General features: G+C 53.2%; 2 protein-coding genes across 4 annotated transcripts; both read left to right on the plus strand.

The window, feature by feature from the left end:
• Positions 1–1412: 1412 nt before the first annotated feature.
• On the plus strand, positions 1413–14433 carry MMP9 (matrix metallopeptidase 9). The gene is given in 15 exon segments (XM_033153930.1): positions 1413–1606; positions 3491–3729; positions 4940–5088; positions 5297–5428; positions 5868–6041; positions 6918–7091; positions 8075–8248; positions 8477–8632; positions 9137–9392; positions 9556–9695; positions 11061–11089; positions 11092–11149; positions 11152–11212; positions 12139–12242; positions 13867–14433. Coding segments are annotated over 15 exon segments (2106 nt in total). The 5' UTR covers positions 1413–1456; the 3' UTR covers positions 13977–14433.
• A 6382-nt stretch (positions 14434–20815) lies between these two features.
• SLC12A5 (solute carrier family 12 member 5) lies at positions 20816–110303 on the plus strand. 3 transcript variants are annotated; one of them, XM_033153933.1, is made up of 26 exons: positions 20816–20837; positions 78398–78492; positions 79204–79335; positions 80826–80972; positions 83819–83873; positions 85170–85300; positions 89399–89640; positions 90444–90655; positions 91599–91766; positions 93421–93519; positions 94622–94679; positions 95922–96096; positions 100465–100583; positions 100837–100935; positions 101087–101206; positions 102213–102317; positions 102868–103036; positions 103143–103338; positions 104189–104358; positions 105892–106023; positions 106152–106259; positions 107686–107808; positions 108947–109140; positions 109440–109454; positions 109656–109789; positions 110016–110302. In XM_033153933.1, the coding sequence occupies exons 2-26, from the start codon at positions 78478–78480 to the stop codon at positions 110105–110107; spliced, it is 3210 nt and encodes a 1069-aa protein (XP_033009824.1). In that variant the 5' UTR covers positions 20816–20837; positions 78398–78477; the 3' UTR covers positions 110108–110302. The 3 variants fall into 3 exon arrangements, with proteins under 3 accessions (XP_033009824.1, XP_033009823.1, XP_033009822.1); XM_033153931.1 differs by lacking the exon at positions 20816–20837 and adding an exon at positions 47265–47673; XM_033153932.1 differs by lacking the exons at positions 20816–20837; positions 109440–109454 and adding an exon at positions 47264–47673 and having other exon boundaries at positions 110016–110303.
• Positions 110304–113185: the final 2882 nt, after the last annotated feature.

Raw genomic sequence — 113185 nt, forward strand, 5'->3', positions numbered from 1 at the left:
GCCCAGGTATCGCAAGCACCTTCTGCTCCAGAGCATGCATTCAGTGGCATTGGTGGGGAGAGACTCTGAGCATGTGCAGAGTGCTGCTCTGTCACTATTCCTTATATACCTGTAAGGAGGAGGAGGGAAAGGGGGAGACTGTTCAGGAAATGTGTCTCCTGGGCAGGCCTGACTCCTCACCATTTGCCTGGGTGGCTGGACTGTTTGTGGAGATGCCAGGACAGGGGGCATGGCCTGTGTCTGCCCGGCCAGATCCGCAGCTCAAAGGACCTACGGCACGGCCAGGAAGCCAGTCCTGTGTGGGTGCAAGAGAAGTTTCTATCCATGAATCCTTCATGCCTCTGCCTATTGATGCTGTGACATCTCAGGTGGCTCAAGACCCGGCATCTGCTGGTAGGGCTGGAATTGCCCATTACCTGAAACCCTGAAGTGCTGCTGCCGGCCAGAGTAGAGAAAACACTGAACTGGATGGACAATGGGTCTGACTCCCTGCGAAGGGCGGCCCAGGGGCACCTGGGGACAGAGCAGAGCCAGCCTTGCTAGAAATGACGGCCGGACAGGGCAGGCAGCTCCCCTGGGGCCCACCGGAGGCTGCCAAGGGGGTTGCAATGAGCAGCAGGGGGGTTCCTCGCGAGGCAGCACCCCAGCCTGCCTGCCATTTGATGGACTGAAAAGAGGGTGCTCCACCTTCCTGCTTGGAAGGGCAGGTGAGGACACCTCCCCCTGCTTAAGTAAGGAATCCAGGAAGCTGCTTCGCTCCATCTGGCTCAGCACTGCCCACACTGGCAGGCAGCAGTGGCTCTCCAGGGTCCCAGTCCTACCTGGGGGTGCTGCCAGGGATGGAATCTGGGGGCTTCTGCATTCAAAGCAGGGGCTGTGCCACTGAACTATGGCCCTTCCTGTTAGGCCAATTATGGGATGCCCCCCCCACCCCATCTGATGCTGATTTATTTATTTTTATTAGTTGGCTTTTCGCCCAAGCGTTTGGGATGCGGTGGGAGGAAGAGAAGGGCGGGATCCACTGGAGGAAAGGGGTTCAAGGATTCTTGAGCAGGGTGAGGGAGGGCACATGCCCCCCACCCTCCCAAATGATAGGCACCTTCCAGACATTTCCTTGCCCACCCCAGAAACCACATTGCTTTTCCTCAATGGATTTCACATTTCCTGTGGGCTTAGTAAACAAACTGTTGAGACACCCCAGGAAGTGGCAACCCTTTCCCCCCCCCTCACCAGGGACCTGGCTTTGCATTTCCTCCTCTGCCCAGAAAAGAGTGAGTGACTCTTGGGGCAGAAGGTGACTCACCCCCTTCCTCTCTCTGCTCCCCCCCCCGCCATATTGCAGAATATAAATGGCCCAGGCAGGGCTCTCTGCTGCAGAAGTCGCCAGAGGCAGAGAACAGGGGCAGGCAGGCAGACACAGAGAAAGAGAGAGAGTTCCTCGCCCAGCTGACTGGCCATGGGGTCCTTCCTGGCTCCGTCCCTCTTTGGGCTCCTGATGATGTCCCTGCATTGCAGCTGGGCTGCTCCGCTCCAGGACAAGGGCCCCCTGGTCATCTCCTTCCCTGGGGATGTGGTCAGGAACGCTTCGGACCGAGAGCTGGCATCTGTAAGTTCTTGAGCTTCCTGGGAGTGGGATCTCCTAGGCTGAGTCTCTGGGTTGGGGCAATTAGGGCAGCAGTTGCTGGAAACTGCAGGAGGGGAGAATTCTGCTCTTGTGCTCAAATCCTGCCTGCAGGTTTCCGACAGGCATCTGGTTGGCCAAGGGATGCTGCCTGGACTAGATGGTCTGATCTAACTGAGAGAGGGGGAGAGTTCAGTTTTCAGAGCATCAGACTCTTAATCTGAGGGTTGTGGGTTCGAGCCCCACGTTGGGCATAAGATTCCTGCATTGCAGGGGGTTGGAACAGATGACCCTCAGGACCCCTTTCAGCTCTGCAATTCTGTGATCCTTATGAGGCATTCCTGCCCTCCTCCCCTGGCCAAGAGATAGATGGACTAGTCTTGGTGAGACCATGGGGCTGGCGGGATGCAGAGAAATGAGGCTCAGGACCAGTCTGGCTAGGTGCATCATGTGGGAATATGATGGGGAAAGGAGATGAGGAGGAGGCCATCTGGATCCGTGTGTGTGTGTGTGTGTAATCCCTGGTAGTTTTAAGCAAACTTTCATGCATCTGGGCACCTGCACCCAGTTCCTCTTTCTTTATCAGTACAGTGGTACCTCGGTTTAAGAACTTAATTCGTTCCGGAGGTCCATTCTTAACCTGAAACTGTTCTTAACCTGAAGCACCACTTTAGCTAATGGGGCCTCCCACTGCCGCTGCGCCGCCCCTGCCCGATTTCTGTTCTCATCCTGAAGCAAAGTTCTTAACCCGAGGTATTATTTCTGGGTTAGCGGAGTCTGTAACCCGAGGTACCACTGTAATGGGGTTTCTCTGAGTCACCTGCCAGTGGCTCACCAAATGGAGTTTTTAGAGGTTCCAGAGGACAGCTAGCTGCAAAGTAAATGTGAAGGTAGCTGTGACTCCTGCATTGCAGGGGGGTTGGGCTAGATGACCCTCGGGGTCCCTTCCAACTCCAACTCCACAGTTCTGTGCCTGGAGGGGAGGTGGGAATATGAGAGCTCTGTGTTTGATGCAGCATATGGGTGGGGTGGGGGGTGGCAGTGAGCAACCTAGGCAGGGGAGGTGATCCTTGAGCACCCTCCCCACTGCTCCCAGCAAGGGCAGCTCCTTCTTACTGGGAGGGTCTTCTTCACACACAAATGAACCCCTGCAGGGAGGCGGCTGATCCCAGAGGGGAAGCTGCTGTGCCAACCGGCTTGCTGCAGCAGAAACGGCAAAGGGTGTCGTGGGACCTAGGAGGCAAGTAGATACAGGGTGGCAGAAGGAACTTTTCCTGGGCCACAGCCCACTTCCAATCGTCCTCAGGATGCCCAAAGATATGCAGGTGTGCGTCTGGGGAGAGAGCAGTTTTAATTGGCAACGTCCAGGCTAAGACAGAGCCATCGTGAGCCACCTTGTTGCAGACTGCTGTGGAAAATGTTTTAAATAAATCACTATTAACTAAGACGAATCTTGATGCTGGTCGCAAGCCTGTTCCTTGGGTGACCCATTCACACAAGCTCAGCAGCAGCAGCAGCCTCTTCCCTCACCAAGGGAATTTTCTAGCAATGCTCTGCTCATTGAGCATCTCCAGTGGGAAAGAGATCCACGCGGCCTGCTAGAAGTGGATGAGTTCGATATAAACAGATACAGAGTAGCCGTGATTGCTGCATTGCAGGGGGTTGGACTAGATGAGCCCTGGAGGTCCCTCCCAAGCCTACAAGTCTATAATTCTGTGATTCTAAGAAGTCGCCCCAGGCTCTTGGCTGTTTTTGGGTGTGTGCCTCCTCCCTCCCTCTCTCTCTCTCTCTCTCTCTCTCTCTCTCTCTCTCTCTCTCTCTGCTCCGAGACAATCTCAGCTCACAGCTCTTTCCTTCCTTCTCCCCCAGCGCTACCTCCAACGCTTCGGGTACTTGCAAGACCCCAGCTCGGGGTCCAGCGGCGGCCAGGTCACCCTGGACTCTGCCCTCAAGAAGATGCAGAAGCGCCTCGGCCTGCCGGAGACTGGGCGGCTGGACGCCCCCACCATGGAAGCCATCCGGGCTCCTCGCTGCGGGGTGCCGGATCTGGGCACCTTCCAGACTTTCGAGGGAAACCTCAAGTGGGACCACAATGACATCACCTACCGGTGAGTCCCGGGGGGGACCGCTCCCCCCCCCCCGGCTAGTTTTCTCAGCACAGAAGGAGAGCAGAGGCAAGTCGGGTCCCTCTTCCAATGGCTGGCGGGGAGCAGCAGCAGGATGAGGAGGGAGGGCGCAGATCCGAGCCGGAACTCAGCGTTTGCCTCGTCTCTGGAGGAGCTCAGCCTGTGCAAGAAAGGGACGGGGGCCGCCCTCGTTCCCTGGTTCCCAAAGTGAGAGCGGGGTTCCCCAGGGGGTCGCTAAGAGGCAGAGGGGGGGCAGGGGGGCGCTGGAGGTGCAAATGTCGACCAGACTTCGAGAAGCGGACCTAGGAGCCAACTCCTAGCCCCCCCCCCAATAAAATACCTGCCATTCCTAGGGTGTGCCTGCGCCGCGTCTTGTGATTGGTTATGTGGGGCGGGGCTTACCTTCCCTCACCCAATAGATTATTCCACTTGGCACCCTTGGAAGCTGGTGTGGCTGGATTAAGTTCCTCAGCAGTGGAGCTCAAAAGTTTTAACTGGTTTCGGACAAATGTTGTGAACATTTTGAACCAATGTGCAATTAAACGCTTCCGTTTTGAATCCGATTGTGTTATTTGTTTATCGATTAAATTTATGCACCGCCCTTCCTCCGAAGATCACAGGGCGGTTGACAGTATAAAATCACAAGATACACAACATAAAATAATAATAATAATAATAATAATAATAATAATAATAATAATAATAATATATTTATACCCCACCCATCTGGCTGGGCCTCCCCAGCCACTCTGGTCGGCTTCCAACACAATATTAAAATACAATAATTCATCAGATATTAAAAGCTTCCCTAAACAGGGCTGCCTTAAGATGCCTTCTAAAAACAAACAAAACACACACACACACACACCTTTCGTGAGTCATGCAAATTGCTGTTCTGAAAATAGGGTAGGTAGGGGGCTCTGAATACAGGTAGGTAGCTGTGTTGGTCTGCCATAGTCAAAACAACAACAACAAAAATAAAACAATTCCTTCCAGTAGCACCTTAGAGACCAACTAAACTTGTTCTTGGTATGAGCTTTCGTGTGCATGCACACTTCTAGGGTAGGTAGGGGGCGCTGGGGAGGAGTTTATGGAACGGGGGGGGGCGGGAGTTTGGGACCCCCAGCCCTCCTGCAACGCCGTGGCTTCCCCTTGGCGGCCGTGGGTCCTGACTTTGCTCCGCCTTCCCCAGGGTGCAGAACTACTCGCCTGACTTGGACTCCTCCATCATCGAAGACGCCTTTGCGAGGGCCTTCAAAGTGTGGAGCGACGTGACCCCCCTCACCTTCACGCGCCGGGAGAGCGGGGACGTCGACATCCTCATTATGTTCGGGACGGAAGGTGAGCCTCGGAGAGGGGAAGGGAGCCCCTGGGAGGAGCTGGGGGGGCAGGGAGCAGCCAAGGACGCCGGTTCCCCGTAGGGCGGTGCCTGCGGGGGTCCTGGTGGGAACCCCAGAAGCTGCCTCCTCAGGGAGGGCACTTGGACCCCTTGCCTGTCCTGAGCCTCGGACTTCCCATCACGGATTTGCCTGTCTCCCCCCGCACTCAGAGCACGGGGACGGCTATCCCTTTGACGGCAAGGACGGTCTCCTGGCGCACGCCTTCCCTCCTGGCAAGGATCGCTACAGTGGGGATGCCCACTTTGACGACGACGAGTTCTGGACCCTGGGCACAGGCGTTGGTGAGTGGGCCGCTGCTTTCCCCTCGTCCCCACATAGAATTGTTGGGTTGGAAGGGGACCCCCGGGGCAACCCCCTGAAGTGCAGGAGTCCCAGTCAAAGGATCCCTGACCAATGGCCATCGGATCCCTGCTTAACCCCCCTTGTGGCTGCCCCCTCCAGGCTGTTCATTTCAAGCCATTTATTAAATTTGTATTCCACTCTTCCTGGTTGAATCACAGAACTGAGTGGGAAGGGGCCACGAGGGCTCCAACCCCCTGCAAATGCAGGAATCTTTTGGCTAACGTGGGACTCGAACCCACGACAACTCTGAGATTGCATAATATATATACGTAATACAAATTCGTGAATTTCTATACTGTATGAATGCCGTGGTGGTTTGTATATGCTGTTGTATCTCGTGGTGACTTGCCCTGTCCTGACCCGCTTCTCCCCTCGCAGTGGTGAAGACCCGTTTTGGGAACGCCAACGGAGCCAACTGCCACTTCCCCTTCACCTTTGAGGGCCAGTCCTACTCCACTTGCACCACCGAGGGACGCAAGGACAACTTGCCCTGGTGCTCCACCACCCCCAACTTCGACCGGGACAAGAAGTACGGATTCTGCCCCAGTGAATGTGAGTGGGAAAGGGAAAGGGGGGGGGAGGAGTGAGAGGGGCTGGCTGGAGCCCCCCCAAGGGCGGATCTGCTATGAAGCGAATGAAGCTGCAGGGCCCCTAATCCCAGAGGGGCCCCAGGAGAGACTTTACTCCACGTTGCTTGGAAAAGTGTGGGTTTAGTAGACCCAACTGGAGTCGCTCAGGTCAACTTGATTAATTTTGTGTGTGGCATGTATTTCAACAATGCTTGAGAGTCAGCAGCACAGAGGCTGTAAAGGTTGTTGTAAACAACTCCATTGAAGAAGAAGACAACCGTGTTTCTCTCATATATATATATGCTTTATCAATTCCAAAAAGAAAACAGCCAACAGTTTTTTTTAACACATTACAAAAAGATATAACAGTTTCATAATAATGTACATACCTTCTATCGTGACTTCCCATCATGGGTCCTTAGTACCGGTATTTTTGGTTTTTCACACTTATCTTTATCAATGATAATACGCCTTAGTTCTCTTAAGTTTCTACGATTCCCTGCTTCCCCACAGATGTCACTCCAGGCCTGCCAACGAGTTCAGGTTTTTGCAGTGCCCCTTGAGATACATTCTAATTCACGTCCCATTCCCTCATAAATGTTTGTTCAGTCCGATCCCTTAATTTTTCCGTCGTCCTTGCTAATTCTGCAAACTCTAATGGTTTCGATTGCCACTCCAGTTTAGTTGGGGTTACATCTCCTTTCCGGTTTCTAGCTATGAGAGTTCTTGCTCTGAAGACCTCATTGCTGCTTGCAAAGGCCCCCCCCCCCCCCGTAACAGGCCTCCCCAAATGTCAGCCTGCCACTCCTCCTCCAGCCTGGCCAGCTCAAGAGGCTCCTTTCTCCCTGGCTCTGCCTAGTGCTCTTCACCTACGGAGGCAACGCGGACGGGGAGAAGTGTGTCTTCCCCTTCACCTTCCTGGGCAAGTCCTACGACAGCTGCACCACCGAGGGGCGCAGCGATGGGTACCGCTGGTGCGCCACCACGGAGAGCTTCGACCGCGACAAGAAGTACGGATTCTGCCCCAACAGAGGTACAGGCAGTTTCATTTCAAGAAGGGTGCCAGGGGCTGGATCTGTCTGTACATACCCATCACTAGTCCCTAAGGGCAGGGGGCTCACTGGTTAGGGGAAAGCACTCTGGATGCGCTCAGAGGCACTCTTTCTTGCAGAGCTGAGAATCACAGAAGTGTTGAAAGAGACCCCCTAGGCTCATCTAGTCCAGCCCCCTGCAAGGCAGAAACCACAGCTAAAGAATAATAAGACTCATAGGGCTGTAGAAGGGACCCAGAAGGTCAACTTGTCCAGCCCCCTGCAACGCAAGAACCACAGCTAAATTGTGTCATTTCTTCATTCATTAAATTTCTATACTGCCCTTCATCCGAATATCACAAGGCAGTTTACAATATAAAAAGGGGGAAATGCCTAACATTGTAACAAACAGAAACAGAAAGAAGAACAAGAACACACAAACACACCAGTAGGTTGTTTCATTAGCCAAGGGCCTGGAAGAAGAGGAATGTTTTTGCAGCAATCGCAGCTAAAGAGCCACAGGCTCCTATAAGTGGACAGGGACCCCACAGGTCATCTCGTCGAAGGCAGAAGTCACAACCTTGGCCCTGATGGGTCCTGGAGCTGCTAGGCCCATATCCCAGGAGGCCATGCGGGTCACACTGAACTCTAATAATAATAACAATAATAATAATAACGACAACTTTATTATTTATACCCAGCCCATCTGGGTGCAGGGCTGGCAAAATGGCTTGAACCCGGGACCAGCTGCCCTTGGGGCTGAGCTGTGGGTCTGCCTATGGGTCCCTTCCTGCCATAGAGAAGGAAGGCAACCATGCCAGCCAGAGAACGGTTCCTCCCTGCCCCACTGCGGACTGCTTGCCCTCTTGCCATGCTCAGCTGGTGTGCTGCTCCTGGGCTGGTGCTGTGTGGGAAGCCCCCTGGGAGTTGGGTGGGGAGAAGGGATCCCTGCTGGGCAGAACGCTCACCGCCCGCCTCCCTGCAGACACAGCCGTGATTGGCGGGAACTCCCAGGGCGAGCCCTGCGCCTTCCCCTTCACCTTCCTGGACAAGAGCTACAGCAGCTGCACCTCCGAGGGGCGCGAGGATGGGCGACTCTGGTGCGCCACCACCAGCAACTACGACATCGACAGGAAGTGGGGCCTCTGCCCCGACAAAGGTACCCCCTGAAACTCTGGCGCATGAGCCAACCTGGAGAGAGACAGAGCCCTGCCACCTTCGGGTCCAGCATCTTGTTCCCTGTGGGAGGGTGCGGGTGGTTCTGATGCTGGGCCAAATGGGGGGGGGAAATCAGGGGACCTGCTCCTTCTCCTCCTGGTGGGGGCAGAGAGGTGAGGAGGAAGAGGCAGAGCCCCCACCCGGCATCTCCTTCCTTCCTGCCTTCCAGGGTACAGCATCTTCCTGGTCGCTGCACACGAGTTTGGGCATTCACTGGGCCTGGAGCATTCCGATGTGCGGGAGGCCCTGATGTACCCCATGTACACCTACCTGGCCGATTTCCACCTGCACTCTGATGACGTGGCTGGGATCCAGTCCCTCTATGGTGAGTGGCATGCTGGGGCGGCTTTAGCTGGGGGTCCCCTGCTCAGCCACCCGCCACAGCACTGTGGGCAGGAGGGGGCCAGAATATATGGAGGAAAAGCCTTCCTGTGCCCCATAGCTCCCCCTTAGCAGCTCCTCTTCTTGGAGGTTGGGAGGAATGGTGGATAAATAAGAAAACATATACTGTAATAAGATATATATAATAACAAATGTAGGGTTGCCATGTGTCCTCTTTTTCCAGGACATGCCCTCTTTTTCAGGGGTTAAAATTTGAGACAAATTGCATTTGCTTGCTTTGAATGGCTGTCACAGAGTCCTCTTTTTTGCTCTTCAAATTATGGCAACCCTAAATAATGCAATCAATAAACTATACGAGATCTGTCTGGGACACCTGGGTGCCTGTTGTGGCCTGACGTTCCCCTGCCCGTCACCCTGGCATCTGGGCTCTCGTGGTCTTTCCGATGGGTACATGCCCTTGAAAACGCTTTGCCCTTCCCAATTCTAGGCAGAGGGTCAGATGTGCAACCCACGGTGGGCACCCTCCCTACGACTCAAAGCCCCGAGGACCCTGACCAAACCACCGAGGAATACGATGATGAAGGCTCCAGCACGGACGAGGATGTCACGGAGACCCCCCCAGTCACAGAGGCCACCACTGTCATGGAGACCACCCCCGTGGGCCGCTCAGGAGATGCTTGCAAAATCCCTCAGTTTGACGGGGTGAGCGAGATCAAGAAGGAACTGCACCTCTTCAAGGACGGGTGAGTGGCAGGAGGAGGAGGGCAGTGGAGGGGCTGGAATGGGGCAAAGGGCTGTGTGAGCCCTCAGAGGGGGACACACGGGCTCTGTGCCCCTCGGCACCTTTCCAAACTCAGCCGGGGAGGGCTGAGCCCCTGCTCACAGAGACCTCTCCCTCCTTCCCAGGCAATACTGGAAGAAGCCAGTGTCAGGCACGGGGGCCATTGTGGGCCCACTCCGCATCCAGGACAGCTGGCCAGCCCTCCCAGATGTGATCGATGCTGCTATCCAGGACGCACAGACGAAGAAAACTTACTTCTTCTCCGGTGAGTGGCTTCTGCCAGCTCCACACCCCACGCCTGCTCTGGGGGACCAGCATGGCTGTGCATGGAAGTGGATCAAAAATGAAGGGCAAAGAAGATTTTGGGCGGTGGGATGGCATATGAGTCCACACTAGCTATAAACACCAGTCCTGAAAGACCCACATTGGCTCCTGGGACGTTTCTCAGCACAATTCAAAGTGTTGGTGCTGACCTTTAAAGCCCTAAATGGCCTCAAAGGCCCAGTTTACCTGAAGGAGCGTTTCCATCCCCATCATTCAGCCCGGACACAGAGGTCCAGCACCAAGGGCCTTCTGGCGGTTCCCTCCCTGTGAGAAGTGAAGTTGCAGGGAACCAGGCAGAGGGCCTTCTCGGTGGTGGCGCCTGCCCTGTGGAACACCCTCCCATCAGATTATCTGACTTTTAGAAGACATCTGGAGGCATCCCTGTTTAGGGAAGTTTTAAATGTTTGATGTATTTATCGTGTTGTTAATATTCTATTGGGAGCCGCCCAGATGGGCGGGTTATAAATATTATTATTATTATTATTAATCTGCATAGCTCCATGCTCAAAATGTGATGTGTGGGTGATTTACCTGTGCAGAGAGCGGAAGCAGCACTGTGGCTCCCCTCACTTCTCTGCTGGCCCTGAGTCCCCCAAGAGGCTGCCCCCACAAGGGACACCTCAAAAGCTCTTGATTGTTGGGCCTCTTCTCACCTGACTCCAGATTCCTGTTAGTAGGATGAGTCTGAGGGTCCTGTTGGATGGATTTACAGGTAGATGACTGGGAAAGTATATTTTATCTAGGAATGATCCTTCCTCTTTCTCACCTTGTGTGAGAATGCAAATATCTATTTCAGCAGAGCTAAAATCACCACCCGTGTGCAGCTTATCTCTGGAAGCTATAAGGACAAGGTTGCGTAATCTTCCAGAATAATGATAATATCCAAGGGTGCTTTAGGCAGACTCAGATTATCTCCTCCCTTTTTATTTTCCCCTCTTAACAAAGAAATCACTTTCAGACAAATAAGTAAACAATAAAAAGGTGAGATTTACGCACATCAAGGTCTTGCCAGGATCCAGCAGGTACAGTGATGAAAATCAGACTGGCAATAATACTTAAACATTGCAAACACCCGTGGAGAGAACAAAGAAATGTCTCCCCCCATCGCAGGTCGGAAAAAGAGTGTGCAGTGACAGGAAGAAGCAGAGATCAAGTCTCTCTCTTGTTCTCCTTCCTGCCTGGGACTCTCTAGCCAACCTGGCATCTGTGATGGGGCTGCAGCTCCTCCCACAGATCCATGGGATGGACACCTCCTTGGGGGGTGGGGTGAACAAGGAAAGTTGCAAAAGCTGTTTCTCCTCTGCAGGTCGTCGCTTCTGGGTGTACCAGGGGACGAGAGTCTTGGGACCCGCGGAACATCGACAAGCTGGGCATCCCGAGTGACGTGCCAAAGATTGTGGGGGCCCTGCAGGAGAAGCCGGGCAAAATCCTTGTCTTCAGTGGGGAGCACTTCTGGAGGTACCAAGGATCCTGGGGGGCAGAGAAGGAAGGGGAGATAAAGCAGAAGGAGGGCACCTGGTCAGATCTCTCCCTCCCATTGGGGATGTAGTCCTGGTCGCAGTGGGCCAGGATAAGAGAACAGCAGAGGCTGGTGGAGAACCTGGAATGGGAAGGTCCCCCAAAGGTCATCTAGTTCAGCCCCCTGCAATGCAGGAATCACAGCTCTTGACCTCAGAAAGTGCATCCTAATGTTTAGTGGGAATCTCCTTTCTTGTCATTTGAATCCATTTCTTCAAGTTGTACTTTCTGGAGCAGGAGAAACAAGCTTGCTCCCTCTTCCATGATGCAACAGCCCTTGGGCTCCCTGAAGACGGCTGTCCTATCAGCTCTCAGAGTCCTCTTCCCTGGGCTTAACTCCCCCAACTCCCCCTCCACTCTTCCTCATAAGGTCTCCTCCAGACCCCTGATCATCAGAGAGAGGCCACCCCCTCCCTCTCCAGGACCATCAGTCCTGCAGTTTGACTTGCCAAGGAAGAATTGGCCCAAGTTCTCAGCTCTCACTTGATGGGCACAAGAGCTGTTTGCCGCTCTGCCAGGCCCAGAACATGGAGAAGGGCAAACTGCCTGCCCCATAGCTGCCCCCATGGCATGAGCGGCCCCACCCGACAAGTGGTCCTCCACAGCACCCATCTTCCGGCCACTGAATCAATCATCTCCAAAGCCAGCGACAAACAGGGAAGGCACATTACTGGCCTCAACATGGGTCATCCTTGAGGCATCAGGCATCATCCTGGCCCCCGTGTTGTCAGGACTGAAATGGCACCGTGTCCATCCCAGCACTGATCAGACCTGCAAAGAGGGCCTGGGGAGGAGGAGGAGGAGGAGGAGGAGGCCTGGGGTGGACCATGGGGAAAGCCTTCCTCAGTCTTGCTTTCCTCCTCCAGGCTGGATGTGAAATCTGAGCGAGCGGATAAAGGCTCCCCTCACTACACGGACAGCCTCTTTCCTGGGGTGCCACTGGACTCTGAGAATATCTTCCACTTTAAAGGTAAGGAGGGTGCAGAAGGGCAAGCATGGGCTTAGAATGCATCTGGGGGGGGGGAAGCACTGCCAGGAGGGGATTCAAGACTAATTCACACACACACACACACACACACACACACACACACACACACACACGCCCCAATTCCCAGACTGTGTCTTGGTGTCCCTGCTCAGAGGCTGAGATGCTCTGTCTCTCTTGACCTTATGGAGACTCTGGCCTTAATGGCCTTGCAGGAGCTCCCTCTTCAGGTGGGGATGGGAATTGCTCCGCTCACCTGAGCCCCTGCCCAAGGTTCAGCCTCTGGGTCCCCATCAATGCTCTAGGCCAGCCTTTCTCAACCTTGGCTCCCCAGATGTTTTTGGCCTACAACTCCCATCATCCCTAGGTAGCAGGACCAGTGGTCAGGGATGATGGGAGTTGTAGGCCAAAAACATCTGGGGACCCCAGGTTGAGAAAGGCTGGCCTAGGCCTAAAGAAGGCGAACTGCTGGAGGCTCCATGCTGGGATTTCTGTATGCAGCCATGGGGCAGGTGGGGGGCGACTGGATTGGACCAGAATCCTGGTACTGGGGGGGAGGGGGGTTAAATTCATGCTCCCCACCAGGTGTTATTTGTTCTGTGGTGGAAGGCATAGAGGTGCCCATGGCAAATATCTGTATGTTTAACTCCGAAAGGTAAATATCAGCTCTGGGGGTGCCATTAACATTGGGGGGGGGGTAGGGGGAAGGGTAGGGCTCTCTCTCCGAGCACTCTGTCCCCAGTCGGATGGCGCTGTGGTGTAAACCACTGAACCTCTTGGGCTTGCCAATTGAAAGGTTGCCGGTTCGAATCCGCACTACAGAGTGAGTTCCCATTGCTCTGTCCCAGCTCCTGCCAACCTACCAGTTCTAAAGCACACCAGTGCAAGTAGATAAACAGGTACCACTGCAGTGGGAAGGTAAACAGGGTTTTCATGTGCTCTGGTTTCCATCACAGTGTCCTGTTGCGCCAGAAGTGGTTTAGTCCTGCTGGCCCCATGACCCAGAAAGCTGTCTGTGGACAAACACCAGCTCCCTTGGCCTGAAAGCGAGATGAGCGCCGCAACCCCATAGTCCCCTTTGACTGGACTTAACCATCCAGGGATCCTTTACCTTTTTTACCTTTTACCCCAGTCAGATTCAGAGCTTCCCCTCGACCCCCTGCCTGTTTATTCATTTTTCATAAAATTTAAACTCCGCTTGATTGTAAAAGAAACCTCAAAGTGGTTTAAGAAGATAAACCAATGACATTGTCAATAAGAAAAAACCAACAGTAATATTTATGACTTTGGGAAAGTTAAAACAGCAAGTGTCTAAAAGACAGATTAACTCTTGCATTGACTTTCTAAACATCTGGGCAGGTGCAGAAAACAGCATAGAGGCGGCTCCTGCCTGATTTCAGTAGGCAAGGAGTTCCAAAGTTTAGACACTGCCACACGTGGCTTTATTAAAGGTGCAGGAGGTGTGAGACTGGATCTCCGGTCTCTTCCTTGGGATCCTCCCCTTCCCAGCTGCCCCTCCTTGGGTAGCCTTGGACATATTGCCTCCTTTGCCGGTGTTGTTGGCACACTTTTGGTAACCGTCCTCCCCAATTTCCTTCCCCGCTCCCAGGAAAATACCACTTCTGCCGGGGACCGTTCTGCTGGCGAATGACCCCACGCTACCAGGTGGACAGAGTGGGCTACCTGAAGTACGAGGTCCTGAAATGCCCGGAAGAGTAAGGTTGCCAGAGGGCTGCTGGGACCCTCCCGTGCCTGCGGCGGGACTTTAGGGCAGTCGCTCATGCAGCTTTGTCGCCTCAGCCTGAACCAGCAGATCAACCTGGGAGGCTGTGCCCAGGAGATGCTGTCGCCCTGCTCGACTGCCGCACAAAGAGGACTCCTCCAGCCACCCTGTGCCGCTCCCGGGGCACACGAACCTCCTGCCAGCCTGAGCCAGGTGCCTTGCAAAAGTCTCGCCGGGTGCAGGCAGCTGGGCTGCTGGCACAGAGAGGGTCCCTGCCTTGTGTGTGTGTGTGTGTGTGTGTGTGTGTGTGTTGCTTGATTATGGACTTGTGGCAAAGACCCCCCCTGGGGAAGAGAAGGAGGGTGCCCTCAACCCTCCCACTGCCTCTGCTGCCTCTGCCTCCTGTGGGACCTCCAGCAACTTGCACTTTCTGAATAAACGAAATCCTGCCCCCCTGGAGACTCTTGTCTGCTTATGAAGTGGTACAGAGGGTGGGGTGGCTGGAAGGGCTCCGGACATCTGGGAAGCAAAGTGCTGCAAATGCTGCTGGCCAGCAGCTCTCCTGGTCCCCCCCCCTTTATGCAGAGCATTTCCTTTCAGAAGAAGGGCGAGTGCCCTGCTTGCTTGCCTCAGCTTCCAGTTCTGTGGGCTGGTAGCAAAAAGCTCCTTCTGCTAACCAACATGGTGTGTAAATAAATCATAGAAGCATAGATATGGTAGAGTTGGAAGGGACCCTGAGGGTAATCTAATTCCGACCCCCTGCAATGCAGGAATCTCCACTGAAGCATCCATGACAGGTGGCCACCCAACCTCCAAGGAAGGGGGAGTCAACAACCTCCTGTGGGAGTCTGTTCCACTGTCAAACAGCTCTCACTGCCGCAAAGTTCTTCCTGATGTTTAGTCACAATCTCCTTTCTTGTAACTTGAAGCCTTGAGTCCTACCCTCCAGAGCAGAAGAAAACAATCTTGCTCCCTCTTCCATGCAGCAGCCTTCAGATATCTGGAAACGGCGATCATATCTCCCCTCTTCCTCTGAGCATCTGCTTGGCCCCTGTGAGAACAGGACTGAAGGAGTATTTGGCCTGATCCAGCAGCCCCCACCCTCTCAGACTATATTTTATTGCTTTTTCACATATAATAAACATAATTTAAAATACAATAAGCAACAGCATTAGCAGCCAGTCCATCATTGATGGGGGGAAAGTGTAACCAGCTTAAAATTAGAACCATTACTTAGAACAAGTTTATGATACCTATTAAAGTCTCTAATCCAATAAGTCTCTCCAGATGCTTCTGTGGGTCGGAGGCGGCTGTCTCAATTGATCGTCTCATCTCATCCAGGAGATGAATGGACGCCAGGCATTGTAAAAGGATGGATCGTTTAGAAACAGCGAGATGCTGGCATTCTGCAACTGACCTGTCCGTAGACTCAGGGCATGTTCAGGTGTGTTGTGTCGCTCTGACCAGCCGGCGCAAAGTGGGGTCCTTTATCCTGCAGAAAGCCCTTCTTGTTGTGTCCCTGTGTAGGAAAGCCCATCTCCACAGAGCATGGGGCCTTTCCTGTCCAGGCAGCCACCTCGCCTCAATTTCTCGCCTCTGAAACGTGCAACGCTTCACCCAACCATACAAAATCAAATGTAGGGTTTTTTTTGAGAGCAGCGAGGCAGTGACTAGGATGCAAAACAGAGCACAGTAATTTATTCATTTGTTTCATTAGATAAAAGTTATACACCACTTGATTGCAAAAGCAAAACCTCAAAGGTTTACAAAAAAAATAAAGAAAGAAAAGCAAGAAAGATTTACAACAATAGTTTAGAACACAGCAGCAGCAGCAACAACAACAACAATTTTATTATTTATAGCCCTGCCCATCTGGCTGGATTTCCCCAGCCACTCTGGGTGGGTTTACAGCATATATAAAAACATGATAAAACATCAAGTGTTAAAAGCCTACCGATACAGGGCTGCCTTCAGGTGTCTTCTAAAAGTTGTGTAGTTCTTTATCTCCTTGACATCTGAAGGGAGGGCATTCCACAGGGAGGGTGCCACCACCGAGAGGCCCTCTGCCTGGTTCCCTGCACCTTTGCTTCTCACAGTGAGGGAACAAGCAGAAGACCTCCGGAGGAGGAGGAGCTTAATGTCCAGCCTGAGTGATGGGGGTGGAGACGCTCCTTCAGGTATACAAAATAGTATGCAAACAGTAAAAATAGTAGGGTGAAAGTTCACACCAGTTTTCTAAGTCTCTGGATAGGCTTGTCTAAACAAGAATGTTTTTAGCGGGCACCAAAAAGAATACCTTGAAGGCAGCTGTTTAATATCAATAAGCAGGGAGTTCCAAAGTGTAGATGCTACCACACTAAGTGATAAAGTTTTTTACAAGTGTGGAATGGGTGTTATCTGTTACCTGTAACAATTCTGCTGGTTTTGTGAGCTGAAGGCCAATTCCCCAGGCTCCTGCCTCTGCCCCCAACTAACTGCACGGTCTTTTGGGTGCCACAAGAATGTTTAGCTGCCTGGTTGCTTTGTGACAACAGGCTGTCAAGGCAGCCCTGTGACCCTGTGCTGTGGTGATGCTCGTGTCCTCTGTGCTCCCAGCAACAAGAATAAGAGAAGGCCACAAAGGCAAGAGGACACATGGGGTGAGAGACACACGTGTGTGTGTGTGTGTGTGTGTGTGTGCAATCCCGTTGGAACAAATAATTCAGCCACTAAGATGTTCTTTTCACCTTACAGTCGTACCTCGGAAGTCGAATGGAATCCGTTCCAGAAGTCTGTTCGACTTCCAAAACGTTCGGAAACCAAAGCGCAGCTGCTAATTGGCTGCAGGAAACTCCTGCAGCCAATCGGAAGCCGCGGAAGCATTGTCGGATGTTGGGCTTCCAAAAATAGTTCGCAAACTGGAACACTCACTTCCGGGTTTGCAGCGTTCGGGAGCCAAAATGTTCGAGAACTAAGCTGTTCAACTGTACTTCTGCTCAATATTGAATAGCAACAATACTGAAACTATGCAAAAAAATACCTTGGCAAAATACAAATACCATAAAACAATAATTAAAAGTACAATGAAACAGGGCCAGTTTATTATTATTATTATTAGTTGAATTTATATACCACCCTATGCCCAGAGGTCTCAGGCAGGTTTTTTAAAACAGTAGCAGCAGTAGCAGCAGCAGCAACAACAGCAAAAGAAAGTGTGCAATATACTTGTTATTGCTGCCCAGTGCAGCTGAGCACCAAATGCCTGGTCATATTTATTTTATTTTATTAAATAATTATTAAATTTATTAAATTTCTGCCCTGCCTTTCCTCATCCTAAAGAAGCCCAGGGCAGCAAAATATCCCAACAGATAAGAACGTCTAAAAACATTTCAAACAATAAATAGGATGGGATGACATGGGGTGGGGGCAAAGCTAATCCTCCAGTGGGAGGGAGTCCCAGAGACAGCCTCTGAGGAGCCCAGAAGAAGCAGCGCCCCCCACCTCCTCGTGCCACCCCCCAAGACCTCCCCCATGACACCACAAGCAGGACCCTCCCCAGCAATGTAGAGCTTAGAGCACCGGACAGAAACAAGGGTTTCGAATCCTCCACTCGGCCCTGAGGTTGTTGCGGGAATTAAAACGGGGGGGAAGGCCTTGCATGCCACCTTGAGCTCCTTGGGGCGGGGGGGAGGTGGAAATTAAAAGCAATAAACAAGTAAGCAAATAGATAGAGCACAGGACGGGGGAAATATTGGGCGGGGAGGGGAGTATGGAGAGGCGCTCCTTGCGGTCTTCTAGGGCTTCCTGCATCTCACCTGCCACCCCCCCCCCCCACCTAGCAGAGGGGAGCGCGAGAGTCCCGATTCTGCCTCTTCGAGACGGAGGAGACCCTGGAGCCAAGCGGCTCTCCAGTGGCGTCAAGAGGTTCCTCCCTCCCTCTCCTTAATCCTGCGAGACTGTCCTGGGGGGGGGGGGTGGCAGGGAGATGCGGGGAGAGAAACAGAGCAGCCTGGGCTGGAGAACAAAAAGGACAAAAGCGGCGCGCACGCGGAGGACACCCTCTTCCTCTTCCTCTTCCTCACCGGTGGCTCCTCCTCACGGAGAGATGGCAGAATTAGGCAGCTGCAGCCAGCGGAGCCCCCAGCTCGAGCCAGGCCAGAGGGGGCTCCTTCCGCTCCAGGCTGGGGAAGGGTCCTCGTGGCTCGGCGGGCGGAGCACCGGCCGTGCACGCAGAAGGTCCCTAAGGGGGCGCATCTCCGGGCAGGGCTGGGGGAGCAGAGCCCCTGTCTCTTGATTCAAGAGTCTTGGAACCCTGGAGAGCCACCGCTGCCAGTCAGTGTGCAGACGGTACTGAGCAACGTGGACCCGGGGTCCACCTTAGTGAAAGCCAGGTTCTTATGTTCCCCTGCGGCAATGGGGGCGAGCTGGGGAGGGGGGGCTTTCTTGCACGGCTCTCCGCCTCCTCTCTTGCTCCTTGCATTTGCCACACTTCTTCCTGCTGTGCCCTCGGCTTCTGGCTCTCACGCTGATTCACAGGAGGGGCGTCCAGGGTCCCGAGGCCCCTCGGTGCAAAGGGGATCAGCCCCCACGACTGCCCCTCGAGTGCGGGCAGAGGGCCCAGGTGGGCACTGAGTGGGGTGCCAGGATTGCCTCCACTGCTGAGAGGTCACTCCCAGCACCCCCCACAGCTGAGTCCAATTGCAACATTTCCCAATGCAGAGTTAAGCCGTGGGAACTCCCTCCCACATGAGGCAGTGATGCCCACTCACCTGGATGGCTTTTAAAAGAGAATAGACAAGCTCCTGCATAAGGAGAGGGCTGTGGGTGGCTGCAGTTGGAGGCAGCGATGCTTCTGAATGCCAGCTGCTGGGAACCACAGGAGGGGAGAGGGCTCTTGTGTTTCCCAATGGGGGCACTTGCTTGGCCACTGTGAGAACAGGACTAGAGCCTGTTCCCAGCAGGGTGGATTTTCTTCACATCAATTGTGCTAATTTTTAAAAAAATCAAGGTTGGGTATTAGATTTGAACTTGCACCTTTCACCTTCAGGCTTGGTCTGATCCTGGCTCTGGTGCTGAAGTAGCCCAGGCAGGACCAGCTGCTTGCACACACACACACACACGTTTTGGACATGCCAGAGGCAGAGTGTTGTTGAGCTGCAGGTGGAGGGGGTGGCTGCCCCTGTGTCCACCACAACTGGACAGCCCCCCCCCCTCAACTCAGCCATGAAGCAGCCCAATCCAGGGAAGGGGACACAGGAATCTGTGGTCTGTCTAGCTCAGTAATGTATGCACTGACTGGCAGCAGTGGCTTTTGGGGGTTTCAGGCAGGGGACGTTCGCAGCCCAACCTGGTGAGGCTGCTGGGGATTGAGGCTGGGACCTCCTGAGGCTCTACGCCTGCCTGTCAGCTCTAGCAGCGAGGAGCTACTAGTTGCCCTTGAGATGCCCCCTCTATGCCTTCTGCTACATGACCATTCCTGGCCTCAAAGTTAGGCATCAAACCCTCCACTTTCTGCTCCACTCCTTCCTCTGGTTAGTCAGTGCTGGTGAGTATGAGGAACAGGGCCTTCTCAGGGTGGGGGCCTGGATGATGGAATAATCTCCAGTAGAGAACTTTAGCGCTCCTTTTTCAGCTGTAATCCTAGGCACATTTCCCTCGGAATAAGCCCCATGGTGAAAGCTGCAAACAGCTGCAATTGGACTAGATGTCCCTTTTGGGGTCCCATCCAAGGGCACAATTCTATGATTCTAAGTAGCAAACTATTTAAACTCAACTATTTGAGCACAAGCCTCTCTCTATCCTGGCAAAAGGGGTACTTAGAATGAGTGTGAATGCACACTTCTGGTATCTGAAGAAGTGTGCATGCACACGTAAGCTCATACCAAGAACAAACTTAGTTGGTCTCTAAAGTGCTACTGGAAGGAATTTTTTTATTTTTATTTGTGCTGTAGTGGTTAGAGCAGGGGTAGTCAAACCTTTTTATACCTACCGCCCACTAATGCATCTTTCTTGATGGTAAAATTTGCTTACCACCCACCAGTGATCAATGGAAGGATTCAGCTTGTGCCCTACCGCCCACCTAGAATCCTGAAACGCCCACTACTGGGCAGTAGGGACCATGTTGACAGCCCCTGGGTTAGAGGGTCAGATTGGGAGAGACCAGGGTTCAAATTCTGCCCCCTTGCACTGGGGCATATGAAGCTCACTGGTCATCTTGGGTCCTGCCTTCTCTCAGCCTACCCCCCACCTCACAGGGTTGTGGTTGTGGGGATTAAAAGGGGAGGGGGAGAACCACGAGCTCCTCCGAGGAAAAGGTGGAATATAAGCGAAATAAATGAATAAATCCGAGGGGTGGGGGTTGTCTGCCCCCCTCCCCAATCCCAAGAATTGGCTTCGCCCTCTCCGGAGCCTCCTCCTGCCGCATCTCGTGGCAGTGAGTTCCGTAGGTGAAGAGCGTGCTTGGTGACGTATGCCGGCGAAGTCGAGAGGCGCGCCTTCGCCCCAACAGCATCTCTCCTCGCGCGCTCCTTCTCATCTTTTCCTTCTCCGCTGAGAAAGGAGGCGCTAGGACCGCGCAGCCCCGCGCCCGCCGCCGCCGCCCGCCGGAGCCTCCGCACCCTCGGCGGGAGCAGCATCAGCGCCCCGGATCAAGCAGGCAGGCAGGCAGGCAGGCAGCCACTTGTGGGCGGAGCGGCGCCGAGCGTCGCCCCCAGCCCGGCCCGGCCCGCCAGCGGCCATGAGCCGCCGCTTCACCGGTCACCGCCGGCGAGGAGCCGCGCCCGGGCACCGCGGGCAGCAACCGGAGGCGGCGGCGACGGAGAGGGGGAGGGAGAGCAGAGCGCCCCCGCCACTGCCGCCGGGCAGCAACAGCGGGCAAGGTAAGGGCGCGCCGCCTCCAACCCCGCAAAAAGCCGAGGGGGAGGAGGGGAGGAGGGGTTTGCTTCTGCCCCCCCCCCGGGCTAGTGTCCCCCCCGCCCAGTGCGGGTCAAGTTGGGGAGGGGGACAGGCCGGGCCGGGCAAGCCAGGTGCCCTACCTAACACCCCATTGCGGGAGGAAGAAGAGCGGGGACAGCCGCAGCTTATGCCCCCCCCCCCGCTCTCGAGGGCTGGTGTGCCCCCCGCCAGGGCGGGCGAATTAGGGGAGGGGGAAGGGAAGAAGTGGGGAGGGGGCGGGGCTAGGTCAGGTGCTTCTCTCCCCCTCCCCGTCCGCCTCTGGACTCAACCCCGGGCGGGACGGAGGGAGGCACGCCGTCTGGGTCGCCCGTCGAGCGAGGCTTTCCCGCCACGAGGCACGGCTCCTCCATCATCTAGGCTGGCTTTGTCTCGGTGAGGTGGAGGGGGGCTGCTGCCGCTCCGCCGCCGCCATGCCCGACCGGGCTCTTTCCCGGAGCCGCGCGGCGAGGACACGGGCACCCCCCCCTGGCCGAGCCCTGCAGCCCGACGGGGCGGGCAGCGGAGTCTCCGGGTGCCTGTAGTGGCCGGCAGAGATTGGAGCGCCTCCGGGACGCGGGGGCTGCCCGGACCCCCTCACTGCCCCCCACATCTGTAGGCGGGTGGATTGCTGCTGCCCCCTCCCCCGGGAGTCCCTGCTAACCCCCGCTCCGGCTCCCCTGCGCGCCGTGCTGGCTGGCCCGTCCCGGCTGCGCTTCCGGCTCCCGTTACCGGCGAGGCATCGATCGTGGAAATCCAAGCCAGGCAGCCGCTTCAGCATTTCCCCGCCTCGACCTTCTCTCCCCAGGAAAGGGCAAGTGGCTGCTTGGCTGGCGGGCGAGGCGGAGGGAGGCACCTGGGCGCAGTTGGAAGGGGACCCGAGGGTCATCTAGTCCAACCCCTGGAATGCAGGGTTAAGGTGGGGTGGGGTGGGGAAGGCGGAGGACCTGGTGGTTCATTCCTTTAATTGGTGTGGTGACTGTGTCCGCAAAGGCCCTGTCTAGCCAGGGGAGTGCGCTCTGCACCTGCTCAGAGGTGTTGTGTGTGTCGAGGCTGTTGGTGTTGTAGGACCATGAAGATGCTGGGGTTGGGCTCTCTTGGGGTGGAGGGGTGAGCTGCAATTTACCCCCTTTGGGGCTTCCTGCCTGTTCCCACCCTCACCTCCCCCACCTGTGCTCTTCTGGGCTTGTTGGGAGGAGGACTCCTGCAAAGGGTTTCAGGGCAGCTGCTGGAGGAAGCAGGGTGCAGAATACCTGGGTCATCCCACTCAGTAGAGCATGAGACTCTTAATCTCAGGGTCATGGTTGGGGAAAGATTCCTACATTGCAGGGGGTTGGACTAGATGACCCCACGGTCCCTTCCAACTCCACGATCCTATGATTCTAACAAGCAGCACCTGCCGGGGGAGCTCTGGAACCCAAAGTGTTTAGTGAGGTTTTTTAAATTGAAGTTTACCTTCTATCCCTGAGGAGCTAGGCATCATACTTCGGCCTTGCAACAACCTATGAGGTGGGAAAGACACAGAGAGGGCATCTTTTCCAATGCCACTTATGGCAAAGGCTCCCTTTGAACTCAGATTTCCTACGGCCAAAGACCAGCACTCCGCCCACAGCACCACGCTGCCTCTCTTCAGCAGCATCCTTTGTTGACAAATCCCCCTTCCTCCTCAGCTGGTGGACAGATAATTGAGTTTCTGCCTGCTGAGCTATAGATCTGAGCTAGCCACCTAGCACTCCCAGGCGAAGTTTGAAATCTTCAAAAAAAGGACCAGAGGTCTTGCAAAGGGTCTCTCTGCTTTTAAGCGATCAGCTCTGCTTTAGCAACCTGTATTCCGATTACACACCACAAGCCTTGTTCTTGCGAAGAGTCACAGAAAGCCAACGCAAAGGCAAAATTCGTCAGAGCAAAGGCAAGTTGTGTGTGTGGGGGGGTATCCGATTGTGGGTCACGAGGGCAGGGAGGGGGTTTGGGGCATTTGCTGCCCTAAGTGTGAAGCTGGCCTTTGGCCGAGGTGGCTTTAGAACAGCCTTCGCCAATTGGGTGCCCACTGCCCACCCAGATGTTGGGGCAACTCCCATCAGCCCCAGCCAGCTTGGCCATGGGACCCCTGGGAGATGCAGTCCGAAACATCTGGGGGAAGCAAGGTGTGTGAAGGCAGCCTCTGAGCATCAGAAGAGACCTGCAGTTGCTGGATCTGGTCCAAAGGTCACAATTTAAGGAGGATATGGAGAAGCTGGACGGTGTGCAGAGGAGGGTGACCAAGATGACCAAGGGTCTGGGAACAGGTGGGTAGCCGTGTTGGTCTGCCATAGTCGAAACAAAATAGGAAATTCTTTCCAGTAGCACCTTAGAGACCAACTGAGTTTGTTCTTGGTATGAGCTTTTGTGTGCATGCACACTTCTTCAGATACAAGGGTCTGGGAACTAAGCCTTAGGCTTAGTTGAAGGAGTTGGGTATGTTTAGCTTGGAAAAGAGGAGATCTGAGAGCCATCTTCAAATATCTCAAGGATAGTCACATGGAAGAGGGAACAAGCTTTTTTTTTGCTGCTCCAGAGGTAGGACTCGCACCAATGGCTTCAAGTTACAACGGAAAACATTTTGCGGGTAAGAGGTGTTCAGTGGTAGGGCAGACTCAGAAGGTGGCGGACTCTCTTTCACTGGAGGTTTTTAAGAAAAGGGCAGATGGCCAACTGTCAGGGATTCTCGAGCTGTGATTCCTGCATTACAGGGGGTTGGACTAGATGACCCTGGGGTCCTTTCCAATACTACAATCCTGTGATTTTATGAAAAGAGGGTTAGGCAAATTCATGGGGGGGGGGGCTATCAATAGCTACTAGCCAGGGTGACTATGCTCTGACCTCCACACTTGGCGGCAGTGACGCTTCTGGACAATGCAGGCATCTGGTTGGCCTCTGTGAGAACATGTGTGGGGTCCCTCTAGACTGGTGGGTGGTTTTTGTTTTGTTTTATTTTGCTGTGTTCTGCAACACTGATGCAACAACGGGCTTTTGTGGTACAGTATCTGAACCGTCCACACGTCATTCGTCTTTAGTAATTGTTCTGCAATGCTTCCCCATTGTTCCAGCATTATTGACATCTGGAGGGGCTGACTTGTGCTCCACGCATTGAAAACGGGACAGCCCCCCCTTCCCCTGAACACTTCCAGAATGAAAAACATCATTTCAGAAGGAAGCTACTTATTACAGATGAAGGAGTATCACCCCCCCAAAAAAAACATTTGCGCACATTGAAAGGGGGATGTGCATCACTGCCCTAATGCTACCGTGAGCAGAAAAGGTCAACTGCACAATAAAATAGCACTAATTATAATAGAAGCATAGAGTTGGAAGGAACCCCAGGGTCATCTAGTCCAACCCCCTACAATGCAGGAATCTCAACAAAAGCATCCCTGACAGGTGACCATCCAACCTCTGCTAAAAAATCTCCAAGGAAGGAGAGGTCACCACCCTCCGAGGGAGACGTTCCACTGTCCAAACTTCTTCCTAGTTTCTTGTAACTTTCAGAAAGTTCAACCTCCTTTCTTGTCACTTGAAACCATTGATTTGAGTCCTACCCCCAAAGCAGGGGAAAACAGGCTTGCTCCATCTTCCATGTGGCAGCCTTTCAGATATTTGAAGATGGCTATCATATCGCCTCTCGTCCTCTTTTCCAGGCTAAACATACCCAGCTCCTTCAACTGTTCCTCATAAGGCCTTGTTTCCAGACCCGTGATGTTTCCCTTCTCAGCACACATTCCAGCTTGTCAACATCCTTCTTAAACTGTGGTGCCCAGAACTGGACACAATATTCCAGGTGTGGTCTGAAGGCAGCCCTGTTTAGGGAAGCTTTTAATGTTCAATAGACTATTGCATTTTAATATTCTGTTGGAAGCCGCCCAGAGTGGCTGGGGTATAAATAATAAATTATTATATTATATTATAATAGAATGGGACTATTACTTCCCTTGATCTGACACTAGACTTCTGTTGATGCAGCCCAGAATAGCGTTAGCTTTTTTTTTATGCTGCATTCCACTGTTGACTCGTGTTCAGCTTGTGGTCTACTAAGATCCTTTTCACATGTACTGCTATCAAGCCAGCCCCCCCCCCCCCCATCTTATATTTGTGCATCTGGTTCTTCCTGCCTAAATGCAGAACCTGACATTGGTCCCTAATTGGTGAGATAGTGCAGCCCTTCCCAGCTTTGGAAGAAACACGTGAAATCTGCAAGAAAAACCTCAGTCTTGACTGAATCCTGAACAGGTGGACTCAACTTGCTTGGGCATCCTAGTTCAGCTGCTGCACACTGCCGCTTCTCCCATTTCTGTGATGCTATTACTGGTAAATAGCTGACTTATCTTTTTTCCAGGAGGGGAGGGCCTGGCTCTACTGATCCAGGGCTGGGGTGCCTTTGAAGGTTATCTCCAGGCCCCTCCCTCCTTCGCCTGGCCCTTATCTTCCAGTGAGCTGAATTTAGCAACTGGCTCCATGCCTTCCAGCCCAGAGCTTTCTCCAGCCTGCGGTGTGATGGAGGCAATGCCCCACTGAATGACTTGGATAGGATCAGGGTTCCAGTTAGTGCGTTTCTCCAGATGTTGCAATCCTGAGATAAAGAGGACATGGAAGCAGAGAGTCCCCCCCCCCTGACACAGAGGTATGGGGAGAATGTGGAGAAGAGGTGGGGGTATCTGGATGTGCATTTACCTTTTCATATCTCTTCCCCCCACCCCGCATGTGTGAAACTACGAGACGCAGACTTTTGATTTCAGCACAGAGATGGGTCTCTCCGTTTCAGTTCTCTCTCTCTGTGAAAGCAAGCGAGATGGGGAGGGGCTGTAATTTTGTGGTAGAGCATCTACTTCACATGGGGAAGGTCCCAGGTTCAGACCCCTGCCTGATACTCTCAGGGCCTGTGCTGCCAGCTCGTGCTGGAAATGCTGGGTTAGGTGGTCAATGGCCTGACTCAATGTAAGGCAACCAAGTTCTACAGTCAGGAGCTTCACGGAAAATATTTAAGATCCTTCTCTAAGTGACATTTTGCTTTCCCAGTCACCAGCCTGACATCCAGAGACCTCCATGTGGTTGCAAAACACACCTGGAGCCTGGCTAATTTGTAACACTGAGCAGGACCCAAATCCTACTACGACCTCTCCGCTTTTCCTCTTGCATTGTGATAAGGATGAATCCGGTGTGTGGCCCGCAGGTCTCTCTGGTCAGCAAACAAGGAGTCCCAGCCAAGTTATAAGAAGCAAACAGTGGTCAGTTGACCTGATCTTTATTTGTTGTTGCAACAAGGTTCAAACACACAAGAGTAGGAAACCCAAAAGCAAGGGGTTGCGTGAACATTACGACCTCTACCCATTTTCCCATATATTACGTTTCTCAACACCATCATCGATACATCACAAATATCACTAAAGTCGGATTGTTTGGCATGTAGAAAACATGAGCCCATCACCCTTCCCTGTCAATAACCCCACTTCCAGACACCTTTTTAACTACCCCTCTTCCCCAAAGACAATAAGAGTATTACACATCCGGCTAGCTGCAAGGCTTTCCTGTGCTTCTCCTTTGAAGTATCAGGATGGTGTGTGCTGCCCTTGACTGCCTCCCTGCCTCCTATGTGTGGCTAAGTTCACACCTTTGCGGAGGGGGAGGGCGTATGGGACCTTATCCTTAAGGGATTATGGAGTCAGGGGGAGCCCCGGATTCCCCTCTTCCAGAGGAGTCATTAGAAAATCCATCAAACCTTTGAATTTTGGCGATTATTTGATTCTATATTGGATAGTCAGAGGATACAGTATGGTTCATGGAATCCGCTTAGTGCTACAATCTTATAGGCTGCTTTTCTGAGTCTCTTTGCTGTTGTGTATGTGTGGTGCCTGTGTCCCATGGTCATTGTCTTGGCCTTAGTAAGAGGCTGTGGTGGGGACATGGGGTTCTGGGAGTCGTTAACTGTCCCCCTTTAACAATTGGCAGGAGATATGAGGCAGGTTTGGCCGCTAGAAGGTATCCACCTTCCCAAGGTACTGGGTAACCAGTTTTCCTTTGACTCACCATTGTGTTAAAACCGTGGCAGTGCTGATAGATCACAATAGATCCCACCATAGAATGACTTCTGTGCTTGGCATTTGTTGCTGCTGGTTAGGATGGTTTTTCCATTGAATAGCCCCCTGTTTAAGAATGGCATTAAGAATTGTGTCAAGAATCAAGTGGAAGTAAAAACGAACAAACAAGCAGGTACCTCTGCTCCTTAGGTACCAAAATTCTACCTCCCAAAGAAGTGAGGAAGTGAGGCTGGCTCCCTCTAGTGGCAGCAAGTCCACACTGACTGCAAGCACTTGCCATGTTGTCTTCAGCTCCAGAAAATGAATGGTCTAAGCGTCTTATGGGTCTACTTGGAGTAAGACTGGATACAGCCCATGAAATTTGCTTTTCTCATAGCTGCTTGCCCAAATGATGAGGGCACTTGAAAGGCACATTGTGGGCTCTTCTGGGAAGGAGATCCAAGAGTTTTGTAGCCCCATGAAGACTCAGCCTTTCCTTTGTCGTGGGCAGCTCTCCTCCTGGGTAGCTTCTCCCTCCACCTCCGCCCTCTGCAGAACTAGGCACCCCGAGGTATCCCCGCAGGCTTGTAATATGCTCATATTCATTCACACAGTTATTTATGGACGGCTCTTCCCTGTTTGTTGCACAGGGAGATCCACAAATGCAGAAAACCGAAAGAACCATCATAGCAACAATACAGAAGAATCATAAAACGATGGGCTCATCTATAAAGTTTACAGACTGCTGAATAGGCCTGTCAGCTTAAAAAAGTCATTAAGAGATGCCTGCAAATTAGGAGCAAGGATGTTTCTGCTTAGTATTTTAATTGCTAACACTTTTCTCTTCTTAGGTTTGTTTTTGCCCTATTCTTTTTCTGTAGGTGGCTGGGGAAACCGGTCAGATGGGTGGGGTCTAAAGAATAAAAGTATCTTTATCATAACCGTCACTATTATTATTATTATTAGCCTTAACTCTTTGTTTATTATGGGAAAGTGAGATATAAATATTAAACTGTCACTCAACCGTGCTGGCTCTCGTATCCCTCCTGCCCCGTCCTGTATCTGCTGCTTACTCACGTGTTTCCTTTAGAACAACTTTTGCTTGGCAAGGAGGGCAAAGAGGTCCAAACAGGTGGCATTTCATCCCTAGTGAAGGAATGCCGGGCACGGAGCTCCCTCTAGTGGCCAAAGTTTTTGTCTGTGTTTTGCAAAGGTTGCCTCCTGGCAACAGTTTCTCAGACTGTGATTTGTACGGTGGTGTAGTTAAAAAGGTTAAGGGACCCCTGACCATTAGGTCCAGTCGCGGATGACTCTGGGGTTGCAGCACTCATCTCGCGTTACTGGCCGAGGGAGCTGGTGTACAGCTTCCGGGTCATGTGGCCAGCATGACTAAGCCGCTTCTGGCGAACCAGAGCAGCGCACGGAAATGCCGTTTACCTTCCCGCCGGAGCGGTACCTATGTATCTACTTGCACTTTGACGTGCTTTCGAACTGCTAGGTGGGCAGGAGCAGGGACCGAGCAATGGGAGCTCACCCCATCATTGCGGGGATTCGAACCGCTGACCTTCTGATCAGCAAGCCCTAGGCTCTGTGGTTTAACCCACAGCGCCACCCGCGTCCCACGGTGGTGCAGATACCTGGGCCAAAAATACATGGTGCACGATGCACCTCTTGGGAAAGGCACTTCCCAGGAATGTTTTGTGTCTAGCATGGTGAGCAATGAATGAAAGAGCAGCCTCTGCCTCTGAGGTGGACCTCTTGCAGAAATGCATAGTCCACACTTGACAGGCTGCCTTGCTGGGGGTTGCAGGGTTGGGAGGGATTGGATATCTCTTCCAAAGGACCAGTGGCTGCATGAGAAAGTTGGCACTTCAGTGAACATGGGACGGACAAAGCGAAAGACAACCTTAGAAATTACGAGATCTGAGTGCTGAGATATTTTCCCTCTTCCAGTGTCAGCTTCTCCCTCCTTAAGGGCTCAGGGCCCTGAGGGCTGAGTCTGGCTGTGACAGAGATGCCCATGGCAGGAGTCTCCCAGCAGCCTGCGCAATAAATAGACCCAGCTATATGCAAATGGCATTATACTTCACACTAATTCGAGCGTAGAATTTTTACACCAACAAAATCCCATGTCATAACCACCAGTGACGGCTCACTGATGGAAAATCCCTTTCAGCTGTGCGTCTTTCTCAGGTTCACACGACTGACTGGCGGTCCCTAATTCCTTTGGGAAAAATCTTTATCAGATTCCAGCTTGAATCATTAATAAGTGCCAGTCCTCCCAAGGCAGCTGAATGATGTGGGCCGTTCTTCAAATCCGCCATCTCTTTCCCTACAACAGGTTGCTTCCCAATGACATTTTTAATGTTGGGGTTGAATGTGTTTGGGAAATGTTTGTGTTCCTGATGTTTTGCATGGTGTAATATGGATCAGAGGTGCTGAATCTGTGGTCCTCGAGAGATTGTTGGGCTCAGCCTCGCTTCTGAGCACAGTCCATGGGCAGGTGGTGTATGCCCTCAACGAGAGTCCACGGTGAGAAAGGGAGACAAGCTTTTCTCTCTCCACGTTCCCCATCATTTATAAACATCTATCCTGTCCCCTAGGACGCGGGTGGCACTGAGGGTTAAACCGCAGAGCCTAGGGCTTGCTGATCAGAAGGTCAGCGGTTTGAATCCCCGCCACAGGGTGAGCTCCCATTGCTCAGTCCCTGCTCCTGCCCACCTAGCAGTTCGAAAGCATGTCAAAGTGCAAGTACAGTAGATAAATAGGTACTGCTCTGGCGGGAAGGTAACCGTGTTTCCGTGCACTGCTCTGGTTCGCCAGAAGCGGCTTAGTCATGCTGGCCACATGACCCAGAAGCTGTACACCGGCTCCCTCGGCCAGTAATGTGAGATGAGCGCCACAACCCCAGAGTCGGACATGACTGGACCTAATGGTCAGGGGTCCCTTTACCTTTACCTATCCTGTCCCCTATTACTCCCCTTTTCTCTACTCTAAATAAAGTCCCAAATGCTGCATCCTTTCCTCATAGGGGAGCCTCTCCACCCCCTTGATCATCTGGGTTGCTCTCTTCTGAATCATTTCCAACTCTGCTCTATCCCTTTTGAGGTGAGTCAACAAGAAACTGTGCGCAGTATTTCAAAGGTGGTTGCACCACAGACTTGTAGAAAGCCATTATGATACCCGCGGTTTTTATTTTCAATTCCTTGCCTAATGATCTGTAGAATGTGCCTTTTCCCCAGCTGCTCCACGGGGCCTCAGCATCTCCATTGCACTGTGCACTGTCACCAAAAGGCCTTGTTCCTGGCAGTCACCTGCAGTTCAGACCCCCTTTGCCTCCAGGTGAAATAAAACATTCTGCCCCAATGTACACCATCACTTTATATTCCTTTATATTGAGCCATATTTCCCATTTTGCTGGCTGTGAAGGAAGATCATGGCATCTGCGACTGTTTAGTTTGGAGAAAAGGTGACCGAGAGGCGACATGACATTTCATTGTGCCTGGCGTGGAGAAAGTGCATAAATAAAAGTTTTTCTTCCTCTCCCATTACACTAGAACCCCTAGACATCCAATGGAGCTGAATATTGGAAGACCCAGGCTGGATTTAAAAAAAAAAAAATCATTTGTGCTGCACATTGTTAACCCATGGAACTCCCTCCCACAGGAGGCAGCATCAGCTACCAACTTGGATGGCTTTTAAAACAGATTAGGCAAATTCATGGAGGAGAGGAGGGCTCTTGTGGGCTCCTAGCCAGGATGGCTCTGTCCTGCCTCCATGGTTGGAGGCAGTGATGCTTCTGAATGCCAGTTGCTGGAAACCACAGGAGGAGAGAGGGCTCTTGTGCTCGGATCCTGCTTGCTGGTTTCCCAATGGGGCACTTGCTTGGCCCCTGTGAAAACAGGATGCTGGACTAGATGGGCCACTGGTCAGATCCAGGAGGGTCTTGCTATATTCTTATGATCCTTCCCTCCTATGCACGCCTAAGAAATTGTGTTTTCTCTGCTGTTACCACCAGAGGCAACTTCATCCCTCCTCCTCGCCCCAATTCCCTGTTGCTCAAAATCAGGCACCTTTGGATGCTTGATGACTAAGCAGCAGGTGCTTCGCTTGATCCGGAGATGAATCAAGCCTTCGCTGTCCCTGTGCAATCCTCACAAGATCTGGAGGAGTTTGGGATTCAGGGCATTTCGGTGGCTGAGTTGGCTGTAACCTGGTTTATCTACTTATGCCAGCTAAGGAAGAGCCCTGCTGGCATAAATTAAGCCAGCCTGAGGTATGCTGGTGTAAATGGCAAAAAAGGGCTGTCTGTGTCAGGGCTAAGGGGAGGGATAGAATGGCACAGAATCCTGCCGCCTACATTCCCTGGTCCTGCCCACCGCCAGAAATGCAGGTGTCATTAAAATCAACTCCGCAGGAGTCAGTGGAATGGCAGAACGGGAAGGTTTGCCCTGCCCCCCAGCAGCCACTGGCCAGGAGCATAGAATCACAGAGCTGTAGAGTGGGAAGGGACCCCCAAGGGTCATCTAGCCCAACCCCATGCAGTGCAGGAATCACAGCTAAGGAATCCCTGGCAGCTGGCCTTGCAGCAGATAAGATGCTGGTTAGGATTTCTCTGCCTGTTGACTGACTGGTGGGCAGGGGCAATTGCCATCTGTAAGAACTGAAGGCACCCAAGGTTGTTTTTCGATCTGGATTCTTATGATTTCTTCTGGAGTGTTCTTGTGATGTGGCGGGGGGGGGAGGCTAAGATGGCATTTTGAATATGAATGAGTGGCTTTTTTTAAAATAATGGTTTGTCCCCTTTAAGAAAAGTCAGTAGATTAAAAAAGTAAAATAGCATAATAATCCAATGCCTCGCCCTTCCACTAGTATCTCAAAAAGGCATGAATGCTGAGGTTCTGCGCACATGCAAATGTGTCTGATGAATTGATTGATCTTGAGACACAGGCTGGTGGAGATATGTCAATTAAAGCTGACTTATCGTTGGTTAGTTAACCTAGATATCATTTCCCCTCATTTGCTTTGACACTAAGAGCAGCTCAGGGAAGCCCTGGGGAATGGATTTGGCGGAGGAGGCGGCTTCTCTGTTTGGGGAACCTCCTTGCAATTTTGCCCGGGAGTTCTGGGTTCTGGACAGGTGTGGTTGCTGCTCCCAGAGACCAGGGCAGGTAGCAGTTGCCTCCCTTGCTGCTGCTCTGGGGGGGGGGGATCCAGGGGGAGCTCCTTTCTACCACTCTGGGAGGGGCAGTAAGCCTGGCCTGGATCACCTGGGGAACCAAAATGTGTCTCTCCCCCCCCCCCTGATGCTACCAGACCTCAATCCTTCAGAAAGAGAACGGCGTTTGTCTCCTTCCTCATGACACACACAAGCTTTGACATGAAAGAGGTTTACTAGATTATGCATGGCAGGGAGGAAGTGGGGAGAAAGGAGCTTCTTCTTGCTTGCTCAGAATACTGGAAGCTGAATCCTGGAAGATGCAGGCTGGAGAAAAGAAAGTCCCTTTTCATGCAGCACAGAGTTAAACCGTGGAACTCCCTCCCACAGGAGGCAGGGAGGGCCACCAATTTGGATGGCTTCAAAAGAGGATGAGACAAATGTCTGAAGGACCAGAGGGTTGCAAATAAGTTACTAGCCCCTGTTGGGGACAGCAATGCTTCTGAATATCAGTCGCTGGAAACTCCAGGAAGGGAGAGGGCTCTTGTGCTCGGATCCTGCTTGTGGGTTTCCCATGGGGGGCATCCGGGTGGCCCCTGTGAGAACAGGAGTCTGGACTGGATGGCTTGACCCAGGAGGCTCCCTTTGTGTTCTTATGGTTCCTCTTTGAATCCTGAGCCTCGTTTCACTGATGGGCTGACTGCATGGGTCTGGTTGCAGAGGGGGGCATTTTGGGGGCGGCTGCCAGTGTACTAGCCATGTAAAATTGGGGGCGGGGGTCCCCCTTAGGGCTCCCTTGCAAGGTTGCAGAGAAAAGTGGGCTGTGTCTCCCAGACCCCCCTGGATCTAGGTGCCTGTGCACATTCAGAACCAGCAGCAACCCCCGTCATTGCAGGGGGTTGGACTAGATGGCCCTTTGGGGTCCCTTGCAGCTCTGCGATTCTATGATTCCATGGCCAGAGCAGGTTGCTCTCTGCCAGCTCAGGCCACTTGAAAGCGGATGAGATGAATTTGTGATGGAGGAGGAGGCTATCAGCGCTTGCAAGTCACAATGGTGAGAGGCGACCTTCCCGATTAGAGGCAGCCTGATGGGCAGCAGCTGTTGGGAGGGCTCTGGTCTCCAGGCCTTGCTTGGGGGTCTCTGTGGCTGATCGCGCGCTGCCAAAATGTTAGTGTGGCTGCTGCTGTTAGGAGAGGGCTGGGGTTTTTGCTTTTTTTTAATGTGTATTGTAGGATGGAGACAGATCTGGGTTACAGCTAGGTTTTTTGTTTTTTGTTTGTACTTTCCGAGATACAGAATCGACTGTTTCTCCTTCCCAACAGAACTCAGTTCCTGGGCAGACTTGAAACCTACATAGCCTCTAATAGCCTTGTTTGAATATCTGCCCCCCCCTTCAACTTTCTCGAGTTAAAGACTCTTGCCAGGTGGAAGGCATGGGGGAACATGGCCTCCCCACAGCCATTACAAAACAAATGCACTCTTCCCCTGCCAATTATAGAATCAGTCACAGAATTGTAGTGTTGGAAGGGCACCCCAAAGGTCAACTCGTCCAACCCCCTGCCTTGCCAGAATCACAGCTAATGCATTTGCTTTTCTTCATTTAACCTGAATAACTTGAAACCTCCTGTGCTATTTTCTGACATTTTGGTTGGCCCAATAAACGAGCAATGCCATGATACGGGTTTTGGGGTTTTCCTGATGGGAGACTGCAGCTACCTTCACATTTTGTGTGGCTTGGGGAGGGCGATGGTTTGTAGGGTCCCTGGAATTTTCAAGAACAGGAGTCCTTTTGGCTACGGACTGCTCTCCTGATGCCCCCAGGCAGCTCTGAATCTAGAACGCGTGGCCATCCAACGAGTGCTGGGAGACTCAGGATGGAGGAAAGAAAGTCCTTCTCCACAGAGTGCATCTTTGAACTGTGGAACTCACTCCCACAGGAGGCCACCAACTTGAATGGCTTTCAAAGAAGTTTAGAGGAATTTGTGGAGGTGGAGAGAGAGGAGGAGAGGGAAGGGGGCTCTTGGGCTCGGATCCTGCCAGCTGAAATCCCAGAGGCATCCAGCTGGCCATTGTGAGTGCAGGATGCTGGATGGGTCATTGGCCTGATCCACACCTTTTAGCTTCTGGGTTTCATGCTCTCCTGAATCCTGATCCCATATCCCTGCTTCCCTGCCCCCCTGCTGGCACCCACATGGCCCCTGCCCCCTGACCTGCAGCACCAGCAAAGTGCTCCCTCTGAGTCCACACACTGCATCTTCCTTCCCCGTGATGCTTTTTGGAGCGCCTGCGGTCCCAGAGGCTGAGCTCAGCACACTGCACTTAGCTGTGCCCAGAATTAGTGCTGCTTGGTTTGGGGCTGGGTGGAGATGCTCCAGACTTAACCCTCTGCGGAGTGGACTCCGGTCTGCGTGCTCCCTCCCTCCCTCCCTCTTTCAACTTGAAGCTGGACCAAAGAGACCCCACAGCAGCCCACTCTGCCCTCCATGCCGGCCCAGGAATCAGGAGATTGGAAGGGACCCCCGGGGCATCTAGTCCACCCCCACGCAATGCAGGGGTTGAGATGCTGAAGCCCAGGGCTCCCCGTCGCCACCACCTGAGAAGAGGGCTTTGCAAGGCTCTGACGGGGGAGGGCAGAAGCAGCCCCCAGGCTTTGCCAAAGCCCCCTTCTCACCTTGGACCCGGCTTCACTGGGACCCTCCCTCAGCGCCTGCCCCTCCTTCCTGGGACCCCTCTCCCCTCCCATGCCCACCCACAGCTAGGGGGCGTCTGCCTTGGGGGCGGAGGCTGGTGGGGGAAGAGTGGGAGGCAGCCGCGTGCCCCACTTCTCCTCGCCCCCTCCTTGCCCGGGGGAGACTCCGAGAACCGACGCGTTTCTTAAAATAAACCCTGAATTAGATCGCCACTCGGAGCGGCACAGTTGCCATGGCAACGGCAGTCTTGGCTGAGCGGCGGCAGCGGGATCTGGAGGGGCACCCAGGTGGCAGATGCTGCCACAGGGCAGGTCCAGGGGCCCCCTGCCCACCTCGCTCCCACTTCAGGGGACCCTGCCAGCCCTTGTGAGGGTGTGCTTTGCACAAGACCCACGGCCGGAAGGCAAAGCATCTCCCCCTCCCCAAAGGCAGATTGGGAGACTAGGGTCCCCCGAGTGCCTCCTGCTGCCATTCAAAAATGGGGCACTGAGGCACATGGCATGGTGAAGGGGGTATGGAAAGGGTGTCTTAAGAACCCGGGGACCATCTAGTCCAGCATTCTGTTCTCACAGGGGCCAAGCAGATGCCTCTTCCAGGAAACCCGCAAGCAGGATCCGAGCGCAAGAGCAATTCCCAGCCCCTGGCACTTGAGGTGTCACTGCCTCTGACCGTGGAAGCAGAGCAGAGCCATCCTGGCTCGGGGCCATCAATAGGCCTCTCCTCCTCCATGAATTTGTCCAATCTGCCTCCAGTGGGAGGGAGTTCCACGGTTTAACTGTGTGCTGTGCATCATGTTCTGCGGGGCACAGTGTGTGTGAGTGTGATGAACCCAGACACGCAGGCCAAGGGGCATGTCCCCCCCCCCTCTGCCCTCTGACTGCCTTGCATGCCAACCCACAGCTGCTCCAGCGGCTGTAGCTTGACATTTCTGGACCACAGTATAGATCTGTGCTGCTGTGTGTATCCGTCTGCCGTCTCCATGGCAACCAGCTGCTTAAGGAGGCCCTCTAGTTTCCATGGGAACCATGCTGCCTGTCTTCCCTCTCTTCTTCTGCTTGATGGATTTCACAAGCTTTATTTTGGGGAGAGGAGGAGGAGGAGGAGGGAGAGGAGAGCTTTAAGTCCAGGAGGTGCGGTGGAGAGGGGAGGACAGCCCCCTGTCTGCTTGGGGGACCTTTCTTCTGCTCCTGGGGGTGGCAGGTCCTGTGGATGTCGGAAGCTGCAAGCTTCTCCTGACTCAGACCATTGGCCCATTATGCTCAGGACTGCCTGCACTGACTGGCAGCAGGAGTTCAGGCAAGGGACTCTCACCCAAGAAGGAATTGAACCGGGGAACCTGAGGCTCTGCCTCTGAGCCCCGGCCCTGTCTCCCCTTGGTTCTGTGGGCATGTGGGTGGGCACAGCTGCAAGGCCGGCCCCTCCTGCCTCTGATGCCCAGTTCCAAATTGACCTGCCCAATGCAAACATCCCTCATTTCAGGCAAGGCCCAGTTCAAGAAGTGCCTCTGCCCACAAACAGAGTTCCTCCCCCCTCCCCAACATCTGGGACGGGGTCTTCCCAGCCAGGAGGCCAAGCATAAGGAAGTAAATGAGCCCCAGGACCCCCCCCCCCTTTGCAGAAATGATCCCCTTGGCTGCCAGGTGGTGCGATGCATAGAGTAGTAGTAGTAGAAATTTTATACCTGAAATTATTCTGGGTGGCTCCCGACAAAAAAAGTAAAAACACAATACAATATCGAATACTGAAAACTTCCCTGAACAGGAATGCATTCAGATGAAAACTACCAGAGGCTTCAAATCCCAGGGTGGGCCATGCAGGTGGGGAGGCTGGCTGGCTCAGGGGGCAAATTCTGACTGCCATGAAAAGCAGACCTGTCCGGGGGGGGGCAGGGGAAACAAGCCCCTTTGCAAGGAATGGGAGCAGCACCCTGTGCTATTCAGTGAGTGGTGCCGGAGTGGGGATGTCTGTTTGGAAACCCTTCTCCAGGGCTGAAATGGGCCTTCGAATGGGCCAGCTCTGTTGGGGGCTGCAGCAGAGTCGGTCTCCAGCAAGACCTTCCTGAAACGGGCCCCATTCTCTTGCTCCCTCTTGCTTTGCGACCGAAAATCTATTGTAGCAATAATAAATAAGAAGGAGGGCATGAGAAGACAGCCCCCTTCTCCTTTCACCAGGAAGCCCCAACGCTCCTATGTAAATGACATGAGGTGAGCCTGCTGGGTCAGGCCCATCCACTGGCTCATCTAGTCCAGCATCCTGCTCTCACAGTGGCTGTGGAAGCCAGCAAGCAGGATCCGAGTACCAGAGCCCTCCATCGCCTCCTCTTCCTCCTCCTCCTCCTCCTCCACTCATTTGTCCAATCCTCTTTTAAAGCCTGTTGTCTTTGTCCATCCCAAGACGGAATTAAGATTGCCGGAAGAAAGATCAAGAACCTCAGATATGCTGATGATACTACCTTGATGGCAGAAAGTGAGGAAGAATTAAAGAACCTTTTAATGAGGGTGAAAGAAGAGAGCGCAAAATATGGTCTGAAGCTCAACATAAAAAAACTAAGATCATGGCCACTGGTGCCATCACCTCCTGGCAAATAGAAAAGGAAATCAGCCCTGAGTGCTCACTGGAAGGACAGATCCTGAAGTTGAGGCACCAGTACTTTGGCCACCTCATGAGAAGAGAAGACTCCCTGGGAAAGACCCTGATGTTGGGAAAGATGGAGGGCACAAGGAGAAGGGGACGACAGAGGATGAGATGGTTGGACAGTATTCTCGAAGCTACTAACATGAGTTTGGCCAAACTGCGGGAGGCAGTGAAGGATAGGCGTGCCTGGCGTGCTCTGGTCCATGGGGTCACGAAGAGTCGGACACGACTGAACGACTGAACAACAACAACTTTTAAAGCCATCAAAGTCAGTGCCCATCACTGCCTCCTGCAGAAGTGAGTTCCATAGCTGAACTATGCATCGCGTGAAGAAGGACTTTCTCTCGTCTTTTGTCTAGCACTCTCTTTCTTTCTTTCCCTCGGCCTGGTGCCCATGGACTTCAGTGACTGGGAGGCGTCTTGCCAATAATAAATGCGCCATCTCAATATTGGTAGCCCTGCAGGACACAGGACAGACCCAAGGCAAGAAGGTGGACCGGCTGGCCGGCCGGCTGCCGTGTGGGCAGGGGACTCTGGTCTCCATCAGCAGAGCTGTCCTTCAGGCAGCAGCCTGGGCTCCTTGTTGTGCCCCCCGGGAGGTGGCCTGCCTCTTCCTGCTTGGCTCTCCTGCTCACGGAGCTGTGAAGTGTGAGGTGGCACCTCTGATGAAGTGTGAGCAGGAGCCTGACTGTGGCATGGGCATGTGTGTGTGTGTGTCCGCAGGCACCATCGCGCTGGGATCCAGGAGGCAGTGGAGACAGAGTGGCAGCTCGGCCTGCCCAGCCCAGCTGCCTGGCGAGGAGCCGAAGGAGGCGGGCGGCTGGCTCTGCTGGAGCAGGAACTGCCTCAGCCCAGCCATTCCTTTCCCCTCTGGGAGGGAGGCCTCCCTTCCCCGGGATCCTGAGAAATGCAGCAGCAGGGGGGGCAGCAGCACCAGGCCTGGCGTGGGCTGAGGAGCAGGAGCAAAGGTCTGGAGCTGCCTGGCCCCAGAAGTTTCAGGATTGGGCCACCTTCATGGAGGAGAGGGCTGTGCTCTCCTTCCACATCAGAAGAAGGAGGGGAGAGGGCTCTGGTGCTCTGATCCTGCTTGTGGGTTTCCCATTGGGGCATCTGGTTGGCCACTGTCAGAACAGGATGCTGGACCAGTTGGGCCACTGGCCTGATCCAGCAGGCCCATCTTAGGTTCTTATGCCTTGGCAGCTGCTTGTGTCCCAGGGCTCAGGATCTGTGCCAATGAGGACTCTCCGGGGAGGCTGGTGCTGTTGTGGCTCCCTGGGAACATGAGACCCGGCCCGGCTCTGTTGGCAGAAATTCCCCATGAGAGCAGGATGGAACATAGAAAAGAGGCAGCGGGTAGAGTGCCAGACCGGGACCTCTGGGAGACCTGAAGTCAGAGCCCCCCCCCCCAATTTGGTCATGAAGGGCCAGTCACTGGCTCTCAACCTAACCTCCCTCGCAGGGTTGTTGTGACAGATTAAATGTGAAGGAGAGAACCATGTGAAGATTAAATGTGAAGGAGAGAACCATGTATGTCAACTTGAGCTCCTGGTGGGATAGAAATGCAGTAAGTAAAGAAATAACAAATACATACAAGGGCGGGGGGGGGGCATGACAGCAGAGTCTCCTCCATGGTGGCAAAGGGGGACCCTCCCCACGAAGCTTTAAACATCAGGAAGAACTTCCTTTCAGTAAGAGCTGTTCGACAAGGGAATGGACTCCCTCAGGGGGTGGCAGACTCTCCTTCCTTGGAGGCTTTTAAGCAGAGATTGGCTGGCCTTCTGACTCGAATGCCCTAAATGGGGGCTGGACTGGATGACCTTTGGGGGTCCCTTCCAACTCTATGCTTCTATTCCATTTTGCCCCAGGACAAGCAGGGCCCCATCTCTGTCACTTGGTGGCTAACTTACCTGGCCCTGAGCTTGACTGACCTGCAGTGAGCAAGGCCTTGAGAGTGGGCTGTGTGTTCAAATTCTGCCCACTCCCCCCCACACCCAAAACCACCCACCCCACCCTGCTCAGCTTGTCTACTCTGGTGCCAAGGCAAGAAGGAGCAGAGGTGTCAGGCTGCTGTGAAAGAGAGCTGCCCGGGTGCCAGCCTGAGTCTGGCAAGGTCTCTCCTGGCCCCAGGAGAACTGCTGCTGCCCCCCAGCAGCCGAGGAGTCAAGCTGTGGGGTGTGGAGAGGGAGTGTGGAGGGGGGGCACAGCAATTGCCCTTGCCAAGGGGACTTGCAGTCAAAGCTCCTGCTCATCCGTGTGGCAGCATTTCCTGCCCCAAACGCCCTGCGCTCACGGCTCAGAGGATGCCAGGACCATCCATCTCAAGTGCGAGCTGCAAATTAGCCTGCCACCCCAAAAACCGGCCCAAGGCGCTCTCTGCAGTCGCACAAACAATTGTGACTTGTCCTCAGGTGGCCCACTTGCCATGACTCGGGCAGCCTGTGAAGAACACACAAACCGACTTGAGTGAATTCTCTCCCTCTCTCTCTCTCTCCACCTTCTCCAATGTCCTCCAGCCTCTTGTTGCTGAGATTGCAGAGGTTGGGAGGCACAAGATCTGCTCAGATCCAAGAGAGGGCTGGTATCTTCCCTGGCTGTCCCTGACAGAGGAAAGCACTGGATTGTGGCACTGGGGCAGAGCTAGGCCAGCCCACGCTGCAACCTCCTTCTCTCACTCCTCTCCAGGATCAGGGCCATTGGTCTCTCCCCACCCCCATGATTATGATTTGGAAGCATGAGCTGTGCGGATGTTGAGAGAGAGCCTTGGCGATTCCTTCTTGTTGGAGCACCCAAGTCAGCCCACACTGTCCTCCTGGAACTCGTGACTGCTTCCTCCAATCTTCCTCTCTGGGACTGACTAATGGTGCTTCTCAGGAGGGGCCCCAGGGTGCTCAGGATACGCCTGGCGCTGTGGAGATCAAGCAGGATAACAGAATCGTGGAGCTGTAGACTTGGAAGGAACACACACCAAGCGCCATCTAGTCCAACCCCCTGCAATGCAGGGATCTCGGCTAAAGCATCCTGGACAGATGGCCATCCAACCTCTGCTTTGGAACATCCAAGGAAGGAGAGCCCAACACCTTAGGAAGCCCAATCCACTGCTGAACAGCTCTCACCACCAGAAGGTTCTTCCTAATGTTTTGTTGGAGTCTCACTTCTTGTCGTTTGAAACCATTAAGAACATAAGAGCTGGTGCATCAGGCCCATTTATTCCAGCATCCTGTTCTCACAGGGGCCAGCCAGATACCCCAACGGGAAACCCGCAAGCAGGATCTGAGCACAAGAGCCACACTCTGCCCTCCTGAGGTTTCCAGCCACTGGGATTCAGAAGCATCCTTGCCTTTGAGCATGGAGGCAGAGCAGAGCCATTGTGGCCCATAGTCATCGACGGGCCTCTCTAGAAATTTGTCTAACCCCCTTTTAAAGCCAGCTAGGTTTATGGACATCCTTGCTTCCTGTGGGCATGAGTTCCATAGTTTAACTCTGCCCTGTGTGAAGTCCTGAATCTATTCCTCCCCTGATTGGGACCAGTTGGCAGTCAGCTCAACGCCAACAAACAGAAGCTCCTCTCATACATCGATTTGTGGAATTCCCGACCACAAGAACTGGCAGTGTCTGACTGGCTTGGCTAGTTTGGGGAAAGGCAGTTATATTCATGAAAGGCAGGTTTATCAATGGCTATTAGCCCTGACACGACATGAAAACTCTGCTCAGAGGCCACCTGCCTCAGACCGCCAGGTGTGTGGGCCCAGAGGATAAGCCTTTCAAGGGGCGATGGAGAGATAGCTCAAGGAAAATGTTACACTCCATGCCAGGGATTATTAGGAAGCAGACTGAAAATATGACGGCCAGTGCCATAAGAACTCTCTGCAAGTCTATGGCGCGTCCCAGTTGCCTCACCTCAGAAAGGATGCTGTGAAGCTGGAAAAGGTGCAGAAAAGGGCAGCTGAAATGATAAAGGAATCTGAAACCCTTCTTCCACAGGGAAAGGTCATAGACTCTTAAGGTTGTGGGGGGCAGGGAGAGGTTATTAAAGGGGAGTAGGACCGAGATTGATAAAATTATACTTGCTGGGGAGACAATGAAACTGGCTGGCGGAAGATTCAGGGCAGACAAAAGGTTTTACTTCTCCACAACACAGCTTGTAAAACTCGCTTCCACAAGGTGTGGGGTTGCCCATCAGTTGGCTCTTCTTTGTCATTCTTGAGAGCATCAGAAGAGCATCTCCTGGATCAGGCCAATGTCCCACCTGGTGCAGTATCCTGTTCCCACAGCCGCCAACCAGGTGCCTCTTTGGGGAAGCCAGCCAGCAGGATTCGCGCCCAGGAGCACTCTGCCCCCACCCCCACCCCACCGGTGATTTCCAGGAGGCATTTCCTGCCTCTGACTTTCTCATAGCTGACATCCATTATCCCCCATGGATTTGTGTAATCCATGGAGGATGAATCTGTCGGTGGCTATTAGCCCTCTAGTCTAGCATCCTTCTCCCATAGAGGACAAACAGATCATGGGAAAGCCCCAAAGGAAGACATGAGCACCATAGCATGGTCCCTCTTGTGGCCCCCAGGAACTGGCCTTTGGAGCTATCCTGCCTCTCATCCTGGAAGGAGAACTCAGCCATTGTGCCTACAGTAGAAGCCACAGAGAGAGATGCCCTCCACGAATTTGTCCAATACCCCTTTAAAGCTCTCCAAGCCATCGCTGCCTCTTGTGGGAGTGAATTTCATAGTTTGCTCTGTAGGAATAGATTCCTGCATTGCAGGGGGTTGGACTAGATGACCCTGGGGACCCCTTCCCACTCTATGATTCTGTCAAGAAGGCGTTTCTCTTATTGGTCCTGAACCTTCTGACATTCAGCTTCGTTGGATAATAATTTGGCATCCTCGGCGAACTTTGCCACCTCACTAACGACATCTGTCTTCAGATTATTTAAGAACGAGTTTCAGTGCACAGATCCCAAGACATATCCTTGCTGGTGGACTCCATTTTCTATTCCCTCCACCAAATCGGGAGAATGGTCCATTTATTTCTGCTTTGTGGCCACATTGGACCAAACTCGCTGCAACTTATCCCTCCCCCTCTAGGCAAGGGGCAGCAGCTGGAGAGCAACAGAGCCCCCTCCGCTGCTATCTTGAAAGGCGCTACTGCACTGACCTCTGCTCTTTGGTCACGGCTGCGAAACCTCCTTGGAAGTTTTTGTCAAGGGCCTTCATCAAAACCTTTTTGAAATTCCGCATAAACAATGGACGTAATGCATGGAGATAGTGGGCCTGACACTCAAACTTGTCCACGAAGAAGCTGGATGTCGGGAGATTCAGGACAGATAACAGAACCTTTGTGCAGCGAGTAGCTAAACTGTGGCGCTCCCTCCCCCAGGAGGCAGCGGTGATCACTAATTTAGGCTGTTTTTAAAGAGGATTAGACCAATTCACTGAGGATGATACGTCCACAAGGCATGATGGCTCTGCTCTGCCTCAACAGTTGGAGGCAGTAAGTGCCTCCGTTCCGAATACCAACCTCTGGAAACTGCAGGAGGGGAGAGTCATCCTGTGTTTGAATCCTGCTTGTGGGTTTCCTTTTGGGCATCTGGTTGGCCCCTGTGGGAAGAGGCTGCTGGGCTCGGTGGGCCATTGGCCTAACCCAGCAGGCTCTTCTCATGTTCTTATGTGGAGCCTCAATGTTCAGGTGCAGTATACCTCTGAGTTCTAGAAGCTGGGGGGGGGGTTAGGGGTTCGGGGCGCGAACTACAGGCAAGAGCCTTCACCTTGTAAGGCTCAAAGAAGCCTCTGACTGGCCACTCTTTGGAAAGAAGGCTGTAGCAGGTGAAGACTCCTCTTGATCTCCTTATCTCTCTGCTGTTTGACCCAGAGATCAAATTTAGCAGCTGTATTGCCCTTTTCCTTTGCAGCTACATCTGGTATCAAGCATTATATTTGAGGGGGCGGGCAGGCTCCATAACAGAGGGCTGCCCCCACAGTTTTCTCCCCCTTACACACACACCGCCAGCCTGAAAGGGCCCCTCTGCTCCTTTTAATCCCTGCTTGGGGTTTTGTTTGGGGTGCCCATCTCTAGGGCTCAGTGTGAGAGATTGGCTTGTGCCTTCTCTGTCATCTTCCAGTTTTATCGCCCTCACACTCCCCTATCCTCTCTCTGCCAGGCAGGCAGGCAGGCAGGCAGGCACACGCACACACACACACTGGCAGCCCTGTGCATTGTGAGGTGCAAAATAGGTGCAATGATATTTATCAGAGCAGCCTCCCTTGCTGGTGGAGGAGAGGAGCGAATGTCACGGAACTCTTCATTAGGCAGGTGGCCCAGAGGGGGAGCTGGTCTGCGCCTTCGCAGGTGCTCACAGGTTGTGGCTCAGCAGGACATCTGGCTGAAACACGTGTCCCAAACCATGCAGCCACAGTGGCCAATGCAGACCCCATTGGTGGTCCCATTGTGGTCCCATTGTGGTTGATTATCCAGCAGATGTTGTGATGGGAAGTAGCCTAAATGACTCTCAGGGGCCCACCGAGGGCAGGTGATCAGTCATGAAAACCAGTTGGTGGGAGGGGAGGGGAGACTTGTGTTTGAATCCTGCTTGCGAGTGTCCCTTTGGGGCATCTGGTTGGCCACTGAGAACAGGGTGCTGGGGCAGAACTTGTGGGGTTAGTCTGAAAGATGGTGGCTGATGATGCAGAAACCATGTCCTGTCGGCACTCATAGTAGAGAGAAATGTGTTCATGGGAAAAGGAGGAGGAGCAGAGCAATGGGGTCAGGATCCTGGCTGGTTGCAATAGGGCATGCCAGCTGCTGCTTCTGGGAACGTTTGCCTGGGAGGAGAGCTGGTCATATTTAACTTACCAGCTGCTGAATGGAGTGGGCCAGATCCAGGCCACTTGGCCATTGTGGGCAAGGATGCCTGAATAAAAAAATAAAAAATAGTTAACACTAGTCATAAACAATTCTAGCGCTTCCATGTTCATTGTGCTTTAACTATATTATCTTCGTAATACAACTGGTCTGTAAGGCAGCCCACTAGAATTACCCTCATATTTTAGGGGTGGGGTCTGAGGCCATTTGCAATGTGTGACTTCAAGGCACACAGATGAATATGGCACCCAGTCCCCAGGGATTCCCGTTGCTTCCTTGGGTCTCCCAGCTTCTGGCTGTCCTCTCCCACCCCTATGATATCCTAGCCCAGCTCCCATTTGCTCCAGGCCCCCTGCTGCCCCAGGCTCAGCACCCAGGGGGTGTGAGGAGAAACTGAGCAGCCTCCATGGGAGCCCCACACGCTGGGGCGGAGGAGGCCCACAGCTGCCCACTCTGTGCCAGCCATGAAGGAGGCTCTTGAAATGGAGCCATAATCCTGGGATTAGAGGATTAGCAGCTTTTCACGTGCTCCCCCCCTCCCCTCCCCATCGCCTCCACTTTCGCTGCCTGTGCCCTGGCCACCTCCAGAAATAAGTATACTGCTAGCTAGCAGCTTCTTTCCTTAGGGACAGCGAGGGAGCCCTCTTCTGCCTTTGGCTCTGGGCTGGCAAAAGGGTGTTTGGGGGCTCGCAGCAACCTTCCGCCACCCCCCTCTTGCCAAGGCCCTATTTGTGTGGCTTTGCAGGCTCCTGCAGGTCCACAGGTAAATTGCACCTGGATGCCCAGGTGGGTCAGAATGGAGAGGGAGGTAGGAGTCCCCTCCTTCATACCCACCAGCAATCTTGAGGCTCCTAGTGGTGGCCAGGAACATCTCTAACACTTCCTTTATTCCTCAGAAACCACCTTTCACACAGCACTTTTGCTGGCACTGTCAGCTTCTGAAGGGCTCTGCTTGCAGCCTGAGCTCTTGTCCATGGTCAGGGCAGCCTGTGCAAGCCCATCAGCATGTGCCCCCTAACCTATTGTGAATCCCCTTCCCTTTTTGACGCCCAGAGAGAACAATCACCGGGCATAAGGAACCAGTGGTGCTGCGGTGCCACCCTCCGCAGCTCCAAGTGGGTGCCTCTTGTGGCTGGGGTGTCCCCGGACCTCAGTGCCTGCACCTGCCCGCCTTGCCCCCTGGACGGATGCAGCAGATTCCACTGGAGCTAGGGAATAGGGAGCCCTGGCCGTGCCGCAGGGCGAGGGGGAGAGGAGTGGGCGGGAATGCAGAGCAGCTGGCCAAGGCCCAGGAGGAAGCAAACAATTAATTACAGCCGTCAAGGAGTAATGAGTGCCAGCGTCTGCCATGATCCGTGCTGGGATCCAGGCGCCCCCCTCCCTCCCTCCCGCTGTCAGGACTCACCCACATGAACTCCAGCTGCCCATGGTGTACAGCATCTCTGGCTTGGGAGGTGGCTCCTTGCCTCAGCCCCACCCTCTCTCTTTCACACACATACGGACCCCCAACTTTCGCAAACCTGGCCTGTAGGCTGCCTGGGCTCCTAAGAATGTTAGAGCCTGCTGGATCAAGGCAGGGGCCCAGAACTAGTCCAGCACCCTGGACAGGGGCAAAACCAGGCCGAGTCAAAAGGCCCAGTTTGGCACACACATTTGTGTACACACACAGGCTGGGAGCCTCAATGGTGCCCCTTTGGAGGTTTTACTCAGGGCAAAAACCTCCCCCCCCCCCAGCCATGGCACTGATCCTGGGGGAGGTTTTTTTTTTTTAATGGCAACGTGCTTCACTTTACTCTGGTTTGCATGGAATTGCACTTGCCATTTCACTGCCCATTCGCTCCGTTTGAGGAGGTCCTTTTGGAGCTCCTCCCAATCCCGTTTTTGTTGTTGTGATCCTGAACAATTTAGTGCCATTGGCAAACTTGGCCCCCTCGCCGCCCAGGCCTAACTCTAGATCATTCACCAGCAAGTTAAAGAGCATGGTTAAAAATACCCAATAGTTGGATCTTGCTCCCGCAGGAGGCAGTGGCAGTCACAAAACCTAGGTGGGCAAATTCATGGAGAAATGGAGGGCTGGCTCCTAGCTACTCTGGCTCTGCCCTGCCCTCCACAGCTGGAGACAGCAATACGCCTGGACCCCAGATGCTGGGAACCAAAGGAGGGGAGAGGGTTCTGTCCCTTGGATGATCCTGCTTGGGTGTTTCCTACAACCAGCATCTGCTGGGCCACTGTGAGAACAGGATGCTGGGCTACAGGGGCCCCTGGCCTGATCCAGCAGGCTTTTCTGGTGTTCTTATGAATGATGTGCCGCCTTTGGGGCTCAGTCCCCATCAAGGTCCAGGCAGGAGAGAGCAGAGTGACCTGGGCGTCGTGGGCTGTGGCACAGCTGGCAGCGAGTCCCACAAGCCACCTCCTCCCTCTGCTTTTCTTCCCAGCGGCTTATGAGGAACCCTCTCCAGGGCTCCTTACAGTGTGACCCATCACCACCCAGGGCTTTGTGATGGGAAGGGGGGCATTCTTGACTGGCAACCATGAGGTTGGTTCTGGGGCCATCTCCTTCCCACCAAGGCGAGGGTGGCTAGGAGTATCAGCTTGGTCTGGGGCGAACTATACGTTAGGCATTCTACCTTCTCATTCTCTTGAGGAATGATTTGGGGCACGAGGGAGTGCCCCAGCCAGGCCTGTGTGAGTGGGTGGCTGGCTCCCCTGAAGCCCCTTCCACTTCTAGGCCCTTCTCGCTTTGCACCGTGACCTGCGGTTCAAACTGCTTGCCTGCATTCCCACGAGCCAAATGTCTTGCGAACCAGGGGTTGTCGCTGCCCCATCTCTTAGGAAAGGCGGACACGTGCGCTTCGCTGAGGGGGGGGGGTACAGTTGGGTAAACAGTACCTTCCTTCCCCCCCAAAAACTTATCTCCGGTGCTGGGTTTCTGATGCGGGGGTGGGGGGTGGGGGAGCAGAGGAGGAGGCAGCATCCGCGCAGGCGGATTGCGCGGGGGGGAGCCGCAGTGCCAGCCCCCGAGATGCCCTAATTCCTCCGCCGCCGACTCAGATCTGCGCTGCCCTCGGAGGTGGCGAGCAGTTCGGCGGACGCTCCTCGCCCCTCCTCTCCCAGCTCGCTTACACCTCGACGCCCCCCCGCCTCAGCTCATCCACCGCCCCCCCTCCGCTCGCCCGCCTGACGGAGAAGATGCCTTTTGAATACACGATGAACTGAAAGGGGGCTGAGCGGCAGCGGCGGCGGCGGCGGAGAAGGGGAAGGCTCTGCTCCGCACTGCAGCGGCGCGCGAGGCAGGCGAGGGGAGCCGAGGCAAGCGAGGCTCGGACGAGGCAGCCCCGGCGGGCGCCATGCTGAACAACCTGACGGACTGCGAGGACGGCGACGGGGGCGCCAGCCAAGGTAAGGGGCCACCGGGGGGACTTTTCAAGCCTGGAGGCAGCCCTCGGGGGCTTCGCCTCGGCGGGGTCCCGCTTCGGGGCAGGGCCGGCAGGCAGGGTCGCGCGCCCCTTCTCGAGCGCTGCCTGCGCCAGGTAACGGCGGCTCTTTTGCTCGCCGGGCCCGGGAGCCGGAGCCGCGCGCAGGAATGCGCCGCCGCCGCCGCTGTCCAGGGTGCTGGAATGCGGGAGCCGTCCAGCCTGGCCGAGCGCCGCGGTCCGCCAACCCTCCGACAGTGTGCGTGTGTGCTGGGGGGGGGGGGGAGATGGCAACTCTCTCGGGAGACATTTTGGTGAGGTGCGAAGCAGGCAGCGGGGGGCAGCCGGAGGTCCGTGGGGGGGGGCAAGTCTTGTCTCTCTCCGAAGGCATCTTTCCCACCCCCCACCCGAGGCTCCCGCTTCCACATGCAACGCCTGGGCACCCCGGGACAGCCTCGGCTTGGCTTGGCTGGCCTGGCCAGAGCCCCAGCGAGCGAGCTCCTACCCGGGGCCGGGCACCAGGAGGAGACCCTCGGCAAAGTGTCCCGCCGCCTCACCCACCTCCCGCCTCTGTCCGTGGTGCTGAAGTTTCCCTGCGGGCTGCTGGGGACTCGCTCTTGCGCAAGGGACGCGACTATGGGGGAAGGAGGGAGAGGGGAGCAGCGCCCCCACTTCGCAGGCCTGAGCCGCGGGGGGGGGGGCTTGGTTTTGCCTGCCTGGAGCCTGCGCCGCTGTAGACCCCGAGGATGCTGGGGCTGCGTTGTTCGCGGGTGGGGGCTGTTTATTCCCTGCCTGCTGCTTTGGTGACGGCTCCGGTACTGCAGGCTCAATGCAGCGCCAGCACAGACGCACCACTTTCGAAGCAGAGCGTTTGGACCATGCCCCCCTGCTGCGCACCCCTCCTCCCACGACCCCCTGTGCCCACCCTCTGGCTCTGGCACTGTTAGTGGCCTCACACCGATCCCAGGGTGCCCCAAGTTATTAGATGGGGTGTTTGGGGCTGTTTTTTTTTTTTTTGTTGCTTGCAAACCAGGAAGCTGGTGAGGTTGAGAGTGAGATGAAGACGCAGCTTCCTGCCCATTGGCAGAGCCTGGGCACAGTGCGGAGTTATGGTCTGCAGGTATCTGCATGGGAGTGTGCCAGGATGGCATAAGCCAAAGCCAATACCAGCTGACTGGCGGGGTGGGGGGTGGGGGGTGGGAGAGCCTCCATTCCTCTGTCCCACTTTCCTTCTTGCAATCAGGTTCTGAGCACTGCCTCCCTCTGCCCCCCCTCCCACTCTGTTCTGCAACCTGCCCCCCATCCCTCAAGGAGTGGAAGGTGCTGGCTGCAGTGTAGGGCTGGCTGCAGCAGGGGTTAGGGGGCAGAGACTGCTGCAGGAGCCTGGCAGCTGCTGCTGCGTGGCATGTCTGTGTGTCAGGGAGGGGGAAGGTTAAAATGCAGACGCCTCCTTGCCTGTCACTGTTCATTTAGACTGGCTGTGGCTTGATGCTGTTGCTGGTGTGCAGACCTCCCATTTCAAGGGCAGCTTTGAGAGGCTGGCACAGCCACCCTGAGAGACCCTGTTTTGGCCACATTTCAGAGCCAGGCCGGCGTCGCCACTCTTGACCAAGTGGGTGCTTGCTTTGGAGGAGGCTGCGCAAGGGGCCTGCCCCACATATGGGCCGGCCTCCAGCCGCTGTGCGCCAACGAAGGGCTCGCTGCAGGACCCTTTCCATAGTGACACCCGGGGCTGATCCCAGCGCTGTGTTCTAGCACTTGACCCAGCACAGTCTAAATGGCAAAGCGTAATGACTTTCCCAGAAGGCGCCTGGTGGCTGTCAGCTGTTGGCAAGTTGGAAGCCCTGTGCATGACAGTTCCCTTGTGCAAGGTGGAGGAGGGGAACCAGAGAAGTTGTGCCCACAGTTGCTGTTTGCAGTGCAGGCCAGTGGGGATCCCTGCATGATTTGAACTCTGAATCCAGCAGCAAAAGGCCTAGCAAAGATAACGGATACCCAGAGCCAGCTTACAGGGTGTGTGCTTGTGTGTTTGTAGGAGTGCTGCTGAAGCAGTGTGCACTTCACGAACTGTGCCCCCAGCATCCTTCGCAGCTTTGCAGTGGAGCTTGGGGCACATCTCTTGGGTCCTGCAAAGGTCTGCCCCTCCCCACCACCACATCCTTACAAAGGAATGTAGGGGTCATGGTAGCAAGGGGGCCCCAGATATGCAGGTGGCAGCAGCATCCTCAGCACTTTGCGCTGTACCTACAGTGGGAAAGGGAAGAGAAATAACGGATGAGTCTAAACTATGGAGACAGCAGTAATAATCAACCTTATGAGGCTCTTGTCAGGATCACAGCAAAGAGAAAGTGAGAGAACCACACTGGACACCCTTGAAATGCAATCACTATATAGGCTGCTGCTATTGAGGGGCGCCTCCTTCTTGAGAATTGGGGGGGGGGAGCTGGTGGGGAAACTCCTGTGAGCCTTTAGCCCATGACACCACCTCTCCCACTCCTGCAGGGAGGGATCAGTGGGAAGTGGGCCTGGGGCCACTGGGGGAGAGGGTGTTGCGCCAAACAGCTTGCTGAGCTTCAGGTGGAGGTGTGGCTTGGTGAGAGTGCTTATCTGCAAAGGGGGCCTTGAGCCTCTCATTCTGTTCTTCACGTGGTCAAGAGGCACCCCTTGTAGAGGACAGGGGCCCTGGGGACACAGGCCTGCTTTAGGAGGGAGCAGAGAACTTCCTATGAGCCTTTGGCTGGCTGGTGGGGTGAATGGACAAAGGAGAAATGCCTCCGTGGGCAGAAGAGGCTGTGGGCTTTTGGGGGTGGTGGTACTGAGGCAGCACTCAGCTAAAACACTCGTGGGCGACAGATGACTGATGTGGAGCTTGCAGTCGGAGCCAGAGCTCCGCTCTTCACATCCCTCCAACATTGTGCATCTCCTTGGGGGTTCTGAAAGGATGCAGTGAGCAGATTTTCAGAATGAACAAATGAATTAAAAGGGCCACCAGAAAGCCACAGCCAGGCAGCCCCCCTACGCACTTTGCAAAGTAGTTCATCCCCCCCCCCCATCTTCCTCAGTAGCTACCTTTTTGTGCTGAGCCTCCTGTTCCGGGGGGGGGGCATGCAGGTTCAGTTGCAGTTAAGAGCCCAGTCCATCCAGCAGGAGCCCCCAGCACCAGTCCCCCCAGTATCCGCCACATGGTCTCATGGGGAGTTCTGGGCTCAGGGCCAACACTGCCAGGGACCTGCCGCTTGGGCCCATCACTCACCAGCAGGCAAGGCTCAACTGGGTGCCTTGCTACGCTTCCCAGGAGGTGGACTGTGCCCCCAATGGGAGGCCAGAAACTGACTACCCTCAACTGGCAGAAAGGCAGTTTGGTCCACAATTCCAAGCCCAGCCTGGCTAGCTCTTGGAAGTGGGAGGCAAAGCCTTTTCCTAGGGCCTAAACACTAGGAATAATGTTTCTGATGTTAAGAACCTTCCAACCGTGGAACAGACGACCCAGGAAGATGGTGGACTCTCCTTCATTGGAGGTTTTAAGGTGGGTGGTCATTCACCAGGGATTCTCCAGCTGTGATTCCTGCATTGCAGGGGGTTTGACTAGATGACCCCCGGGAATCCCTTCCAGTTCTAATATTGATGCATGGTTCTGAGCAGCAGCATTTTGCAAAGTGCACGAGGGAATGAGATATGGAATGAAATGCAGGGTGTCCCACTCCTTGTGCAGGTGGGGAGGAGGGAGGCTTCATGGGGCCTGGCAGGGAGCTGGGGGGGGGGCATGGGGGTGGAATGAGGAGCCTGCTGGGGACTTTGCTGGCTGCTGGCAGGAAGCAAAGAGTGTGGATGGTTCCTCCTGCAGCCTCTCTCTCCAGAAGCCTCCCTTTTGCTTCTCTTCCAAGTCACAGAAGGAAGACAAGGGGGTGGCCAGTGTGGAGGAAGTGAAAGTCCTCTGGCTGACCAGGAGAGGAGGGGGGCTGGGGCTTTTGTGGGCCTTTTCCCCATCTGCTAGCATGAAATCTAATGGGTGACACCAGCAGGATGCTTCCAGGCTTCGCCCCATGGGACCACTCTGCCCTGGCCACTCAAAGGGCCACGTGTTCCAGCCTCCTTGCTGGGGCATAGGCCAATAACCCTCCACCATCTAGACCGGCTTGTATTTGGGCAAGGCTGAACCAGGCTGGCCAGGAGTTGGGGAGGGTGGCCAGGGCATGCTGGGCATTTCATTGGTATTGAAACCCAACACCGTGAAAGGGCCCCCCTGCCCCCCCGGATGATAGTCCAATGAACAGGGGCAACGTGACTTTTAAAAGCGGGGTTCACCTTAACTTTAGGTGCTGCTACTCAATCACCCCAGTTGTGACCTGCTGGGCTTTTGCATGTGCTGGTTTGAAGTCTTTTTTGGTTGCTCTGGGCAAAATAAAGGGACTAACAAATTCAAGAAATTATGTTAAACAACAACAACAACAACAACAACAACAACAACAACAACAACAACAACAACAACAACAACAACAACATAAGGACATCAGAAGAACCTGATGGGGTCAGGCCAAACGGGGCCCCTCCAGTCCAGCCTCCTGTTCTCGAAGGGGCCGAGCAGGTGCCCATGGGAACCCGCAAGCAGCTCTCTCCTCCTGCGGTTGCCAGCAATGGGTGTTCAGAAGCATTTCCTGCCTCCAACTGTGGAGGCAGAGCACAGCCATCCTGGCTAGTGTCCATTGATCGCCCTCCACTCCTCTGCCATCTTTTCTAATCTTGTTTTATACGTGGAAAGTCTCCCGTTGGCCAATCTGGGAGCACCAGCACCTCCCACCCCTCCCTCTCACTTGCCCCTCCAAGGCGTTTTGCCACCTGAGGCCAGGGAGACGATGGCCTCCCTGCCCAGGAATGAAGTCAGCAGGCGGGCTGAATGGGGGCCAGGGGGTTCTGCACCCCAATTGCTGCTGCTGCCTGCCTCTTATCCGAGGACACCTGAGGCTGCTGCCTCACTGTGCCTAATGGTGCAGCCGGGCCTTGTATGCTTCATTTAACCCACCCCTGCCAAAAAGATTTGGGAGACCAGACCATTGGGGGGGGGGGAGGGAGCAGAAGCCTCTTGTTGCTGCCTCCCTGTGCAACTTCCTGTCTCCCTCCCTCCCTGCGTTGGCCAGAGGATTATCTGATCTTCGCACTGGGGCTGTTGTTTCCCTGCCAGCGATCCAGCCGCCAGCCTTGCCAGCCACCGCAGAAAATTAAAAGGCCGGTTCATGTTGAGTGATCCCTGGGGAGGGTGGGAGGGAGGCAGGCAGCACTGAGCATGAATCAAAGAGACGGCGCGCTTGCTTGCTTGCTTGCTGAGGAGGAGGAGGAGGAGGAGGGCTGGCTCTGCTGTGGCCTCTCCACAGTCACCTGGGTGTAACGCTTTCCCCTATGGAAACACACTCCTGCCCCATGGGGGCCCCTCCACCTGGACCCCTTCTTTCCCCATCACACACAGCCCTTGCTCTGAGCCACCTCTGACCCCCCCATGGCAGAATGTGGGATCCCCACATGCATCTTTACAGGGTCCCAGGCTGCCCAAATCCACACGCCCCACAACCCCAGCATTTGGGAGAAAGGTTTGTGTTTTCAGGAAGCTGCTGCAGCTGCTCATTTTCTCCCCTGCCCCCCCTTGCCCTCTAGACCACTTGACTGGAAGGTCTCACCCCAGGCTGGGAGATAAAGTGTCTGGCTACCCAGGAGAAGGACCCGAGGGCCCCTAAGCATGCTGAAGCCCAATCCTGCGTGCCACCCCCTACCCCGTGCCCCACTGCTAGGCTCCTGCCTCTGCCCCCTGGCCCAGTCCTCACAGATAAGGGGCCTTTCTGCTCCCCTCCAATGGGCTCCCCCCCCTCCGCTGCCGCCATCCCTGCGGATCACAAGCAGTGTGCGGTGCCGGGATGTTGGAGAAAGCGTCAGCCCCTCTGCGGCAAAATGCTCTCCGGACGGAGCCAGAAGCCATCCATCACTCGGGACCCCACTGCGAATGGCGCTTAACTCCTTACGGCCCGGAAATGCATTGGGGGCTCTCGGAGCCTGACCCAGAGGCCCCACATCCCAATCTGCGTCCCCTTCATGCCCCAAACTCCCTTTATGGGAAGATCAATGCTCTGTGGAGAGGATGCCCGGCTTGTCTCCTCCTCCATAGCCCTGCTCCACAGTTATGCGGCGTTTATGTGTGGACAAGGGCTGGGGGAGGCCCAGTGTGCTGGAAGCCCCCACCTGGGGAGAAAGCAGGGCCCCTCCAGGCACCCATGGCCATGGGGGGGGCAAACTGATTGGCAGGGGGAATGTGAAGGCGCCAGGGCATGTGTGGGCACGCACTTGGGGGCAGAGGTGGTGAGCAGGATCCATTCAGCTGCCCAAGCAACCCCAGGGAGACCTACTCCATGGAACCTGGTCTCCAAGCCCCTCCAGGCAGTGTGTGATTCATCCAAGGAACCAGAAGAGACAAATCCAAGGAGGAGGAGAGGCCTGTCGATGGCTCCCAGCCACAGTGGCTGTGCTCTGCCTCCACACTTGGAAGCAGCTTCTGAACGCCACTGCTGGAAACTGCAGGAGGGGAGAGCTGCTCTCGTGCTTGGGTCACCTGCTTGGCTACCATGAGAGCAGGATGCTGCACTAGAGGAGCCCAAAGGCTGTTCTGATGTTCCTGTGCTCCTAGTGCAGCTTGCTCTTTTCTGGGCTCTGGATCCATTTCAGGCAGAGTTGCAGTGCTGCCTGTCTCTCCCAGAGCAGAGATGACAAGTGTGGGGGAGGGCCTTCAGAAAGACAGTTTGGGAACAGGGTGTGTGTGTGTGTGTGTGTGTGTGTGTGTGTGTGTGTGTAAAACAGTAGGTGCTCAGGAACAGGGGGAAGGAATGTGCTCCCTTGCACTGAATTTAGCAGCTTGCCTTGCATGCAGCCTCGAGAATCCCACCCTCTGTTTCGAAAGGGCACCAAGCTACTCACTCCTTGTGACTGCCAAAGTGGGAAAGGTGTTACTGTCTCCTTGAGCACCCCCCACCCTGCACCCGGCCCCCAGTTGAAGGAGCTGCATAACCCACACTCCACAGGATGGTGAAATAAGAGTCACCAGGAATGCAGAGCCAAAGGGAGCCAGAAACAGGGCCCAACCGGGACAAGGGAAGAGTGCAAGGCCTGGCACGGCAACAGCCAGCAATCCTCTTAAGATGCCTGCCCATTTCCCTGTTATGCGTAAGATTTTTTAGAATGATCTCAGCTTCTGAAGCTTGCGTGCCTAGACCCTTCCTGGCTGCCAAGGCGAGGCCTTGGGCGCACTTTCCAGGAGGCCGTGGGGGCAGTGTGAGTGGTGCATCTCCCTCACTAGCCGGCCTGGAGAAGGAGGAGCTGGACGCTTCTGAGAAGCAGAATGGGGCCCAAAGCAGAGATGGGCTTGAGCAGAGATAGAGCTTGGTTTCCTTTTCCCACGGAGGGGGAGCAGGCAGCCTTCAGCAGCGGTGGCAAGAGGAGGGGAGACCAAGTCCCAGACACCACAGTTGAGCTGTGGGTTTCATTGAGGATTGCAGGACTGATGTCGCCGCATGCCACTTTTAAACAGCCCGTCTCTGTGAAGAGGGACTGGTCAGTAAGCCCCTCTGGGAATCGTAGCTCTGTGAGGCGGGCAGAGGGAGATGGGGCCACCTCACAGCTCTCAGCACCCTTGGCAAACTCCAACTCCCAGGATTCCTTGAGGGAAGCCATGGCCTTTTTATGATGCTGCTGCTTTAAGTGCCTAGTGGAGGTGGGGCCTCAGGCGTCCTGCACCCCCCCCCCCCCCAGTCTTCTGCCTCCGCCAGGGGGGTGGCATCAACCACTTTCCCCTCGTGCTTGACTGGTGTCCTCCAAAGCAGGTTTCCTCCTCCCCACTGAGGACAGGATAGGAAGCAGCAGCTTCAACCTCAGGCAGGTAGATTTAGGGTCGATGCTGGAAAGAGCAGGCCAGCTCACTGCCAGAACAAGATGCCTGCAGCAATTTGTCCAGCATTCTCCCTGCGTGGAATTTTTAAAGGAAAGGGATCCTAGGAGCACCTTGCCTAGAAGAAATCCTACTCTAGGGCAAGCAGTTTGGGGGGGATTTGATTTTTCACATTTCACAGAATCCCGAATCGTAGAACCGTAGAGTTGGACGGAGTCACAAGGGTCACCTAGTCCAGCCCCCTGCAATGCATCTGCAGGATGCCGGGTTGGGGGCAGACTGGAGTAGATGTTCCCTGGGGGGGGGGGTCTCTTGTGTGACCGTTTTCAGCTGTGGGTCAACAGAATTCAAGCACCTTTTGATTATTCTTGTAGAACTGGGATGGGCTGGGGGGGCTGGCATCCGCTAAGGACGCACTGGGGCGTTCTCCTCTCCACCGTGTGCTCCCCCATATTGGGTCTGGGGAGACAGAACAGCACGAGGCTTAGCACTACGTTGAAGTCTTCCCAGTAGGGCTACTTAACTTCCATTCAGGTGAACTCGCCTGCATTTCCAGGGCTTGGTGTGTGTGTTGGGGGGGGGGGCGTTCCTCAGGGCACAAGGGCTGCTGGTTTTATGGCTCTGGAGCCAGTAAGGGTCCTGCAGGTGTCTGAGCCCCACTGGATGGGCTGCCCCCACTTATTTGACTAAGAATGTAAGAACGTCTAAGGAACCTGTTGGATCAGTCAATGGTCCATCCAGCCCAGCATCCTGTTCTCAGCAGGACCTGAGCGCGAGAGCAACTCCCCCCTCCTGTGTTTTCCAGCAGCTGGCATTCAGAAGCACCGCAGAGCCAACAAGGCGCCACAGACAGCCCTCTCGTCCTCCATGCATTTGTACAATACTCTTCTAAAGCCACCCAAGTTGGTGGCTACCATTGCCTCCTGTGGGAGGGAGTTCCACAGATTAACCGTGAGCTAGAGGCTGAGCTGGCATGTGGCTTTGCCTGGGTTGGGGGAACATTGGCATGGCATGCTGGTTGGATGGATGTGCTCTTAGAGAACTGTAGAAGTGGCAGGGACACCAAGGGTCATCTAGTTGATCTTGTCGTGACCACATGGACACCTTCCCCTCCTCCCCAAATGGGCAGGGACGAATGCAGCTTCCATGGCTGGGCTTTGAGTTTCAGAGCTGAGTTGCCAGAAGGTGGTGACAGTCCAAGCTTTTAACTGAACAATGCTATTCTTTTTCTCTGAGTTGGGCTATAGCACCACACGAATAAATAACCCAGCAGACACGTCCTCATCCAGGGAACATCCAAGGCCATCTGGCCTCCATCAAAATTATCTCAAAAAGGCACTCGTCACTAGTTTGTCCCAGATTAGTGCCCTTTAAAGAAATTTGACAAATTACAGCTAAACTGGCAAAACAGGAGAGGTTAGTGGTGTTGGAGTAAGGAGGAGGGACACCTGAAGAGCTCCCCTGACCCTAGAACTGCCGCAGCCTGTGATTTCGGGGTGTGAGGCTTCCTCTGCTGCTGCCTTTGGGGTGATAGGCTATTGCTATAAACATTTCCTAACACAAGAGTGCTGCTGAATTGTCCCAGTGGCCAATATAGTCACAGAATCTAGTCCAGCCCCCTGCAATGCAGGAATCTCAGCTAAAGCATCATGGACAGATGGCCAGCCAACTTCTGCTTAAAATCACCCAAGGAAGGAGAGTCCATGACCTTCCACGGGAGTTTGCTCCACTGTCAAACGGCTCTTTCAGTCAGAAAGTTCTTGCTAGTCTTTGGTCACAATCTTCTTTTTCACAACTTCAATCTATTTCTTCGGGTCCTACCCTCCGGAGCAGCACAAAACAGGCTTGCTCCATCTTCCACGTGATGTGAAGATGGCCCTCCTATCTCCTCCCAGTCTCCTCTTATTCAGCATCCTGTTCTCTTTTATATATATATATATATATATAAATATATATATATATATAAATTTTTTGTTGTTGTTGTTGTTCAGTCGTTCAGTCGTGTCCGACTCTTCATGACCCCATGGACCAGAGCACGCCAGGCATGCCGATCCTTCACTGCCTCTCGCAGTTTGGCCAAACTCATGTTAGTAGCTTCGAGAACACTGTCCAACCATCTCATCCTCTGTCGTCCCCTTCTCCTTGTGCCCTCCATCTTTCCCAACATCAGGGTCTTTTCTAGGGATTCTTCTCTTCTCATGAGGTGGCCAAAGTACTGGAGCCTCAACTTCAGGATCTGTCCTTCTAGTGAGCACTCAGGGCCGATTTCTTTGAGAATGGATAGGTTTGATCTTCTTGCAGTCCATGGAACTCTCAAGAGTCTCCTCCAGCACCATAACGAATAAAACGAATATATATATATATATATATATATATATATATATATATATATATATATATATATGTATGTTTTTATTCGTTTTTCCAAATATACAAACAAAAAAGACAAACAAAACACACACGATTCTTACTTCACTTCCACTTTTTCCATAAACATCGTTGGGTGGGCTTCCCCCAATCTCCCCTTTCTGGTTTTCATTGTCAATCCTCCTTAAGCAGTTTCCACATCCATTAATTTATCACATGTTTTCCTTTATATACTAATTAATATCATTTTTACTCTATATTCTGCTAGGAACCTCTAAATACTTCTCTAAAATTTCAGCAATATCAAACATTACAATATTTCTTCAGATAAACTTTAAATTTATTCCAATCTTCCTGCACTGTTTCCTCCCTCTGGTCACGCAGTCTCGCTGTCATCTCGGCAAGTTCCATAAAGTCTATCATTTTCAGTTGCCAGTCTTCCACCCTTGCTACTTCCTGGTTCTTCCAGTTCTTTGCAGTTAGTAGTCTAGCTGCTGTCGTGGCATACAAAAAAGAAAATACTGTCCTTTTGGGGGATTTCATCCCCTATAATTCCCAAAAGGAAGGCTTCTGGTTTCTTTAAGAAGGTGTCTTTTAACACCTTTTTCATTTCATTATAAATCCTTTCCCAGAAGTCCTTTATTTTGGGGCATGTCCACCACATATGGAAAAAGGTTCCTTCTTTCTCTTTACATTTCCAACACTTATTATCTGATGTATGATATATTTTAGCAAGTTTAACCGGGGTTAAATACCACCTGTAATCATTTTCATCATATTTTCTTTCAAAGTAGTACATGCAGTAAATTTTATACCTTTCTTCCACAACCTTTCCCAATCATCCAACATGATATTATGCCCCAGCATCCTGTTCTCACAGTGGAAACCCGCAAGCAGAGCCCAAGCACAGGCAAGTGGCATTCAGAAGTGTTGGTGCCTCTGACTGTGGAGGCAGAGCAGAGCCATTGACAGACTTATGTGATAGATTTATTGTGATAGATTTATCTTTAGGCTCCAGGGGAAAACATTCCTCTTCAACCAGACCTTTAGCTGATTGACATCTGAGGCCCTTTTAAATGTGTTGTGGGAGGGGGGGTCATGGGTTTGTTTCTGTTCCTATTTTTATTGTGTTTTTTTGTGTTTTTATTGTAATTTTATGTTGTGCCCTGCCCTGAGATCTACGGGTATAGGGTGGCATACTTATTGATTTCAATTTTTAAAAATGAATCTTTTAATGTTGCTCTTGAAATAACGAATGCAAAATGCTTTAAACACCACGAAGCCCGTTGCAAACCCCAGATCTCACAGTTCCTATCCAGAGCTTCGTTTGTGCCTGGAGTCACCTGTTTTCAGTGCCAAGCAACTCTGAGCATGTGCAGAGAGCAATTGAAATCCTCCCTGCTTTTAGGATCGAGGTCCAGCCTGTCCAGCGCAGACAGTCCGGCTTTAGCTTCTGTGCTGCCTTGACGCGAGGGGTGGGGGCTTGTCTGCCTGTCTCTGGGTGTCCTTGCCCCCGCTGGCTTAAGGGAGGTCAGCGGCCGCCTGCCCTTTGCTTCCCAGGACTGTAGGCACCGCAGACCGACTGTGAGCAGCTGAGGCAAAGCAGTGATGCACACAGCCAATTGCAGTGCTGTGATTCAGATTGAGCCAAGAGATTTGCCTGGGGGGGGGGGGAGAAGGAGCTGCTCCTCCTCCCTCTGGCCTTTGAGCACCCGGGCGTGGGAGGGGGGAGGGTGAAGGGGTCCCCAGCCCACACTTCCTGCCCCTCGCCACTAGGAGGGAGGCAGCAGCAGCGGTGTGTCCCAGGGGCCTGGCCAGCTTTATTGTTACATAAGAGCCTTGGGAGCCCAGGCTCCTGTTCTGGGTTGCCATGGAAACCGACCTAGTGATGGGGATGGCTGTGGCCTGCGTGGCCGTGTGGAGACGCGAGGGACGGGCTGGGTGGGGGTCCGCAAAGGCTTCCCCCCGCCACGCAGCCCCTGCGTCCTGCCTCCCCAAGCATTCTTCCTCGCTGGGGAAGGGTCTCTTATCTGACCCCCCCCCCCAGGCAGGCACCCCCGTTCCTTTCAGCAGGAAAAAGGCAGCAAGTTCATGGGGTGGGTGGTCCAGAGAAGGGAAGGGAAGGGACCCCCCCTGCCCACCCCACAGCACAGCTGCCCGCAGAGGAAGGCAAATCCATTTACGAGGCTGAGCGCTTTAATCAGTTTATCAGTGTGATTGGCCAACTAATGCTCTAATTGCAGATTAAATGTGCCCCTGATTAATCAGTGCGGGTGAATAAGCCAAACGTTCAGGGGTTTAGGTGTCTTAAAGGGGCCATCGCCACCACGCAGGCTGACGAGATGTCAGGGCAGGGCCACACACACACACACACACGCCACAAATGAGGGTCACCCTCCTCCCTGGCCTGCATCCCATTCCAGCAATCCTTTCAAAAATGTAAGTTAAGAGGAGCTTCCTTCAGAAGCCTCAAATTGCAGCTTCGCTGGAGGTTTGCAATATGTGCGTGTTTTTGGTTTTAAACCGATTCATGTGCACCAAAACAGTTGATTTGGTTTTTTAAAAATGCAGTTAGCGTGAGCAGAAGAGGGAGACCAAGATGATGAAGCAGAAGAAGGAAACCAAGCCTTGTGAAGAACAGTTGAGCAGGGGTAGGCAACCTAAGGCCTGGGGGCCAGATGCGGCCCAATCGCCTTCTCAATCCGGCCCACGGACAGTCCGGGAATCAGCGTGTTTTTACATGAGTAGAATGTGTCCTTTTATTTAAAATGTCTCTCTGGGCTATTTGTGGGGCATAGGAATTTGTTCATTCCCCCCCCAAAAGAAATAGTCCGGCACACCACATGGTCTGAGGGACAGTGGACCGGCCCACGGCTGAAAAAGGTTGCTGGCCCCTGGACTAGAGGACCCTTGGGGGTCCCTTCCAACTCCACAATTCTATGATTCTGTTCTGTGATTCTAAGGAGCAGTTAAGCAAGCTGTGCACTCCGTTACCAGAAGAGGAGCTGGCAAGTTAACAGGACCAGAGATTGCATACCCTCCAACATTTCTCCGATGAAAATAGGAAGGTCCTAAGGAAAAGCAGGACATTCTGGGATCAAATCAGAAACCAGGACTGTCGCTGGAACATAGGGACACTGGGAGGGTCTGGAGATTGTGCCTGCTTCCGTTGACCAAACTGAACGTTCTAAAACTTGTCAATGTCCTTCTTAAAATGGGGTGCCCAGAACTGGACACAGGACTGCAGCTGGGGTCTGACCAGGGCAGAATAGAGCTGTGCTTGTGCACATATTGTGTCATCTCAGCTCTGAGGCTGCCTTTGGAGGCTCCTGCCCAAAAGTTATCCCTTCCAACTTCCAGGCCGGTCTCCTCTGCCTGCCCTTTCTCTGTATGTTGCAGGCTGTGCCCTGGCTGCCACTCCTCTCTGCCCAGGCTCTCTGTTGGTTGAGGGGTGGCTCTGGCATCCCTGGCAGATGCTGTGGGGCACTGCCAGCCTCATTCCTCAATGCTGCTGCCATGCGCGTCCATCTCAGACCCTTCCTTCTCTCTCCTGGGCCTGGCTGGTTCAGCCGCGACTGGGCTTTCGTCTGCCTCCCGCCTCCTTGGAGACGTCGTCCTGCACAGGCCCTGCTCCGTGGCCTCCTACGAGTGAGCAAACAGTGAATTTGGCTCTGCCAGGTGCTGCCAAGCCCAGCTGCCCTGACTGCAAGCTCAGTGTGGGCTCCCTTTGGCCAGCCTCCCTTCTGCTCCCTGAGCACACAGACGCAGGAGGGATGCCTTGGTCCTGGGGGGGGGGGCTGGCCTTAAGGGGAATTAGAGAAAGGTTCTCTGCCCTGGAAGGGTCAGCAGCACCGGAGGACAATGATCTTAGAAGCTTATAAAATCATACATGGCATGGAGAAAGTGGACAGAGAAACGTTAGACCTTGTGGACGTCCAAAGAAGCGGAGCGCTGGAAGATTCGAGGCAGATAAAGTGCTGTCCTTTTTCACACAGCACAGAGTTAAACTGTGGAACTCCCTCCCACAGGATGGCCACCAACTTGGATGGCTTTGCAAAAGGATTGCTAATGGAAACTAATGGATTATTGAATATTGCTTTATTTCATATAAGTTGCTTGTTTTAAAGTTATTCTGACTTTCTGTATTGGATCAGGTTGTTACTATTAAGGTTTGGATTATTATTATTATTATTACTATTATTATTATTATTATGCGTGTTTGAAGGTGCCCAGAATGGCTAGGGCAACCCAGCCAGAATGGTGGGGTAGTAATAGTAGTAGTAGTAATAATGATAATTCTTATTACTCATGGAGGAGGAGGAGAGGGCTATGGGTGGCTATGATGGCTCTGCTCTGCCTCCACAGCTGGAGGGAGCAATGCTCCGGATCCCAGTTGCTGGAAACCCCAGGAGGGGAAAGGGGCTCTTGGGCTTGGATCCTCCCACAATGGGCATCTGGTTGGCCACGGTGAGGACAGGATGCTGGTCTGGATGGGCTCTTCGTTCCCCAGCCCTGCCCGCCCGCCCACTCCCTCAGTGCCCCTCCCCACATCCCTCGGGAGACAGTCAGGGGCTGGTCCTCTGCTCCCTTGGGAGTCCCCTGCCATTGGCTGCCCCCCCCACTGCTGCCCCAGTGCAAGTTATTGCCTAAGTTCCAGCGTTTCTGGTTGTGCAGAGAAGAGAAGCCTGGGGATGGCAGAGCCCCTGGGGTGACAGCATCCCCCTGGATTGGCCCCTAGGGGAGTCTCCCTCCCCCTGCCACTTGCTTCTTCACCAGGCTGTCACCAATGACTGGGGTTGTGGGGAGAGGATCCCAGGAGCCCCCCCTCCCTGCATCTGCCACGAGCGACCAGGGGAGGGGGAGGTTGGAACTGGTTGCTGTTGGCTCCGCAATCTGCTTTTCAGATTTTTGCCCATTAACATCTGGGTGGCTGGTTCCTCGACTCTCTCTCTCTCTCTGGCTGGGTTTCTCTGTGCCGCTCTGGCTATATATTGTGCTCATCCGATCCCCCTGGGGGGCCCAGGGTGCTTGCATGTTTCAAGCAGGCGCGCGGGGGGGGAGTGAACATGACAGGGCTCAGAGCTCTGCGCAAAGCATCATGCAGACAAGGATCCTGCTGGCTGGCTTGTTATGTACACTTGGGCCTCCCCCCCACCCCACCCCCGGGGCTCTGGATGTTGCATTTTTAGACTGGTGCGGGTGGGTTTGTGCGTGCTCATGCGTGGCGAGCAGAGGAGATCTTCTGCATCAAAATTTCATAAGCGAGGTGCATTTTCCACTCTGTGCGAGAGATGCTCATTGTGTTCCCTGCGACTTGGACGGGGGCAAAAGGATCCCAAAAATAAAAGGCATTTGGCAAGCAGAGGGCTAGGAGCATGGTTAATTCAGATGCAAAGTTGTCATGTGATGAAACTTGCTGGCAGCACAATCCTATGCATATTCACTCAGAAGTAAAAGACGGGGGGGGGGGGAGCAGTTCTTAATGCAGCGCATAGTTAATCTCTGGAACTCACTGCCCCAGGAGGCGGCGATGGCTGCCAGCCCGGGTGCCTTTAAAAGAAGATTGGACGAATTCATGGAGGAGGAGAGGACATGGGATGGCTTCTAACCAGGTTGGCTCTGCATAGGCAGAGGCAGCGATGCTTCTGGATCCCAGTGAGAGGATCCTGCTTGCGGGTTTACTGCAGGCATCTTGGTGAGCACTGTGAGAAGAGGAGAGGCTGAACCGGGTGGGCCATTGGCCTGATCCAGCAGGCTCTGGTTCTTATGGGTCAGTGCGCCTGAGTGCAGAGTGTCACCCTCCTAGCTCAGTGTTTAGAGGACCCCCAACCTTGGCTAAGAATGGCCTTCCTTTCGCTGCCTTATTGACTAGTCACCTAATTATATTTCTGTACATTTATCAGCTGCAAAACCTTGAAAAATAAAGCATTTTGAAGAAATGGGGCATGTTCTTTTCAGGGTGAGATGACTTACAATTTAATAAATGGAACCTACCCTTTGTTGATGGGAAGAAAGGTAATTCTAATATAATTCCTTCACATCTTGGAATGCGAAATATATGGCGATTGCCGGTCAGAGAAGTGAACCAAGTCGTTTAAAAAAATAATCTAGCTCCAGGTCCATCCATGTATATCAAGGCCAGATTAGGCCATGCTCTGCTGAGTTTAAGAGCAGCCCTGCCCTGTGTTACCATAAAACAGGTGTGTGTTATTCTAAGGCATGCGTTAATCCTTGCAGGGGGCTAGACTAGATGACGCCTTGGGTCCCTTCAGACTCTGCAATTCTATGATTCTGTAACACTAAGCCCAAGGGAAACATAAATAATACAGTATATTGTTTGGATATGCACCTGTACAAAAATATGACAATCTAAAGCATATATCTTGCAATACTTCTATTAACTTTTTCACCAATGGTGTAAAATCTAGCTTAAAGAATTGTCCTAACCTGAGACCCTAAACTGTAGCTGACTGAGGCTGTGCACAAATCTGGCTCTCATGTCTGTGAACAGAGGCTGATTACTCTGAGCGCTGCCAACCCCACTTTCCTCTGTTTCTTACTAGTCAGAGGAAAGTCGTATTCTTCTTTTATAAGATTTTATTATTTTCTATTCAGACAAAAGAAAAACATAGCATAAACAACAACAATAACAATACAAAAATGCAATACATAAACACAACACAAAAACACAATCAAACAATTACAATAAAAGAAACATATACAAACCTTTAAACTAACACTTATCCTCTTACTTTTCTTATTACTATCTTCTCTGTTTTGGGGGACTTCCCCCATTCCCTCCACTGTCTTCAGAATCATATATATCTTCTGGGTAGCTTTTATATCTTATTCTATTCACATTTACTCAATTTTTAATGCGCTTTGCTTTACTTAACCATATCTTAACTTAAACACCAAATCTTAACACATTTTCTAACAATTAAATCTTTCACACAAAAATATCTTACTAACACTTTTATCTAACATATACCTGCTAAAGCTGCTATTCTATTTAATTCTGCTCAAATATTCAATTTTACTGATTTAACTAGATAGTCTTTGAATTTCTTCCAATCCCGTGACACCTTCTCCTCCCTCTGGTCCCGGACTCTGGCGGTCAGTTCTGCGAGTTCCATGTATTCCATCATCTTCATCTGCCATTCTTCCACCGTTGGTATCTCTTCGCCTTTCCATGTTCTTGCCAATAAAATTCTAGCTGCTGTTGTGGCATACATAAAAAACACTCTATCCTGACTGGGTATCTCTTCATTAGTTATGCTCAGAAGGAATGCCTCTGGTTTCTTACAAAAGGTAACTTTCATTACCTTCTTGAGTTCATTATAAATCTTATCCCAGAAAGCATTTACCGCTGGGCACAACCACCACATATGAAAAAAGGTACCTTTCGCATGTTTACATTTCCAACATACATCTGACATTTTGGTATTCATCCTGGCCATCTTAACTGGTGTCAAATACCATCTGTAAACCATTTTCATTATATTTTCTCTTAAACTATGACAAGCAGTGAATTTAATACCTTTTTGCCACAATCCCTCCCAGTCATCCATCATAATATTATGTCCTATATCTTTCGCCCAATTTATCATTGACGATTTAACCAGTTCATCTTTCGTATGCCACTCTAGCAAAAGATTATACATTTTGGAAAGGTTCTTAAAGTTCGATTCTATCAGTTCTGTTTCCAGTTTTGATTTTTCTACTTGAAAACCAACTTTTTTGTCCATTTTAAATGTTTCATATACCTGATGATAGTGCAGCCAGTCGGGTACCTGGCTTTTCACTTGATCGTAACTTTTAAGTTTAAAAGAGTCCCCTTCCTGCTGCAATATGTCCATATATCTTAACCAGTTTGCAGACATGTTCGGTCTCTTATAGGCTTTGGCCTCCACTGGAGAGATCCATCTAGGGGTCTTTCTCTCTAACAAGTCTTTATATCTAGTCCAGACCTGGTACAAGGATTTTCTAACTATATGAGACTTAAAAGTTCTGTGGATCTTAACCTTGTCGTACCAAAGGTATGCATGCCAACCGAACATGTTATCATATCCTTCCAAGTCCAATACATCAACATTCTCTAGTTTAAACCAATCCTTTAGCCAGCAAAAGGCCGCTGCTTCAAAATAAAGTCTTAAGTCCGGCAGGGCAAAGCCTCCTCTCTCTTTAGAGTCTGTTAGAATCTTAAACTTAATTCTTGGCTTTTTGCCCTGCCATATAAACCTTGATAAGTCCTTTTGCCATTTCTTAAAACAGTCCAGTTTGTCCAAAATTGGTATGGCTTGGAATAAAAACAGCATCCTTGGTAGGACATTCATTTTTATCACGGCAATTCTTCCCATTAACGACAATTTCAATCTTGTCCATATCTCCATGTCTTTCTTTATTTCCATCCACAGTTTTTCGTAATTGTCCTTGTACAGGTTCAGATTCTTGGTTGTGAGATTGATACCTAGATATTTTACTGTTTTGACAAAATTGAGGCCCGTGCCTTCCTGTATTCTTTGAATTTGTTCTGCACTCAAATTTTTTCCTAAAACTTTGGTTTTCTGCTTATTTAATTTGAAACCAGCTACAAGTCCAAATTGTTCAATTAATTCCAAGGCTCTGGGGACACTGCTTTCCGGTTCCTGCAGGGATAACATCAGATCGTCTGCAAAGGCGCGTAGTTTGTATTCCTTCTCTCCCACACGAATTCCTTTTATCTGATTATCCTTTCGTATCATATTTAGAAGGACTTCCAGGACCGTAATAAAAAGTAAAGGGGAGATAGGGCACCCTTGTCTTGTTCCCTTTTCAACTTCAAACTCCTCCGATATCACACTGTTTACTATTACTTTAGCTCTTTGTTCTGTATAAATGGCCTTAATGCCATTCAGAAATTTTTCACCAACTCCCATCCTTTCCAGATTCTTTTTCATAAATGTCCAAGAAACTTTATCAAATGCTTTCTCTGCATCAACAAACAGTAGTGCCGCATCTGTATTTATGTTTCTCTCCAGTTTTTCTAAAATGTCCACAATAATTCTCGTATTGTTACTAATTTGTCTTCCTGGCAAGAAACCTGCTTGATCTCTGTGTATGTAATCTTTCAACACTCTTTTCAACCTTGTAGCCAATACATTTGCAAAGATTTTATAATCCACGTTCAAAAGGGATATTGGACGATAATTTTTCATTTGAGTCTTATCAGTATCTGGTTTTGGAATCAGTGTGATAAAGGCTTCCTTCCACGTCTCTGGTGCCCTATCTCCTTCTAGTATTTTATTGCAAGTTTCTCTTAGCGGCTGCGATAGCCAGTCTTTCAGTGTCTTATAATATTTTGCTGTTAATCCGTCCGGTCCTGGAGCCTTCCCTAGTTGCATGTTGTTTATTGCATCTTCTATCTCCTGTGTCGATATTGGGTGGTTGAGAGTGACTAATTTTTCCTCTGGGACTTTTTGCAATCCATTCTTTTCCAGAAATCGGTCTATTTCTACTTCATCTATCTTCTCCTCCTTATACAGTTGCTTATAGAATCTTTGAAAACACCATCTGATTTCCTCCGGTTTCTCCACATTTTTTCCATTTACTACCAAAGTGCTGATGACATTTGCCTTTTGTCTTTTCTTCAATTGCCAAGCTAGTAGTTTTCCACACTTATTAGCCGATTCGAATGTTCTTTGTTTCATCATTTTCACTTTCCATTCAATGTCCTGATTCATTATATTGGCATATTGGGATTGCAAGTATTTGATTTCTTTTTGAATTTTAACACATCTGGGATGTCCTCTTAATTCTTTTTCCTTTTCTTTGATTGATTTCAACAATCTCTCCATTTCTGCGTTTTGTTGTCTCTTCTTTTTTGCTTTTTCACTAATGAGAAATCCTCTCATTACAGCTTTACTTGCATCCCATGCAATTCTTTTCTCCACTTCGGAACTCCAATTTATCTGAAAATATTCTTTTATCTTTTTCTCCGCTCTTTCTACTAGCTTGGTGTCTCTCATCAAAGCGTCATCCATTCTCCATCTGAAGGAATCCTTGGAAATCATTTTTAAATTTAACTGTACCGGATTATGGTCTGAAAGAGTTTTAGGGCCGATTTCTGCCTTTTGTATTTTTGGAGCCAATTCATTCGAAATCCAAATATAATCTATCCTCGACCATGACTTCTGAGGTTCACTGAAATAAGTTGCCTCTGTATCTGTAGGGTTTTTTAATCTCCAAGAATCCACCAAGTTCAAATTATCAACCATTTCGAAAAAAGTCTTTGGGAGTTTCCCATCATTCGTTAGTTTGGTTCTTTGGGATCTGTCCATTAGTGTGGAAACTGCACCATTAAAGTCTCCAAGGCAAATTAATTTGTAATCCAAGTAGTCCAACAGCAGATCATGTATTTTCTTATAAAAAATTGACTTTCCATCATTTGGTGCATAAAGTCCCAGAATCAAAAGTTTTTCGCCTTGTATATTGATTTCAATTGCGATGTATCTCCCTTCTTCATCTTTAAAGAGCTGTCTTGGGCTATATTTCTCCTTTGCATATATCACTACTCCTCTCTTCTTGACCTTGTCCGATGATATAAACTCTTGGCCTAATTTTTTGTTCTGTAATAATCTTCTATGACGTCGGGCTATGTGGGTTTCCTGTAAACATATTATATCCAAATTCTTCTTTTCTATGCTATAAAACACTCTGCGTCTCTTTGGTCTCTGATTCAATCCCCGGACATTCCATGTCATTAGCTTGAGCGCCATTTCCCTTTCTTTATTCTTCTCCTCCAGTTGCTTCTCCTTTCTTGTCCTTCTCTGGATCCTGGCTTGGGCCTGGTAAGCTTGGTAGTCCCGGCAGTGATGGAAATTCCGCTAGGAACTTGTAGAGTTGTGCTGGATCGAGTGGTGTACCTTTGAATTGTTCCAGATGCTTGTCCAAAAACTTTTGCTTCTCCGCCAAGGACCTTATTCTTATCTTTTTTCCTTCAAACGTAAATGCCAGGCCTTCTGGAAATTCCCAACTGAAGGGGATTTTCCTTTTTCTAAGCTCAGTCGCCAAGTCGTTGTAAGGAACTCTTTTGTCAAGGAAAAATCTGGGGATATCCTTATAAAAAATTACTTTGTTCTGCTCTACCACCAGGTTGTTTCTGTAATGCAAGTCCAGAAAGTAGTCCCTGTCGTGTCGATCGTGTAGCACAATCAAACAGTCACTGACTGTTTTATTGCTTTTCTTTCCTCTGGAACCTCTTGGACCAAATCTGAAGGCCTTCACTATGCGCGCTGAGACGTTAATTTCTTCTATCTCCCAAAATCCTGAAAATAACTTCACAATATAAGCTTTTAGATCTTCCCCTTCCAATTCTGGAAGACCCCTTAGGCGGATGTTGCCCTCTCTCTGATGTAGTTGCAGAAATGCGAGAGACTCTTCAACAGTTCTCTGTCGTGTTCCAATATTCTCTATCTGCTCCAAATCTAAATTGTCCAATTTTTCCTCCACCTTTTTTATTTTTTCTTTGACCACTTTAATTTCCTCAGAGTCCTTTTTCAAGGTGGTCACCTCCTGCCCAATTCTATTAATTTCTTCTCTGTTCTTCCTTACATTCTCCTCAATTTGCCCAATTGATTTTTCCAGAGTCTGCGTAGAATTTTTAATATCCGCTTTAATATCAGCTTGTAACTTTTCAATTGCTGAGTTCACTGCTGTATTTCCTGATGAAACTTGATCTTGTGTTTGCTTCAACCCTTCAGTGACGCTTTTCAGTCCTGCTGCAATTTCTGCCACGCTAACAACCAATTTCTCCATTTGCTCCTGTAGAGTTAGGGAAACAGAGCCTCTTTTTTGTGCAGAGCTAGAACCAGTTGTTTTTGATCTAGTGTCCATCTCCTGTGAGCTCTGCAATTGTAATCTCAAGGTCACTCCAGTTGCTGTGGTAACAATCTCAGACATTCACAGCAGAAGGCCAACAGTCCCAAAAGTAAACACCAGGTGGCCAGCGGCTCAGTTCTGAGAACAAAGAGACTGCTGAGCCAGGAGCCCACACCAGTCCCAAAGATCCAACTTTTAGGCAAAGAGTTTAAATTTTCCAAGATATAAATTCCTTAAAGCCAAGAAGGGTTTATTTTCATGTAGCCCAAGTCAGTAACAGTTTCTAACTTGAAGTGTTACCACCAAAGTCCATAGAGTAACTTGTATCTGGTTACAAAAAAGTCAAAATGTCTCCACTGGTAAACAGTCACTGAGACACCAACAAAGAAAAAATGGCAACAATGTATCACAGCCCGCTACTGACCCGGAATCCTAATCCAGAGGGTGAGGGGCATCTTCTTTTGCCATATCAACTGTTTTTAAATCTTTAAACATCCTTTAAGCAACTTTTAATCCACTTTTAAAAAGTTTGGCAGAGTTCGCAAAACTTTCCCGTTAGTCGCGGCTTTGATCTTTTAGCGCTACCAAGCTCGCGCAAACAGTTCAAAGGGAACAGGCTTCCTTTTGCAATTTCCTCTGCAAGCAGTGCTCTTTAAACTTGTAAAATAATCCAATTCTTTAACTTACAGAGTTTCTTTGGAAGTTTCTGTGTAGGAAGTGCCGGGTGCTCAGGTCTGGCGGGATCGCTGCTTTGATCCTCCGCAGGCAGTCGCTTCTTCAGTCCCGTGCTGGGGCTCCGCTCGCCTGACTTTCCCCCTTACGAGGGTCAATCAGGAGCGGAGACAGCACGTCTGGGACCCACGAAGCCGTCGGTCCACGGGACGCTCTTCCCGTGGCTTTAAGGGACCCGTGGCGCAGGCACGGAGATCCCTATCGCCTAGCGGAGGACGGAGCCTTCAGACTCCCGTCCGCCATTGACTCGGCACCTAACCGGAAGTCGAAATTCGTATTCTTCTTCCAGTATTGACAGAGTATTCTGTGTTTTAATGTTATATTTCTTTGGTCCAAAGGGACCATGGATGCTGAGTCCGTTTCCGTCTCTCTTCCAATACCCTTAACTGCAGTACCCCCTCATTCCAGAGGTCTCCCACATAATGGAACTGCAGCGCTTGGAGGCGGAAATGGCTTTATGGGGGGAATCACTTGGGCCTCTGTTGAACTGACGCTACAGGTGGTTCAGGTTTGTGGGAGATCCTGAGGGGACTGTCCAGTTACAGGGTGTGGGATCAGTTTCAGTTGTTGCAGCTCAAGGATGCGGGCAGGAGAACGGCTGGTGAAATCTAGAATCACAGAACTGTAGAGTTGGATGGGATCCCCAAAAGTCATCTAGTCCAACCCCCTACAATCCAGGAATCACAACTAAAGAATCCCCGAGAGCTGGCCAGAGGCAGACCTAGAAGGTGGTGGAACTGGGCCCCCACCAGGCACTATGGTCGCCTGCAAGGAATTCCCACCTGGCATGAGTGATCGATCTTCATGTCCTATTTACAGACAGGGCCGTCTTACCCATAGGCGCTATGGGTGTGGGGCACCCAGGTGCCTGGCTCTCAGGGGTGCCAGGCCGAGAGTCCGGGGTCCGAGAGTTGGAGTCCGGGGATTGAGAAGAGCCAACAGCCGCTGCTGTCCAGACCAGAGCCCGTTGGAGCACCGCAGCTCTTCTGCTGCGGGTGAGCGAGGTGATGAGGCAGCCGGCCGGCTCTGTCCTCCTGTGCGCCTGGGATTGGCGGGCCGTCGAGAGGCCTGCCCAGGACTCGCTGCTCACATGAGACGCTCAGCTTTGCTCAGTCGCCACCACTGCCTCAGGCTCGACTGTTGTTACGCCAGGCTCTGCTTGCCGCCCCCCGGCTTCTCTGTTGGTGTTGAGGCGGCTGGCCAGGCCAGCTCTGCTCTGCGTGCCTCACTGGCTTGCCCAAAACAAAGGTCAACAACTTTGGGGTCCCCCCCTTAAAAATGTCGACAACTCTGGGCAACTTGGGGGGGGGCTGCCTGGCGCCGCATATGCTTAAGACAGCCCTGTTTACAGACATCTTTTTAACACAGAGGTGGTCTGCCAACGGGCCTGGTGCCTGGTGCCAGCTCCCCGTAGGGCGCATCCTTGGGGATCCTGCCCTCTTCCATTCTGTGGACAATGACCGAGCCAGCTGATCAGGCTAGGAAGGTGGGCTTGCGAGAGCTCCTCTTGGTTGGGGATTCTGTCCTGCTACGCGATGCCACCTGTCTGCCTGCCTCCGTCTGTGCCAGCTCACCGAGCGAGGAGTGAGTGGGCACTGGCCAGGTGGCCCTTCAGGGAGGGGGCTTGGGGTGCGGCAGTGAAGGCACATTGGGCTTCTGGGCCCAGAGACCCCCAGGGGCAGGTAGGGCAGGACGGGGATCCCTGGTTGGGGATTCCTGGTTCGGGCCACCTCCAAATCTTGCATCTAGGACCATAGGCCTCTGCCACCCCCACACTGCTGTAATAATAATAATAATAATAATAATAATAATAATAATAATAATTCTATTTATACCCCACCCTCTTCTGGCTGGGTTTCCCCAGCCACTCTGGGCAGCTTACAGCACATAATAAAAATTGTAAAACATTAGACATTAAAAAATTTCCCTAAACGGGGCTGCCTTCAGATGTCTTCTAAAAGTAAGATCGCCTTTTCTTCCTCCATGAAATTTGTGTACTCCTCACTGCCTCCTGTGGGAGGGAGTCCCATAGTAAGTGTGCGCAGGATCACAGCTTGTGTCTGGATAATCTTGAATCTAAATTTAACACGCACTGTGGTGGCGCTTAGCAACTATAGACATTCTTCTTTTCTTTTTTAATCTTAAATGCCCAAAATTCCAATTAGTTGGATTTTGCGAAATTGTGGTTGATGGAGTTATTCTTTTAAGTAGAACTGAGCAGCCAACATTTTTTTCTTAATGATTTGCCTCTGTTGTGTCCGGATCGCTTGAATGGGAGGCTCAGTTTCAGCCCCTCCCTCCGGAAACCCTGAAATGAAATGAAATGAGGTCATGTTTTCCCTGAGCATGAAAGGCCAAGCAGATTACAAGGAATAAGATGATGCTGGAAATGAATGTTAATGAAGTGTTGAAAAAGGTGCTGCAATGGACAGCAGCTTATCTAGGAAACAGATCTTTGTTCAGGGGGAAAGGATCCTGAATCCACCAGCTCACTGGGTGGTGGTGGAAAAGGCTAATAGGACGAGCATGTTCAGAAAGGGACTGCAAATCCCCTCTGCCAACCTGGCATTAAGGCATTTCGCTTAAATCGCTGGCATGGCTGCAGTCAGAAGCCTCTGGACAGCCCTGCCTGCCTCATGGCCACCAAGAATGCCACCCTCAACTGGGAAAGGAAAGGGCAGCCAGGCACCTGCTGGGGGCAGGGGTGGGGGAGAGACAGGAGGACTCAGGGGCACAAGGTGAGGCATGTCGTCTACGCTCTGGTTAGATTACGCGGGGCTGCCTCTGAAGACGGTTCGGAAACTTCAGCTGGTGCAGAATTCAGTGTCCAGGTTGCTCATTGGGGAAAGAGGGTTTGAGCCTTTTGCATGGATCCTGGCCCAACGGCACTGGCTGCCAGTTTGCTTCTGGGCCCAGTTCATAGAATCGTAGAATCGTAGAATTGCAGAGTTGGAAGGGACCTGAGAGTCATCTAGTCCAATCCTCTGCAGGATCTCAACTAAAGCATCCATAACAGCTCTTGCTATTAGAAAGTTCTTCCTGATGTTCAGTTGGAATCTCCTTTCTTGTAACTTGAAGCCATTGGTCCGAGTCCTCCCTTCCAGAAGAGAATAAAACTAGCTGACTCCATCCTCCATGTGACAGCCCTTAAGATATTTGAAGAAGGCTTATCATATCTCCTCTCAGTCTCCTCTTTTCCAGGCTAAACATCCCCAGCTCCTTCAAGCACTCCTTGTAAGGCTTAGTTTCCACTCCAGACCCTCCTCTGCACACCTTCCAGCTTGTCAACATCCTTCTTAAATTGTGCTGCCCAGAACTGGACACAGGACTCCAGGTGTGGTTTGACCAAGACAGAATAGAGTGGGACTATGACTTCCCTTGATCTGGACACTAGACATCTGTTGATGCAGCCTAGAATAGCATGAGGGGTTTTTGCTGCTGCGTCACACGGTGGACTGATGTTCAGCTTGCAGTATTTCAGCAGAGGCCAGGTGGCTCACCTGTCGCAGGTGCTATGCTTCTATCTTGCACTCCAAATCCTGCACTGGGCTGGGTTGAGGTTTGACTAGATGATCTGATGTGAAGAGTGGGATGCTGGACTTGGCAGGTCTTTGGTCTCATCCAGAAGACAGTCTCTTCTTATGTCAGGTTCAGTTGCCCAGAGATGCTCATGGCCAAGGCAGTGAATGAAACCAAAGTGACGGGTGGGGGGAGGGCAGGTCTGTGAATGCCAACCCCCCTTCATTAAGCAGCATTCCTCACGGGAAAGTTTACTCCTTTGCTGAGAGGGCAGCAGGAAAGAAGCTGGGTGGCTGCTGTGAAGAATGGCTCAGGCAGTTGCTGGCTGTTGCCCTGGGAGGAATCTTCAGCCCGAGGACAAGAGAACAATTAGCTGCAGTTCCCAGGAGGGCGGGACTGTCAGAGCTATTTATCAGGCCAGCCCCGGAGCTCCCTCTGCCACACCAGTGTCCTTGCAAGGAGAAACTGAAAACCAGGCAGCCTCCTCCGTTGGGCAGCAGAGGCTACAACCAGGCACAGAACGATGGGAAGGACAAGTGACCCCATTTAATTGCAAGATCATGCCCTGGCCTTGTGGCAGATGACTCTGGCAGCTCAATGCCTGTTGGAGGGGGAACATTTCTTCCAATCAGGATGGAAGTACCTGGGGGTCAGGGCCCCCAGGGAGGCAAGTGCAAAGCCCCCAGGCTCTGAGCAGTGGGGGTCTCACTTAACTCCATGTGTTCCCATTTCTGCTAGTTCATTGAGTGGTTTGTGTTCTGGTATTTTCTGCCAGGCTCCAGGTCCTCTGACTGACACCCCCTTTGAGCTTCTCTCCTCCTGCTGCTCTCCTCTTTATTGAAACCCATTTTCTTCAGGAAGAAAGGAAGGCTGAGAAACTGAGGCAAATACTGAAGTTCTGAGCTCCTCATTCATGCAAAGGGATGGGTTTTCTCTCTCGCACACCACTCGCAAAGCACCACCTCCCAATTATACAATTAAGCACGGTACAGAGAAAGCTCTTCTCCCCCCCCCCCGCCCCCCCAAGAGGTGGCATGATAAAAGTTTAAAGAAGTTTGCATTGCATGGAGGGAATGGAGAGGAGAACATTATCTCCCTCCCCGAACACCAGAACTTGTGGGCATACAGGGAAGCTGAACATTGGAAGATTAGGACAGAAGAAAGACTTTTTCATGCAGTGCGTGGTTGAACTGGGGGACTCTCTCTCACAGGAGGCAGGGTTGGCCCCTGTTATGTACTGAGTTGAATAGGATCCAGAATGCAGCAGTCTGATTGGTCCTAGAACAATAGGATCCAGAATGCAGCAGTCTGATTGGTCCTAGAACAATAGGATCCAGAATGCAGCAGTCTGATTGGTCCTAGAGCAGTAGGATCCAGAATGCAGCAGTCTGATTGGTCCTAGAGCAGTAGGATCCAGAATGCAGCAGTCTGATTGGTCCTAGAACAATAGGATCCAAAATGCAGCAGTCTGATTGGTCCTAGAGCAATAGGATCCAGAATGCAGCAGTCTGATTGGTCCTAGAACAATAGGATCCAGAATGCAGCAGTCTGATTGGTCCGCAGGAGCCACCCAATGCAGCTCCAGGTGGAAGTGAATCTGCAACCCAATTGGCATACAGGAGTATCCCGGAATTAGCCAATCACGTGGGGCCCATTGTGTAAATAGTGTATATAAAGCAGACTTTTTTGGGGGAACTGCATTCCTCACTACTATGAGCTGAATAAAGAGCATGAAATTCACACTTGACTCCCAGTATATTTCAGCCCCCAACCTAAATAGCTTTCCGAAAGGAGCTGAAGATTCATGGCAGAGAAGGCTGGCTCTCCGTGGCTCAGCTCAAAGCAGCAATGCTTCTGAATCCCAGTTGCTGGAAGCTGCAAGAGGGGAGAGGGAGAGGGAGTTTTTGCAGGCAGGTTCTGCTTGCGGCTTTCCTATCATGGGTACCTGGGTGGCAGGCTGCTGTGAGGATGCTGGACTAGAAGGGCCTCTTGGGCTGATCCAGCAGGGCTCTGCTCTTCTTCTGTTCTTCTCTTCTCCGGTCCCCAAGAGTCTCCCAACCTCAGGATGAGTCGTTTTCCATTTATGTCCCACTTCCCCCCCCTCATGGAACTAAGAGTTCCCCCACCCTTCCTCTTGCCCCACTGCTGCCCCCTAGGGAAAACCGCTCTTTAGCACTCACTCGGAGCAAACGGCAATTCAGGTTTTCTCTGGACTGACGTTTGCTCCGATTGAGAGCTAGAGAGCAAATTTTCCCTGTGAAAGGAGTGGATCAGGGGGGAAACTGCTTGGAGCCATGCTTGGTTGGGGAAACCCAGCCAGATGGGCGGGGTATAAATAATGAAATTATTATTATTATTATTATTATTATTATTATTATTATTATGCAGAAGACACTCCCCAAGGCCCACGGTCTCTAAGCACGGGGCAAGTGGGAATGTGGAGGAGACCTAAATTTTTCCTCAATTTATTGATTTGCCTATTACTTTATTATTTTTATTTTATTTATCAAATTTGTATGCTGCCCTCCATCCTAAGATCACAGGGCAGTTCACAGCATGGAAATACAGTGGGATTCCCAAGCAGTCGTCTCCCATCCAGACATTGACCAGACCCAGATGCTGACCAGTTTAGCTTCAGGGATAGTATTCAGTGGTGCTCAGGCCGGATTGCAGCTGTGCTATGGGGCTTTCTTCTTCTCCCCACATGTTGGGGGGGTCTGCAGGGGGCAGGAAAGGGAGCTTCCATTACTCAAGTGGAAGTTAACTACATGAGCGGAACGGGAGTGTTGGATCTGAGCCTCGGGATGGCTCAAGGAAGGAAAGCTAAGGTCGAAGCCATTGTTTCTGATGGGCGGGGTATAAATAATAAATTTTAATTATAATTATAATTATTCACACATGAAGTTAATTCAGCTTAAATCAGATAATGGAACAAGTTCTGTTGCACAATGAAATGAATAAATCTGCAAGTGTTTGGGCTCCACTGGACTCTTAGATGAGAAGGGAAGGTCTGGGTGTCCTAGCCCTTGAAGGAGAGATCTTCCTTCTCATTCTGCGGCACTTGCTCTGCTCAAAAATCTTGACCCAGAACTTGGCTGCTAAGGCCAAACCTTCTGGATTCTCCCTCCCTCCCTCCCTCCCTCCCTCCCTCTTCTGCCTCTGCCAAGCAGGTCCCAACAGACCAAAAACACCCGTCCACATTCTGCCCTGGAAAGCCAGATGAGCCAAACTCCTGGCCTTCAGAAAGGAAGATCTCCTCTGAATGCAAAGGCTTTTCCTTTCCTTTTTCAGCTAATGCTATACCACGTTGGGGGCTCATTCACACTTCTGTTTGCCCACCCCCCAATTTCGCCCTGGGGAAACCCACTTTTTATGCTGAATCAGGGCTGGATAAACCATTAAGCAAAACAAGCATGTGCTGAGGGCCTCAAGGGAGGGGGGGCACCATAGAAATAAATAAAGTGGAAGCATACCCCAATAATCACTGGAGGATTTGTTTTGAAGAATAAAATATACCTGTAATTTTACGGTTTATTGTTGTTTATATTTTGATTAACAATTATCATTTGTATGTTGCCCACCTGACTGGGCCGCCCCAGCCACTCTGGGGGGCTTCCAACATATATAAAAACATAGTCAAACATTGAACATTAAAAAAATTCCCCTACAGGGCTGCCTTCAGATGTCTTCTACAGGTTGTATAGTCACTTATCTCCTTGGCTCGGGGATCTCCATACCTGTCTCCAATGAAAACAGAGATGTCCTAAGGAAAAGTGGGATGTTCTGGGGTCAAATCAGAAACCAGGATGGCTTCTGTGAATCCTGGACTGTCCCTGGAAAACAGGGATACTTGGAGGGTCTGTAAGTGAAATTCAGAGCCAGGGTGGCATAGTGGTTAGAGTGTTGGACTAGGACCTGGGAGACCTGGGTTCACATCCCTGTTTGGCCATGAAGCTCACTGGATCCATGGCCTCTCCTCAATGGCCCCCTGCCAAGGATTCTCTACCTGAGATTCCTGCATTGCAGGGGTTGGACTAGAGGACCCTTGGGGTTCCTTCCAACTCAGGGGAAACCCAGCCTGTGTGTGCTGCTGCTGGTTCTCCCGGCTCCATTTGTGTCTGAGCTCTGCGGACGGAGAACCTTGAGCTTTGCAATAGGTGGACCAAGAAGATGGGCTTCCAACAGGCAAGGGCAGGGGGCAATTTGGGTGGCAAGCAGGGGGCAATGCCTGTGCAACCCGGGTGGGGGGGAGGGGGCAGGAAAATGGCCACGTGCCTCTGGCATCGATGCATCTCTCTCTCTTCCCCTTCAGGTGATGGAAACCCCAAGGAGAGCAGCCCTTTCATCAACAGCACAGACCTGGAGAAGGGGAAGGAGTATGACGCGAAAAACATGGCCTTGTTTGAGGTGAGCTGGCCGTGTCCTGAATCGGGGAGGGAAGATTTGGGGTGGAGGAGCCGCAGCTGGCGGGGGGAGCAGGATGTGGGCAGACTCAGGGTGGGAAAGACAGAGAGTTAGACGGCAGAACTCGCTCTCCCCAGGAGGTGGCAACAGCCACCAGCCTAGGAGGCTTTGGAAGAAGATTAGACAAATATATGAAGGAAGAGAGCAGACACGCCAACTGGGTTTCCACAGGGGGAGGCAGCCCTGCTCCTGAATCCCAGCTGCTAGAAGCGGCAGGAGGGGAGAGTTGCTCTTGTGCTCGGATCCTGCTTCTGGGTTTCCCATCTAGGCATCTGGTCAGCCCCTGTGAGAACAGGATGCTGGGCTAGCTGGACCCCTGGCCTGATCCACAGGCCCTTCTTATAGAGGTCTTTTGTGGTAGCAGAACCTCCATGCTCAGGGACAGCCTACCTCTGAATACCATTGTGCTCAGATTGCGGGCTTCCCATGGCTTCAGCCACTGTAAGACTAGATGGGCCACTGGCTGGATCCAGCAGGCTCTTGTGTCCTTAAGTACAGTCCCAGGTTCAAGGCCCAGCCTCTCCAAACAGGCTGAAGTGATGAAAAAGACCCCTGCCCTCTCTGGGGAGAACAGAGAGGCAGTTGTGGGCCAAGGGGTGTGTGCAGTCCTCTGGAGAACGCTTCTTCAGCCCCGCTCCTCCTTCTGCCCCACAGGAGGAAATGGACACCATCCCCATGGTGTCCTCCATGCTCAGCGGCCTGGCCAACTACACCAACCTGCCTCAGGGCAGCAAGGAGCACGAGGAGGCGGAGAACAACGATGGTGCCAAGAAGAAGCCCGTCAAGGTGAGCCATTTGGGGGGGGAGGGGGACATCGGGAGGCCACCTGAGGCGGGGCTGGGGAGGGGTCCTGGGGTGGGGGGTGGCTAAGGCTCAGGGCCATCTTCAGCATATCCGGCGCCATGGTGCAAAGCTCCCTCTGGCGCCCCCCCCATTTCCCAGACTTTTTTAAGGGAGGATGGCACTGCTGGTGGGGCTGGAGGAGGCGGGCAGCAGCTGGAGGGCAGCTCCTCTGGTGGGGAAGAGGCAGAAGCTGGACGTGGCGCCTCCCGGCTCAGCTGGCCGCTTTGTGCCGCAGTGACCATGGCAGGTGGAGGCTCTGGGCGCAGCACTGCTTCGGCACAGCATGGGGGAGGCTGGCGAGGGCGGCAAGCTGATGCCAGGAGGCGCCGCGTCCAGCCTCCGCCTCTTCCCTGGCGCCCTCCAGAACTTGGTGCCCCTGCGCCCCGTGCCACTAGCCTCTATGGGCAAGATGCCCCTGGTAAGGCTGGCCTTTGCCTCTGCAGGATTCCTTGTGGGGTTGTGGGCAGAGGGGAGGGGGTCTTGGCCAGGGGGACAGCGGGCTCTGGTCCCCAAGTTTGCGCCTCCTTTCCAGGATGCCAGAGGGTCACGGGCTGAGCTGCCTGTGGACTCTCCTTGGCTCTGTTGTGTCTGTGTTGTTCTTTTTTAAAAAATAAAACAAAATGGGTTTTTTACAAAAAAAGAAGAAGTGCAAATAGAGGCAGGGGTCGGGGGTCGGGGGGCAGGGATAAGGAATTAAAACATGCAAACCATGAAGTGTCACAGCCAGGAAGTACAAGAGTGTAAAATACAGAGCAGCTCCAAAGGGATAGTAAAGTATTCCCTTTGCAAATAACAATAAGGATTTATACACATCAAAGTATCCACCGTTTCTGAGAATAAAGCTTCCACAGCCTTACATTTGCAAATCCTGGTGACGCAGAGTCCCCACGTGCCTTAATATCTGCAGGTGAAGAAGGGATTTGGGTGATGATCTCACTCTGGGTCCAGGTCGGTTATATGGGGAGAGGCGGACCTGGAGATTCTGGTTGTGGGGATGAACGAGACGGGGAGACAACCACGCCCCCCACCTTGCGCTCCATGGAGAAAAAAGTGGGCTATGAATAAACAAAGAAATCCTTCTTGGCGGGACTTTGAGCCTCCCATGGGACCCCCACCAATTGTTTCCTTGCATTATTGCACCGCTTTCTGTAATGCGAGCAAGGAAGAAAGGGTTTGTTTGAATGGTCTTGAGGAACCTTTGAGCCCTCCTTGCCCCCGCCCCGCGCACAGCCTTGGCAAGGAACCTCCGCCCTTCACTGCTGGCAGATGTTTTCCTCTGCCCGATGCCGGGGGGGAGGGAGAGGCTCCTCTGCCAGCTGCCCCTCCTGGGTGGAGAATCAAGCCCCTCGCCTGCTCCCCAAGGCACCCGGGCTCCTTCCCTCCCCAGCGCCCCCTGGATGCTTCACCACCCTCTCTGCTCCCCCCTCCCGCAGGCTCCCCAGATGGGCACCTTCATGGGCGTCTACCTGCCGTGCCTGCAGAACATCTTCGGCGTCATCCTCTTCCTCCGCCTCACGTGGGTCGTCGGCATCGCGGGCATCATGGAGTCCTTCTGCATGGTCATCCTCTGCTGCTCCTGCGTGAGTCACCCCCTCCTTGGGGACCCCATGGGCAGAGCGGGGAGGGGGAGGGGAGGAGGGCCTCCCCACGTTTTCACCAGGCAGGCAGGATTTCTCAGGGCCGGCAGCCCAGGCCATCGCTCAGGCCAGAAACTTAGGGAAGGGAGGTGAAAATGAGGAGCCCCTCGAAACACCCACATTCTGTCCCAGTCTTTGAGGTCTCACCCCAGGGTGGGGGTGGGGTGGGGGTCAGGTGGGAAGCTCACAGCTGCCCTTTGGGATGCTTGGCAGTGGGACAGGCTACCTGGGAAGGTGGCAGGCTCTCCCTCCTTGGAAGTTTTTCAAGAGAAGTTGAGTGGCCCCTGTCAGGGCTTCTCGAGCTTTATTGTCTGAATTGCAGGGGGTTGGACTGGATGACCCTCGGGGTCCCATCCAGCCCTTCAGTTTTATGATTTTGTAAATTCAAAGCTACAAAACAGATCTATTAACAAACATACAGGTAATTCAGAACTGCAGTCCAGAAAATAAATTCAGCAGAAGGTTACTTCTTCCTCCGATAAATTGTCCCGGTTGACACAGCAGGCAGGTAGATTACAGGCTGGAGGAGCACCTGTCAGGGATTCCTTAGCTGTGATTCCTGCATTACAGGGGGCTGGACTAGAGGACCCTTGGGAGTCCCTTCCCACTCTACGATTCTAGGATTCTATGTGCCAATGGTGGATGCAGCCAGGCCAGGCATAGGAAGGCAGCTGCTGCCGGCGCTGGGCATGGATACACCTGCCTGGATGGGCAACGGAGCGGGGAAGCTGAGCTCTGGTGGCTGATTAATCCCAGCCTGCCTCCCGGGGACTCATCCAGGTGCATCGTGCCCCAAAAGGCACCGCTCGGCCCATCCATCTCCTGGCCGTCCCCAGGAAGCAGCATCACCAAGTTGCTTCAACCCCCACCTCTCCCCCACCCCATTACCTGCCCTCAACCCCCCCCCCAAGGGACACCCCCTTCTGGCTGGTTGGGGCAGCCCTAAAGCCCCGGGCTCAAGTCCCTGTCCCCCAACAGGGAGGAGGAGGGCAGCGCAGGGCTGATTCATTGAAACAAATCACAGAGCGGTCGGTTTTGAAGGGCTCCATGTGTCATCTAGTCCAACCCTCTGAAATGCAGGAGTCCCAGCTAAAAGTCGTTTTCACAAGCCTCACCAGACATGGAATTTTGCTTGTTTTTAAATTCTGTTGCTTCCGTTTATATTTTGCACCGCTTCATTCAGGCTGCCTCTTTTGTTTGGAGTCTGTTGGTTTTGGGGGTTTTTCTTTTTTGATAAGTATTGTTTTATGAAACCACTTATAGATTTTTGTTTTACAAATCAACGTTTGGCTGAAGAATATAGAAATCAGTGTAGCCAGCCCTGCAGCTAAGCTGCAACACTTTTCAGACGGGGCAGTGCCAGGCTTGGACCTGGAAGCCTGTTCTGGAAAATGGCCACCATCGCCGCTGCTTTCTTTCGAATGCCTTTTGGGGATAAAGGAAAGGGGAATTTTGACAGTGCTGTGCCACACACAGTGACTGATTGGGGGGTGGTGGTAGTGTGGATCTGGCCCTGTGGCCCCCCTGGCCCCTTTGAGCTGGTTCCTGGCTGGATGAGACGTAGCCCCCATTCCAGGGGGACCCAAGGGCCAAATGAGGGGTGGGCCCTGCAAGAGGAGGGGTCTCAGCAGCACAGGCAAGGGGTGGGCTTCAAGGGGAGTCTCTGAGCTTCTCCAAATAAGAGTGACTTCCCTCTATGACCGACATCCCAGGAGGGCTTCGTTCTGCCTTCACAGCTGCAGACAGCAATGTCCCTGAATCCCAGTTGCTGGAAACCTCCAGGGGGGAAAGTTAATCTGGAATCCTGCTTGTTGGTTTCCCTTGGGGGAATCTGGTGAGCCACTTTGAGATGCTGAGCTAGATGCTCCTCCTTTGGTCTGATCCAGAAGGCTATTTTACTTTACTTTATTTTATTATTTCATAACATTTATATACTGCTTGATTGTAAAGAAATCTCAAAACAGTTTACAAAATAAAAGAACAGAACAGTAAGATTATTAGTAAAAGCAATACAAACCTTCAAAAAATTAAAACCAACCCTAAACTAAAAACACGCCAGCACCCTAAATGTCTGGGCGGGCTTGTCCAAACAATGATGTTTTAACACAACAAGTGTGCCTGCTTGATGTCAAGAGGCAGGGAGTTCCACAGTGCAAGTGCTGCCGCACCAAAAGACTGGTTTCTGCCAGATGCGAATGTCCTTATGTTCTCACCACCACCTGCTTCTCAGCCCCCGTCCATCTCCACCTCCCTGGGGCCACTTTCCTGGCTGTGCTTCTTGTGCCTTGTCCTACTTGGGGTTCCCTCTGGCCCTTGGCTTCCCAGTGAACCCCTCAGGGGGTGGAGAGCAGGCGGGGGCAGGGCTGGCATGCATTCTGGGGGCAGGGCACGCCACCTGCAGGGGCATGGTGCCCAGTGCGGGCAGGGGGCAGCTGTGATGGCACCCTGCCGGGATCGTGCTGCTGGGGGCTGTGCGCTCCCCCTGCACTCCTCTTCCTCCACCAGTGACCCCCTGACCCCCCCGTGCCGTCTCCACTCTCCATCATCCAGAAGCTGGAAAAAAACAATCGTGGGGAACCGGAGGGTCTTGCCTTGACATGCTTTGGGAAGAGGTAAACCCAGAAGGTCCGACCTGGCGCTCATTGGGATTCCTGCATTGCAGGGGGTTGGGCTAGATGGCTCTTTGTGGTCCCTCCCAGTTCTGCAGTTCTAATCCTCCCCCCACCAGACCCTCTTCCACTGCAAGTCCCAGGCCCCTCTCCAACCTCTCTGCCTTTCCCTCCTCACAGACGATGCTGACGGCCATTTCCATGAGTGCCATTGCCACCAATGGAGTCGTGCCAGGTGGGTAGAGTCCTTTGTGTCTCTGTGTTTGTCCACCTGCAAACGCAGAGCCCCAGGCCAAGGGGAGGGGGGGTCTTCCTCGGCACTCTTCCTGGTGGCCGTTTACCTTCCTGCTGGAGCGGTACCTATTTATCTACTTGCACTTTGATGTGCTTTCGAACTGCTAGGTGGGCAGGAGCTGCAACTGAGCAATGGGAGCTCACCCCGTCGTGGGGATTCAAACCGCCGACCTTCTGATTGGCAAGCCGTAGACTCTGTGGTTTAGACCACAGCACCACCTGCATCTCTTTTTATGCTTATGCATATATATGTGTAAGGTTTGGGTGGTGGTTTCTCATGAGTAACGAGGCAGGACTCTTCCTTCTATTTACAAGTTTAATAGTCCCCGGTTTTAATAGAGCCCGGTTTGGTGGGGAAGGGCGGGGTATAAATAAAAATTTATTATTATTATTATTAGTGCAATATGTACAGTGCAGAGCTCCAAAATCCATGACCTGCTTAGTCAGTCCCAGATTCCGGAAGTGGCGCTCTTTGGGAAGTGGCGCCCCCAGCGAAAGAACTTTGGCCCCCCAAGCCTTCTTCTCCCCTCTTTGCATTTCACCCCTCTACGCAACTGGGATGATGGAAGCGCCATGCTTTCCTCTTTCCCCCTTCCAGCGGCTATTTTTCGGCGCGAGGGGCGGGCCAGCGAGGAGGGGGTGTCATGCTTGTCGCTGGCCCACCCCTCGGGCCGATAAAAACCGCTGGGGGGGGGCTAAAGGGAAGCAGAGCAGGCGCGTTCAAGCACCTGCACTGCTTCCCTTTTTTCCCTTTTCCGCCGCTTTTTTTCGGCGGCTGGTTGGCCAGCGAGGAGGGGGCATCATGCCAGGGACAAGCGTGACGCCCCCTCCTCACTGGCCTGCCCCTCGCGCCGAAAAAAGCCGCAGAAAGGGGGAAATTCCCCCTTTCAACGGCATCCACGTGCATCGAGACGTCACGACGACATCATGATGCATGCATCGTGCCCCTCCCCCAGGAGGGGTGAATCTGAACCGCAGCCCCCCCCCCGGCAGCGCAGAGGCTTGCTACGCCCCTGTGGCTAGGTGAGCGCTGGGACTCTGTAGCATACTCAAGCCGCCTTCTCGCCTGACCAGCTTCCTGCCTCTCCCCCGTGGCGCTGGGGCTCTCTGTATTTCCACAGCCCCTGCACCACCCCGCTGGAAAGTGACGGTTCCCTGACAATATGCTTATGCGTATATAAAAGCTGAAGTCTCCCTCCCTCCCTCTCTCTCTCTCCCTCTCTCTCTCTCTCTCCAGCTGGCGGGTCGTACTACATGATCTCCCGCTCTCTGGGCCCTGAGTTTGGGGGTGCTGTGGGGCTCTGCTTCTACCTGGGCACCACTTTTGCAGGTGCCATGTACATCCTGGGCACCATCGAGATTCTGCTGGTGAGTGGGATCTATGCTGCATACGTGGTGGACATGCAAAAAAAATAAGGGATTCTGGGATGAAATATATATGGAACTTTAAAAAAAAAAATGTTTAAGGTTTTGTTTATTAAAAAAAAAAAAACCCAGAGGCTTTTCTTCTTGGAGTATTAGGTCCTGACATACCAAAGAATGTAAGGGAGCTATTTTTATACACAACAGTGGCCACAAGAATTTTAATAGCCGCAAATTGGAAAGGAGGAAAGATATCATCAAAGTCAGAGGGGCAACAAAAATGAATGGAATACACAGAGCTGGCTAAGCTATCAGGAAAAATAAGAGACCATGCAGACTCCTGTCTTCCACTGCCTCCCGCAGTTTGGTCAGATTCATGTTTGTAGCTTCGAGAACACTGTCCAGCCATCTCGTCCTCTGTCATCCCCTTCTCCTTGTGCCCTCCATCTTTCCCAACATTAGGGTCTTTTCCAGGGAGTCTTCTCTTCTCATGAAGTGGCCAAAGTTCTGGATTTTAAATAAATAGGGTTTATTTAAAAGTTACGTTAAAGATTGTAATAGCATGAAATCTGTGGCAACCTTTGAATAGCTTCTGTAGTCTATTTAATAAGTTTAAGAAAGTAAAATATCTTTAATAAGTAATTATTAAAAACAGAGGTGAATAGTGTGCTAGATAAATACCTGTACACACTTAAAGCTATATGGAATTGGCAGGAAGTCATAGCAACCAAAAGAAGACTGTGAGAAAGTGTTACAGATTAGATAGATAGATAGATAGATAGATAGATAAAGCAATTTTTAAATAGAGATTGAGAGATTCTCCTGGCGAGTGGCGGCAGGCAGACCGACGGCAGCAAGGGCCGGCAGGGGCACTGCAGGGTGGCAGTCGGGTGCCACCTCCCTTGGGCACGGGACCCCAAGCCCCTTGGCCTTCACTGGGTGGGGGGGTCCATTAAAAAAGTGTCTTGTTTAACCCCCGCCAGGCCAATTTCCAAGTCCTTCTGGTGATGGTGAAGCTGTTCAGCTGGCAGAGCTCCTGTGCCCTGCCTTCCTTCTTATCCTTCTGTGTGTGGCTTCCCCCCTGCCAAACCATAACGCTTCTCAAACGGGGCAGATCCTTTTTGTTGCAGTTCAAATCATGCTCAAGGTGCTTGCAGCGTGGGAAAAATGCACAACGGCAACATAACAAAAGTTGTCATAAACGATAAATGCAACATTTAAAAGTGCACAACCAAACTGAACAATTTCCACACGATCTAAAATAAAGATACCAAAAGCCAACTTTGGCAAGGAAGAGTGAAGCTGGAGGGTGAGGAAGTCTAACAAAGTTCTGATTTCCCCCATGATGACTTCAGTGCTCCCCCCCCCTCCGCATTTTTCAAATATCAAATTCTTTCCAAAAATCTCTTTGCTGCTGCCCTGAGGAGCCCTTGTGCAACGCAGCCTTGTTCTCGAAGCAGAACCACCTCAGAATACCTGAGTGGGTCCTGGCATGGCGGCTGCATTGCAAACAGTGGCTTCTGGGTTTCATTTTGGTCCACAGAAAGCAGAGAGTCAGGAGGGAAGTAGATGACTCTTGGGGTCCCTCCCAGCTCTACAATTCCATGAAAAGAGATTCTTTAAGAATATACAATGCAATCCCTGCCTTGGAAGAGAAAAGGAGTTCGTGAAAGACTCACGTCTAAGGAACTAGAAATAGATATGTTTTTTTAAAAGCAAACCTAAATAATGACACTGGATCCTGAGGCAGGAGAATAGCTGTCCTGTCTCCCCTTTTTTTCTTTTAGGAGATGTAAGCAAAAAGCTTTAGTGACCTGATATCTCATCTCGGTATCCTTCATTTGCTCTCTCTGGCATAATATCGTGCCTGTTTTTTCACTTCTGCTTTTGTCTCCCTGTAAAAGGGAGAATATAATGAAGCTGGGGGCGTTTTGGATGCAGAGCTTGTCCCTGTCAGCAGATGCAATTCCCCCCCCCCTGCAAGACCCCCTCCTCACTTTCCGCAGCCCCCCCCCCCCCCCGCAGCCCTTTCTGGGCAAGGAGGGGAGGGTCAGCTGGCAGCGGACTCTGTGAGGAGGATCAGGCTGGAGAAACCCACTCCCCTTCACATCTCCGGGCTTTCCAACCACGACACTGTTCTCAGGAAACATTTGCAATCAGAATTAAACCACCATGGAAAATCCTGCCATGCCTTTTAGAAAGCCACAGGCATGCCCCATCCTTTTCCGAGAGGAGCCCTTCGCATATTTCCATATTCCCAGTGCTCAGCGTCAGAGTTCACTCTTCCCAATTTCTAGGTGCAAATGGGATCATTTATGTCACCCTCTCACCCAAGCTCTTGCTAAAGAGGTCCTTTCTGCACTTATCACATATATTAAATAACTTGCGTTTCCAAGACACCCGAGTACAGAATTATGCGTCTGCCGTGAATATATGTGAACTGACAGTCCATGGCATATATCCTTTCACAGATTAATTATCACCCTGAGATTGGGGAGCTGTCACCCACATTAAAAGCATTAAAATGAGCTGGGGTGATTTAATCTCCTTCTGGTGCAATAAGCTCATCTGCATCTGGGGGCTCCCAGAACCCGTTTTTGCGGCTTGTGGGTAGGGGTGCCCCCCTCCCCGCTGGTTCGCAAGATGCACAGCCCTGCCCTCATTTGACTGAAGCAAGGACAGATTCCCCCCCCCCCACCAGCCCCATGGAGCCTCTCTGAAGGGTTCCCCACGGCACCCTGTGCGAGGTCAGTGAAGGAGACCCTCCCGCACCCCCCCTTCAGCTGGGCCCACCCCTCGCCCTTCTGGGGAGCTGCTTGGTCCACTTCTGAGACATGGCAGGAGAGGTACCCGAAGGGCTGCCCCACTGAAGGCGGAGCCAGTTTTTTTGTGCTGCTCCAGAGATTCAAAGTGCAAGAAAAAAGATTCCAACTGAACACCAGGAAGAACTTTTGGAGGGCAAGAGCTGTTCTGACAGAGGAATGGACTGCCTTGGAAGGCGACCAGTGTGGTGTAGTGGTTAAGAGCGGTAGACTCATAATCTGGGGAACCGGGTTCGTGTCTCCCCTCCTCCACATGCAGCTGCTGGCTGACCTTGGGCTAGTCACACTTCTCTGAAGTCTCTCAGCCCCACTCACCTCACAGAGTGTTTGTTGTGGGGGAGGAAGGGAAAGGAGAATGTTAGCCGCTTTGAGACTCCTTCGGGTAGTGAAAAGCGGGATATCAAATCCAAACTCTTCTTCCTTCTTCTTCTTCTTCCTCCTCCTCCTCCTCCTCCTCCTCCTCCTCCTCCTCCTCCTCCTTGGAGGTTTCTAAGTCGAGGTTGGGGGTATCTGCCAGGGATTCATTAACTGTGATTCCTGCATTGCAAGACTAGACCAAAACGGTGTTGTTGTTGTTGTTGTTGTTGTTGTTGTTGTTGTTGTTGTTGTTTAGAGGAACTCCCCTAGGAAGAAAGGGGCAGCATTGGGGACTGTGCAGTTGGTGGGGAGTGGGGGGCTATGGGTTTGTTCTTGTTTTATGATGTGTTTTTTTGTTTTTATGTTGTATTTTAATGATGTGAACCCTGCTAAGATCTACAGGTGAAGCACTACTACTAATATTACTAATAATAGTTTAGTTTAAAATTATGTACGGCACAGAAAAGCTCCCCCCCCCCCCGCCAACACTAGAACTCACGGGAATCCAATGAAACTGAATGTTGGAGTCCGTCCCACAGTGGATAAACTGTGGAACTCCCTCCTGCAGGAGGCAGTGATGGCCACCAAGACAAGTTCATGGAGGAAAAAGTTATCGAGGGCTCCTAGGCAGGATGGCTCTGCTCTGCCTCCACAGTTGGACGCAGCCCTGCTTCTGAATCCCAGTTGCTGGAAAACACAGGAGGGGAGAGTGGCTCTGTTGCTCGGATCCTGCTCCTTGGTTTCCCATGATGGGCGTCTGTTTGGCTGCCATGAGAACCGCCTGCTGGACTAGGTGGGCCCCCCTTGGCCTGATCCAGCAGCTCTCCTGATGTTCTCCGTGTCCCTGGGGCCACTTCCAGCCCCACACTGTTGTGGTTCTGAGGGTCTTCCTCTGACTTGGGTCTCCTTCCTTCCTCTCTGCCAGGCCTACATCTTCCCCCCGATGGCCATATTCAAGGCCGAGGACGCCAGCGGAGAAGCGGCCGCCATGCTCAACAACATGCGTGTCTACGGGACGTGTGTGCTCACCTGCATGGCCACCGTGGTCTTTGTGGGCGTCAAGTACGTCAACAAGTTCGCCCTGGTCTTCCTGGGCTGCGTCATCCTCTCCATCCTGGCCATCTACGCCGGAGTCATCAAGTCGGCCTTCGACCCGCCCAGCTTCCCGTAAGTGCCAAAGAGGAAGAACCCCCCCGGCCCATTTCTTTTTAAAATATAATTTATTATTAATAATATTTTTTTCCAAATTTTCCAAATTCTTTGGAAAGACCATCCAAACCTATCTCTCATATCCCTTGAGTGTTCTTTCATTCCATTATAAAGCTGCAGTGTTACTTCTCTTTTATCATTTACACACGTCAATTCTAAATTATTAAACCGCAAATTCTCGTCTGTTCCCATACTTCAAATCCTGCATGCATTTTAACACAACCATGATATTTTTTCAGAATATTTCCATCCTTCAAGAATTTCTTTCCCCCCTGTTTTGTTCCCTAATTCTCAGCTAGTCTCGCCATCTCAGCATATATCCCCTCATCTTCCTAAGCCAGCCTTCTTTCGTGGGAACTTCTTCTTCGTTCCATTTTTGCGCAGTCATAGACTATTTCTGCCGTTGTCGTAGCATACAGAAACAAATTAAACAATTCCTTCAGGAGCTCTGGTCTGACGATACCTAACAGAAATGCCTCGGGTTTCTTGGGAATCCTCACTTTAAAGTATAAATACCTGAAGGACTATTGTATTATTATTATTATTATTATTATTATTATTATTATTATTAAAGTGGGGGGGGTGTCTCCATATGAGTACTCTCCTTCCCACTGGGCTCTCTACAATCCTATAAATAAGTCAGTAAATACTCCCTCCTCTCCTTCGCGTGGGGAAGGGGCAAGAACCTGCAGGGCGGCCCCTCTGGCGAGGAGGCGGCAAGAGGTGACCCCCACCCCACCCCGCCCTGCTCCCCCTCCCAGGATCTGCCTGCTGGGCAACCGGACTCTGTCCCGCGACGGCTTTGACATATGCACCAAGGTGGTCCAGGAGGGCAACGAGACCATTGGCTCCCAGCTCTGGGGGCTCTTCTGCTCCTCCCGCTTCCTCAACGCCTCCTGCGACGAATACTTCGCCCTCAACAACGTCACCGAGATCCAGGGCATCCCGGGAGCCGCTTCCGGCCTCATCCAAGGTAGGAGGAGGACTCTCTGTGGCAACACTGGAGAGAGGGGAGCCCCAAAAGGTGCGGGGGACCTGGGCAGGTGGACAGCTCTCTTCATCTATTGCCTGAATATCCCCCCTTTTCCTCCAAGGAGCTCAAGGTGGTGTTTTCTCCCCCTCCTTGTTTAATCCTCACAACAACCCTGTGAGGTAGGCTGAGCTGAGCGGTGGCAACTGGCCCCCAAGGTCGCCTCCAGGGAATTATTGGCCGAGTGAGGATCAGTCAATCAATCATTTTATTTGTATGTCGCCAAACAACCAAACTGAACAACTGCCACATAAATCTAAAATAAAGATACAAAAATATTGTATCATCTGCAACAACACCCCCTCCAACAAAACTCCCCTCAACAATGCCCCAACCCAAGACGAATAAATAAGCTGTTAGCATGCATCAATTAGGATTCGAACCTTGATCTCCCCGGTCCTAGTCCGGCACTCTAACCACTACACCACGCTGGCTCTCAGCTTTCCCATGGCTGTGTCTCCAGGATGGGGAGGGTGGCACAGTTCATTTACACCTTTGTAAGAATATCTGTAAACCCACAAAAAAATCTATCAAGGCGGTGCCCCATAAAACCGTAAGGGCACCCAAGAGCCGAGAGAGCCATGGGGCAGAGGCACTTCCCTGACCTCCTGGCAGGTGAGTTGCTGCTGCTTGCCCAGGGGGGGGGCAAGGTGGCAAGGAGGGGGGCAGAGGCCTCAGACTGGCTCTGGGGGCAGGACTAGTGGCATTTCCGGCAAGAAGGCGGAAGGGGACCCGGCCACTTGTGCGGTGCCCAAAGCCAGCCCAAGGTGGGGGGCTTGGTAGTGGGTTGGGGGGCCGTCCTCCACAGGCGTAGAGGGTGGAGCCACCTCCTGACGATGGCAGCCACCCACCCACCCATCCCACTTCATGGCGTCTCCCCCCACAGAAAACCTCTGGAGCACCTACTTGCCCAAAGGGGTGGTAATTGAGAAGTCTGGGCTGACCTCAGCGGCCCCTGCAGACGCCCTGCTGGACATGGAGCAGCCCTACGTCTTCAGTGACATGACCTCCTACTTCACCCTCCTGGTGGGCATCTACTTCCCCTCCGTCACAGGTAAGGGACTCCAGTGGGGGTGACGCCCGGGCGCAGGTGGGGGCAGGGTCTCCGGGGGCACAGGTGAGGAGGGTGCCTGGGGAAGGAGCAGCCCTCGGGAGCTCAGCGCTTCCTCCAGCTCTCGGTTGTCCCACCCTCCAGGCATATGGGGGCTGGGGAAGTTAGGGGCTTTTTGCCCCCAACACAATAAATGGAGCCCTGGACCTCGGGCCGCTTTGATGGACCCCCCGCTCCTCCCCGGCTGTCCTGAGAACCCCAGGCAGCTTCTCAGGCAGATGAGGATTGAGAAGCTCAGCAGCCCCCACCCCAGTTCAGAGGCTGGGAGGGGGGCTGCCTCACGAGCCCCCAGACACTGGGGAGGGCAGGGAAAGGGTCATCCCGCAGCCCACTCCTCAAGTCCTGGGGAGGGAGCAGTGCAAGACCTTTGGGGCAAAGGTCAGGGGTCGGCGACCCTGTCGATTTCAGCTTCTCTTGTGTCCCATGCGAGGCTCAGTCCTTCACATTTCTGCAGGAGTTTGTGGGGTGGTGTTCTTTTAAACGCCAAAAAACAAAACAAAAAAATCATGAAAACTTGTTAGCATTTCAGTACACACTTTTGCTAACACACAATTTTTTGCATGCATTTTCCTCTGACACAATGCATTTCTAAAATATTCGCTAGCCTATGCATTGCATATACTTTCCCGGAATAGACACAATTTTGTGCAGCTTATTGGGTTGCAGAAGGGCATTGCAAAATTCAGAGAAAGGTGGATTTCAAAGGAGGGCTGAGTTTCCGTCAGCAGATTGCTTTGGAATGTGCAGATGAGTCCGCTTCCCATTCGCACTTGAATTGAGCCAAATTCCTCACTCCTCCCTTGAGAACTCCACGTCCTTCGAGGGGCTGAGATCCCTGACACTGCAGCCTCTTCCCCTCTTTGTGCCCCTCACGAAACCCTTTTTTGGGGTTGGGGGCAATGCTCTGTCCTGCAATGCTTCCGCAGAGGGAGCCCCCACGGCAGCCCCGGTCCTGGCCTGACCTTGTTACAAGGCAGAGGCGCAGGGCACCCTCACATGCAGCTGGCATTAATTGGGCCACGATAACGAGAGGAAGAGATCTCACATCTGCACCTGAGAGGGAAGCTGGCGGAGGGCTCAGCTGGGCACCAGAATCAGAAGCCCCTCCCCGCCCCCGCCCCCCGCCTGCCGACCAGCCCCTTCCTCTTCAAGGATCCAGGAGATGCTCTCCAATGAGGAGGCCTCTGCCCCCCAGACCTTCTCTTCTCACCTGGAATATAGTGTCCAGTGGTGAGTTTGGAAAAGTGTTTAGCTTGAAAAAGAGGAGCCTTCAAATATCTGAAGGGCTGTCGCATGGAAGAGAGAGCAAGCTTGTTTTCTCTTGCTCTGGAGGGCAGGACTCGAATCCATAGCTTCAAGTTACAAGAAAGGAGATTCCAGCTAAACGTTAGGGGAAAATTTCTGGCGATCAGAGCTGTCTGACAGGGGAAAAGACTCCCTGGGAAGGTGGGGGGCTCTCCTTTCTTGGAGTTTTCCAAACAGAGGCTCGATGGCCATTTGTTGGGGATTCTTTCGCTGTGTTTCCTGCATTGCTGGGGGTTGGACTAGATGACCCTGGGGGTCCCTTCCAACTGACCTTTTCCTCCCTCTTTCCCAGGGATCATGGCTGGTTCCAACAGGTCTGGAGACCTGCGTGACGCTCAGAAGTCCATCCCCACGGGCACCATCCTCGCCATCGCCACCACGTCCGCAGTCTGTATCCTTTGCCTCCGGGCGGCCTGCCCCTGTTCCCAGAGGGAGGCTGGGGGCCCTGGAGAACCGGGCTGGCTGGTCCTGCGCCCCTCTGCTGTCGGCAGCCCCAGATGTGGCTCAGGCAGCTGACAGAGGTGATACCTGGGTGGCCAATTCAGGGGCTGCTGGCTTGATGCCCCAGAGCGAGACACCCCCCCCCAAAAAAAAACAGTCTCTGTGTCACACACACATATTGATAAGAGGGAACCTGCCAGGGAAGCTGCTTGGGCACATGTTGGGCCAGGAGTCCCTATGCCCATATGGCAGGGGCCGCCTCCATCTATGGGGACGGGACGTTTGCCTTGCCCCACATGAGCCCACCTGACTGCTTTGATCTGCACAAGCAGCTGCCACATAAATACCCCTTCTGCATGTGTAAGAATGCGACTTTTGGAACTCCCTGCCTATTGATACCAGGCAGGCACTTTCTGGGGGGCCGGCTAAAAGTGTTTTTCTTTAGACAAGCTCAGTTAGAAAGTTAACGCGTGATTTAGTCTGTTTTTGGTCTGCTGTTGTATTCACCTTCCCAAAAAATCTGTTAATTTTTCTTGTTACTGTTTTTCCTTTGTAAACCGCTTTGAGGTGCCGCCTGTTTTTCCAATCAAGCGGCGTATAAATTTTATGGAATAAGCCAATAATAAATAGGTGCCTTCCAGGTGTTCCCTGGACCCCTTTGAGGCCCTCCTTGCCTTCAGCTCCAGACCAGCCCTTTAAACGCATCTCTGCTCTTTTGGCTCTTTGAGACGCCGACCCAAAGACGAGGGAGGAAGAGCTCCCACGTCGAGAAGGAAGACAGCAAGCGGCCCCAATGGCAGCACAGAACCATGGGGTGGGAATCGAGTGGGAAGGGACCCCCAAGGGTCATCTAGCCCAACCCCCTACAATGCAGGAGCCACAGCTAAATAATCTCCGACAGGCGACCCCTCTCACCACAAACCGCCCTTCTGTCACCCCATGCCAGCACCTGCCCTGATTCCCCCCAGCCTGGTCCCCGGGGGGGGGGGGCGTCCTTCAGGACCAGGCAGAGCTTCCAGCAGCCCCAGACCCCTTCCTTAACGCTCCCGCAGACATCAGCTCCGTCATCCTCTTTGGCGCTTGCATCGAGGGCGTCGTGCTTCGAGACAAGTAAGCGTTCTTCTCTCCATGGCTGAGTCTTTCTGGGCTGGGGGACCCCTGGCCTCCTGGCATATATATGAAGAATAATAGTAATTTATAAAATGATAATACCAGGCCTCAGGTTGATAAAACATGTCTGTGGGGGGGTATTTTTTTTGTGCTATTGTTGTGGGAAACGCAAGGATCTTATGATAACGTCGTTACGTTTTCAAATTTGCGTTCTCTTGTTGCAAACTGCCCTGTGGCCTTTGGCATATAACTTTAATAAATAAGAATAAATGCATATGCCGCCCTACATCAAGAGAATGTTTGCAGCGCAAAACGTAAAATGTGCAGCATGAAGAGCATAAGCAAAGCAGGGCAGTGGTCTTTAGAGGGGCCCCCCCTGCTAAGTCCTTGGAAGACAGAAAACTCTGTGCCTCGTGCAGCCACCCCGACACCCCCCCCCCCGCCGCCCTGCAAACGGACCCCTCCCGCTTCCCTGCTCTCTTTGCCCCGCAGGATGCCGGCCTCGGCTGCTGCCTGTGGCGCTGAGCTCCCTCCTGGCAGCAGGAATGCAGCCTGCCCTTCCCCTATCTAGGCCACCCAAGGTGCTGCTGCAGCCGCCACTGACATTTTTGGGTCATAATACTAATGGCTTTATTCCCCTATACAAATATCGAGGGCCACCAGCTCAGTTAGGGCCATACGGAACCTTTATAACGATGGGACACGCAGCTGGAGAGTGCCTTTATTTATTTATTTATTTATTTTTAAAATATCTCGATTATTTGCAAAGGGAATCTTTGTGCGAGTGACTGCTTTCCTCTCCTGCTTTGTGTCCTTTTCTTCTTCGCTTTTGTCCTTCCAGGCTGAGGCGCTTTGTGGGTTAAGTCTTTGATTCCTTCTTTTTAGTCAGGCTTGCACTTTAGGTTTGTTAGCAAATCAATAAAATAAAAATGGAAATAATAAAATTGCCAACTGCACCGCAACAGCCCTGCAGGGCTGCCAGTGGGTCTTGTTCTCTGCCAGCTGCTGCTGCCACCACCCTCCCACTGACTCCTGGGAGGGGGCCTGGGGTGCACCAAAGCCGCTCCCTTCCAGACATCCCTTGTGAGTTACTCAGAGAGTAAAGGCAGCCCAGGCTGTCGCTGAGTCTCCCCAGACGTGCCGCTTTCCCCACGAGGAGCTGTGCCCCAAAGCACTGAAGACGCAAATGTCCAAAACGCAGAGCTTGCCCGTCAATTCAGCCCGGCCACTTTGCCCCTGCAGGTTTGGCGAGGCCGTGAGCGGGAACCTGGTGGTGGGCACCCTGGCCTGGCCCTCCCCCTGGGTCATCGTCTTCGGGTCCTTCTTCTCCACCTGCGGAGCTGGGCTGCAGAGCCTGACGGGGGCCCCTCGCCTGCTGCAGGCCATCTCTCGCGACGGCATCGTCCCCTTCCTGCGGGTAAGTGCCTGCCTGGAAGGGGGGCCCCTTCCGCCGGGGAAGGGAGGAGCGTGGCCACATCACGGGGTGGGGGACAGTCAGGAAGACCCTTCCTGGTGCAGTCAAGGGTGAGTTGTGGGGAAGGTATATTTTGGGGTGTGTGTTGGGGGGGGTACCCTGCCCCCTCCTGCAGAATATAGAAGTGGGGAAATGCCCACAGGAGAAAAGAATCGGGGGGGGGGGTCTTCTTCCTTCCTACACTTGTGGCCTCAGGTCACTCTGTGCAGCCTCATCCCCAAACGTGCCCACTCAGGGGCTGGGATCTGCAGAGTACCCCCCCCCATGTCACATGATGCTAATTCCACACCTCCAGAAATCGGCCTACTCTTTGGAACTCCCTGCCCATTGATACAAGGCAGGCCCTTTCACTGCACTGTTACGGGCTAGAAATGTTTTTGTTCCAGCGCACTTTCCAGGCTCATAACTTTAACCCATAATCTTGAGAAGTGGTTTTAATAAGTATGCATTTTTATACTCTTTATTATATATGTGTGTGTGTGTATCTATATAATGTAACTTAAATGTTTGTTTCTAATTGGCCTTTTAAATAACTGCTTCAGACTGTTTATTGCAACTGACGTACAGAGGTCTTTTTTCCTAGTAGCGGGAAAAGGTGGGAACGGCACAGTGCTTAGAGGGTCGGACCAGCACCTGGGAGAGAGACCAGGGTTCAAATCCACACACACACACACACACACACACCCGGCCATGAAGCTCACCAGGAGTGTCAGTCCTTGGGGGCCCGTCCCTGCCTCGCAGCCTAGCCTCCCTCTCAGTGTTGTTGTGGGGATTAACATGAGGAGGGGCAGAGGACACCTTGAGCTCCTTGGAGAAGCAGGTGGGATAGAGATGCAATTGGTTTTGATCCTGGCCCAGCTCCCCCGTCTGATTTGGCCTGATTTGCTCTGTGTGTGTGTGTGTGTGTGTGTGTGTGTGTGTGTGTGTATCTGGCTTGGGTGTGGGTTGTGGGCCCCACAGTCTCTCGGTGCACTCGGCGCACTTAGTGAGCCACATCTCCACAAATCCAAGCTGACAGCCGACAGGGACTCACGGCTAATTTTAAACTCCCTCCTCAGCTGCCTCTTTTGCAGTCTTCACTTGAGGGACGAGCCCCGCTGGTTAACAGGAGGAGACGTCGGCTTTCCCGCCTCCACTCCTGTGCCCCCTCCCTGCACCTCCCTCTCTCTCTCTCGCGCACACACACGGGCACAGACACATGCACACGGGTGTGTGCGCACACAGCAAGTGGTTGGTTGGACAGGGTGCGTTCCAGCCCTCCTTGCACCCTCAGCAGGATCAGGCCAAGGAGTTTTCCTCAATAGGATTAGTGGAGGAGAGGGCCCTGGAGGGCTCCTAGCCAGGCTGGCTCTTCTCTGCCTGCCAGTCGGAGGCAGCCATGTTCCTGAATCCCAGTTGCTGGGAACCACAGGAGGGGAGAGTTGCTCTCATGCTTGGATCCCGCTTGCTGGCTTCCCACGGGTTGGCCACTGGGAGAGCAGGATGGTGGACCAGTTTGCCCTTGGCTTGATCCAGCCGGCACTTCTTGTGTCCTCCTGCTCCCTCTGTGGCCAGTCGGAGGCGTCCAGAGGAGCCCACAGATAATTCCTATAATTCCCAGCAACTGGTCCTCAGAGGTAGCCTGGAAGTTCCCTTTTGCTAAAGGCCCCTGAAAGAGTTTTTGCTGCTCCTCCTCCTCCTCCTTCACCCATCTATCTCTTCTTTTGTAAATATTTTATTAGTTTTCCAATATACCCCCAACAATAGCCAAATTATAGCAGCAGCAATTAATTCTCCATCCCTGTGTCTCGTCCCTTTAAAAGCCACCTGAGCCGTGGCCATGGCTGCCCCCCCCAAGGGCCCCCGAGGCCGCACAGGGAGTTTTGTGGCGGAGCAGGGGTTTCCGACATGCAACGCTCCAACTGCCTCCGACAGAAACATCTCAAGGTGTCAGAAACAAAGGAAAACAAGCCCAGGGCCCCTGACAACAGGCAGCTTTCCCCTGCCAATCTCAGCGCCAGCATCTCCATTGGTTGGATGGCGAAGCCCCTCTTGAGCGGAGGCATCAACCCAGCTAAGGCCCGAGCGGGTGCAGGATGAACAGGGGGAGCATCGTGCTGGGTTTGTGCCAGGCTGGGTCTAGCCTTGTTCCCTGTCTCCAGCTGTGCGCCAGAAGCCAAGTCAAGCTATGGAGCTCCCTCTCCCAGAAGACAGGGGTGACCGCCAACCTGGATGGACAAACGGATGGAGGAGGAGAGGGCTCTGGCTCCGTGGTCGGAGGCACCAGTTGCTGGAAACCCCAGGAGGGGAGAATTGCCCTTGTGCTCAGGTCCTGCCTGCAGCTTCCCCGGAAGAAGCACCCGGTCGGCCCCTGTGAGAACAGGAGGCTGGACTAGATGGGCTCCCTTTGGCCTGAACCAGCAGACTCTGCTTATGCTCTTGTGTTCGTAAGCTGATTTGCAAAGACTGCAGCAAAGGAAGTCTGGAGCGGTTCAGCTGCCTTTTCGTCCTAGTTAACATCTGGTCCCACCTTGAGATGCTTTCTGGCCTCCGGAGGGAGGGAGGAGGCTGGCCTTCATCTTTTGCTTCTTCTTCCGCCCTTGCAGTGCCCCCGTGCTCGGTTCCCACAGCCCCCTCCTCGCTGAGCCTTGAGGGTTTGGACGCCGCCCCCCCCTTTGCTCCTGCGCCTCCTCCTGCCCTTGAGGTGTCCCCTTCAAGTAGCCAGAGGTGTCAGCTGCTTCTGCTGCACCTGCCACATCCACCTTGTCTGCCACGCAACACTTTTCGCAAGGTGCTCTGGAGACAGAAGCTACAAGGTCCTTTCTCCCCCCCCCCCCCGCAGCTTCTCGCCCAAAGCTGTTTCCTCGGCTGCCAGGGGGGCTGGGGCTGTCTTGACTCCTGCCTGGGGCCCCACAGCAAAAGGAGAGCGAGGAGGCAATGGGGCTGATACAGGGGGCAGCTGGGGCCCACCTAGCAAGGACACCCCACCCCCAGAGCTCTTGCCCATGTGTTGTAGAGCCGTGACTCCCCCATTCATTCGGTTTCCCAACCATAAATCAGAATTATACACAGCGTGCCAAGTGTAGCTGCACCATAGATTTGTATAACAGCCTTATGATAGTGTCAGTTTTGTTTCCATAGAATCGTAGAATTAGAAGCGACCCTGAGGGTCATCTAGTCCAACCCCCTGCAATGCAGGATTCTCAAGTAGCATCTATGACAGACGTTCCCTAGTGTGGAATTTGCCCTTTTCGTGGCTGCCACACACTGGGGTGACATTTTCATGGAGCCGTTCACTACAACCTCAAAGGCTCCTTCCTGGTCAGTCACTGCAAGTTCAAACTCCATGAGTGTATTTGTGAAATACAGCCGTATCTCTGGTTACGATTGCTTCAGGTTGCATTTGTCACAGGATACGAACGCCCCAAACCCAGAAGTACCAGAACGGGTTACTTCCGGGTTCGGCAATTTGCGCATGCGCAGATGCGCAAAATGATGTCATGCGCAGAAGCGCCGAATTACGTCGCACACATGCTCAGATGCGGCACTTCAGGTTGCAGACCTTTCAGGTTGCGGACGGGGCTCCGGAACGGATCCTGTTTGCAACCAGAGGTACCACTGTAAATGTCTTTTAATCACACTGGATTGCATTTGCCATTTTTAGTGCTGGTTCACTCAGTTCAGAGAAATCCTTTTTGGAGCTCTTTGTGCTCCATTTTTGTTTGAAGGACCCTGAACAACTTGGCATTGCCTTTCTGCTAAAAGGAATGAGGAGGCAAAATCAGAAAAGTGTCACCATGAAGAGCTGAGCAAAGTTTGGAATTTAAAAAAAACCTTGTGTGATTTTGCAAAAAATAAAAGGCTCAAATTATGGAGCAGGAGGGATCGGACGATAACCCGAGAGGGGACTTCGGATCAACTCCCGGAAGTCTTGGCTGGCTGCACCCTGGAACGGGGAACCGTCTTTTGCTCTGGCAGTGGAGGCCGAACAGGGACAGGTCTGGATCTCATCTGCTGGGCTGCTGTCAGCGCATAATCATGTCTGGCTGTCCCCTTCATAAGAACATCAGGGGAGCCTGCAGGATCTAGCCCAGCATCCTGTTCTCACAGTGCCCAATCAGATGCCCCAGTGGGAAACCCACAAGCAGGCTCTGAGCCTCCTGTGGTTTCAGGAGCATTGCTGCCTCTGACCGTGGAATCAGAGTAGAGCCACCCATAGCCCTCTCCTCCTCCATGAATTTGCCTAACCCTCTTTTCAGTCCAACCAATTTTTGGCCATTCTGCCTCCTCCTGCTCAGTCTCTCTCTGCCTTCTCTCTTCCTCTCCCCGCAGGTCTTTGGGCACGGCAAGGCCAACGGGGAACCCACCTGGGCCCTCCTGCTCACCGCCTGCATCTGCGAAATAGGCATCCTCATTGCCTCCCTGGACGAGGTGGCCCCAATCCTCTCCATGTACGCCCCTCCCCCTCCTGGGACCTCTGGGGCCCCCTCTGAGCATGGGGCAGGGGGTCTCTCTCCAGCACCCAGGAAGAGGCCGGACTGCCCCCTCGCCATGTCCTGAGCATCCCTCAGGCTAGGGCAGCCTCCTCTGTCTGCCACTGCTGCCCTCCCCATGTGGGGCAGTTCTTTCCAGGCGCTGGGAAGGGGTGGCTTGGAGCCTCTCTCCTCCTCCCCCCACATTCAGGCCCGCGCTTCCCCCCCCCAGGTTCTTCCTGATGTGCTACATGTTCGTCAACCTGGCCTGCGCGGTGCAGACGCTGCTGAGGACCCCCAACTGGCGGCCGCGGTTTCGGTATTACCACTGGTGAGTGGCAAAGGGCTGGGATTCTCTAGCTGCCGTTCCTTCTGGTTCTCCATTAGGGGCTCTCTCCCCGGGGCCCTGGAGAGGGAGGCCTGGGTGGCTTCCAGTGCCCCTCTGGACTCGGCTCAGCTCTCCTCCCTCCTGGTGCCCACAGGACCCTCTCCTTCTTGGGCATGAGCCTCTGCCTGGCCCTGATGTTCATCTGCTCCTGGTACTATGCGCTCGTGGCCATGCTGATTGCAGGACTCATCTACAAATACATTGAGTATCGAGGGTAAGTTGGCGGGTCGGGGGCTAATGGGTCCCCCCCCGGGTGTTTTTCTGGGGGAAGAACCCAGGCATTGCAGGGGGTTGGGCTGGATCTCTCTTCGGGTCCCTTCCAACTCTGCAATCCCACGATCAACCCCCGAGTTCCAGGGCGGGGGGGGGGCTTCTCCTCCACCTTCCCTGAAATCTCTATCCCTCCCTCCCTCCCTCCTTATGTATTATTAAATTTATATACCCCAGGGTTTGCGTTGTCTTCTGGGACAATAAGACACAGCAGAGACCGTGGCGTCTTTGGGATATATCGCTCTATTGATGCTGCTAGATGGAGGGATTGCAGAGCATTTGCATCCTACGCGGGTCTGGCTCCCCCCCCCTTAAGGGCAGCGTTCGATGCAAAGGACAGCAAAAAGCAACCCTCTGCCTCTCTGGCTTCTAGCCGGTCACTCCCAGCTTACTTGCAGTTCTGCCCTCCTTCTCGCTGCAAACAGACTCCAAGGAACTCCCCCCCCCCAAAAAAAACCCACCCCTGGCTTTGGCTTCTGCGCACCAGCACCCCACAAAGAAGGGGTCCCTCTCCCCCTTGGCTGGCAGTCTTGACCTCTGATGGTTTCCTTGATGGCCATCACTGGTGTTTGTCCCCGGCTAATGGCCCACCCAGCTAGTTCTGCCAAGTAAATCCAGGGGGGTTTCCGTGTTTGGCAAAGTTTAATCAGACTTCTGGCTAAATCCTAACACATAATAATATCAAAACACAAAAATACACAGCATAGTAACAAACAAAAACAACGCCCCCCACACTCGATAAGAGGCCACAAAGAGTTGAATCAGTGAAAGGCCTGGTTGAAGAGGAACATTTTTGCCTGGCACCTAAAGACCAAGTGAAAGTGCCAGCATTCCACAAAGAGGGAGCCACCACAGAATAGGCCCTGTTCTCATGTTGCCCCCCCCCGGGGGCCTTTTCGTGGAGGAGGAACACACCGAAGGGCCTCAGAGGACGATCTCTGACTTTGCAGAGCGGAGAAGGAGTGGGGCGACGGGATCCGGGGCCTGTCCCTCAGCGCAGCCCGTTATGCCCTCTTGCGCCTGGAGGAAGGGCCGCCCCATACGAAGAACTGGAGGTAAGGGAGCAGGACTCTGCCGGGCTGACCGGAAGGAGAATCACGCCTGGGTGGGTGTGGGGAGAGGGAGAGGGAGGGAGACCAGGGGGGCACCTGTGGGAAGACTGCCGGGCAGTGGGGTGCCAGGGGTCCTGGCTCAGCTGCCCACCACAACAGGCATAACAAGTGCCGGGGGGGGCAGCTCTCCAGTCACAGAGATGTGCCTGGCCTGAGGCATGGAGCAAAGGGAGGGCGTGAATGCAAGGAGGACGTGATTCCTGCATGGCAGGGGGCTGGACTAGATGACTCTTGGGGGACCTTTCCAACCCGACTGCTCTATGATCCCTAAGCGATGGGGCAGCAGAGGGAGCTGGCAAGGCAGGAGAGAGGAAGGGGACTTGGGACTGGGAAGGAGAGGCAGCGAGAGCGGGCAGGGGTCCTCCAATGCTAGTCCTACTCAAGAGGAGACCCACTGACACTGATGGCCGTGGTGGACTTGGTTCCCTGCATTCCAATGGGTCTACTCTGAGGAGGGCTCAGCCAGCACCAACCCCCGCCTCCCCCTTCCCAGGCCGCAGCTGCTGGTGCTTGTCCGCGTGGATCAGGACCAGAATGTGGCCCACCCGCAGCTGCTCTCCTTCATCAACCAGCTAAAGGCGGGTAAGGGGCTGACCATCGTGGGCTCCGTGCTGGAGGGCACCTTCCTGGACAACCATGCCCAGGTCCAGCGGGCAGAGGAGGTGAGCGGGGCAAAGTGGCACTCCTGGGGTTGGGGGTTGCAGGGTCCCGATCCCTGCTCTCGGTCGGGAAGGGACTCCAACTTCTCTCCTCCTTGCTCCCTCGCAGTCCATCCGGCGGCTGATGGAGGCGGAGAAAGTGAAGGGCTTCTGCCAGGTGGTGACGTCGTCCTCGGTGCGCGACGGAATGTCCCATCTCATCCAGTCCAGCGGCCTGGGGGGGCTGCAGCACAACAGCGTCCTGGTCGGCTGGCCTCGCAACTGGCGCAGCAAGGAGGACCACCAGACCTGGAGGAACTTCATTGGTACACGCTGGGCGGGGGGCAGGGGGCTGGGAGGGCAGAGGGGTCCAAAGGACCTCAGAAGAGCCTGCTGGGTCAGGCCAAAGGGGCCCCACCGACTCTAGCACCCTGCTGTCACAGGGGCCAAACAGGGGCCTCTTGTGCGAAACCCACAGGCAGGATCTGAGCACAATAGCAGTTTCCAGCAACTGGTACTCAGGAGCATTGCTGCCTCTTGCTGGGGGTGGAGAGCGTGACCCTTGTGGCTAGAAGCCATCCATGGCCCTCCCCACCCCATGAATTGGCCCAATCTTCTTCCAAAGCCATCCAGGTCAGTGGCCATCGCTGTCTCCTGCGGGAGGGAGTTCCAAAGATTAACAATGCACTACAGGCAGAATCACTTCCTTTCATCTGCTCCCTGCTCACGTTAGGGTTCTCTGCCGCGTTAGAAACTCAGATATATAAGTCAGACACCAAGTGACTCCTTAAACCAGAGTTACGGTTGCCAAAACGGAACGTCCAGTTGCCATTTTGGGGCCAGGCGGTTCTAAAGTTGTATTTTTCAACGCACCTTTTTGGTTCCAGAAATTCATTCCGATTGTCTAGATAGAGTTCTACAGAACGGGGTATTAGCATGTGAAAACGATCTAGATCTAAGGATCCCCAGCCATGCGCCTCCAGATGATGGAGACGTCAGATGCATCTTCGCTTGGTCACAAGTGGCCAATAGCCGGGTGCCAAATGTGTGATTTTTGAGTGCTGGTTCTCTGTCCACCCTCTCCTCTGTGGCTCCAGTTCCTGCCTCCCTCAGCCCAAGGGGTCCTGTGCCCGCATCTTGTGGGTGACGCTTCTCTCCCCTGCCTGCGCCCCACAGAGCTCGTGCGAGAGACCACCGCTGGGCACTTGGCACTCCTGGTGGCCAAGAACCTGGCCATGTTCCCGGCCAACTCGGAACGCTTCTCGGAGGGCCACATCGACGTCTGGTGGATCGTGCACGACGGAGGGATGCTGATGCTGCTGCCCTTCCTGCTGCGCCAACACAAGGTATCCGGAGAGACGCAAGGGGGTGTAGAGCTGAGATCCCTGCACTGCTGCGGGTCGGTGCCACAGGAGGGTGCCGGTTGGTTATCACGCAATTTAAAGAAGGAGCTAACTCTTTACAGTCGTACCTCTGCTTACGTATCCCTCTGGTTATGTAAACTTCGGGATACGTAAGCGGCAAACCCGGAAGTATATTTCTGGGTTTTTGCCACGTGTGCATGTGCAGAAGCAGTCTGCCACCCCGCAAGTGCACGCAGAAGCGGTCTCTCCGGTTGCGAAAACCTCAGGATCTGGCCAGACCTCCGGAACGGATCCCATCTGCAACCAGAGGTACCACTGTATTAGCAAAACACGATCTTGACTTGGTTGAGTGTCAGGCCTAATGAGCAAAACAGCTTGTTCTCGGTGGTCTTACTACATGGAAATCAGCTGTTGAGATCAAAGATCCCCACCTTCCCTCTCCTCTCCAGGGTTTTCCCCAAGCAATCTGAGGCTGTGCCTGCATGCAGCCAACCTCTCCTCCACCCTTTTCATTCCTCTTCTGGTTCTGGGAGACCAGTGGGGAGCAAGAGGGGGAGATGTCTGTGACTCTTCACCAGCCAGACTTGTGTCTGGCTCTCATCTCCCTGCTTCAGCTCCTGCCTCTGATTCTGGACTTATCTCTGCCTCTGATTCTTCCTGCTCACTAAGCCCTGTTGCTTCTTCAACTTCCGACATCTCCTCCTCCCGGTCTGCTCCTTCTTCTCCCTCTGACCCCTCGTCACTGTCCCACCCCCGCCCCCGGGCTCTGAGCCTTCTTCCCTTGGGGGTTCCTCCACCATTCCTCTGCGTCCAACCAGTCCATGACAGCTGGACTAGGTGGTCCCTTGGGACCCTCCCAACTCTGCCGTTCTGTGCTTCTATGAGGAAGGGCAGAGTTCTCAGCAGGGACACACAACAGCAAATCCACTCTCCTAGCGACCACTCAAATGACTGTAGTGGAGCTCCAGCCTCTCCCGGCGGCTGCTGGGGAGGAAGGCACCCATGTTCTTTTTTAAATAATATTTTTATTGCATTTCCATTATTAATATTTAGACGCATTCTTATTATACACTCTACTTTTTGCTCATATGTGCCTATCGACTTCCCGCCTGCCTGCATCACGGCTTTCAAAGTTCATCTTTATATCATAGCAGTTATACATCTTCCATTTTACGTTTTTCTCATTCAACTTATCTCAGTTTTTAAGTAAATGTCATTGTCATTACTTCTTACAAGCCTGCTGGTGTTGTTAGTTGCTTACTGTGATCCTTCAAATATTGTACAAATTTACTCCGCTCTTTTTGGAAAGCTTGATCATGCTGGTTTTGGATTTTCCTGGTCGGCTTCTCCAGTTCTGCATGGTCCATCACCTTCATCTGCCACTCTTCCATTGTTGGTATTTCTTGTTTCTTCCATGTTCTGCCCGGCCTTTTCCCAAGAATGAGTCCCCTCAGCTGGGCAGAGCCGGCTGTGTGCTGGCTCAGTGTTTCCACCGCCCCTTTTCCTCCCGCGTAGGTTTGGCGCAAGTGCAAGATGCGGATCTTCACCGTGGCCCAGATGGATGACAACAGCATCCAGATGAAGAAGGACCTGACGACTTTCCTGTACCACCTGCGCATCACAGCCGAGGTGGAAGTCGTGGAGATGGTAAGGCCGTCAGAAGAGCCGGCTGCTAGATCCGGCCAGGAGCCTGTCTAGTCCAGCATGGTGTTCTCACTGGGGCCGGCCGGCTGTGCCAAGGATTCCCCTAGTGCCACCCTCTCCCTCTCCCGCAGCACGAGAGCGACATCTCCGCCTACACCTACGAGAAGACCTTGGTGATGGAGCAGCGCTCCCAGATCCTCAAGCAGATGCACCTCACCAAGACGGAGAGGGAGCGAGAGGTAAGGGGCCGTGGGGCTGCTGGGCCGCAATATCCCCTCCCACTTATGGGCCGTGAGGTCCCATGCAAGTGCAAAGAGAAGGCGCCCAGGGAGAAATCTGCCCTGGCTGAAGAACTGCCTGGACAGAGAGAGAGGCTGGGAGGAGAGAGTCTTGCTCCATGCGCATTAGAACCTGGTCAGGTTTGCATCTGCCCTCATCTCACAGGGCCCAACCAGGTGCTCATTCTGGGAAACCCACAAGCAGGATTGGATCACAGGGGCACCGTCTGTCTTGCCAAATGCAAGGTGGTTCTTTTAAAATGAGATTCAGAAGTAACACAAAACATGAGTGAGTGAGGAGACTGAATATTTTTATTCCAAACAGAAGGCAATATATACATGCCAAGCAAGCACCTCAACCTGCCACTTGGGAGCCCCCAAGAAGCGGCAAAGTGACTCCGCCAGGTAGCCTCAGTTTGCATGGCCCTGCAGCCATCAGTCTGTGCACGAGGTTTATAGCTAGCTAGCCTGTTAGCCTGCTTGGCTTGCTGGACTGGCTACGTGCAGATAATTCATTGGCCACCCTCTCCCAATGCCTCACTTTCTCCAAACAATGCCTGACATCAAAGAAGGTGAAGTTCCCCAGCACAATCACAGATTAGGGCACTAAAAGCTGTTCTCAGCCATCGAAGAGCTGAACAAGAGACAGAGAGGAGGAAGCAAACAGAGGCAGGGAGGGTAACCATGTCAGATCGCTAGGTCTTCTGGATCGATTGCCCGTATAGGAAGAGGGAGAGCAGATTCAGCTGCGTGGGTTCAAGGGAGGATGAGATCACTAACTCCTTGGAATACAAATATATTCCAGATAGATAGCCCACACACCTCCCCCTCCTGTGGCTTCTAGAAACATCACTGCTTCCAGCTGGGGAGGCTGAGCACAGCCATCCTGGCTAGTAGCCCCCCCCCCCGACCTCTCATCCTCCATGGATGCCTCTAATCCTCTCTTAAAAGCACCCAAGCTGGTGGCCATCCTTGCTTCCTGTGGCAGGGAGTTCCATAGTTGAACTAAGCCCTGTGTAAAGAAGGACTTCCTTTTACCTGTCCTGTCTTTGATCTTTTTCACATCTCTTCCCCTGTAGGCCATCTATTATATACTATAATTCTCACTACACAGATCTCAGTGTCTCTTGGCCAACAAAGGGTGCCACCCTAAAGCATCTCTCACGGGGGGGGGGCATATAGGGCGTTTTAAGGGTGTGTTCAGACTGGGGGGGGTGATATAAAGAAAACCTGTGCATGCTATATAAGCTTCATAATTGGCACAAGGAGCCTGAGGATGAATTGGATGTCTAGCAGATAAAACATATGGCGCACAGCCAGAGCCTGGTGCCACCCATGAGGGGCAGCTCCCTTGCCAGTGGCCTCTCCTCTCCCTTCTGCTCCCCAGATCCAGAGCATCACGGACGAGTCACGCGGCTCCATCCGGCGCAAGAACCCCACCAACACGCGCTTGCGGCTCAATGTCCCCGACGAGCAGGTGGGCGACAACGAGGAGAAGCCTGAAGAAGAGGTGAGGTTGCCCAGGGGGCGCTGGGGGTCGGGGCTCAAATGCCCAGAAGGGGCAGAGCAAGAGGCAGTGGGAGGGAAGGGGACTGCCGCTTTTATGGGGCTACTTCTTGCCATCGGCAGTTTCTTCTAAGAATAGCGCTTATATTAAATAATGTGGGGATGTTGAAGATAGTAGGAGAGGATATATTGATGAAATACTGTCCTTCCTCACTCACACTAGGAGCAGAGCATATTCCCTAGTGCATAGCAGGAAGCTAGTTGATGGATTTGTGAGAATCATCTGGCTTGTCCAGATTGGATTGTTCCTGGTAAATCCCCTTTAGTTCCTCCTTAAAAACAATAACGACACAACAGTCTTCTTTAAAAGGAATGATAAGGTTTACTTACATTCAGTTCACAGTATGATCCTGAAGGCAGGCTTGAGCTTTTAGTTACAGTTACAGAGAAAGGTGTGGGGTTCATCCTCTGTGAATGATGAGCCCAGGTGCTGCTGGACGAGAGCCAGCACACAGCAAAAAGGCATCAAGAAGAGATGGAATCCAGACAATGAGTCAATATCGGAATTATAAAACTGGAAAAATAAGAGAGAAGAAAGCAGGAACAAGTGAAAGAACAAGTGAAAGAACTTTCACAGCCAGCACATGGGAAGTCCTCCACAAATTTTTAATTTGATTATGATGCGACAAGATTTGATTTGATTTGTTATCAATTGGAATTTTATTAATTGAAAATTATTTTAAAAAATTTAAAAAAAGAAGAGATGGAATCCAGAGAGTCAAGAGAAAGATGATAGTCCCTTAATAGGGTCTGCCAGGGTCAGGCCCATCTACCTGGTCACACGGGGGGGGGGGGCTCCAGACCAGGTGTGATAGGAAGTCCTTCTGGCTGGAGCAACACTCCCCTGTGTGTCCACTCAAAGGTAACCCAGTGCACTGGCGGAATCATTGGAAGGGACCCCTGGGGGGCATCTAGGCCAGCCCCCAGCAGTGCAGGATGACACTTGGCCATCCAGCCTCTCCAAGGCAGAGACTTGTGGGGCGTGGCCTCGATCCTGACTGGGGCTGAGGGCTGTGTTGCGAGGGGCTACGGAGCGTCCGTGCCCTCGCTCAAACCTCTCCTGCCCCCCTCCTCTGTGACAGGTGCAGCTCATCCACGACAAAAACGCCACCAGCTGCTCCCCGTCTCCGGGTGACGAAACGGAGGCTGAGGTGGAGCCAGAGGCTGCCCCGGAGAAGGTGCACCTCACCTGGACGAAAGACAAGCTGGCCGAGAAGAACAAGGGCAAGAGTCCCGTCAGCCCCGAGAGCATCAAGGACTTCTTCAGCATGAAGCCGTGAGTCCCGGTGCCACTGCCCCCCGCGCAGCCCCTCGGAGGGTGGGGAAGGCAGGCAGGAGGGAGCCGCTTTTGCTCCTGCCAGGGCTTTGCTTGGGCAGGTGCTGGAGAGGTGCTGAGGGTGCCGGGAACCAGGGGGGCTGCTGGGCAGAGGGGAGGGGGCTTGGTGCCAAGGGAGGGGGGTTGCCAGGCATGTCTCCTGGCAGGAGGAGGTGGCAGCAGCCGTGCATCAGTCGCAGGCACCAGGTAGTCAATGACCAGCTCTCTCTCTTCCTCCTTCCTTTGCCTGATGCTGCCAGGGAGTGGGAGACCCTGTAAGTCTTTGCTTGGGGTTTCTCTGCTCAGGGTTGCGGGGAGGGGAGGGGGGGGCTCTTGGGGCGACTCTGGCTGGGCTTTTCTCCTGCCCCACCTCTGCCTTCTGTCGTGGGGCAGGGCAACGCTGGGCTCGGGTGGGCAGGGTGGGGTCAAAGGAGGCTTCTGGAGCCAACCGACCAGGCCCCCGCCGTCTCCCGCAGGAACCAGGCCAACGTCCGGCGGATGCACACCGCCATCCGCCTCAACGAGGCCATCGTGAAGAAGTCCAAGGACGCCAAGTTGGTGCTGCTCAACATGCCAGGGCCCCCCCGGAACCGCAAGGGGGATGAGAACTGTATCCTTCCCTGGCAGAGCCCCCCCTGCGGCCCCTGGGGGCGGGGGTATTTCTGGGGCGTCCGGAGAGCGAGGGCAACACAGGAGGGGAAGCTGCAGGTACTCTGCCTTTTAGAGACAAGTGCCTTTAGAACCCAAAAGGGCAGAGGAGAATAAGGTCCCTGGTTCGTCAGGGTGGGGGGCCTCTCTTCTGTGCCCTGGGTGCCCCTTAACTGCCCCTCCCCCAGACATGGAGTTCCTGGAAGTCTTGACGGAGCACCTCGACCGGGTCTTGCTGGTGCGCGGTGGCGGCAGGGAGGTCATCACCATTTACTCCTGAGAAGCTGGCCGAGGCCGTTGCCCGGAGGTTTGTGCCCCGCCTGAGAGCCCCGCCTGCCCCTTTCCGCACCCATCTCTCCCGGAGAGCCAGCAGGGAAGGCCCGCCACCCAACGCCGCTCCACTCGTCTCTCCGCACGTGAACTGCAGCGCCAGGCGCACCCATCCAAACACCGCAGCTGCTGCCGCCCGCCCAGCAGCACGGCTGCGACCGCTGACCCATAGATTGACCTCGGCTCCGGGGCCGGCGCTTGCCGTGGGACGGAGGGCGGCCGCCGGCAGCTAAGTGACTTCCCCGGGAGGCCGGAGACTCCGATGCGCCCAGCCCCTTGCCCTGTTCCTGCCTGCTTTCCTATCGGGTGTTCTCCTTGCTCCCCCCCCCAACCCAGCCCCCAAGGTGGGGAGAGGGCACCAGCCGAGGCCACCAGCATGCTTCTTCCCTTGCCGATGCTGGACTCTCCCCTCCCGGCCCCTCCGATCTGGGGCAGAAGCGACCCACCTCCAAGGCAAGCCCCCTCTTGGGACCCACAGCGAGGGGGGCTGGGCAGCTTTCGTAGAATTGTAGTTGGAAGGGCCCCCCGGGGTCATCTAGTCCAACCCCCTGCCCTCCTGCTTTGCCCTTTTTACCCAGGAGGGCCTGGCGACTTCTGCTGATCCCCTGCAGGCTGCCTGGGCTTAGAATGGTAGAGTTGCAGAGTGGGAAGGGGGTCATCTTGTACTCCCCCCCCCCCCGGCCAAGCCCTTCTAAACCCGCCAGCCACTTTGCACATTGCTCTCCCCAGAGGGGCCCCGGGCTGCAGAGATGGGTCTGTCTGTCCCTTCTGGGGTCGGCGTTTCCTCCTCCCTGCCAAAAGGGACGGGGGAGGCGACAGGACAGACCCCACGGGGGCCTCCGCAAGTCCACAGCCCCTTTGCACTTTAAGACTGGCTCTCCCGGCCCACAGGGTTGGGCTGCCAGGTGACACTCCCCCCCCCAGGGGCCACAAGGGTGGCGGGGGCCCCTCTCACCACCCTCCTGCTTCTGTGGCCCCTCCCCCCCCCCGCTGACATGCCCCAAATGCCCCATATGGGACTGCAGTCTCTCCCTTGGGGGAGGCAGGTTTCTTCAGCCGGATGCACTTAATGCCCCCCCCCCCCGCCTGCATGCCCCCCCGGTTCTCATCTGGCTCAACAAAGGGCTAAGATGCTTTTGGGGGGATTCTGTTTCCCCCCATCCTAGAATTGTAGAGTTTGAAATGGGACCCCACGGGTCATCTAGTCCAACCCCCTGCAATGCAGGAATTGCAACAAAGCCTCCCTCCCTTGCCTCACCTCCCCCTCCCCCTCCAAAAAACGCAGCCCCTCCCTCTCCCAGTGTCCGCTGTGGGGCTTTTAACCAATGTGAATAGTCCTCCGAAGCCAGAGGGACGCCGCTCCGCCAGATGTGGGGCTGTATATATTGTAAATAGCACAGGACATGTATTTTTAAAGGGGTCGTATTTATGTGGGGGGGGGGACAGAAATGAGATGAAAGTCTATACATAGAGAGAGAGAGAGTGAGTGTGAGAGAGATCCAGCGGGTGGGGTGGCTGGCTGGCTGGCTGAGACGCCCCCCAGGTGGGGCCAGGAGCCAGGCCTGGACCGGCTTCGCAAATGGGCGCCGCACACTTCTCCACGAGCGCCATGCAGTGGCAGGGAGTTCCGCTGAGACCGGGCGGCGCCGGTGGCTGTTTCCTCCTTTGTGCACTTGTCTCTTCTTAGCTTCTTAGGGTTCTTATCAGGGAAAAGGGCCAGAACCACCTGAACCTATTTCACAGCAGATCTGAGCTTCCACTTCCGAGTGCAGCCTGCTAAGCTTCAAACTCTCCGCGCCCCCCTCACCCTGCGCCCCACGTGCCTCCCCACCTCCTCTCCTAGGACCGGAGCATAGAATCGCAGAGCTGGGAGGGACCCCCCAAGGTCATCTAGGGCAAACCCCCCCCCCCCGCCATGCAGGAAACACAGCTCAAGAATCACCATCAGATGATCCCCCGACCACTGCTGGAAAACCTCCAAGGAAGGAGAGTCCACCCCACGTTGGAGAAGATCTAGTGGGTCCTGCAGTCCACACCCCTGCAAGGCAGGGACCCCGGCTTTAAGAGCTGCAGGGTTGGCAGGGACCCCCAAAGATCCTCCAGTCCACCCCCTACAATGCAGGGCTCGCAGCTTCCCATCGCCCACACCCCTAGCAGCAAGATCGCCCCCCCCTGCCCCTTCGCCACCCACCTGGTGGGGTGGCATCTGCCCCCCCCCGCCTGCACCTCCTGGCACACTTTCCATGCAGGGTGTTCAGGGGGTGTGACTGACCCCCCTCCACCTCGAGAGCCTGGGGGGTGTCTTCTTCTCCACTGAGCACAGCTGCCTCCTACCTGCCGCACGGCTGGCTCCTTCCCCTCCCAGCAGCCCCACTCCCCCCCCCATATCTCCCAGTCCCTCAGGAGAGGGCCACGGTTAGCAGGTGGCACTGCATGCGAGTTTACACCCCCCATTCTGACCCCGCACGTTTGGCCCCCGTGTGTGTGTCCCCGTGTGTGCCGCTCTCCCCTGGAGCCTCCTTCAGCCCCGTCCGCCTGTGGAGAACACAGGGTCCTCTTGTGATGGGGGGGGGGGGACATGCACCGCTGCTGGAGGAGGGGGTTGCAGCAGAAACGGGACCAGTTTTAGGAACAGCAAAAAAGGATAAAGTAATTTTAAATAATGCCCAGTGTGCGCACTGAGAAGGGCTCTCCGGCCCAAGGCTCGCTCCTTGGACAGTCCCAGTCCTTCAGATGCTGCTTCTGAGAAGAAGGGAAGGACCCCGGAGGCCCTATATGTCTTGGTTAAAACACACTCCCCCCCCCCCCCCGCTCCATGTGCAATATCTTTGTTAATGAATGTTCCCACCAGTCGGCTCATCCAGTAACCTTTATAATCCGATCACCGTAGCTAACCTGTTTTACGTCCATCCAAGTGACTCTTGATTCGAGTGCAATATTTCGATAGCTTTCGTGAGCTCCTCCATCGTAGGCTTTTGTGTTCTAGGGACTTGTGTGTGCAAAGCAACGCCAATCAGTTTCCTTCTTG

The sequence above is a fragment of the Lacerta agilis genome, chromosome 6 (genome assembly GCF_009819535.1).
Source record: "Lacerta agilis isolate rLacAgi1 chromosome 6, rLacAgi1.pri, whole genome shotgun sequence".
Taxonomy (NCBI): Eukaryota; Metazoa; Chordata; class Lepidosauria; order Squamata; family Lacertidae; genus Lacerta; species Lacerta agilis.

Excerpts from the sequence above, each read along its gene's own strand:
- SLC12A5 (XM_033153931.1), top strand. The coding sequence starts at position 47,622 with ATGCTGAACAACCTGACGGACTGCGAGGACGGCGACGGGGGCGCCAGC. Across the intron at positions 78,493-79,203 it reads AAAACATGGCCTTGTTTGAG|GAGGAAATGGACACCATCCC; the intron begins GTGAGCTGGCCG and ends TCTGCCCCACAG. Across the intron at positions 89,641-90,443 it reads TTCGACCCGCCCAGCTTCCC|GATCTGCCTGCTGGGCAACC; the intron begins GTAAGTGCCAAA and ends TCCCCCTCCCAG.